Source organism: Puntigrus tetrazona, chromosome 3, assembly GCF_018831695.1.
Source record: "Puntigrus tetrazona isolate hp1 chromosome 3, ASM1883169v1, whole genome shotgun sequence".
NCBI classification, from domain to species: domain Eukaryota; kingdom Metazoa; phylum Chordata; class Actinopteri; order Cypriniformes; family Cyprinidae; genus Puntigrus; species Puntigrus tetrazona.
Window position 1 is genome coordinate 23155773 of NC_056701.1, and position 106142 is coordinate 23261914.

Consider the following 106142-nt stretch of genomic DNA (forward strand, 5'->3'; position numbering starts at 1 on the left):
TTTTATATAATTATGATGACATTTCAAAAACATGCAATTTAAATAGCAATGATCAGATATCAGGTATCAGAATCACTGTTAATCTAAAAACTAATCACATTTTGAACTGAGGTAGTAAAATATGCTGTATTTGAAGTCTAATTTAATTCTAATAGATATTAAAGTAATAGTTCGATAGATATTTGCAATAAATTTAGGTATGGCATTTCCAAAATATAAATTATGTATATATATATATATATATATATATATTTTTTTTTTTCACATAACACATTTCCCAAAATGTTCACATTTATTTTATTTATTTATTTATTATTTATTATTTAAAATAAATAATACATTTATTTATTATTTATTTATTATTTAAAAGTCATGGAGCAGAAATCTCAAACAGAACGCCCGAGAAGCTCTTGTCTATCTACCCTGATAATGATCAGTAAATTCAGTAAATTAATCTTCCTGTCAGTCCATCCCGACATCTAGCCATTCAAATTAAAATTCTCAACTTATGAATTTTGTATGAACTTCTGAATGTTCAAAGCAAAAGTCAGATATCAGAAATAGGCCAAATGCTTTACATGCCCAAACTGTTCCTTTTTTTAAAAGAAGAAAATGACTGTCGGGCCAAATGAAGTTTCCCATCAGAAGCTATAAGATAATGATTAATGGACTGTGTGTTCTGCAGACTGTGAAGCGACAGATCTTGGCTGATATAAGCAAACTACCAACGCCAGAGCCCAGCTGGTGCTGAACAGCCCCCCAGCCGCACGCTTTTCAAGTGGGCCATGAAATGTGGCTTGTTCTTATTCAGTCCCTGTGTGTACGAAGGCCGCATACACGGTCCTCCCGCCAGCGCACCACGTGAACCAGGCAGTCCCCAGACAGAGGACAAGTGCTCCTTAACACACCCAGCTAGGGCAGCGGTCAGCCATTAGTATCCCTCAACCAGTCTAATCGCTCCAGTGGGCATCCTGGCATCCGCTGCTTCTCTGGCCATACTTCCTGTTCAACCGCTGCCAGAGCCCGCACTACTGAGTCTTACTCAACAGACCGGAGACACTGCCCTCTACTGGCGGGATGTGGAGCTCTCTTTTTATTTGAACAAAAGCAAATATGCCTCTGTTCTTATATATATATATATATATATATATATATATATATATATATATATATATATATATATATATATATATATATAATTTTAGAACTGTCTATAGATTAGGATAACATAGGAAATGATCTAATGGAAATAAGATTGTATTTATTTTGCTTAAATGTGTACTTTTATTGCTTTATTACTAAATGATATCTAATAAAAATATGTACTAATTTATTAATTATTTAATTCAGTTTTATTTTAAAAGATTTTGTGCGTCTTTTTTTATATATACAAGAAAACATTCTAAAAGGACAATGAAGACTATGTGGAAGAACAAAACAGCTTCAGTACAACAAACTCAATTATTAACAATATAAAAGGACAGCACATACACACATGCGGACCTGTTATGCAAGGACTAATCTTGTCTCCAAGATTGTGGAATTGTTTGCCATCGATTATGTATTTTTAAATGTATGCATTTTATCCATATATATTTTCTGAATATATATATATATATATATATATATATATATATATATATATATATATATATATATATATATATATATATATATATATATATATATATATGTATAATTTTTTTTTAAAAGCATGTATAATTTCACTAATATATTAATATCACTTTAATGACAAAGAATAGGCTCTTTTCGTTGCCATTAAAGTGAAATAACTGATCATAAACATAATAAAAAAAGGTAATTTTGGAATAATTTTTCAGACAGCACTCTATATATAGTTTTCGTACAGCCATTTTGATAGCTGAGTGATACTTGCGTGATTTAACATACTGCGCCAGCCAAACGTTTGGACACAGCTGTTTCACACAGTTTTAAAATAACATATTTTAGATGTGCATATGAATTTTTTTCACAAAACAAAACCAACAAACAAAAAATTGTTGCAATGAACATGGAAGAATAAACAGTCAACAATCAGCCTGAGTCTATTACCTGAGAGAAGAAAATAAAATATAAGAACATTGGACTGGTAAGTTATAGTACAGACAACAGATCTTTTTCAAGGTGTATGTCAATGTAACATGCATGACAGTAAAAAGAAAGAAGAATATCACCTGACACAATCCGTTACTAAAACAATCCCTGCTGATTACATCCCTTTTATAGCATTTTAAACATAAACTAATGTAATATCAAAAGTTAACATTAGTCTTCTACACACAGGTATATATATAGCTATTGTTCTGTGATGCTGATGTCACATGACATGTTTGTTCAGGCAGAGGGAGGAGGGGCCTGATGTGTGTGTGTGTGTGTGTGTGTGTGTGTGTGTGTGTGTGTGTGGCTCTGGAGGGAGGAGTAACTCACCTGTGAATCTACACCTGGCTGCCAGAGAGTACGAGAAGGACAGCAAAGCCGGAGGAGAGACAGAACAGAACAGATGAGATAAACTCGCTGAAATCCGAGGGCAATGATCTCACCTGGACTCATCTGGACAGAGAACTGAACCTAAGGATAGTGACCTCTCTAACGCAGATAACAACCGCCTCAACGGACGCACATTCACCTGCACAGGTGAGAGAGGCTTATTACTGCAGTTCAGTGGCTTGGGAAACTCCTCCGAACATCATCCAGTTACGATTAGTTTCATATTAATTAGATGACAAATAAAATGACTGCGTAAAATGCAAATCAAACAGGAATTAATGCTGAGTTCTAGAGAATGAAGTGAATTAATCGAACTGAAACGTATAGCAAGTTCTAGAGAAAAAAAGCATACCGATAGCTGTGAATTTTAAAGACCTTTGGACAGAGACACATTTGATTACACATTCATAGCAAACAGTGAACCTTTATCACTTACTTATCACGCACAATGAGGAGCCTGAGATGTTTTTGTGTGTGTGTGTGTGTGTGTGTGTGTGTGTGTGTGTGCGCTTAGATTATTGCAACACTTTGAAATGCAAAACTTTTCTTTCAGTTGTGTCAACAGTACAATTTCGGCAGGCACTATAGACATCTTTTGAATTTATTTATCCTGACAAAAATGATTGCACTGGGAAGGAATCCATCCGAAATCTTTCCGTTGAAATGAAGAGATCCCAATCTTATAAATAAATAACAGACAACTGCTATGAACGGCTCTCTTAGTCATAGTAGAATATGAACAAGTGAACAAAGTGAACAAATACGAGAAGCAACAAGTGTCGTTTGTGAAATTTAACGTGAACGTTATGCCTCTGCTGCTTTATATGTTTACCATGTGCTTGGGTATTTGTTTTGACACACAAAGTTTCCTTCTCCCATTAATAAAAACTTTCAGTTTTGTAATCTCAGGTCCTACGGTTTTGGAAGAGATCTCAGAAATGTCTGAAACGTCAAAACTTTCCAGTCCTCCCAAAAGCAGATTATCTGTGCTGTACTATCCACATTCAGTTCATACATTAGCTTTATACTCCTACTGTCTCAACTGATGTTGAAAAGATCTTTGGTTTGATCGGTTTGATGTTAAAAAACAGGTCAAATATGCAAATCAAACTGGTGTCAAAGACTTGACGTGATACTGATTTGATGTAAACTGAACGTCAAACACTTTGGCCTGATGTCTTGGAGATATTTGACGTCAAACCGATATCAAGGTGCCTCCAAGGACAGATCAGCAACTTCTGAGGAGTAACATGTTCCCCTGAGGAAACTTGGGACCAATTTCTTTTTCATCCTTTTTCCTGCCTTCGTTTTAATGTTATTACAATTTAACACAAAGTGCCCAAATAGTGTAAAACAACATGAAAATGAAGCTGAACTAGGCACCAGTACACGGCCTGTAAGATGGGTCAAACACAAAACAACATTTTTGCTGCAGTTCTTCTCATGACCACAGCTCCCATCGTCTGTGCTACTTTTACTCCTCCACAGTGAGACTGTTCTCAGAGCGGAGCTCTCCCAGGACCCCACTTAACACCTGATGTTTTTTCCAACCACCGGCAAAATAATTAATTAATCGAGATGTCTACGGAGGTTTCTACCTCTCTTGGGAGCTTCCGTTGAAACTAAATGTACTTTGTGGCATTATTATTGTGATACCTGAAATAAATTGAAGCGCTTTTTAACGCTGCTCGTAATTCGCCTGACAAGACAAATCAGAGGTTAGATTCTCCGAACCATTGTTTTCTCTACGTTATCATGATACGTCAATCTTATCAAATCCTCAGCACATAGTTCCTGATGGCCACCGACATGTTCCCGGAAAGCACTGGCCTTTCCTTCTGAATAATGATTTCCTTCACATTTATCTTTATTTTTTTATCTTTGTGTGAAAACCGCACCCGTGCATAACAGCACCAAGTGCAGTAAGGCCATGTGCTTTGCGTTCCCCTTGCACGCAAAGAGAAATCTTCCTCATCTGAATCAAGGTGAAACCATCAATTTGCCCATTGTAAAGATGGCCTGATTTTAGCGCATCTGGGTGCATTAATATTACAGACCGTTTCAAAATCGACCCTTGGCATAAATCATGATTTAAACTACAGCGCAGGCAATAAATTGTCCAAACAATTAAAGACTGTATGTAGTTCAGTAAGCGTTGACATCGCTTCTTTAACAATGAAGCCAAATACTTTTACAGTATGTAAACTTTTACTGTAAACAAATATTTCAGAGTTTTCAGTCATTCTACTTCAAAACCAATTATTTGTATGCATTAGCAATTTCCGACAAAAAATAGTTTCACGCCATTTTTCATGAGTGTAATGAAATATGGGTTCTTGTTAAAACCGTCTGGATTAAAGGCCCTCCTTTATAAGGTTAAAAGCGGTGAAAAAACAAGGCTGTGAGGTTGAAAGGGAGCTTTCACCTGGCACCATCTGATCTCTGTTTGCTCTCGTGAACATAAAAGCAGGAGCAAGAGTCAAAGCCCTGAGAGAGCGAACAGAAATTAGCATACTGTATGAAAATGACCACTCTGTTTCTAAGCAACGGAGCCAAGCCTTTCCCGTGAATGGATAGTACCTACAGCAGTTTTGTGTGAATCTGAGTGTGGGAGTTTATTTTCACAGCAAGCCGATTCAGTTCGAGATATGATAATGGACAGTCAAGCAATAAAAGTTTTCCAGGATGTCAAAAAATAGCGCAGAGTATTTGTTCTATTGCTGCCATTGTGTGTGTGTGAGTGAGCAGCAAACCTCAAAACACGATACGAGGCCGCATTTGGACATTTCCACCATTGTAATAGTTTTGTCATTCTAGCTAGTGTATGAACGCTCTCTGGACTGTGAACTCTTCACACGTGAATAGACTTTGTACAATCACATGAATGAATCATATAAAATCCATTCGAGGTGCAGAGGTCAGATGTTATAATGAATGTGATCGTTTGAGGCCTGCATGGAGATCAAAGCAAGATTTAAAAAAATTTGAATAATTTTGGTGAAGTTCAATGAAATGTTTGCCACTTTACTCAGTAAAATATAAATTAAATAATAACATTTTTATGCTAGTGCTGTCAATCGCATCCAAAATATATATTTTTTTGTTTGTAATATGCGTATTATATATACATAGGCATACATACATGCATGTATATATTTAAGAAAAATATGTTACATTTTATGTTAAACAAATGTATATATACGTTATATGAAAACCTATATCCGTGAAAATATTTACAAATATATACTGTATGTGTGTGTATTTAAATATAAATAATAAATATACGCAGTGCACACAGATGTAAATAAAGACTTTTAGTTTGCATTACATTACATTAATATTCAAAAGTTTGGAGTCTTGATTTGAAGAAATTTATATTTTTATTCATCAAGGACACATTGAAATGATTAGGAAAGGCTTTGGTAACGCTGAATATCTATGAACCATCAGTTAAGCATTGGTAAACATCAATAGGCATTAATGAGCAATTTATAATTATAGCTATAATTGTTTTGATCTTGAGCGTATCAGTAATGTTTAAAGATCGATTTATCATTTCTAAACGATTATCAGTTATGTATAACTGATATAGTTATGATATAGTTATATATAGGTCAGTGGTTCATAAAAGCACGTACATAAATAAATGTACATTTATAAATCGTATTATTTAGTTATATGATAATAGTTGCCCAAGAAAAGCATCTTTAAAAGGCATTTATAGCTGTATTCATAAACTGCTTACAAATGACTATTAACCGGTAGTGCATAAAGGATGAACTGACAATTTGCTAATGATACTTAATTATTTATCATGTGACACTAACTACTGCATGATGCTGAAAATTCAACTTTCTATAGTTTAACATTCGTATGGTGTGCATTTAGCATTTCCATCCTCCCAGCATATAGCTGCAGTACAGCGTGTGTGAAATTCGAGGCCTGTAACCGAAGCTCTACAGCTTAAAACTTTGCATACCTCCACCATATGGCGCTTATTGAATTGCACTAAAAAATTCATTAGCAGCTGCCCCTTATAATGTAAGACACAGATCTCACATTAGCATTAGCTCACGCCCTCAGGGCTCAGCTTACACATTACGACCATTCGTATTACTTATGTTCGATTTTAACAAAAAAGCAATATGTTTACAGTTCATTCTCCTCTTCGGGCCTATGGTGTTTAGTCACGTTGCGCTCTCATGTAAATATATTTCATTCTTTCTCCCTCGCAGAGCTGTCAGAGTCTGTCTAAATGGCGACCGCGGAACCTGCACCAGCCTGGTGGAAACTGACCTTCCTGCGTAAGAAGAAATCAGAGCCCAAAGTGTTGTACGAAATCCCTGGAGACCACAGCAGCAACGCCGGGGAGACACCCGGGACACCCGACCCGGCCGCGGACAGCCAGTTTAACGCCCGCTTGGAACGCATTGTGGACAAAACGGCGACGAAGGGGCGCCACGTGAAAGTCTCGCATTCGGGCCGGTTTAAAGAGAAGAAGAGAATCCGCTCTACGCTAGCAGAAAACCCTGACCTGTTCCCCGAGGCCGAAACGACAGCTAACGAGAATAATGCAAGTGGAAAATAGAGTCACTGTGTAAACATAGAGTCACTGTGTGTGAAGCAGCTCAAGAGGGCCTTGGTCTATGCAGCGCTCTTCCATTGATGTCCTCTGCAGTTTACAATCGTCTGAGGTTGAGCCTGAAGCAAGAAAAGGACCACTGAATTAGTGACTGATCTATACTAATGTTTAGGAACAAAGACAGGCACAAACCCAAAGATCAGGTTTCTTCACAGATACGCACGGCAGGACGGCATTGTGGTCGTCTGATGAAAGGCTGACAGTTAGCAAATGTTTAGCTAAGAGAAATCCACTGAAAGAGAATCAAATAAATCAATCATACATCAGCACAAGATATCAGTAATTTTAGGATTATTGTAGTTTCCTCGGAGGGGGGTTTATACGACGAAAACTACAACCGCAGCTACAGCACTTTTGATTCAATAGGAATATTACCAGCAATAATATGCTATCATATTAAAAGATCATAGAAATGTTTATTAAAGATTTTTAATATATTGTACGTTAAAATATTGTTGTCATTATCATTAATTTAAAAAAATGGCTAAATAAAATTAGAGGTGTCATAGCTTTCATCCACCTACTAGACCAAAATATCTGTTTTAAATAAATGTGCCTTTGTTGCTTTGATCTTGGTTGCTATTTATTGTAGGCCTACATAGTTTATAAAATGTAATCTGAACATGGTGGGGCTTTTCCATTTTAATTATTGTGGTTTTTATGTCGAAAGAAACTCAAATATTTGCACACTGCCTGTTTGCTTAGCTGGGATTTTCAACTGAATTTTGTACAAAATGACATGTTGTTTTTAAATATACATCTCTAGAAAAATAAAAGAATGAGTTCAGGATGGGAGCTGTCTTTTTGTGTATCTTTTCTTCTTCAATTCAAACAGGATCACTAGACTTGAATGCAAACAACACCTTTTATAGACCGTCTGATGAGAGCTTAATACAGCCTGTTTCGTTCCTTTATTCACTTCCACAGCGAGAGCAATGCTCTATTCCTTTTCTTTTTTTCCATAACAATAATTCCCGTAAACACAACTGAGAAAAAAGTAGTTTAATTTTTGTCCAGCAGAGGACGATATAACACTGCATACGGGGAATGTGGGCACCCTGACTCATGCTCTGCTTTCATGTTTGCTTTAATAGACTTTGTGCTTACAAAAAATTTGCTTGTCAATCTATAGACAGATACAATGCTGATATCATAGACACATCTACGGTTGATACGCTAGTCTTTACAACAATAAAGTGTTGTGTCGAATAACAACATAATTCGCTTTCAACATTTGGCACAATCAGAAATACTCATAATCACAAAATATACCTGAATAGATTAAAAAAGTTGTACTGATATTCATAACGAAAGATACAAGTTGACTCAAAAAGACGGGTCTATACGCTGTCTGCGCGGAGTAACACAAATCCAGCTCTGGCGGAAGGATATGTCTGGGCAGCGCTGCGGCCCTATATTAACAGGAGCTCGACGTCATCGGCGCTAGAGCTCTTCTCGTCTCAGCTGATTTTTTTTTGTTGACAACCGAGTGCTTGTGCTCTTCGCCGAAATGGCCGTGTGATCTGCAGCCTGTAGACAGCGCGCAAACTCCTCAGTGCATCAACATAGTGCACTGGCTCAGTACATTTATTCCAAAATGGCGTAAGTATCCTTTTCATTGTTTTTGTGTTACAATGTCAAGTTGCTTACAGCCGGCGAGACGGAAATCTACAATGAAAGTTGTAAACATTATGACCATAAGTGTTTTAGGGTACTTCGTACTTGACTAAAGTGTATGTTTTGGAATGTGTTATTTTAAATTTAAAGAAAATTGTTTAGCGTTCGAGCAGTGTCGTAACAGCCGTCTCGAGCTTAGCGCGCCATATGTCTACCCGACAACGACAACTTCAATCGACGGATTTGTAGTCGTTTTTTGGTTTATAATGTATCATGGCATGCCTATTGTCAATATAGGTTTAATTTCTAATAAGTCTGTTAATGTTGAACACAAGTTGACATGAGTTGAGGGAGTTTATTTGACTTTTCTTTGTCGTCGCGAGCTCTTTATAAAATGGCGCACGTTCCTGAAAAGGGAGCGGCGAGCCCTGAAATGGCGGTGTCTTAAGACCGTCATACACCAATAGCACATTTCAGTGTCTTTCACAAAAGACATTTTGGTGTCACTTTAATATCCTATTAAGACCAATGAGCGTTTTTAGCCTCTGATAAATTGAAGTTGAGCGTTTAAAAATAGAAACTTCTCTGCTGACTGTGAGTGATTAAAAAGCATCACGTGGTAGATGCCCATATATGGGTAGGAGTGTAGGGTGTGGGCAGATGATGTCATTGTGCGTCAGAAATAACTGGGGCTTTATTTTTCCTTGCCTAAAAGCTTTTCATCAGATTGCATTTGATTCCATTTTGCTTTCATTATGTAAGAGATTAACTACTTTTCACCTGTTGCAGGTCCCTTGTGGCAACTCTGACCTTTGCTGTACCTGACAGCACGAAATTATTCAAATTCTCAGTAGAAGACTCTCTGATTCCACTTGAAATAGACAGCCATGTCTTTGATGAGCTCACGGTTTGGCCCGGACGATATGGAGGTCCTTCTCTGGGACCCATCATCACCGATGGCTGACCCTCTGGGGTCCTTCCTAGATAAAGATGAGGAGGTTCTTCCTCTCAGAGGCGCTGAATCGCCCCTCTCATCTTTCTCTTCCTCTCCACTTCCCTCTCTCTCCCCACCCTGCACTCCTCCCTCCCTTCAGAGGGGGGAGAAGGCTGGGCTCAATCAGCTGTCCCTGTCCTGGTTCTCCTCAGATGAGCTTTGCCTAGATAACGGTGGTGCAGGCAGTGGTAATGGTAAGATGTAGCAATTTACTCAGAATATACCTGCAGTGCTGTCGTTTAAGCAGTCAATCATTTAACATCTTTATTTCTGTTGTTCCAGATCATTCATTCAGTGAAATGGATTGGATGACAGAGCGAATTGATCTGAGTGAGTTTGATCTGGAGTCATTGATTGACTCCTATGATTCTGAGGATCCACCCAGTTCTCCTGAGGAACTCATTGCTTCTCTGGAGTCACAGATAGACCTGGAGTCCCAGCCTGTAGCTTCTGACAATACCCCTTCACCCCCTCCCCCAGTGTCTGTCCCTGAAATCGATCAACTTTCCAACCTTTCATTCACATTGAATACTCCAGTTTCTACTCCATTCATTCCCTCAACACCCTGTGAAGTGTCAGATCCCTCCTCTGTAGTTCCTGAGCCCCAGGCTGAGCTCGAGATAAAGTCTGAACCGGCCTCCCCAGTCCCATCCCCTTCCATCCTTCCACCCGAGTCCCCTACTGACACCCTTGAGCTTGGTTGCGAGGTGGACATAGCTGAAGTTCAAAGTCCAACCCCCGTTGAGATGCGGGTGCCCAAAATTGTTCTGTCCCTCTCCCCAACCCGCATCGTTCTTGTGCTTGCTCCCAAAGAGGAGGCTAATGTGATAGCAACCCATCCAGGTGAGGTGGTTGTGGATAATTCACCAAGTCCAGCCTCCCCTGAGCCACAATCCCCAGCCTCTCCCCAATCTCGGTCTTGTAGGGTGAAGCCATACCCTACACCTGATTCTATGCCCACCCAAAATCAGCAATCGGAGTCACCTTCCCTCACAGGAAGAGTGAAGTCATCCAGTGGCCCAAAGGTTGTGGTTGAGAAGAAGAAGCTGAAGAAAATGGAGCAGAACAAGACTGCGGCGACCCGTTATCGTCAAAAGAAGCGTGCAGAGCAGGAAGCCCTCCTGTCAGAGTGTGCTGTTTTAGAGGAGAAAAATCAAGAGCTGGAAGAAAAAGCAGAATCGCTCACTAAAGAGATTCAGTATCTGAAAGAGCTAATGGATGAAGTCAAGAAGGCAAGAGAGAGCAGGAAGTCGTAGAAACAAATGGACACAGAGGCTTGAAGCTGGGTGAAATGGACAGTTTCAGCATAGCCTGAAGTGCAGAAAATAGGGATGTTGGTCCTAAAAGAAAGTATTTATTGAAGGGTTGAATAAATAACTGTTTTGGTTCTTCCCCTAATGACTTGGTAGAATAAGCTTCCTTTTTAGCATGTTGGCTATCAGTAAAGCCTGATATACTTTTGTAAGTGTGTTTTTATTTTATCATCTTGTGTATTAATGTGCACAGTATTTTATATAGCAGTGCATTGTGTAGTTGGTTGTCTTTCAGTTTCTTAATTGAAATTGTGCTGTATAAACGCTCAATACTTTAGTTCTGTCTTTGTTCATAGAAATGTTATAGTGTGCTTTTATTACCTGTTGACTTTCTATGGGCCTTTCACCATTTTTCAACTAACTTAAATGTTATTTGTGTAATAAACATTTAAAACGAATACTTTTTGTCCATTTAATGTGTCCTTTTAATAATGAAGCTGGTGCAGAAAGTAATAGTTTGTAAAATTGTTTGACAACTTTTCACTGCTATAGATAGGTGTGGAGTAAAGCTTAAATGTGTTTGAGTATATTTAGCATAAGGAAGTTTCCTCTGTTACGTCAGTTTGTCTTGCTGGCAGAAACTAGATTTTGTCTTGAATATCTTTATTTCAATGTCTTTTGAGATCTACTTGACAAAAGCAACACTCCGTATTGGAATTTCACTGTAAAATTGTTCTTTATTAATATGAAAATATGAAGTGAAAAGCATACAAAAGCCTAAACTCTAAAATCATCTGAGTGTTTTAAGTCAAACTAGCTGAATGTCACTTTTGAGGCTGAAATGTTTGCCCAAGCACTTGGGAATTTATAGCATATCAGTGGCAAAAATGTGCAGACAGCTATGGCCCAAATGCTCAACACACATTGTTAACTGTGTTTAGGTAGAATACAATGCTGACATCACAGTCATAAGTATGATATGTCCTCATTAGTTACCAATCGTATCAAATTCACAACAAAAAGAAACCCTGAATGTTCTTAAGGTGCTCAGTTGCACATTCAGTTCAGTCTGAACCTTTGTATACTCAAGAATCCAGCTCTATTTTAAGTGCACATACTAGATTTTATGATAATACAGTACATTCAAACTACATGTGAGTAGTAACTACAATTATAATTAGTAAAATGTAGTTTTACTAAATATTATTTGACACTGTTTCAATGTGCATGAGAAGCTACCAGGTAGTATAAATACTGTACAACAATATCATGCCATACCATGTGGAAATGGATGGAATCATTTTGGCCATTTGTTCTGTTTGGTGCCACCATGCATTTTACATAATACTTGACAATAATCATTGAAACCAGTGCATGCATTTGGCAAGAGTTTGAATATTTGACTACTGAGAATTACTGTTATTTGTGCACTCAGTTCGTACTGTTATTTGTAACTCACAGGATTAGTAGGAAACAAGTTCAACAAAAATATTATGTCAAGTGCTACGTGCTTCCAGCAAAGGTGAATGTCCAGTGACGGATTTATAAGGAGACAGAAATCTAGTCTGTACTTCTGTAAGTATGCTACTGAATGTCAGCATGAATAGAACATAATGATCATAGTCAAAAAGCAGTAGAATGTACAGTTCAAATTCTGTTTGCATTCTGTCATCTTAATATATGACATATATAAACAGTGTGAATGGCCTTATGGGTAATAAACAATTTGATTAATGCTGCTTGTTTAGTGATCCAAAGGGTCAACAACTTGTATATTCCTCTAATTCCTTTATATCGCATTCACTGCAGAATACATCTTCCACTCGTTTCCTCCTCGTCTAATTCTTGATTCACTGTAGAGCAAGGATGAATTGATTAGGTTTAAATATACATGAAAATTATTCATACGAAGAAATGTATGAACAAATTAAAGTGCAAGCCATTACTATAAAGGTGTGTAATCTAAAGAACTTACATTTGACTGGTAAGAAAGGTTTCTGTCCATTCTCTGCTACCATCTCCTCTATTTTCTGCAAGAGTTCAGTAACCTGTGACCTGTCCTTATTGGCTTTGGTGCAGTCTAGCACATGGTAACAGTTCCAGCAATGCTGCATCAATTTCAGCAGCTCGCCTCCATCCCGCTGGATGTGATCCTCAATTGATGTGCCATACAGCCAGTCACCACATGAAAACAGCACCAGCGTGTGCTGACAAGCCTCCTCGCCAAACATTTCCAAGTGGCTCTTAAGGGCCTGTCTCTTTTTGGGAGTGAGGGTGGAGACTACGGGGATGACCAATAAAAGCGCATGTGGGCCAGGATGGAGAAGCCCTGCCCCCAGTTTGATTTCTCTTTGTATGTTGCTTGGTGTGCGCTGGACGGAGAACCAATCCCAACCTGGTGTATCGACAACCGTGAGGCGCCGACCAGCTACCAATGCTTGGTGGCGCACAGAGACGTCAGTGGGACGTCCTGATTCAAATACACGACAGCCCAGTAGAAGATTACCTGCAGAGCTCTTACCTGCTCCACGCCAGCCCACTAAAAGCACTCGTAACTCTGTTAAAAGAGAGGAAGTGGAAATTGTGAAATTCACATGATCTTAATGCACTTTGCATAGTCTAAAGCCAATTACTGACAAGCAAATAAAAAAGTGACCTGAAATTAATGTGACATGGCAAAAAAACATAAAAACTGGTTACTAAGCCCTTGTCCTTTCCCCTCATTTTAGCACTCCAATTGCCAAAGTGTGATTTATAATACTCTTTTTGTTTACCACAAGCTGATGACGTTTCATTCTTCTATGGGAACGTGCGTCGTAGCGTATGAGTCAGTAGGTGTCATCAGTGTACAGTCTATATGAATGTCGTACTCAAGTTGATTAGATCCATGTCAGTGTGGTTTGCAGGATCTTAAATCCTTGCTAAAAACATGCAGCATGTAAAAGGATTTAGGGACATTCTGCAATGCTACCACCAAACCAAAGGAAAAAAGAATAAAATAGGCAGGAACTAACCTCTTGGTGGAGATCTAAACATTGCTGCTGTTCTCTCAACTTCTGTACCTCTATCCTCTTCTCTTTCATTGTCAGCCTCTTCATCACCAAATCCAAGGCTTGGCCGCACCATTTCAAAGAACCAGCCTTGATTCTCCTGCACCATTTCCTCCACTTTCTGCAAAAGCTCTGCAACCTGAGAACTTTTGTCAGAGCGTGTGTTATCCAAGGCATGGTACCTACAGCCACACCTCTCCACCAACCTCTGCAGCGCTGCCCCGCCATCCACAATAAATTCCTCCACACCCATATCCTGTGGCAACTGGTCCGCACAGGTGAACAAAACCATTGTATGCCTCCATATCCCTGCTCCCAGTGCCCTAACTCGGGCCCAGAGACCTTGCCAGTGGTGCTCTGTGAATGGGACTCCAATGGGAACCACCAGCAGCAGAGCATGAGGACCAGGAGAACATTGATCAATGATGGACTGCTGATTCTCTACCGAGTCTGTCTCATCAGTTGAATCTTCGATTTCCAGCTTCCATCCAGTGGTGTCAACGATCAGTAGTCGCCAGGTGAGTATGTCTACCCAGTGTTGATGGTCTGTTTGGGGGTCATCTGGAGGGTTTTTCTCTTGGCTCAAGATGGTATTCAGTGTCGAGGTCTTACCGGAGCCCTGGAAACCCAGCAACAGAATACGCCGGGTGGGTAGAGAAGAGCCCTCTGTTTTTGAGACATAGAGATACTAATGATGCAAATAATGCCAACTACATTGACAACTCCCTGAGCAATCTTGGAGTATTACATACTGGTAACCTGCTGATCAGATTAATATACTCCTGTGATGATTCTGTAGTAAATAAATTGAAAACTGGTGCTTAGACCACATAATCACTCCTATGATCAGAAAATAACACATTTCATGGGAAAGACAGGTTCCTGTCCATTCTCTGCTACAGTATTCTCCATTTTCTGCAAGAGTTCAGTCATGTATGCACTGTCACTTTCAGCTTTGGCACAGTCCAGCAGATTTGTAACAGTTCCAGCAATACTACATCAACCCTGACTGTTATCTCATTTTAAAACTGATCCAGTATTAGAATTAATCACATTTGTGTGAGCATCTTCCTTTGTACGATGGAAAACTGCCCTAGATAAAGCCAAGACTCTCCAGTCTGCACACGAAAGCCCCTGAGACACAGGAAGCGCATGTAATGCAGAAGGGAAGTGAGTCAGCTTGTAGGTGGAATCTGAAAGTGAACGACTGTCGGACATACTGGCAAAATGAACTGAAGTTAAAGTTTGTCACTTACCAGCATTTAAATCAGAAGAGACTGTAGCCATCTTGTGTCTAGCTGGTGCGCTGTCTCCTTGTCTCGTTCTCTCTCCCTCTTTTGCTCTCTCTCTTGTGGTTTAGTCTCAGCCAGCTGCCTGTGCTCAAAACATGCCCTTCTCCCCTCTCATCTCCCTCTTACTCTCTCTCCCTCCCTTTTCAACAGATTTTTTTATTATTATACAACACCCTTGCAATCTTTCCCTCTGTTTTCTTACCAGTCTCTTTCTTTCAAGAAATGATACATTCAGGGACAAACGGCAGGAGGGATCTGGGAGAAAGAAGCAAGTAAAGAGAAGAGGGATGTAGGGAGGAGCAAGTAAAAAAAAATATGTGGCTTGCGATTGCAATCTTTTGAGTGCTAGTGGGCTGAGTTTGACAAATATTATACCGTAGCTACACTCTCACAATTCTAGGGTAGTAACCAATAAAAAACATGACCATAGACCAATGAAAACATAGAAGTATCAAGTTTAGCCCCGCCCACTACCAGAAGAACTGAAAGCAAGAGCAAGAGACATCAATATAAAGATTAATTCCTTCTGAATCTATAAGTGTCATTAATTAAATCTAAAAAAAAACTTTGATTTATTATACAGCAGTCTGGTAAGTACAAAATAAGACGAATAAAGCTATATTTTATATAACTAAATTGTTTATAAAAATAAATTAAACAATAATATTACACAAATTCGAAAAGCTTTACAAGTTGCAAAATACATTATAAATTGCTCTGTGTTTTTATATTTAAAAGGGTTTCAACATGTTATAACCTGTGCTACAAGAAGTTTTGCTTCGTGAATATAACTTTTGCTGTTATGGACTGTTGTAGAATATTGAATCTGTTAGAGGTTAAGGTAAAACACTTAAAGGTAAACAATTTTAAACTAGTAAGAAACAGGTGTACTGTTTATTTAAATAAGTAACCTATAGCCTTGTTGGGCATGGTATATCCAATTTCATTTAAACTTTGTTTTAGATACTTCTGTAAAATATCTGAAACATAGCCTATTTAAGTGCATATATTATACAAAAACAGTGTATGCATATATTCATATATATAAAATAATTTATTTCTGTAATTTATCTGTGTTTTATCTTGCTTATTGATACCCTCCACCCTTTTAAAGAGATAAAAAATTTAATATCAGAAACATTAGATAATACTAAAGGTATCAACTAATATTGAGGTTGTTTTTGAAGCTCTGGTTGCTTAGCTATGTGTCTCATGAGAGTTGGCAACAATGTGTAGTGACTTTGCATAGCAAATAACATAGGAGATAGGAGAATAGGAGATGCTGCATGCAAATCTGGGCGTAGAATAGGGCAGGGACATGTCTCTGTAATATCCTATTTATTTTAGACCCTGCAGCCTCGTAAGAGGTCATTATATTTTAGTGAATTTCTCTAAAACTATACATGCCACAGTTTTGATATCCTATACAGAGCACATGCCCCTGCATCTTTTTAGAGATACCAAATGATCGGATGTTTCACCATGACGACTCCCTCTCTTTGGTCTTCAAAAATGGCTGACATTAATTTAGTAACACTCTTATGGAAAATTATATCATTTTATAATTATAATTTAAATATGTCTGTATTTTACATTGTGTTTCATAAATCAACATCTCAGGAAAATGTTATGGGGGCGTATAATCAAAATATGACTTTCTGTTATGAAACAGGATGTTTGGTTTCATCCATGTCCTTATATGAGGACAACAGGACTTAAATATGTTTATTAGGCATTTGGGAGACATAGCAAATGAATAGAGAAAGAAACTATATTTCAGTATTTTATTAAATATTATATATAATTATGAAAATCTTGTAAATTATTATTCCCTTATTACATATTGCATCCCAAAACACATTAATATGCAAATTAGATGTAGTCTATAGTTACTACATAAAACATGTTTATGACGATTTTACAACAGAGTACTCTTTCTGAATCATTCAGGGTTCAGTTAGATAGGCTATAGAAATGAAATGATGCATGATTAAGACACTCAGTGCTCTAATGCTGCTGTAATGTTGTTGGTTCAAAAATGGGTCATTATTGTCTGTTACTGATCCTGCTCTTTGACACGCATCTGGCAAATATACCTGTATAGCTACTTTGCGCTTTTGGAGTATTTACTTTTTTAGCGATGCCCCTGCCCTCCAATGTCAAAAGCAAACATACACCTTGATGCAAATTGATGGCATATGCAAATGTTTTGTAGATCTGTTTCTTTCTGTAATGGAGGAGTTCATGAAATACCGCTCACCGCTGGTGTCCCGGTACGCCAGCAAAGAGATGGCCTACAACTTCAGCGACCGGAAAAAATTCACCACCTGGAGAAGACTGTGGCTTTATCTCGCTAAGGCTGAAAAGGTCAGTTTATTTGCATTTTTATAAAACAAAACAAAAAAAAAGAAACAATAGAACCATCACAAATATCATTACAAACAATCAGGTTTTAACCATGATTCCATTATGATTTATTGGTTTACAAGTCACCAATAGAAGGTGACCAATTACAGTTTACATTAAAACCAATACTTCCATTATAACCAGTAAAATTATACATTTTGTGATGTGACTATTGTGTTTTTCAGTAGAGGCTATGGTTCTCTTTACAAAATCAAACTGTGTCTTTCTCCACACACAATCTGGCACACACTGGGACCACGGTTTAACTTAAATTTGACCATGCATCTAGTATGGTTTGTTATAAAGAACAACACAGCCTAAAACAAACAGGGTTTGGCTAACGTATGTTTCTGTTGAATGATCGGCCTACACAGTGGTGTTGTGGTGCCTGGAGATTTGGTATACTCATAATTTATGCCCCCACTTTTTAAGTGACCAAGCAAAGTATAAACGGCTAGTCTAGTCTAATCTCACATACTTAATTGACCCCAAAATGGGTCAGTAGTATTTGCACATTTTCACTTACTGTGACATCTGCTACTTGACTTCATGGAGTAAAGATCATTTAAAGAAAAATAATATTAGCCAGAAGTGTGGATTTTCAATAAATAATTAAAATGTAAATACATACATATAAGTACGCTAAGTACAGATATAAACAGGGTGTAAATGTTTTTGAGCTTGTACACTTTTGACCGCATCCAGAGGTGTTCTGTGTAGATCGCGTCACTGATTATAATAGGTTCGATACTATTTTGTTGCCGCTCGGGAGAGAAGGGAAATGCAGAGCAGAGCTTGTGAAGAGCTGCTTTAAGACATTGATTAAATTTGCGGATCCATGAGAATCGTTTAAAGACAGAATCAGAATTCAAATGAGTAGTTTTTTGTGCACCCTTAGATTTGATGGCATGGCAATATCTCCTTTTCTCTAAAGCAGAGCAGCATGGCCCCTTTGTTGCATGTTCCCGGGGATGGGGACTATCTGGGTTTGCGATGTCACACACCCAGGAAGTAACTTGCAGTTTCCACAAGCTGTTTTTGTAAGCTTTAAACTGCCATAAGTTTAATTTAGCTCTGTAACGTAGCAGGTATTGTTTAAGTTCAAACATTTTTGGTCTGGATCCCTGATGTAACAGTAATGGTAAAATAAGAGTTTTAGATGGTGTTAAATATAATGTAAATGAGAGTGCACATTTAAGTATTGACAATACTGAAAAGATTGTTCGCTAGTTGTGTTTGATCATGACTTTAGTATCTCATCATCACTGTATAATATCTTGTCTCCAGGAATTGGGTCTTCCCATAACTGATGCCCAGGTGAGCGAGATGGAGACTCACTTGCAAGACATTGATTTCGTCATGGCTGCAGAGAAGGAGAAAATGTTGAGGCATGATGTTATGGCTCACTTGCAAACGTTCGCTCACTGCTGTCCCACCGCTGCTCCCATCATCCACTTGGGCGCCACTGCCTGTTATGTGGGAGACAATACGGTGAGGTAACATTAATTAAAACCATTTTTATTTTTAAATGGGATAGTTCATCCAGAAAATAAAACTTCTGTCATTAATCACTCACCCTCAAGTTCTCCTCAAAATTTGATTTTTAAAAATGAAATCTGTGAGCTTTGTACAATAATTTCTACTAAGCAACATATGTATGCGTGCATTCCTCTACATGTAAACAAGGCACGGCATATCTGGGTTCGATGCCAGAACGCTGACTCCTGTGTTGTGATACTGAATATGTTGAAGACTGACATCGAGGAGAAGAAATTGTTAAATAAAGTCATTATTTCTGTTTAATTTGCATGCAAAAAGTATTCTTGTTGTTTCAGGAGATTATGGTTAAACCACTGATGTGATATGGAATATTTTAATGGTAACCTTATTACCTTTATGGACCTTGAACATGTCAGTTCTGTTGGTGTCTATGCAGGGTCAAAAAAATCTCAGATTTCATAAAAAATATGGTCATTTGTGCTCAAAGATGAACAATCATCTTAGGGGTATGGTAAGACATAAGTGTAAGCAATTAATGACAGAATATTTTTGAATATTATTTTATATATATTGTCATTATATATGTGTTTTATCTGTAGGATCTGATAATGCTGCGCGATGGATTTGATATCCTGCTACTCAAGGTATCCTACTTTCTGAAATTCCAATAAATACACCTCGTGTTTATGAAGGTGCTTAGAAGTGCCAAAAAACAAAAAAAAAAAAACATTTGTATTGTATTGCAGTGTATTGTATTAATTTAGAAAAAAATTAAAAAATGTAGCTAAATGTAACATGTAATATTAAATCACTTTTCAAATGGATAAAATTAATGCCCGTAATAAATAAGTACATTAATAATTTTCCTTTCTTAATCCATATAAAAAAGCATTTGGTAATTATAACCCTCCAATCAGCATTAGTTTGATATTATTTGTATAAAATGATAGTTTATATTACTATTTAGAATATTTAAATAATTTTTAAATAATTTTGTTTAGGATTCTGGTTCTTTTTAATTCTGTTTCAGCTCAGTTTTATTTTATTACAAGTTAATGATTCTCATCCATTGCAGTAAACATTCTCTCTCTCTTATAGTTGGCTCGTGTCATAGACAGGCTGGCGAACTTTGCAGAAAAATATGCTGATCTTCCAACTTTAGGCTTCACCCATTATCAGTGAGTGTTTAAAATTAAATCTTTTTTTTTTTAGTTTTTTTCTTCTGTTCTTTTACATTACTGTAACTGTACAGGATTGGATTTGAGTTTTATTGTTACTCTCGTCTTTTTCCTCAGACCAGCTCAGCTGACTACAGTCGGGAAGCGTGCTTGTCTGTGGCTGCAGGATCTGGTGATGGACCTGCGTAATCTTCAGCGTGCAAGAGAGGACCTGCGCTTCCGGGGCGTCAAAGGAACCACGGGCACTCAAGCTAGCTTCCTGCAGCTCTTCCAGGGGGATCATGAGAAGGTGAATGCAGCTGCATAAAAGTTTTATGCCTCAACACTGGATCATTGCATACTTAGCGTGTACATTGTCTTTGACATACACTGCCATTCAAAAGTTTAAAGTCAGTAAGCTCTCTTTTATCATCTCGTGTTTGAAATCCAACTATGAGAAGGGTACCCGCCCCTGACCTCTGCAGAAGCAGCCAATGGCACCTAGTTTGGCCTGACAGACAAGAGCGCATGCCCAGTGGCAGGTAAAGGCCCTGATATACTTGAAACAAAATTGAATAATGAACTGAAATGACATCATTTTGAACACAATCAGGCCAAAACAAAGGTTGTTTTGGCATTTTGAATTGGCTCACTTTTGGGGGAGTTGTTCTGACTCCTAAACACCTTTGAGCTAGCATTGGTCCGAGGTGGTTACATAATCCTCTGAGTTAGAAATTCCGTCTTCTTTTATGCAGAATTTTTTTCATAACATTAATTCTTGTAATTGCGCTGCACAGTGTCTTTACATACAGACAACAATTACTAGAAAAGTGCGAAATGTGACATATTGAAAAATGCTGGGCTAGACTACGGTAATACAATACACCAGGTAGGACATCCGGGCGCTCGCAACGATCATTCATTGACCTCAAATATGGACCTTATCCAACATGACTGTGCACCAGTACACAAAGGAAGTTCCATAAAGACATGGAAGACAGAATCTGGTGTGGATGAACTTGACTGGCCTGACCTTAACCCGACAGAACACCTTTGGGATGAATTAGAGTGAAGACTGAGAACCTTCTTATCCAACATCAGTGACCTCACGAATGTGCTTCTGGAAGAACGGTCAAAAATCCCATAAACACACTCCTTAACCTTGTGGACAGCCTTCCTAAAAGAGTTGAAGCTGTTATAGCTGCAAAAGGTGGACCGACCTCATATTGAATCCTATGGATTGGGAATGGGATTTCACTCATATGTGAGTCAAGGCAGTTGAGCGAATACTTTTGGCAATATAGTGTATATATTTCTTTTTGACAGAAGGGAAGGAACAGATGACAAGGAGGGCTCAAAAAAATAAACACCTGGAGCAAGGATTTGTTAACACATTAGGCCCTCATTGGGCAAAAAGGTGCTGCTTGAGGTAGGTGATTTCAAATATGCACTTTAATTGTAAGCTTAGTGAACAGTTTGGGAGAATATGATGTTTCCAAGTGCAAAGAGATAGTAGCTGCACTTGGATGCCAGAAAAGCTTTTCAAAGATGGCTGCCAAGTGACATGACTTGTCTTATAGAGACTTCAAATGGAAAACTGTGAAGTGAAGACAAATCAGTGTTGCTTGTCAGGCATTCGTTTATAAAAAGTATTAGGGATTTAACTAGTCAATGGAGCATCAGCGTTGGTCCACTTCATCAACAAATGAGAACGGACACAGTGGTGACTGTGGTGTGGTGCTTTTATACTGTAACTTGATGGGCTGTTGATAAGGTGCAGGTGCAGCTGATCAGAATTCAGGTGATAGTGAGCGTTGTGGTTGGCTGGTGGTTGAGAACTTGGACAGCGTTTTCCAGCAGGTAGATGACTGGGGCTCTTGGCCATAGCTCATTCCTTACATCCCTGCATGTACTTTCTCACATCCCTAGCCATAGCAGTGAGAGGCTTGAGTTGACCCTTGGGTGGCCAGTGTCCAAGGAGGTGTGAGTGGCATGAATGTGAGCATTGTGTCTGGGGTACATACTTATGGTCACACCTGGAATAGATGTGATGCTCCCTCCAACCAGTGTCTTTATTAATCTAGGGTAAGCTTGAAGGCCAGCAGCTCTCTGTTGCCCATGTCATAGTCCTTTTCCCCTGGGCTGAGCTTTCAGGAGAAGTAGGCACTTGAATGGAGGCTAGGGGTCAGTTCTGGGTCAGGATGCACCAGGAGAGGAGCACTGGTGAAGGCTTTCTTTAGCGTGGCAAAGACTTTAGTGGCTTCCGGGGTCCAGGAGGCACCCTAAGATGACATGGAACAATGGTACTGTGTGTTTCCTAATGCTTTTCACTCCATGTTTTGGGCTCCATTGGGGCAATCAGACCATAATTTAATTTCAGCAATCTGCTGCAGAAGCAGAACAGCAGAAAGGCAGCAGTTTGCTCTATGGTTGAACTATCAGTTTTGTTTGTTTTCTCTGTTAGGTGGAGGAGTTGGATAGGAAGGTCACAGAGATGGCTGAATTTAAAAAGTATGCTCTTGTTATTTACTTTCTGCATTCATTGTTTACTAAATGCTTCAAATATCATATTAATGCTTCATCTTATTCAACAGTATGTTGTTGGCTAGATTCTTACATGATTTAATTTGCACATAATGAGTTCCTCTTTCATTTTTTAGATCGTACCTAGTGACGGGTCAGACATACAGTCGTAAGGTGGATATCGACTCACTCAGTGTGCTGGCCAGCCTCGGAGCCACTGTACACAAGGTCAGACACAAACTCAGATCAGCTTTATGTATTTAGAAATGAGCTATTGTAATAGTCTGCAATGATCACAGAACAGAAACAAACATGCTTTTTATTACAATATAGACCTCCTTTTCTCTTATTTTGTTTGGCTGTAGATTTGCACTGATATCCGTCTGTTGGCTAATCTGAAAGAAATTGACGAGCCGTTTGTCAATGGGCAGATTGGTGAGTTTACATGTGAGACAGGATTTAATATAATAAATCCTCTGATCTATCATGATATGTCTCTGATATGTCATTAGGTTCCAGTGCCATGCCATACAAAAGAAACCCCATGCTTGCGGAGCGCTGCTGTAGTCTCGCTCGTCACCTGATGGCGCTGGTGTCAGACCCTCTGCAGACAGCAGCAGTGCAGTGGCTGGAGAGAACCCTGGACGACAGCGCTAACAGGCACTGTCCCCATATCTGTGCTCTGACCATGTGATGTGAGACGCACTGTTTTGACTGTGAAGATGTAACTTTAGAGTTGCTTTATTTTCTTTATTGTCTGTTCAGGAGGATCTCATTGCCCGAGTCCTTCCTCACAGCGGACACCATCCTCAGCACTCTGCAGAACATCACTGAAGGACTGGTGGTGTATCCGAAGGTGTGTGTGTGTTTCGGAAAAGGTCTCTTTAGACAGCTTATTTTAAAGGTCCAGTTTGATAGACAGAGATTAGCTCCTTAAACCAGGATTAGGCCATATTTTAATTAGGACATTAAAGTAATTTTTATGACTTTTGATCATATGTTTTAAGCTCAGTCAGTACAAGTTTCTTTTAGTTAAAACGGTTCAGATTTACATTCTTGTCTAGTGTTTTAACAGTCACATTACTTTTTGAAATCAATTTATTGTATTTGCTGAATAAAAGCATTATTTTTTTTCTTGCAAACTTTTAAACTGTAGATCTGCTCATAAGTTTATATATCATATACTGTAAATGATTTTTTATTTAGTGGTACTTTGATGCTTCTGCTTTTAGTGATGTTGTAATGGTGAAAATAATTGTATTTATTTACGTATTAACGTATTTAAACTGTAAAAGGTATTTGCGGAGAAAACAATATATAAAAAATAGTTTTTATATTATTTTTATAATTAATCAATATAAAAAGACAGTGCTTGTTGTTATTTGTACTTTTTAATCATTCTTTCTCTCCTTTTATAGATGATTGAGAGAAATATCCATCGTGAGCTACCCTTCATGGCTACTGAGTACATCATCATGGCCATGGTGAAGGCTGGAGGAAACAAAAATGTGATTAATGAATAAGAAAAATCTGGTCTTGTAATAGAATTTTGCTTTGGGAAATCAAACCATGTTGTTTGAATAAATTACTTACACAGTAAATATTTTTATGTAAGCATAGCAGATGTTGAGGAAAGAAACTGATATCTAACACTGATTGACATTTTCTCTGTACTGAAAACACACTCAGGACTGCCATGAGAAGATTCAGATGCTGTCCCATCAAGCTGCGGCTGTAGTCAAACAGGAAGGAGGTGATAATGACCTGCTTCACCGGATTAAGGCTGATCCGTATTTCTCCCCCATTCACGGAGAGCTGGACTCCATACTGGACCTCAGAACCATAACTGGCCGAGCCCCACAACAGGTACATGCATGACACCTAGAAATACCTGTACAACATCACATAATTTATGATTTTATGAAGGATGGGAGCTGTAATATCGTTCCACTTTTTCTATGTGTCAGGTTACAAGGTTTTTGTCCGAGGAGGTCAGGCCTGTTCTACGTCCATACGAAAGTTATATCAACATCAACACCAAAACATCAGCATCAGCTGTCTAAAAAACAATATTGTTTGACCAGTAGGCTCAATATGCCAAACAGTTGTAGAGATATAGCCTCACAAGTTAAAAAAAGTAAAAATTTCTATTAAAAATAACAAAAAGCTAAATCTAAACTAAATCTTATGTATGTCATGTCATATGATACTGCTTCACTTTCTGTTGCACTGCTCTCTCTTCTCTCTCTCTCTTCTTCTTCCACTTATCCGGGGCCGGGTCGCGGGGGCAACAGTCTAAGCAGGGACGCCCAGACTTCCCTCTCCCCAGACACTTCCTCCAGTTCTTCCGGGGGAACCCCGAGGCGCTCCCAGGCCAGCCGAGAGACATAGTCCCTCCAGCGTGTCCTAGGTCTTCCCCGGGGCCTCCTCCCAGTGGGACCTGCCCGGAACACCTCCCTTGGGAGGCATCCGGCACAGATGCCTGAGCCACCTCAGCTGGCCTCTCTCGATGTGGAGAAGCAGTGGGTCTACTCCGAGCTCCTCCCGAGTGACCGAACTCCTTACCCTATCTCTAAGGGAGCGCCCAGCCACCCTACGGAAGAAACTTATTTCAGCCGCTTGTATCCGGGATCTCATCCTTTTGGTCATGACCATAGGTGAGAGTAGGAACGAAGATCGACCGGTAATTCGAGAGCTTTGCGAGTCTGTTGATCTCTCATTCCATCCTTCCCTCACTCGTGAACAAGACCCCAATATACTTAAACTCCTCCACCTGAGGCAGGAGCTCCCCACCAACCTGAAGGGGGCAAACTACCCTTGTCCGACTGAGGACCATGGAGACTTGGAGGTGCTGATTCTTATCATACAGCAATATATCATATAGCAAAGGGCTCCTTACCCCATATTCCCAGAGCACCCCCCACAGGACACCATGAGGAACCCGGTCGAATGCCTTCTCCAAATCCACAAAACACATGTGGACTGTCTGGGCAAACTCCAAGGAACCCTCCAGTATCCTGAAGAGGGTATAGAGCTGGTCCAGTGTTCCACGTCCAGAACGAAACCCGCATTGTTCCTCTTGAAGCTGAGGTTCAACTATCGGACGGCTTCTCCTCTCCAGTACCCTGGCATAGACTTTACCAGGGAGGCTGAGGAGTGTGATCCCCCTATAGTTGGAGAAAAAGAGGAACCACCACCCCGGTCTGCCATTCCAGAGGCACTTTCCTCCGAGTTCACGCGATGCTGCAGAGGCGTGTCAGCCAAGACAGCCCTACAACATCCAGAGACCTGAGGTACTCCGGGTGGATCTCGTCCACCCCTGGTGCCTTGCCATCGAGGAGCTTCTCAACAACCTCAGTGACCTCAGCCAGGGTGATGGTTGAGTCCCCCCGGGTCCCAGGCCTCTGCTCCCTCAGTGGAAGACGTGTTGGCTGGATTGAGGAGGTCCTCAAAGTATTCCTTCCACCGCCCGACAATATCCCCAGTCGAAGTTAGCAGGTTCTCGCCAGCAGTGTTGGCAGGGCACTACTTCCCTTTTCTGAGGCGTCGGGCGGTTTGCCAGAACCTCTTTGAGGCCGTTTGAGTCCTCCCCAAACTCTTCCCAAACCTGAGTTTTTGCCTGCACAACCACCTGGGCAGCAGTCTGCTTAGCCCGCCGGTACCTGTCAGCTGCCTCAGGAGTCCCACGAGCTAACCAGGCCCGATAGGACTCATTCTTCAGCTTGACGGCATCCCTTACTTCCGGTGTCCACCATCGGGTTCTGGGGTTACCGCCACAACATGCACAAGACTTTACGGCCACAGCTCCGGATGGCTGCATCGACCAAAGAGGTAGAGAACATAGTCCGCTTGGACTCAATGTCTCCAGCCTCCCTCGGGATCCGGTCAAAGTTCTGCCGGAGGCGGAAGTTGAAGATCTCCCTGACAGGGGTCTCTGCCAAACGTTCCCAACATCTAAAAGAGTCAAAGATGCCACGTGTCTAAACAAGATGTCCAGGACCTCCAGCAGAAATATAGGCCCACAATATCAAAAATACTTCCATAGAAGCTAGTCCCGATTAAAATACCAGTCCTGTCTGATAACAGAATACACTGGGGATTATTTTTGCATGAGAGCATTTTCATTTCTTGTTTTTTTTTCTGACCTTGAGACTCAACTAAGTTCTGCAATTCTCCAGCTGTGGTCCTTGGAGAGTCTATAGACCCTCAAACTCTCCTGCATTAGGACAATATATACACATCTTCTTCCAGGCAGTCTTGTAACATGCTCTATTGATTGGAAAGAATTCCACCATTGCCCCATGGTGGAAGTAGAAATTTTACTGCTCTAGTTCTTTTCTTAAAAGCACTTTCTTATTTGCAAAGCTCAATTATCTATTGGAGCACATCTTGGGAAATTCGGCCTTTGTTTTCCATCCTCTTTATTCTCACAGTAATGACAGTGAGAGTCCTCCCCCCAGGGAGGCAACCCTCTCGTCCACCGGGTTAAACTCCAACACATGGCGACTAAGCTGGGGAGCTATGAGCAAGCCCACACCAGCCCACTGCCTCTCACTGCGGGCAACACCAGAGTAGTGAAGAGTCAAGCCCCTTTCGAGGAGATGTGTTCCAGAGCCCAAGCCGTGCGTGGAGGTGAGCCAGACTATCTTTAGCCGGTATCTCTCGACCTCCCGCAACAACTCAGGCTCCTTCCCCCCCAGAGAGGTGACGTTCCTTGTCCCTAAAACTAGATTCTGAGTCCAGGGGTTGGGTTGTCGAGGTCCCGCCTTCGACTGCCACCCAAACCACAAGGCACCGGCCCCTTACGGTCCCTCCTGCAGGTGGTGAGTCCACGGGAGGATGGCCCCACAGCGCTTTTTTGGGCTGAGCACGGCCGGGTCTCGTGGGGCAAGACCCGGCCACCAGGCGCTCGCATGCCGGCTCCGGCCCCAGGCCTGGCTCCATGGAGGGGCCCCGGCTGCGCCATACCGGGCGTAAGGGGTGATGTGGACCGCTCTTTGTCTGGCTTGTCACCTAGGACCTGTTTGCCTTGGGAGCTCCTAGGGTCATTTAGGCACTCAAACCTCAAACCTCCACCACGTTAAGGTGGCGATCCTCGGAGGGGCTGTTGCACTGCATTTAATAAAATAAAAAAATAATAAAATAAAATAATAAAACTCAAGCTCTGCTACTGTTTACTCATGTGTATGCTAATAAATTTTAAACCATAAGGTCTAGAAGCAAAATTATTTTTTTCTCCATTCCTTTTGAGTCAAATGGACCTGAAAATTAAAAAAACAACAACAACAACAAAAAAAACTTTTACTTTTAATAGTTTGAAAAACATTTTCTAACTTGTCCTAGACAGTTTGGCTGATTTTCACTAAAATTGGCACAAAACATCTTCCTGTTACATACATCAACAATTTTTTTCATTGAATTTAGGTTAAAACTGTTCATGAATAATGCGTCAACGAACCATTTCTCATCTACCATTTTAAGGGGATGGCCATTTTGAAAAGTAGGCAAATGTAGGCGACTGCCTTGGGCCCCCAAAAGCCAAGATGCACATTAAGCACGGACTCGCCAATGGTTACTATTTACAGTATTTATTACAATGACAGCTGTCTGTGTATTTGAGTTGAATGTGCTTCTACTGTTTCTTGAAGCAAACGAAAATATTATGCATCTGAAGCTGACTGCCGCATGAACGCGGTCTCTTGATCTTTCACGCATGCGTACCCCTCTCTCGGCGTCTGCTCTATTCAGCAAACACAGATCTGTTGCTTCTCTAACTTTACATGCAAGTATAGCACAGCTGTTGTCGTTATCTTATATATCTCTCTCTATATATATAAGATAGAAACATTTGCGAAGTGAAACGCACGTCAAAATGGCGCCGGGGATTCCCCAGAGGAAAGTATTTAGGGAGGTTCGCGAGTGCGTGTCTAAAAGTGGAGTGAAACGCAGCCCAAGTTGAGGTCTTGGGGACACTTCTTATACGCATCCTACAGAGGATTCGACCACGGGAGGGCGCAACCGGCAACCTCCCGGTCTTTCTCGGGAATCCAACACGGAAGTGACCAAAAGTAGATGAAGTTCATCTACTGACATAAAGGAATGCCCAAAAGATTTATATTATTTAATAATTATATTAAGCTTTAAATTTCTGTATATTTAAGGCAAATTGAGTGACAGATGCGAAGCCCCGCTATAACGAATTAGCGCCTAATTTCGATTATTTCTGAATGACGCGGTGGTGACGTGATCCATGATGGCGACACCACCTCAGCCCACTCGTTCAAAACGAGCTTTAGAAACCTACAAAGACACCGAAAGAGAAGACTGCGGCGCTGCGTCCATCTGCCGATTTAATGGAGGGATCCGGAGAAGAGTTCATGAAATACCGCTCGCCGCTGGTGTCCCGGTACGCCAGCAAAGAGATGGCATACAACTTTAGCGACAGCAAAAAATTCGTAACATGGAGAAGATTGTGGCTCTACCTCGCTAAGTCCGAAAAGGTAGGGTTTATTTGTTGTGCGTTTATTCTTTTAGATTATGTAACTAAGCTAGTATATTTGTTAGCATTGCGATTCTCTCGAAGTCATGTGCGACTCCGTCTTCGTATTTTTGACCTTGGGTGAGCGCACGACTCGGGTTACTAATTTAGTCTAAAAATAAAAAGGTTGCACGAGCAGAGATTTACGTTACGTTAATTTACGCTAAGTTTACGTTAATGTAGCGTTAACTTTACTGTGGTGTTACTAAATACACACCTTAGGACAACAACTTTAAAAATTGTAGAGATATATATAATATATATATATATATATATATATATATATATATATATATATATATATATATATATATATATATAATTTTATAATGAAATGTAAAATGTGTGTAAAGTGACTGTGTTATTGCATCTAGCCTTAGCAGAGGTGGCGAGTTGAGCATGTGGCTCAACAGTCTGCCAAGTTCAAAGACTTTTTGCCCATTTTATCTAAACTAAGGTCTTGACAATAGAATGCATTGATACTGTAATTGTTCTCTGACATCTACATAGAAGGTATGCAGCTTAGGTAAAGGCTAAAAATCTTTAAAAATGTCCGTTTACAACCCTAGGATTTGTCTCTACAATGAAATGGTATGTTTTTACTTTTGGACAGGTATAACAGAAATACTGAGTTCTGCTCTGATTGAACCGCACTATGAAGCAGCCAATGTTGAGTTCTGTTTTTCGCCTGTTTTTCAGAAGTTATTTTCATGCAGGATATTTACCTAAGAATGAGCAATACCCAATACTGTTAAAGATTTCTTTAAGCAACAAACAAGGAACACATTTGGTACAATTTATCAAGCCTTTGGCTATTGAAAACAGTAACTGTTGCCATCTGAAATTCTGAAATTAATGGCAGCAACTGCTCAGTACATACATTTTTTTTAATTTGGTTGAATGACATACCGATTACCTTTGTTTGGACTGTTGAACTTGTGGTGATTGTGTTTGGATTGTAATTATGCAGTTGTCCAAACAACGCAATCAACGCACATTCAACAGTCCAAACAAAGATCAGTATTCAATATACTTAATCAGTGTTCAGCATTTGTTTTTGAATTTGGTGTAAAGAAAAAAGCTTTTACCTATAGGTTCCTAGTCATTTATAAGACTATTAGTATTATCTTAATAATTAGTATTCATCTAATACTAATTAGTATGAGTGTTAGAAGAAAGCTCTCAAATTCAGGTGAACGATGTTCAGTTTGCTGAGACCAACAAAAATCGACTTGGTTAGAGAGATTTTGATTGAAGAACCATGAAATTAGCTGATTTAGCTGAGATGGGTTAACTGTCATATTGATTGTTTGTTTAAAGAAATCAAGAACTGATGTTGTGGGATCACCCAGTAATCCATAAAGCTTCAAATAAAGTCCACAGTCCATTTGACTAGCACTTAATTGAACACAGTCATGTGGTCACATGGTGGTCGTTCTGAGACAGTGTGGAGACAGACAGGATTCTGTTCTTTGGTCAAATGGTCATGCTCTGGAAATAAAGTCACACTACAGAAGTTTGCTGATGGGGTCCTTGGGACACACTTAGCACAGACAGTACTAGACGAAGCCTTGGGAAAGAGTGTGTGTGCATTTTCAAAATAACCAATGTAAATGTCAGGGTAACAGGAGACTGGCTCTTCTGAGTTAACCTTTCCCCTTTCTGTCTGTGTATTGCTAAAGCTAAAGTGAATGTACTTATTTCAGTTTGCTGTAATACATTTATTAATGTTGCACTGATATTCCATATACAATGAAGATGTGCTATAAATTCTGGTTAGCAGTCTTATTTAATTGCATGTAAATGTGAGCTGTACTGCTCCTTTTTTTTTCTTTTTTCCTTTTTTTTTAAACGCACTTGAGATTTTGCTCTTGTGGACTGTCCCATTAACTGTCATTCAGTTGTCTGAATGCTCCATCTGCCATCAGTGGTTCAACCGTAACGTTATGAAGTGTCAAGGATATTTCACCTTAAGATCAGTGCCATTTTGGAGAGCATCTGGTGGACGTACATGGCATATGCAGTTCCATTGGATGCTGTCCAAAATAACTCTACCATGATGTTACAATGTCTTCTCAGAGCTTCATAACGTTGTGGTTGAACCAGATGGAGCATTCAGACGTCGTCTTTCATTCTAATATGCATTTTTTTGCATGTTGCAAATAGTTTAGCAGTCAATGGGACAAAATATCTTAGTAAATGCATAATTAAATATTACTGATTTCTTTGCAGCTTCATCACTGTAATATCTTGTCTCCAGGAATTGGGTCTTCCCATAACTGATGCCCAGGTGAGCGAGATGGAGACTCACTTGCAGGACATTGATTTTGCCATGGCTGCTGTGGAGGAGAGGAAGTTGAGACATGATGTCATGGCTCACGTGCACACGTTCGCTCACTGCTGTCCCACCGCTGCTCCCATCATCCACCTGGGTGCCACTTCCTGTTATGTGGGAGACAATACGGTGAGGCCAAAATATGAATCTTATTAATATAGTGTGGTTATGTTACTAATTTTCTACTAAAATACGATTATAAACTAGGGTTAGTGGATAATTCACCAGCAAAAGAAAAACTAGTGAAACATTTTTATGCAAAAAAAATTTAAATAAAATAGTCAAATTAAATCTTGGTAAAATGTTGAGGCTGGGACACATCAAGCCGACGGCAACCAACAAGCGTTGACAAAAACTGGAGGTGTTGCTTCGCATCAGCAGCGTTGGACAAAAAAGCTGCGCTCAAACACACTGCACAGACTACAGCCGACGACAAACTAAACACTTCTGCATGAGAAGAGTTGGCTATTTTAGCAGCTGTCTATAGTAAATATTCATCAATCAAACTAAGAAACGGGAACAAAGATACGAGGTAAACAAAACAGCACTTGCCCTTTGTGTTGTTGTAAAATACATTAATGAAAAATAAATGCATTTACAGATACATTTATTATAAAATTAAAATCGAGAGCATTTTTGAAACCATAAGGAGCCGATGTCATACACTTTGAATCAAAGCAATGTAGAAATTATGCTTTATTTGTCCTACTAAAATTTTATAGTCACCTTACACACAAGATCAGCTGGCGATTGACTCATTGTGACTGAAACTACGATCCGCAAAATATGACCATATTGGAACCCATACCAATCCAAGGTATTGGATCAATGCACCTAAATTTCTAGGCTGGACATCACCGATGAAATGATTATAATGAGGACATTTTAATTAAATCAATTTGTACATTTTAATGTTGGAAAGATCTATTAGTCACTATGAAAAATCCTCAAAGAAAAATAATAACATATATTATATATATATATATATATATATATATGAATATATATATATATATATATATATATATATTTGAATCAATGTATGTATATATATATGTTTTATTTTAGTATGTTGAAATTTGTCTTACTAAATGCTTGTTTTTTTCTGTAGGATCTGATAATGCTGCGTGATGGATTTGATATCCTTCTACCCAAGGTAACCTGATACTTTCTGGTATTTACCATTTCAATCAAAAATTTCAGGTCAATTTAGGTTGTTCAAATTTTTATTCCATTTATATTTATTTTACATAAATGCATAATTTGCATCCACTTGACTGATCTCTCTGTCTGTCTCTCTCTCTCTCTCTCTCTCTAGTTGGCTCGTGTCATAGACAGACTGGCGAACTTCGCAGAGAAATACGCTGACTTGCCGACTTTAGGCTTCACCCATTATCAGTGAGTCCAATGCATGTATTAGACCTGGCAAATAAACAAATATTACAGCATGTTTGCATGCAAATAATTTTTCTGTTTTCCTTTCTTCCTTGTCTTCTGTTCTTGTCTGTCATACTCACCATTTCTATATATTCCCACTTACCTATTTAACACTTTATTTTGTAACCTGCATAATATTGTTTTCTGTGGTAGTTCTTCATATTTTAACGTTTCTTCATTTAAAACAACACTTGGCTGGTTTGGGTTTTATCGTCCCTCTCCTCGTTCCCATCTTTTTTCTCAGACCAGCTCAGCTGACTACAGTCGGGAAGCGTGCTTGTCTGTGGCTGCAGGATCTGGTGATGGACCTGCGTAATCTTCAGCGTGCAAGAGAGGACCTGCGCTTCCGGGGCGTCAAAGGAACCACGGGCACTCAAGCTAGCTTCCTGCAGCTCTTCCAGGGGGATCACGAGAAGGTGATGCAGCTGCATAAAAGTTTTATGCCTCAACACTAGTTAACATTACACCTAGTGTGTACCAACCGCTCTTTGTAAAGGGAGCGCATCTTGTGATATAACACATGTCAATGAGCTCCAAATCTGTTGAGTAGCAAATGCTCCACGGTGGACTTGTAGATCGTCACTCCTCTTAACCTGTGATCAGTCAGATCTGACACCTGGACACACATTTATAATATTGATACTGATCAAATTTGATGTAATTTTATACATTGCTCAGTTAAAATTAAACTCTTACCATTATCATTACCAATATCTGCATTGGTTGTGTTTGGGATTTTGTGTAGTTTTAAACATTTTTTTGGAAGGTGCTGTTTTGTTAGGAAAACATCAATGAAATAATATCTTATGGTTGAACTGGCATTATTTATAATTTTTTTTTTTTTACTATTTTCTGTTAGGTGGAGGAGTTGGATGTGAAGGTCACTGAAATGGCTGGTTTTAAAAAGTACGCTCTTATTCTGTAATAAATGTTTCAGTTAGCTTTGTGCTATTCAGTAGTGTGTCGTTAGCTGAAATCTTACATTGTATATGACTAATATGTGCACTACTAGATCGTACCTAGTGACGGGTCAGACATACAGTCGTAAGGTGGATATCGACTCACTCAGTGTGCTGGCCAGCCTCGGAGCCACTGTACACAAGGTCAGACACAAATAATAAACTCCCATATTAAAGCTTTATGCATTTAGAAATGAGCTGCTGTGAATGTCCACAGTGATCACAGAACGGCAGCATTCATCAGTTGTTTGATTTAAAACACCCTCATTTTCTCCATCGATTTGGCTGTAGATTTGCACTGATATCCGTCTGTTGGCTAATCTGAAAGAGATCGAGGAGCCGTTTGAGAAAGAGCAGATTGGTGAGCTTGTATGTGAGACACAAGAATTCTAATATAATACACCAGCCTCATTGATCTGTCCTGTTGTTCTCCGTCTGCAGGTTCTAGTGCCATGCCGTACAAGAGAAACCCCATGCGTGCGGAGCGCTGCTGTAGTCTCGCTCGTCACCTGATGGCGCTGGTGTCAGACCCTCTGCAGACAGCAGCAGTGCAGTGGCTGGAGAGAACCCTGGACGACAGCGCTAACAGGCACTGTCCCCATATCTGTGATTTGACCATGTGATGTGAGACGCGCTGTTTTGACTCTGCTTTATTTTCTTTTTGTGTCTGTTCAGGAGGATCTCATTGCCCGAGTCCTTCCTCACAGCGGACATCATCCTCAGCACTCTGCAGAACATCACTGAAGGACTGGTGGTGTATCCGAAGGTGTGTGTGTTTCATTAGCAGTCTCTTCAATACAAACTTTTATTGTTCTGTTGTAGCCAGATGAGCTGAATGATACACTCATCTACACTGTTGTTAAAGCTCCCCAATTATGGGTTGTAAAAAGGTTTTCAGGAGTCCCAAAAAAAAAAAAACTTATACGGTTTTGTTTTAATTTTTTTTAATCTTATTTGGTCAACAACTCCTATTCGATTTAAGTCATTAAAATTTTCCAAACCCCTCTGATGATTGGTCTGTTTTATTTAAAGCAGTGTTTGTGAGCTTTTAACGTTCCAAAAGCAGCACCTAGTGGCAAAAAATGAATTTGCGTTTTCATTCAGACCAGTGGCAAAAGACCAACAAGTGGGTTGACAATATGCTAATGTTTCATTTCAACATGAAAGGGCTAGGGATTTGTTTAAAAATAGACTTGTTTCAATGATTCCGAGTCAACTCTTTCTTTTGGGAGAGATAACTTTATACATTTTATAAAGTTTTAAAACTGTGCAGGATATTTTTATTCCCTTAGAGCTGTTACACGCTGCATGAAAGTAATTTCACAAATCCAGCACAATTATTCATTTATTTTTTTTGGTTTTCACTTGTGATTTTAATATTTTAAAATGTCATTTATTTCTGTGATGCTGGTGTTAAATTTAGGCTGCCATCTTCAGATCCATAAAAAAATCATTTTAATGATTTAAGTGTACAAGAAATATTTTCTGTATTGTCATTAAAATTGGTTAAAATTTAGATTATGGAAACCCAGTTATTTGAAAGTATGTTTTGAATCGTTATTAACGTCTGTCACTTTTGATATAATTAGGACATTCAAACACTTTATGTAGACTTATATATATCTCATCATCAATTCATTTTTATTTATAGGCAGGCACCTTTCATGATAATCAAGCACACCTTACAAATCTCCTTTTAACATCAATGTAACAACAGGCAAACAAAAATTTTAATTAAAACACTAAATAATTTTAAATTTACAGCATAAATCAGGTTAAATTCAGCACTTTTTTTTAACCATTCTTTCTTTCTTTTTATAGGTGATTGAGAGACACATCCGTCATGAGCTACCTTTCATGGCTACTGAGAACATCATCATGGCCATGGTGAAGGCTGGAGGAAACAGACAGGTGATTCATTACTAAGATTTTTGTATTGTAAATAAAATTTGCTTTGGTAAATCATCATATGATGTTTCAATAAAATACTTGCACGGTCCATATTTCTCTGTAAGCGCAGCAGATGTTGCACGCTTTTTAATGCAGGAAAGAAACTGATGTTTTTGTCTGTTCTGAAAACACACTCAGGACTGCCATGAGAAGATTCGGGTGCTGTCCCAGCAAGCTGCGGCTGTAGTCAAACAGGAAGGAGGTGATAATGACCTGCTTGCTCGGGTTCAGGCTGATCCGTATTTCTCCCCTATACTAGGACAGCTGGACTCCATACTGGACCCCAAAACCTTCATCGGCCGAGCCCCACAACAGGTATCCATACATGTGCATCATTCCACTGCTGTGCTACTGTGTTTCTCACCAGGGCTTGACATTAACTTTTTGTGCTCACCGGCCACTGTGGCTAGTGGTGGTGTTAAATTTACTCAAATAGACTTTTATTCAGCCTTAGTGAGGCTGTGCGAGCCTCAATAACATTACCTTTTTACTCATCATCCTATCAGTCGCCATTTACATGCACTGAATGTAATAAAATTACACCTTTTCTCACTGAAATTTCGGTGCAGTTAGATGGTTTTTATCAGATTACTTGTCCAGTCAGGCAAGTAGAATCCCTTTTTTTTTTTCTTTTTTTTTTTCTCTCCACAAAAAAGGGTAGGCTACTTGTCTATATATAAAAATCGACCCTCTAGAGTGGCTAGTGTAAGTGACTGTTACCCGCTGGTTTGGTGGGTGTTAATATCAAACCCTGTTTATCACATATTTAATGTTTTAATGAATGTCAGCTGTGATACTGTTTCTCTGTGTCTCAGGTTACACGGTTTTTGTCTGAGGAGGTCAGGCCCGTTCTAGAGCCATACAAGAGTAAAATGGACGTCAAGATTGATCTTGAGCTCTGAAACGCACACATACGTGACACATCAGAACAGTATTACAATAAATGGTTTTCAGTATTTTGTGTGGTCTTTTATGTGCCATTTTAACACATACTTCTCTTAATTCAGGCGTATCTTAATTGCTTAATGTAAACCTTAACGTGTAAAGAAATAACTTTTGACAAAATCTCTCTGAGTATTACATTTGTCTGAATGAAGTGTATTTAACTTTTATACTTTAAATGTTTCTGTATTGTTAAATAATACATATATTTGAATGGCTGGGAGGGAGGGAAGGGGTAAATAATATAGCTATTAAATAAGTTTTTAATGTGTATTAATTAAATGAATAGTTCACCCAAAATGAAGACAGAATTGATCATATACTCGCCCTCGAGTAGTTCCGCTTCTGTATTTTTATTCTCCCGAAGATATTTTGGAAAAAGTTTGTAACCAGGTTGTTTTGCGTCGACTAACAGTTTTTTTTTTTTTTTTTGGTTGTGTTTTTCCCCCACTAGTCAGTAGTTACCCAAAATAACCTGGTTACACACTCATACAGAGTAAATGATGGAAGAATTTTCATTTTTGGGCGAACTATTCATTAAAGATTAATATAACTGTAATTTTTTTTTTTTTTAAGGGTTTAAGTTATTTTACTCGCATACGCTTACCATTATGTATTATTATCATTACTAAGTAATAAAATACTTTAATAATGACAGTACTTAGATGACAAAGGTCTCTGCATTGGCAAAACCTCCTGTAATAAAACTGAGTGAGGCTCCAGCAGATTATTCACTGGTGTGATATGATATGATATGATGTTGCTCATGGCGCAAATCTTGAAACGTGTGTGAACGGATGTGAAACGTGAAACATTAAAGTACACACCACTCGAGGTCGTCTTAAAGATCGGGTCGAAGTCTATTCACACATGCTTTGAAACGTGCCGTAGCTTCACTTACTGTCTGGCGATGCGTCTAAATTTTCGCCGTTCAGTCAAGGATTTCTTTACCTGCTCGTTGATTGTTTTTTAATGCACCAGCAATACTCCTCATAAACATTAAAACTGTTGTGCATGAAAACCAGGGCGCATTTTATGGTGAGAGAGTCAAAATCACTTTTTGCCTCTGTTTTGACGCCTTTTTTTTTTTTGCATGACGTGCTTTTATGCATCGAGTTTAGAATAGTTTGACGAGCAGGTAATTTATTAGTTAACTTAGTGTTTCTGAGTGATTCATCAGAGGAGGAAAAGCAGGTGTGTGTGTGAGAGAGATATAGTTTGCTTTGGGAACACACTACAAGCGTTGCAGGTGAGAGGTAAGTCAGAGTTCTTGTTTGCCATATAACGCGATATGCTGGCGTTCAAAAGTTATATTGTCATTGTTGTAATTCTAATCAAAATACACTTTTTTAATTTAGAAACGTCTAAACATTTATTTTAAATTGTGAATTTGATGTACTGCTTAAATGTAAATATATAGGCTATATAAAAACAAATAAATACATCTAACCCTAAACTTTTGAACGGTTTCCATTTCTTTTGATTTTTTTTTATCGTCTCTTTCCTCAAAGTTAAGATTTCTTACTACTTTTAGCATAATGACCATAAACTGCACTTAGTTGAAATGGTTTGCTGTAATCGCTGTATCTCCAGCTAGCATGCTAAAAATCATTTCAGTGGTGGTTGTAGTCTTTTCTCACTGTCATATTTTGCATATTGTTCACTTTGTCGATTTCTGTGAGTTTAACAGACTATGAACGATCTTATTGATGGTTAAATTACAGTCCTTTGCATTTGAGCCCTGAATTAATATTGCATTATAATAAATGTTAACAAGCTAGCGCGCAATTTCCAATGAAAAGGGTAATGAAAAGGAATCAAAGTAAAAAAGGGAGTTTCATTCTATTTGTCAGAAATGTAAGGTGGCTTTTTCATATATTAATCTTTAATAAAGACTTTCAACACCACTATAACCCGGACAGGTGCGTGTCGAAAAACGTGACACCCCCTTAAACACTGATATATTTATGGGGCTGTAAAAATCTAAGCAGGTTGTTCCTGTGTTTATCTATTGTTGACGTCTAAATTTGTTCCCTGTGTGCAATCCATTATACATAATATTATATGTATATAACACATCATTTGTAATAGTATAAAATGCAATATTAATGTAATAATAATGAATCAAATATTTTTTTTTTTATGTCTGGACACTTTTGTATGCACTGGTTGAATGTCCTGTGAAGACTTTCTAGGCAAATGTTCATTGATTAAAATGTTTGCTAGGTGAAAGTGTAATCTGTATATGCTAATGAATGTGTTTTTATGTAAAGACACCTGATCTTTCTACAGGTGATCTGATTGGGCCATCATGTGGGTATGGGCATTACTTCCTGTCTCTCTGGCAGTATTTGGGACTATAGGGATGTGGGCTGTGTGAGTATTTCTTCACGTTTCTCTCACTCTTTCAAAACATTTCTCTCATTTCTCTTTAATACCCTCAGTATCAATATCAATGCAAAAAATTGATTCATTTGACTCTTTCTGCACTTATGTGTGTTCAGGTATGCCATAGCTGTGTCCAATAACACTGTTAATATAACAGAAGAATTCCCTTTCATCAGGTATGTATCTTACAAATAGACTTAGTCAGGGTAGCGCCGTGTATAACTTTTGACAGGAATGTGAGAGTGTTAATTTTTGAGTTAAAAATATGCTTTTTTTTTTTTTTTTTTTTACCATTAATGCATCTAAGCTTTGTCAAAAAGTGTTTACTTAACTATGGGTTTAACTATGGTAATAAGTATGATTTTAAAGCGTTGTAAGACTGTAAGACGTTCCGGAGCCAGAAATGCATGTATGTATGTGAATTTGAAAATCGCTGAATATTGTTTCCTCCAGCACATGTGGCTCCTACAACCCCCAGAGCTGCCTGTTTTCTCAGATCTGCAATGTATGCTGTGTGCTGGGTTGAGTGTTGAGTCTTCTCATCTTATTTGGAAAATAGGCCCACATACCGTACCTTCTGTGTGAACTCGTTCTCTTTCCGTAGCTTTGTGGATTGTCACGATCAGATTTCAGCAGGTCTGTGATTTGGGCTCTGGGTCTCATTTAAACACGGCCGGTTTGGTGCTTGGCTTCATCTCTAGCATTGGGATTTCCATCCTTGGGAACTTCCAGGTACGGTATGTAGACTACAAACGAAGGGAAGTTAGTTGATCGCGCCAATTGTGCTTATTTGTGGTTGTTTCTTCGTTATTAGCAATCCGTACTGAAGGGAGTTCATCTTTTCGGGGCGCTCTTGGCCTTCTTACTGGGTTTGGTTTATTTCTGGATCCAGGCGTGGCTTTCGTACCACAGCCCGCCGTCACATGACCGCAAGTGGGTGGTGCCGGTGCGCATCATCCTCTGCAGCCTGTGCACTGGTTTTGTCATCTGCAGTATCCTTCAGCTCTAGAACTTTTAAGCCATTTTAGTTATGAAATGAATGCATGTTCGCATTATTGTCCTGTCGTCCTTAACCTTATGTCTTCTCAGTGTTCGTACTCTATAAAACAGGGTTTCGCTCGGAAGCTGCCATGTGTGAATGGGCTCTGGTCATGTGTTTTTTTGCGCTCTTTGCTGTTTTTGCAGCCGAGTTCAGACACGTTGACTGCCACAAGCTCACCGTACAGAACGAGGGAAGGAAAAGCATCGGTGAATCTAATGGCGTGTGGACTATACAGGAGATCCACTAGAAACACCTGGCAAGTTGGGTTCGTGACAGATACGTACAAGTTAATGCAGACGCTATGAACTATAACCTGCGCAGCTCTGCTGGAGTACACAGAAAATCCACATTTTAAAATATAAATGATATGTTGAAAAAATGCTATGCAAGAATATTGTTTACTTGACATTTACGTGATGTTAAATTATAGTTTATAATGGAAAACGTGTTTTATCAGTAGTTTTTTCAGGGAACAGTTAGACCTCAGGCAGGTAGTGTTTACATAATGTTAAATATATTGTGTTATAAATATTTAATTCTATCTGACTGTTATAAAAAGCTATTATTGAATATGAAGAAATGAGTAACATTGCACGATGTGAAATAAATGAAAAGGTTTAGCTCAGTTTAGCTAGATGTTCACTTTCCTATCTAGAGCTTATGAACCAGAGACACCTGTAGAAGTTTGTCTTTGAACTTTTTTTTTTTTTTGTGATAGCATCACGGTTGAAAAATAATTATCTGGTGATGTGGATTTTCTTATTGTAGAGTTAATAAAAATGATAATGAGCGTCGTAATATTTCTTGTGGTTGTCATGACAGATCAGTGGACCGGGAAAACTTTTAAATGAGTGAGTGGTTCATTCATAAATTCGTACAGCCTTATCTCTTCTAGCTGTGAGAACAAATCAGAAGATAGAAAATAATGTTTTAAAAGGGCCAGGACTACATATTGGTCTGTGTATGGCTCTACTTCTGGTGTAATAGGATTATCCACCTAGTTTTACACAGAAGACCACAACGATAGAACAACCTACAATTTTTTTTTTAAGGATATTCTAACAGGAGCAGAATGGCAGTTTTTTAAGCATGTTTCATAAATGAATTGTATCCTGAAGCTTAGTATAAAAACCTGAAATTAAATATTTGAAAAAGAAGATCAAATTTAGAGAACACAGAATTACCTCAGAATTATTTGTGCTAATCTGGTATCTTGTGGTTAATTATATGTCAAGCCCTATTTAACTGGCAGCATTCCTCCATTTTTCACTGATATTCCATAGTAGAAAAAAAATACTATGGGAGTCATTGGTGACCCAAAACAGCCTGGTTAAAAACTTCTTTGAGGTCGGCATAACAAATAAATAAGTAAATTATGACAAAATTTACATTTTTTGGGTGAACTATTCCTTAAACAGGGTAAGCTCACCCGTGCTGAGGAGCATGTCTTGTGGAAGCGGTCCAAAGTTCTCTCCAAAGGCCTCTTATAGCTACCTACAAGGCAGGATGAATGTAAGTGTTTGTCACAAAATCCTTCAGCAACACACAGTTCCTTCATGCTAGACAATGTCACAACACCGCAAAACAGGTAAAGCTAAGAAGAACTATAAAATAATAAAATGACTGGGCTACAGTTCTGATCTAAACCTGACTAAAAATCTGGCAAATCCTTGGACAAAGTTATGTCTAAGAAACCCACTACGTTCACAACAGTTTGAATGAAGACATTAAAAAAGAACACTGATATATAGCTAATATTCCTACAAATTTTGAGTGTTTATAGATTGCTCTCTAATTCTGATGTCCAGTCAGTGTATAGTCCACCACATGAAAGCCCGAGTGTGCAGTATATACTTTATTGTTTTTTTTAAAACCATAATTCATGTTGCAGTAGTGATAAATATTGCCAAAATAAATGAATACGTATCGTATGACAGAAAGTGCCTTTGCATAAAGCAAACACCAGAGGGAGCTCTGGATCTGAGTTGATCTTCCTGTTTGCCTTCATCTCGCAGGTAAATGCTAATTGAATTTTAGAACGTCTTTAGCTCCAAACGGTGTTAAAGTAATTTAGGTTAAATGTTAAAACGAGGCGTGACATTAGGATATAACTTTCAGTAAGTCAGTCAGATAAGCCTGTGAGTCTGGACACAGCACAGTTGGACGTGATTTTCAGATGGGAAACGGCAGCAGAGAGCAGTCTGTGCGTCTCACGATGACATTCTTTCACATACACATTGCTCTCAATGGGTGGGGAAAAAAACAGAACAAAAAAGAGAGAAAGGGACACGAGGGGGCAAATGAAGGGAACTTAAAGGCTCGTCGAAGAGTCCTGGGAATCTATTTCTTTCTCGTTTCTATTTTAATATCCTTTCATGATCAGTGTTTTTCTAAAATCTGAGCGGTCTTCTTTGGATATCTGCTTGTTTTGGTTTTTTTTTTTTTTTAAGGGAATAGGGTCAACTAATGCTGTTGTCTAAACACTGACAAAATCTTTAACATAAGATAAAATTTATGCAATTCAAAACCGGTAATAGACGTGGGCAATCAATCAATCAATCAATCAATCAATCAATCAATCAATCAATCTATCTATCTATCTATCTATCTATCTATCTATCTATCTATCTATCTATCTATCTATCTATCTATCTATCTATCTATCTATCTATCTGTATTAAATAAGTAATAGATTACAAGATTCAATTTGTCACTCGAAGCCTACCACAACCTCTGCTTTACTCTCTTAGCCAAGCAGAACGTGTCCCAGTCTGCCATCTTTATCCAGCATGAAATTCAATCATGGCATCACTGTGACCTTTTAACAGACTTGAACACACATTTAATACAGAGGCAAAGTCAAAGGGTTCTGGTGTTAGATATGGGGTAAACGCTGTATTTGGCCAAAGGGCATCAAGTCTAGCTAGCTCTTATGTAATGCCTCTGTGTGTCTGTATCAAGCGTGCGTTTGTTTTATCTTTGTTTTAAAAGCGCAGCAGGCCTGAGGTCCACCGTGCCTTTCACCTCGACCGTAATCTCCGTTCACGCCTGCGTTATTCCAGATTATTCTTATCCCTTGCACAACTCCCGCTGGGCAACAATAGCACTACCGTACTATCTGCAAAGCAAACGGCCTGCCCGCCACCTCACACACACATGGCTTATCAGCAAACAGCCAAATCCTGCCCCGAGAGAGAAAGCGAGAGTGCGGAAAAAAGAAAGCGAGTCGGTTCGTCGGGTTTAAAATGTTCCAGCTACGAGGGCGGGAGCACAACAGAGGCATAAAATCTGATTTAGGCCTAAAAACCTTAATCTCCTCGATCCATAATCTAACAGGTCTGGAATTCCCCCAGCTGTTAGGAAAGAGGGAGCGAGGGAGCAAAAGTCGTGCCGCTGTTTCCAGCGAGTGGGCATCTCCAGTCATGATCTCATCCCGCAGCGCTGGCACTCTCAAGCAGAGAGCTGCCCTTTTGCTCAAAAATGCCAAGCACACCACATTCCTACACTCTGAAAAGTCCCTAATTGCTGAGATACACATTCAGACGGCCCCTTTGCCCTCTTATAGAGAACAATCAGACGAGACTTAATTATATAATTATATGCGACCGGACCCCCGCACACAGACCAACACACTTCGGGACGTTTGTGACTGTAGGTTTATTTGATGAGAGGAGATTGCTGCTCTCTTAGGCATTTGGGTGAACAGAAATCTTAATCGGAGATCATTAAGTGTTTCTGTTTGATTCTGTTTTACGTCTTACACTTTATTGTACTGCATGAATGGCATAATTTTATATTCTATATTCAGAAACATTTTGAGGATCGCACTTGTTCCATTAAACCCAATAGGAATTAGCATCAACTTTTGGATTGCAGAAAATAAGCTCTGTGACCAACAAGAGTTTATGATTCTTACACGTTTTTCTCATCATAACCTAAATGCAATCACCAGAGGTACAAAGTTACAGAAAATTACTAAAAAATGAACTACACCACTCTCTTGTGACTCCAGCTTTGACGACTCTTTTAATTAGTTTATTTTGTGTAATTGTGAGTATAAAAATGAGGCTGTAAAAAGAACTAAGGAGTTTTCTTGATTGGTGTGAGGTTTAATGTCCCAGACAACCTCTGTAGTCCCATTTAGCAACAGTTTAACAACTGCATTAAGTCATGAGAAGTGCATTACTGATGTGTTTATTTTTATAGAATAAAATGCAAGTGTCTTGATCTGATTTCAGGCATTTAACAAAATACCATCAACCCTGACATAGGATTATGGAAGCGTAAGTGCAAAGATGCTAACATTTCCCAATTTTAGGTTTCCTTTCTACAACTCATTCATGTTCATTCTTCTCCATCTTTACCCTATCCATAAATTTCGGGCATGTTTTCTATTTTTCGGCCCTTTCTCTAGGTCCCCCTGGAAAGTGTTGTCTGCCTGCTCTAGGCACTTGACCCGGCCCCGGATAAGCGGAAGAAAAGAAGAAGAAGAATAAAAATCCCCACCTCCCAGTCCAACACAATACCTCTCCTCCTGAGGACTTTAGTTGAGTTTCTCAGCTCAGCATTTTTGAACTCCTGTTTAGTCTGGCCCAACTCACTTTCATCCCGACTCAAATCAGCAAAACTCAAATAATCTCACCTGAAGTCATCCCATTTTGTCACATCAACTCAAGTCGACTTTACTCAAGACCTGTTATGTTATTTTAAGACATATTCTCAACTCAAAGTCTTCACAAATACAGTCATTTGGTCTCAAGTCGACTTGTCCTCTGAACTAATGAACACAAGAGAAGCTATTTTGAAAACTCACAGTAGGGTCCAGTGTTGTTTGGACCCCAACATTCTTCTTCTTTTTAGAGTTTTAAAAGGAAACAACACGAGTCAGTAAAAATATTTTTCATTTTGGGTGAACTATTAACCTATTTCCCAGTAAACCCAACACAAGCCTTCTAATGTTAACTCGGCTCAACTCATCTTTGCTCATTACAACTCAAGTCAACATAGAGGAGCGGTATTGTGTTGGACTGGGAGGTGGGGATTTTTTGGGGTCAAATACCCAGGCAGCAATGGGGGTGCATAGAAAGAGAGAGAGAGAGAGAGAGAGAGAGAGAGAGAGAGAGGAAGAAAAGTGAAATTTGTGGATTTGTGGAGTGGGTGAAAAGAGAGATAGGATGAAATGGACACAGTGACAACATAATTATGATCGTTGGCGTATGGATAAAGATAATCACACATAGACATTTATGACCTCTGTCACTGATAAAGATCTTTTCTGTTCACCCACACACAGATGAGACTGGAACATGCCACTGTGGACTTTTGGCTGGCTGTCAGATCTCCCAGTGTGACGCTGGATGTGCTGTTTTCCTCTGTAGGACACAACAAACTTCTATTCTCACTTTTAAACTTCAGAGTATAAAGTGTTTAAGATTCAGTTCAAACTCGGCTCAGTCAAGCTAAACAGAGCCTCTATCTTTCTCCTTTTTCTGGTGTTGTTGGCGCAATAAACAATAATTACCCAGTGAGAGCAGAATATGGGTGTATCTGAGTTAGATATTCCTTTTTAAACATCTAAAGCTCCTGGCCTCTCTGGCTTGGGTGAAGCAGTCATGTGGTTCATCAAAGTCCTCCGGGTAGATGGGGCTCTTGTTTAGTGGTAGACACAGGGTGCATGTGTGCTTTGAAACGGCTGTGCCTCGGGCTCTGCGCGTTCATGTTTGATGTGTGGCATGGTGGTGGTTTCACATGGATCTTGGTGGCTTTGAGATGAGCACATTTTGCTCTCTGGGAAAATGGAGCAGTTCAAAGAAGTTATAAATTTGGGGATGTTGCACTGTCCTGTTCCTGAAAATGTGGATGGTATCACGATCAACAGGTGTGCTTGTAAACTGGTTTGCCATTTGATGCCTTTTTTGTTTTAAATGTAAAAATATTTTAAGCTCCATGCATTGCACACAATACTGGTTTGGCTCGATGTGGAACCGCTAGGTTTTGTAAAATAGATTTGCTCTATGCACAATGATTAAAGGGTTACTTAACATAACATTTTTATTGGTTAAAATCCAAAACAATTAATTTTAGTGATTGATTTAAGCTGTATCAGGTTACAAACCCCCAAAAAGTCCAAATGAATGTTCATCCGTTCCCCTGATAACCTTTGCAAGATGCCACGGTGTGGTTGAGACCTTTTTCTTTGAATACTGTGACCTTTTTCCCAGACCAGATGCCTTAAAGAACAGTTACTGGAAATCTCAAGCAAGGTAAATATAATAATGAAGAACTATTCCATTATGTAACCGAGATGACATTTCAAAACCTGCTGGTGGGACATCGGCTCCAAAATTAGACCTAGGTGTCCTGTCTGCATGCTTGTTGTAATTTGATTTATGATATCATGACAACTCTCAGACGATTTTAGCATGGTACTGTACATGTATTTTGTCCAGATTGAATAGATCTGGAACGCTGCTGCTGCTGCTGCTGGTTAATGCTGTATAGTTGTAGATTTTTGTTGCTTTTGCAAAGCAAGTACAAGAACTTGCTATTACCAATGTATGCGCCGATACTGTTCTGTGAATTATTACAACACAAATCGCATATATATTAACCTGTAGCAGATCTATATAAGTGGAGCTGGGGATGTGGAGGGTTTCAGAGGAACTCTAAAAGTTCTAAAAGCCTGTTAAATGTAGAGAAGCTAGCTTATCATGTGTATGCAACATGAACCGATCAGTATGTGTCATGCCGTTTAATGCTGTGAATATCATCAGTTTGCAATGACGACCCATCAGCCATCTAGGGTTTCATGGTTTACAGAGTACAGCTCGAGACTGTTAAAGGGCACTTCATAGTCATGTACTTAATAGTGTTGACTCTTTAGTATTTCTTTAGATTAACGTACGATCATCTAAGTGTACTCAACTCTGCTTTTTGGAGACACTAAGAATATGAACTAAAATACATTTTTAAAATAATATCTCTGTTTATATTAATGGTGTCTCAAAATAGCACAGTGTATCTTTCTCTCTTTATCATTTAAAAAAAAAATTATATAACAAGTATAAAATTAGTCTGCAAAAACAGAGCGCTTAAAGCACACTATGGAAGTGCACTCGTATGCTCTAAATATTGCTAATAGTATTGTCATAACATAAGGAAAATGTTTGCGTATCATATACAAGGCACAAAGTACAGATATTTGACTGAACATCTCTCAATGTCTCTGTGCTTATCAACTCTTTTGTAGATTGCTGTCATGGGAGTCACAGTCCAGGACCACAGAACTGTGTCAGAGAATCGGCAATTAATCATTCGCTGATGAGCATTACATCCTAAATGATTGCAGATTTTGCCTTATGACTAAATAAATGTTTCATGATTCACCAAATTTGTCTTAAAACTTAATAGTATTAATGCTTAATACTTTTTCCCTCTCGTTGGCATTTCGGAAGCATAACGGATCGGTGCATGTAATATTTTATATTTTGAAATTATGCCCCACCAACATGCAGCATTAAATTTGCATGCATTTTAAGTTAATCCTGTGATGATTCATCCTCAAGACATTCGGTCTGATAACAAACCCTTGGGACTGTTGGAATACATCGCAGTTCTCCCAGGCTACAAACCGCTCGCGTCATACAGGCTTTCCTCCTTGTCCTAAAAAAGCTCCACTCTTCTTAGCCGACTGCAGCCCTCTCTAAAGGATGATGTGGAGAATAATGGAATAGAGGTCTGTGTGTGCTGACCTTTCTGAGCTAAACTTGGCCTGCCGGTGTGAATGTGCTCCTAGGGTCTATTGTGTTCACAGCCGTTATCATTGTATTGCAGTTTCCTCTGTTCGAGAGAGAAAGAAAGGGAGAGAAAAGCTGCTGCTGGATCTTAGACATGCTGAGGTTGTTAGAAATCTGGAAACATAATTCATATTAATGAGACCAGTTTAGATTCCTGAAGAAGATGGCAGGTCAGGTATACCCAGCTCCTGATTTAGTCCAGTATCTGAAAGTGTCTAAAACCAATCCTCCGTGTCAGTAAACGCAAAGATAAACTCATTTTACTGATGGAAGAAACTCTTTTACCAGAGTGATCTACGGTCATTTCTATGCAGGACACTTTTGTACAGTCTTCCAGGAAATTCCAGAGAAATAGAAATTAAAATAAACTTGATTTGAATTGTTCATTTCTGCTTTCTTGGTACTGACAATTTATCATCAGGTGTTTCTTCTAAAATTCCTTAGGAGCAATGAAAACATAAACAAAAAGACCCTTTTTTTCAAGTTACAAATCTGTATTGGATTCAAATGGATTCATTCTCCATTGATAAAGTAATAAAGGTAACACAATAAAGTTTAGTATGTTCAAAATGATGAATATTTATGCAATTTAACAAATTGCTAAATTAATAAATGTATTGTGCGCCATAAACTAACAATAAAAAATAATGTAATGTAATTTCCAGCTGCGTTAATTCGACTGTTCACAATTAATAATACATCAATGTGCAACAATGTTTAAATACCGTAAAGTTTTGTTCCCGATTAGCCCAGTGCATGAGCTAATATTAATGGATTGAATTTCCCCCCGATTTCTGTTTGTTGTTTCTGCCTCTCTCGTGGGATAGAAAGAACAAGAAACAGAGGCAGTGAGTGATAAAGAGATGCGATTGGCTGAGGAATTTTGGCACTGTGTGAGTCTGTGTCCACCTGCAGATTCCCCTCACAATCCGTTTCACTCACAATACGCCCACAGGCCTGCTCTCTCTGCTCCGCCAACAGGGGGCGCACTTGTGCTCGGTGGTATTTGCGTGACTAATTTCACACTCTCTCCTCTGCCCACTCGCTGCTTCCCTGTCTCTCAGTCAGATGTTTGGACAAAAGACATGGTGTCAGAGAGTGGGTGAGACGATGGGACTGTTGCCATTGGCAACCTGGATACCAACACAATGATGACCCAGGGAATACCCTGTGTCTAATGGAATAAATGGAGGCATTGAGAGTGAGGGAGACGGAGAGTGAGAGGAAGAGAGAGAGAGTTTATGTCTGACACATCAGAAGGGCTGTGTGAATTGAAGTCCACCATTGTCTGCTGTATGAGAGTCTGGTTTAGAGATGACAGAGATGGACTGCTCTTAGACCAGTGTGTGTGTGTGTGGCCTTATATCTGTCCACAGTTGCCCAAACTGACCTAAAGTCAAAGTATTGTGCAGTCATTGTAAAGACAATCTTTAATCCGTGAAATATTTCAAGATGAACCATGCACTCAGTGTGATATTGTAAACACAGAAGTGTCCGGGAGTTTTCTGAAGTCAAGAGGTGAGATTTTAGCCCCATTAACAGGCAGCCAGCTGCCAAAATTATAGATTGTGCTTTTAACTGGAGGTCTTAAGGTGTTTAATGGGATTCAGGTCTTTTTGACACAGAACAGGAAAATGTAAGGACAGTAAATGGGATTCAAAAGTTAAATAAGGATACAAAAAATCCTAATCTAGGACTAGTTTTAGGTATGATATAAATAATTTCTGAAAGATTTCACTGCCATTATTCACTAGGCTTCAGTTTTGCAATCACAGTGAAAATGTAGTAAAATTAATTGTTTTAAAGTTTTTTATATTTGACAAATTTTACTGTTTATTTTGTTAACATAAAAGACTTAGTTTTAGATTTAGTTTTAATTTAATTTGTTTAAGCTCCCTTCTTTATTTCCAGTTAAGTGCTTCAACTTAGATGGTTGCTAATACAATGTTAATAATTTCAGTTCAAATTTTTTTTATGTCTTTTTTTTTCATCTAATATTTATATTTTGATTAAGATTATTTGTAGTTTGTGTACTCAAATTTATTATTTATTAATATTTCATGTTTTTCTAATATTTAATTACACACTTTGCCAATTTCCTAATTTCATGCCTAAGAACACTTGTTAATTATACTTGTATAGGTCCATACATCTCCATATAGATTATATTTGTAGTTTTTCTTACAAAAAAATGGGTTTGTGAAACTGCATGGCAGGGTGTGCTGCATTTTTTAAAAATAATTTTTACCTCATTTACATTCTTTTTAGCTCATTTACATAAATGGATGTACATCCTAATACATTTTTTTTCTGTCTAACATGCTGTGCAACCTCTGTTTTAAAAGCGGTAGTATATTGTTTTAAGTGTTTCCTGTTGACAAGAGGTGCTACCAGGTTGTGGATCATTTTGAGAGAAAAGCCTATTTTTTCAGTTAAGACTGACAGCTTAAGCTACTGGTAGATTAAGCTTAATGGATATGTCAGATTTTCAAAACACTTGGAGCTAAACGATAGGCTCAGGGCAGCTAACATTAGCTGAGGTGGCAGTGGGGAACACTGGGGAATTTCACACGGATACTGCTGCTATACCTTTCTTTCTGTTTTAAAACAGCATTAGAAACCCTTTTTTGAAGAGAACTCCTCAACGATTTGCTTCATTCAGAAATTCATTTGAAAAAGAATGTGTTTTTTGTTTCAGGAACACAGACCCTTCTCAATATGCTGCAGGAGATTACAGGCCGAGATAAAAGCACTCCTACGGCAAATTCGCACACGCCATCAAAGTTATCCTCCTATTGTTCCCCCAACACACAGGAAGCCAGCATGTTGTGTTATTGTTGGATGACAAGACGTCAAGCGAGGGAGAGGAACCAAGTAGAGAAAGAAAGGGGGATTTGGAAAGCAAGAGATCGGTTCAAGCATCTGATTCTGCTACCTGCAGCCAAACCCTGATCCTGATCAGCTCTTTGCGATTGAACCAGAGTCGTGAGGACATTGGGATTCTTCTCCAAACAGGAAGGTGCAGAAAATGATGGGAAAAACAGCGGCAGGGCTAATGGTGGGGATAGTGCCAGAAACTGACTGATGTCAAACACTCTGCATCGATAGTTGTGAAGGTTTCGGCTTTTTCATTTCAGCGTTTGATTTGAGGGCACAATGGACAGGAACCCAGGGGATAGAAACACAAAAAAAATCTGCACCTAAAATTTAACCAGCAAATAGCAAGTGATTACATATATGATCCAGTTTATATATCTGTTCTAACTTTTAACCTGTTAGAGCTTTGTTCCTTGTTGGGACATTTTTTTGGTCACCATGAGGAAAAAATCTTATAAAACATACAGATTTAAATGTTTTGAAAATCTAAAAATGGCAGTAGTTTCCTGTAAGGGGTAGGTTTGGGTGTAGGACAAATACACATAAAGTCTGTACAGTATAAAAACCATTACGCCCATAAAACATGGAAACACAACATGTGTGTGTGTATACCAATGTTTGAATCAAAGTCTCTTCACACTCAAACCAAGTAGATCCTTAGTTAAGACAGAGGTCTTTAACCTTGCTCCTGGGAATCCACATTACATCTGAAATCAGAAACTTCAAAGTAAAAATTAAAAATTAACCTCTGTTCTACACTCTAAAAAATGCTGGGATAAATACATCCCAGTGGATAAAGTATGGACAGGACCATCGATTGGGTTGTTTTGCTCCAGCAGTTGGATTCCTATCTACAAAGTTTGGTTAAACATTTAATCCTTTGATTCTGTTGATATTTTACACAGCAATTTTCTTTATTTTTTATGCATTATTCTTTTCAATCACAAATGCTTATCTTCTACTAGGTCTGTGGCCCCATCCACGACTTTATGCATTACTTAATCATGTTGGGAAGGTCATGCGTAACAAAGGCAAAAGTAGTACCGAAATCCATCAGATGTTCTCCTCTATCCTCAAAAACTGCAGACATTGCATAACCTTCCCTAAATGATTAAATACTGTATGATATTGTGGATGCGCATCGCAAAGCGAGATAAGCCTTTGTGGTTAAAACATTAGACGTTAGAATGACTTATTTTTGATAAGTTTGTTTTGTAATGTCCTTTGAAGCTACGTTGAAACTTCAGTTTGGACCTTCTGCCCATTGATAGTGTTGAATAAGTTATCAGGAAATGTTAATTAATCCTTTAATGTGTAATGTGGATAGGAGCAGCATTCTTGGGAAATGTAACTTTTGAATACTCTTTAAGGCCTTACTTGCACCTGATTTAGCATAATTTTCTAGGCAAAAAAAATAGTATGCCTATGTCAAAATACTGTGTCAGATTTCACGGCAGTTGAATAGACCTACTACTCTCATGAAATTTTGAAGTGTGCATCCAATGGAAATATTTCTATCCCATGAGGCCACGGTAGAGGATTTGTGAATGTCAGCGACGCGACACAACAAACACCGGTGGCTCACTCGACAAAGACAATTTGACAAGTAGTATAAAAGAACATACTTTTTTCAGTAAAAGCACCTACTCATGTTGGCGCTGATAGACTTGTGGGACATTGCACTATGAGTACCCAACATGAGAACCTCCCCGCTTTGGTTCCTACCACTTCCACACTGTCCTGTACTAGTAAAGTATAAAAAAAAACAACCTAAAGCTACATTATATGTAAAAAAGGAAGGACCTGCTCAGAGAGAGAGTGTGATTTCATATGCAGCCGTTGATTACCTGCTTCAGACACAACTCTGAACTAAACTCTGCAGGAAGGTAAATCTCTAGGAGCAGGATTTGATGTCCTTGGGGGCTATTTCCAACGAGCGAAGGAGAACTTTTAATCTTTTGTTCAAGACTAGATCTTGATAAATGTCTCGCCAAGAGAAGCCTGACCAACCCAGTGCCAAGGTTTCTTCTATAACGCAAGCCTGGAAGAGGAAACGTATAATATGAGCACTTCCATACTGCACCATTTTGGAATTGTGAGTTTTTAGACCCGTATCTAAGATGTCTGGAGATTATTTTGTATATTATATTGTGCTGTGTTTTGCTCTATTGAAGACCATTGTCTGGCCATCTCAGGGTCGTCTCAGTGCTAAACTAGGCCAGTCAAGGCTTCTCTGCCCACCCTCCCTGAGACGGTCAGACAGCTAGCATTGTTTCCACATACAATTTGCTTTGTGTTTGAGTGTGAGAGAGCTCTGTAACCCCACCGTGGAAAGCCTCAGAGAGAGCCCTGCCTTCAAGCATGAAGGCTTCAAGAGAGCCCTTCCCTGCTGCTGCAAACCTCAGTGCGAGCCCTGCCCTGACGCCAGCTCTCTACTTCCTATTGCTCTCCTATTCCTTCTCCTGTAATCCTGCCATCTCAAACCAGCATCAGTTTAAATGCTAGTCCAGCTTTATGTGGTATAGAGCTGATTTGATGCTGGTCAAAAACTGGTCGGTTAGTGATGATTGACCAAAGAACGTCAAGCTGTTGTGGCTAGGTAAGAACACAGTGGGGAAATTATCATCCAAAACACAATGCAACAGGTCACTGAATATACTTAAATTTACAAAGTGCTAAAAGAACAGCAGAATTATAATTGCTGGAAAAAAAGGGTGAAGTAGAGTTAGAGCGAAAATGTAGGAAACCTTAACTTCTATTGAAATAGAAAAGAATTACTGCACATTCTTGTCCATGCTTTATTGTCACCATTTTCTTACTATCATCAAAATAAATAAATTTAATTAGATATTTAGACTTTATACAACCCAAGTTACGGAAATATACATTTAAAATAAATATATTAAATATATTAAAAAAATGTTTACATTTAAATAAAATGGTTCGAAAATAACAATAAGACTTTAAAATCACATTAGCTAATATTTAATTCACAATACAACTTAGAGAACGTAACAAATGTTTAAACAGCTGTTTTACACTTTTTACCCACTGAATGAGCTCAAATTTGTTGCCTGCTACAGGTCTACAAAAGTTGGTACAGGGGCAACAAAGTGCTGAAAAAGTAAGAAAATTCTTTAAAAGATTCAGCTGGGAGAACGTCTAGTAACTAATTAAGTTAATTGGCATCAGGTCTGTAACACAATTAGCTATAAAAGGGATGTCTTAGAGAGGCAAAGTAATGATAGGCAGAAGCTCTCCAATCTGTGAAAGAGTGTGTAAAAAGATTGTAGAATACTTTAAAAACACAGTTCCTCGATGTCACTTTGCAAAAGCTTTGCAAATCTCATCATCTATAGTGCATAACATCATTAAAAGATTCAGAGAAAAGACCCGAAGACCTTTGTTGGATGCCCGGGCCCTCAGACAGCACGTGATTCTGTCATTGACATAAATGTGCGCAAGAATACTTCCAGAAACCCTCCCAAATGATGTTCCATCATTTCCAGGATTTGGCTTCTTACACATTTTTGTCATAATAATAATAACAATAATAATAATATTATTATATTAGAACCATATGATGAGCATTGTTTTAACTGTAATTTCAAATACTTTCACAACAACATATTATATATATTATCGTTATTATTAAGGTAGCACTTTACAATCAGTTAATGTAATAATTAACATGAACGACCAGTGAACACTCTTTATTACACTCTTTCTTAATCTTTGTGAATGTTTGTAAATAAAAATACAGTTCTTCATTATTAATTAACACAACTTGTGATTTTAATAATGCATTACTCAATGCTGAAATTAACATTAATTAAGATTAAGAAACGCACAAAGCACAAAGTATCGGTCATTCTTAGTTATTGTTATTAATTAATTTTTTTAAATAAATAATAACCTTTTAACATTCAGGGTAGGGTTCTAAAATCACAATTTATTCAGTAAACAGGACAAGCCATGAGGCAAGCATACAGTACAAGAACAGGCTATCCATCAACAGAACCGGACAAGCCACAGGAAGTTGTTGTGCAAACAGGAAGGACAGAATGAAGAGTGGACGATGACGTGCACATAAGAGTTAATACAATAGTATGCACCTGTAAGTCATCTGGAAGTGAACTCTCTCTCTCTCTCTTTCTGTATGTCTCTCTCTTCTCTCTCACACGCACACACACTTACTTGAGGGGTATTTTTTGCAGAGCTGTATTTGACATTCGATACCTTTTTTTTGACATTTTGCAGTGGGCAACATGCATCATTCAGTCATCATCTAAGTCAAACTGCGCGTCACACATCCAGGCACGTAAGGCAGTGTTTGTGTCCTGTATATGTGTGGCTGAGTGTACAGTATAGATCAGTGTGGAAGGTGGAGGGCCTCAGGAGGTGTGCTGAGGTCATGTGTTTCCTGGCAGAGGAGTAACCCTGCAGGCATCGAGGCATGAGGATATTAATACCACACAGTGTGGAAGTCCCCCTCCCACATACACACACCCACACACACAGGAGAAAAGATGATGCTCACACATCCTCATTCTGTTTCGCACTGTAGTCGGTAGTAAACAAGGTCAAAGGTCAGGATATGATATAGCACATAAATCTTCACAGGAAAACAGACCATTGATAAGGCCTTCAAAGAGATCACTAACACTGTCCTGAAGTGAAGGCAATGCTCACTTCATGCTTAGTTGCATTTAGTTTACTGAAGCTTTCTAGAAGCGGGAATGAAGCCCTGTCTGAGGCAGCGAAGAAACACACAATGGTTTTCAGAATATAGTTTGAAATGTTTCCTATTGTGTCAGTTGCGCATTAGATTTTATCCACGTCACAATGGTGGGAAACACACAACAATACACTGTAACTGGGTCGACGTAGACAGCTTAAAATAAAGCTAGATTGCGAGATGGCACGACTACCATTCTGGCGAATGCTGACCTACAAAACTCAAATTAAGTATTCGATAGTTGATCATTTTTTATTATTTCTAATACCTTAAATGAAATACCTAAGCATAAATATTTCTTTTCAGGATTGAAATCGCCTCTAGTGTTTGATGTGAGTAACACAGTTGAGCTGAATAAATGTCACTACTGTCTTCTGCTTTATAGCTGAATAGAATTTGTTAACACTTGATTCTTCGCAAAAACCACCCTCCTTGGTTACTGTTGTAATGTCTGAAAACCATGCCGCTCTTACACTACAAATCAAAAATACAGTAAAAAAAATTGACAGTCTGCCAATCCCTCAACCCATAATATAACATTTTGGCCATACCACCAAAGAATCTCAAAGGTCTAAATTTAATAGTCTCTGCTACTGTATTTTCTGTACATAGAATAATAGTTCATCTCATCTAAAGTGCTGTTATTATGCATAAATAGCAAAAGTAAATAAATAAATAATAATAAAATAAAAATAAGACTTTCTTCATGGTCATTTAAAATACTTAGAATTTCATTAGGACAACAAATGTGCTCTAAACAAATCCCTTTCATTTCATTACTCTTCTTTGTCTCCCACTACTAAAATTCATTTTCCAAAGCACAACGCGGATAATTGGACAATTATGGACAATTTTACAATATGGTCCATGTTTACATCATTTAAAAATATTGTGTATGCCACTGAAAAGAGACTGAACACATAATACACATTATGTAATAAATCTTGTTATTGAATGGTTTGCATTTTCAGGCCTTTTTTTAATTGTTTCCATTAGACACCATTAATCTGTTGTTTTTTATTTTTGTGGGAAGTCATACATCTGGTCACAGTTCCTCCCATCCTAAAGTTACTTTATTTTAAGACATTGACACATGCATGCACACAATACGTGCATATAAATAAATGCAAGCTTAGTAACATCCTTATGATGGAAACGCATTGAGCTGCAGCCATGTTCATTTGAACCTAAACATTCTATTACTAGTATGATGCGTTGGAATGCACTGAAGTGTTGGAGTCTTTAGTTCTTGCATACGATTATGATGAGCAGTCTTCCCATGAAGGTAATGTTTAAGAAATGATCATTAACTTATCTATAAATTCAAAACAGAAACAAAATTTTGAAAATGTTTCTTAATAAAATCTGAATGTTTCTTCAATGTTACTTCTGATACTGGTCTTGTGTTTCTTCCTACGCTTGACTCTCTTCATAACACTGTTGGAGTCTTTAAATGCGGTTCATGTGACAACATGAAATTAGCAAGGTATGATGAATAACCCAATTGTGCATTGCGATATAAAATTACATTGTTTTTTTTATTTGAGTACACCATAAAAATCAATGTACTTCTGATACTGGTCTTCTGTTTCTTCATGTAACTGGCTCCCTTCATCTACATAATACTGTACGAGTCTTCAACACGGTAAACGTGGGTTATCTGACAACGTGAAATGAACAAGGTATGTTTAATAATTCACATATTTATTATAAAATGAAACTAGAATGTGTTTTAATGGAAAACACTATAAAATCAATGTAGTTCTGATACTGGTCTTCTATGTTCATTCCTATACTTGACTCATCTACATGACGCCGTTTGAGTCTAAATGTGGGTCACGAGACAACACAACATGAACAAGGTAGGATGAATAACCCAAATGTGCGTAATATAAAATCAGAGCATGTTTTTTATTTGAAAGTCTTTACCATGGTAAACATAGGTCTTGTGACAACTATAAATTAACAAGGTACGTGTATAATAACCCAATAATGTTTATTAGAATAAAAAATCAGAGTGCATTTCATTTGAATATAATATAAAATCAATGCACTTTTGATACTGGTCTTCTGTGTTTCTTCGTATGCTTGACTCGCTTCATCTACATAATACTGTATGAGTCTTCACCACGGTAAACGTAGATCATCTGACGACATGAAACGAACAAGGTATGTTCAGTAATTCACATATTTATTTCAATGTAAAATCAGAACGTGTTTCTTATTTGAATACACCATCAATGTTCTTCTGATACTGGTCTTCTGTGTTTCTTCCTATTCTTGACTCTCTTCATCTTCATAACGTCGTTGGATTCTTGAACATGAACCTGGGTCATGAGACAACATGAAATGAACAACGTTTGATGAATTGTATTGTATAATTTTTTTAAAGAAATTTGAATATGATATTTGAATGTGACAGATGGCTGTAGTGCCTAAGTTCAAACGACACATGAACCGAACACTTCTTCGCTTTTTTATTAGTTATGTTGTGAAATAAACATGAATGAACATGAGACGGTATCTTGTTTTAACTGATGTTAATATGCTGCTCAATCTGATTCATTTGTTGGACAAAATAGTAGAAATGGTAGAAGAAAGGTGAGCAATTAATGACGTAATGAAGTTTCATTTTTGGTTGAATTAACCCTTTAAGACGCGCTTAAACAACAAAGAAAACTAGCTAAAACAGAATAGATGCTACACTTAAAGATATGACTGAAAGATATTCTGTATAGTATAGTTTGCGCATGATTGGCTACTGTAGAGTGCTTCAGTGATATTGTATTTTTGTAGGCCAAACCACAGAAATTAATAAGCACTTTGCATTTCTGGTTCCTTCTTCTTAAAGGAAGTGGTTTTCTTGAATGGGTTTTTGTTTAAATGTTTGGTATAAGGTCTGTTGTTAACAGATTTTTAACATAAAATACATTATCAATGTCCCCTTGAGATTTTTTTAAGCTTTTACTTAAAGTGGCTAAATGGGACAACAAAAGTTGCCATAGATGTTAGGGTTAGGGTTAGTTGAGTACATATATACACAAAGGTCAAGTTGTGAGAAGGTCAAGTTGAGTACATATATACACAAAGCAACTTATACTGCTTGTTTTTCTAAACTATTCTGGCTCGATTTCGATGAACGTTTTTAAATAAAGAAACTTTAAATTTAGTGTTTATTACCAACGTTAACTTTTATACTACTGTTGACTTTATTTATGCTTTAAAATTCATAAACATTGTGTTCAATTGTGAAGATGAACGAAATACGTAAGTATCATACACACTGGTTGCACAGCATATTTTCTGCAATAATTTTGAAGCCAATGAAAAATCCTGTTGGGTTTTGTTGAGTGAGACGGGGTGATGAAAACTTCTGGCCTGGCCTACAAAAATACTTGCAGCATCTAATTACTGAACTCTATGACTTGGAGCTGGGGCATTTTAAAATGAAGTAGTAAGATATAAAACGCTGTAAAGTTACTCGCGCACAATTGTAGCGAAGTCCATGTAAGCGGCTCGAAAGCTTTGCTGTCCAATCAGCATCCAGAACAGCTTTTTTTTGACAACATGAAAGAAAGTACACGATTGTCTTTTTAGGAGCTCTGTGAATCCAGCTTCGGTTACTGTTGGTATGTTTGTGTGTGAGAATGTTGTGCATTTTTGTCTCTGTTTGGTTGGCATGGTGGGAGGAACGCTGGGGGAGGGGTTTTGTTGCCGGGGATTTTCCCAGCGTAACACACACAGGCCTGAAATCAAACAGAAGGTCTCAATCTTACAGTCGTTCCATCTAGACACCTGCAACCTCATCAAAAACCTGCTGCCATCAATCATAACTTTGCAAACGACAGATTTATAACCAGAAGCAACTTTGTCAAAATCCGACTTTGCGCAAATTTGTGTAGTTCACGGTTAGACACTCACACGTGAAGAATGTGTGTGTGTTAGTGATGCGGCTATTAAAAATAATTTTGTCTGTCCATAAAAATCTTCAAACGCTTACATAAAAAGGCATTCCTGTGTGTTCACACAGCACAGATTTATATACACCTGTAAAAAAAATACAGACATTGCAGATGTACAGAGCCCTTCATGTAACATGGTGGGGGAAATAAAATAATGGAAACAAATTAAGAATTAAATTCCATGATTTACTAGTTTGTTTGCTTGCGGTCATGAGCTAACTAAATTATTATGAGGGGACAAATTTATAAAACATGGCCACGAATGAATAAATCATAGGAATTCATTCTTCATTTGTGGCCGCAGTATTATTATTTATTTATGTTGCATGTTATGTTAAAACTATGCTAGTTAGCACACATGTGAATACACGCTTGCAGTACAGTGTGTCTTGATGATCCTGCTCTTTGAGACAGAGCAAGCTTTATCCGTGGCTGAATGTGAACTGCGCTCGCTAAAATATTTGAGATCTTTTAAGAGACTCAGAAGAGGTCAAAGGTTTTTTGGCTCTAACTTGCTATGGCACGAGTGAGTCACTTCTCAAATGCTGTTCCCAACCCGAATCTAAAAACATCCTTGAAAAACATCCAGCCGCAAACATAATATCTGTGTATAATTCAGCTGTAAAAAAATGATTTGATGTAATATTAAGTCTTTGGGTTGCTTCGATTTCTTTCCCATCCGTGTATTTAGAGGCAGATTAGCAGAAGAGAAAGAAGGGGAAAGAAAGATGACTGAGTCTCACGAAGCTTGAACTAGGAAGTGATTCAGAGGTGATTTTACTGATCAATTTTATATTCCACATTAAACTGATAATGTCCCTATTTACCAGTTTAAGTTGTAAACTTGAGACTAGCTCTTACTCAGAAATACATTTTTTTAATTTTGATGTCAAAATTATACAAAATAGCACACCCCTGTCTTGTCTGAATCAGGAGAGTAATATGCACAGATGAAGCCACATTTCCAAGCAATAACCGTCCGAATCAACTTTAAACAAATACATCGATGTGAGAACGGTGTGAGAACAGAGGATGGACATTTTCTCTGAAATAACTGGAGCTCAATACTGGAATTGTTTCTTACACACACATCTTTCACACCTTCACAAGTCATTAATTATTGGACTGGAGTTGTGTGGATTACTGGAGATGTTTTTTTATCAGCTTGGCTCTCATTCTGACGGCACCCATTCTCTCTAAATAGATCCATTCATGACTAATTTAACAATTATGAAAATAAAATGGGTTCTGAACTCCAAGTCACTGTAATATGTGTGTTTTTGGTGTCTTGTATTATTACCTTAGCAACATGTTATCTGCTGGAATCAGTCACTATTTCTGGATTTGGGGACACACATTCTCTGTGTTACGTAGTAGAGCAACTAATGTGTTATTATTTTGGACAGGTTGTGAGGAGGGTGACCACTGTATGAGCATTGTATGTGTTGAGGAAGCGCAGTTCAGATCAGGCTACAGAAAACACCCTTTTCGTCAGATCCCATTTGGTTTGAGAGGAGATGCACACACTCACTCGGAACAAAGTCACCAATTCGGCCGGAAGTGGACAACAATAACGTTGTTTGATGAGAGCTAATCAATGAATGATCTAAAATCTCTACATCATAGCAGAGATGATGACAATTGGCCCATTCAAAGTGCTCCGCAGCGAAAGGTCCAATGCAGAGGAGTGACCGTGTATCATAACTCATTACTTCATCGTGCATCATATTCATCGGTGAATAATATGAATGTTCTGAAATATCTCATTCTCTGCCTCTTTTTCCATCTTTGTTCTTTCACTTTATAGAGCCCTTTCTTTTGCAGTGTGCGGCCGTTGTAAAATCTATAAAGCATTTGAGAAATTATGACTATAAAAATAATAGATCTCTTCAGAGACTAAAATGAATAATAAATAAATACACTTTTTACATCAGAAAAGAACATTTGAATGTAAAAAAAGATGGTTTTCACAAACATATAAAGCAGCACAATTCTTTTTAACATTGATAATAATATAAAATATTTCTGAGAGGCAAATCAGCATATTAGAATGATTTCTTAATGATAATGTGACATTTAAGATTGAATTAATGGTCGCTGAAAATTCAGCATATAAGTTTATTTCGAGCACATAAAACACTTTTATAAAATATTTTTATAATATTACAGACTCCAAAATTTCAAGCCAATTGCTCTTCTGCTTTTACAAAAAAAAATTATTTTAAATATGCAACACTAAATAAATGCACACTAATGTAGGTTGATAAACTAAATTTATCAACTACATTACTACATCACTACATCAACTACGTCATATGGGGGGGGGCTGATAAACTACATTTTTTTGTTTATATATTTTGTTTAATTCCTTGGTAACCTTGTAAATTTATACATGTAGTTATTGTACAAATAAAGTCTTAACATAATCTACTTTGCAAGGAGTTTAAACAACTTATTTCAGTAATATTCACTGTAAAATTAAGCAATATGGTTTATAACACGTAGGTTAAAAGTGGCGTATTTCTGGTTTGGTGCTGAAGGGTCACTGGAGCTTTAGTGATGGGGCTGAAGGGAAACACACCATGTGGACTAGATGGAGTCCTGAACTGCATTTCTAATTGATCTGCCAGACCCTCGCTGTGAGTGAACACACCCATGAGTCTCAACAGCTGGCTTTGTGCTGTAATGGCTCTGCGGTTCTGAACAATAGTGTTCCTCTCCGGTCTTTATCCGGTTCATTGAGCCCTGCTGTTACTCGTGTACAGCATCCTGTCCAGTAGCAAAGATGGTTATGACATCACAGCAAGACAGAGCTCTGATCACAGTTATCACAATCCTAAGTAATTTCAGCGTAATGGGGAAAGTTTTAGCTTTTTATCCAAATTGATCTTGAGGTGCCTGCTGAGTCAAAAATCACTATCATGTGTGGTACAGTATGAATTCATTTGCATAATTTGTGCCACAGACTTTTTTTTTTCAAATCGACCCATCTGTTGATGTGAAAAAGGAGAAGAGAATTGGAGGCGGTCTTCCATTTTGTTTGTCTAAAAAGCTGTATAAAACACAGTTAAAGGTGTACTTAAAATCTCCTGACAGTTTCCTTTACTCAGGCCTGAATCCATCCATAATGTAGGTTGAATCTGTTTCTTCACTGAAACAAATTTAGAGAAATTTAGCACTACATCACTTAGATCCTCTGTAGTGAATGGGTGCCATCAGAATGAGAGTCTAAACTGTTGATAAAAACACCACAAGTAATCCACGCCACTCCAGTCCCTCAAGTGAAAAAGTCCTTCACCTGTCCGATATATTTATTTTGACTTCTAAACTTTGTTGTGTGCATATTTTTATCTTGATTCAGACAGGATGAATTTTTCACTGGAGAAGGCAATATTATGGATAGAGGACTTGATTTTCTTTTTAACCATTTTAAAGTTGAAAAGACATTCACAATGGATTTGTTTAACAGAAACAGACATTTTTGCTATATAAGGCGTCGATTGATGGAATGGAGTCATGTGGATTATTGTGATGCTTTTATCAGCGGTTTGGACTCTCACTGATGAGCAAGCAATGCAGTTCCTAATAGCTCCAAATCCATTCTGTTGAGGAAATGGCCTGACATTTTAAGCCCTTTTTATTTTTGGGGAAACTATTATTTTAAAGACACACAGCGCAACTTAGGAAGCATAAAAAAGGCCTGTTTATGTGTGCGATTTCTGCTGCAATAGCTTCACCAATTGGAAATCCAAAAAATGATCCAAATGAGAAGACAGAGTTCAGTTTGACTGAGTTCCAAAACCTCTGCCTCTCTGACAGAAATCCTGGTTTAAAGCTCGCCGTGCACGGAGAGACAGAGAGAGGAGTTCATAATCATGAACAGACTTGAACAAATGGGTATATATTACAGATGAAAGAAACCGAGGAATAGTGCAATATCAAAAGGATGAAAGGATGAGAGAGGCAGGGAGGAGAAGGAGAAGGAGAGAGGAAGTGGGAGACAAAGAGGTGGAAGAAGAAAGAGGAAGTGTGGGAGTCACAGAGTGAAATGAATGGAGAATAAAAAGATGAGCATTGCACAACTCTTGTGAACAAAGAGAAGAACAGAACTGAAGCAGAGATGTAAATGAGAAATTGGATTAGTTGTGAGAGGTTGTCCGGCCAGCCTTGTTCACACTGACCTCCTGACCTGTCCTTTTCCTAATAAGAGAGATCATATCTGCTCACGCACGCGTGTCAGTGATAATTCTCTGTGCAAGTGCTCATCGTGATGTGATCTGACCACAGAGCTCTTTTGTTTGAGGCCACTGGCAGCTGCCCACACATTTTTCTAGTAGACTTTGCTCATAAATGTGGCTTATTAACATCTTTTAAGTGCAAGTGTCTTCATATACACAGTGCAATAAAACAAATCTGAGTGCAGCTGATATTTGGGGTTTTAAAGGTATTAAATCTCTACTGTTGATGGGCATTTTTCTCCTGTATTTCTTCGGCATTATTTCTCAACGTACACGACCAGTCAAAAATTACGAGAATGCGCGATCGCATTCATTTAATGATTTTAAAGACCTTTCAAAAGATTCACGTTCAAAGACCTGATGTTAGTTTAGCAGACAAACCACTGTGTACGCGTTTTTAGTCTTCTCTTTTTAAACTGGACTTTAATAGAAAGATAAATCTGTTTACTTTAATGCATTTTCATAAACTGATTAAAAACTGTGCTCTATGCTGAAGCACTTCTAGATCATCATTTCAAGATTTTTTTTTACCATAATTTTAAAAATAAAGGTGTTTTGCTGGCATTGATGGTTCCATGATGAACTTTTAACATTCATGAGACCTTTCAGTTGCACTAATTCTTTAAAGCATAAAAAGGTTCTTTAGAACATTCAAGAAAGAACTGGTTCCTTTGCTCAAAAAAGGTTTAAAATCATTGGTTTTGTACTACAGCGTGTGATAAAGATTATTCTAATTAAATCTAATGAATAAAGTTTTGCATTCATTTGTTATGTAACAGAGCTATTCCTGTCACCTTCATTTTAGTCTACTGAACTCTTAGTTTCATAACTTGGACATTCATTGTGCAAAACTGAAAGGTCGTAAGATTTAAAATAGCTTTGAAGAATTTTGGTATTTAGACACACCTTTTGATTCCATTACCTTGGGCAATGCTGTGAAAACATTACAAAGAGCCCCGGCCGAAGAGAATATGTCAGCCACCATCCCATTCATTCTATGCTAATGAAACATTAACTTATTCGTGTTATGTAATTTTTTTCTTTCTTTATGCACGTCTGGCCTTTTTTCCCCCCAAAGATGAGAAAACACCTCATTTGCAATTTATGATTTGTAAAAGAACGACTAAAATGAAAAAGGAACGTTTCAAGACATTGCACAAAGGTGTTTAACCTTCTACACAATTGTAGCTTCAAAAATGTTAAAGAAAAAGTTTAAAAAATGATAAAAGAAACGTACCATTGTGTCACCTGCCCAAAAACAAAACTCAATAATTCACTTTAGTTAATCGGTTAATCTCTTGCAACGCTAAATTTCTCCAAACGTGTTTCCATGAGGAAACATTTGAATCATTTTGATTCCGACATGCAAGAAGTAATTGCCATCGATGACAAAAGGCAGAGCATATTCTTATATACTCTAAATATGCAAATGAAAAAAATGAAATCTACCCTGGAATATAGATGCTATTGCGTAGTGGAGTGTTTATATAAAAAAGCATGCACATTTTGCAATAAGCACATGGACATTCTATGTTGCACAGAAAAAAAGCCAAACAAAACAACGTAGTCTATATTGCATAGTGCGTTATACGTTCAACAGAAAACATATCAAAAGTTCTATTTTGTTCCAGTGCCTTCATCTAAATGTGCTGCAGGCATCCAGACTGAAGCAATGTGACTTCAGCACCTCCTCACCCACCTCCCATGTTCTCCTTCTCTGCGTTCAGCCCTGCCTTTAAGGGGAGGGTAAGATAAGAGTCCACATACAGACCCCTGAAATCCTCCTCAGAGCCACAGTCCCATAATCAACTCCGCACAGACGGCTCGCGCGGGGCCGCGCACGCGCTGGACACTGATAAGAAAACTGCAAGACCAAGAGTTATATTTAGGCTAAACTTACATTAATGTCGCTTTTATTACAGACGACGGGAAGACGAAGGGACGCTCTCGTGCTACACATGGACCATCTTCAAATTGGAAAGATTTTTTAATATGTAGGCGGTGATGTGGAGTTAATAACAAGTGAGGAGTTAATAGCCTACCAAAAACAAAGGGACCGAAGGCGCATCACTTTATTTTTTTTTTTAATAATTTTTTAAAAATACCATATTTTTTAGTCCTGTTTCACTTTTAATACATTTTATGCAACCATTGTAATACATTTTCAATAGCATGCCTGAACAGGTATTTTAGATCGCCGCGCTCTCACATAAAGACGTCTTTATTGGACTAAACCATGCAAATGAACGATTAAATAAACGCCAGCTGAGGAATCCGGGATCTCTGCGCTTCGCCTGGAAACAAACCTCTTCGCTTTAATCCGCAAACCACCTTTCAAAGGACTTCAAATGGGCCACTTGCTCCTCAGAAGAGAGAGTCATTCTGCCGTGGAGGGCAATTTGAATGTTTGCGCACTGAGAGGAATGTCGAGCCTGCAGAGCCGCTGAGGGACTCAGACTGCTGCTTAATTAACCCGATATTTGCTCGCGAGTCGGAGCCCGGTGCGGAGCGTCTCTCGCGCGTCTCTCTAAATGCGCGCTGTCCCGCGGAGCCCCGCAGCGGCACGGCAGCATGATGAGATCGCGGATCCCGCTCCTTCTCGCGGTACTTGCGGCGGCGTGTCTGCGGTTTGGCAGTGCGGAGGTAAGAGCGACTCTGAACGCCTGAATGAATCGCGACTTTCTGTCTTACAACGTTAATTGGTTCCTGGTGCATTCCTGTGGAGGCTTTCAGTTACAATAATATAGGCTGGCCTGCAATACAATTAATTCATTTATATATTTAACTTAGTCAATGTTTTCCACGCTTTTAAATTTGATATGACCCCATTTGTCAAGCCCCCAAAATTGGTCCATATGTGGTAACCTATATTCTTCTGAAGCCATATGATCGCAAAATATATGTTATTTCCCCAAGACTCTCATATCACGTTTTCTAGTTTTAACTTTTTTTTGCCAGTCATGTTATATATCAACACATGTCATAATAATCAAAGACATTGTGCATGATGTTCTCAAACTGGGCAAGATTTGCTTTAATGCACTTCGGTTTCTTTCTCGCATGGACCAATGAGAAAAGACGTTATCAGTGACGACGAACCTGTCACAGATTTATTTTAAATCTCAACAAAAACCAAATGAGGTTTCAGAGCTCAAAGTACTCAAAATATTTTTTTAGAAAATAAAAAAATAAAATGAAATATTCTTTATCTAAATACTGCACAAGAGTCTCGCGCAATATTTTAAGAACTTTTTTGGTTTTTGTAGTTTGACAGATATCCTGTATGGAAAAGAACTGCATGAACATTCTGTAAAACACTTCCTTTTGTGTTCCATCCAAGAAACAATAACGTGTAACAGTACACGTGTGGAATGGCAATTGGTCTTTTCTGTTTTCTTTTTGGGTGAACAGCTCCTTTGTCGGTATCATTTGTGGGCATATGCACGTGTATTTGTGTACGGGATGGATTTTTCTTCCCAGTGCTTCAAAGCTTCTTGGAATATTGGAAATGCCACATGAATTAATGCTGTAATCTTGCGGTATAACTACTGGCATCCCACAGCATCATAAATCACTCATGGGGAATCATATAAAGGGTGATTCTTTTAAATGAATTGGTGAAGTGATGCCCAAGTGATTGGTGCACTACTAGGATAGTTGACATTTAGCACACAAAATCAATGCATTTGCCCTTCATTTGACCACCGCAGTTGTGTTGAATGAGGCACTTAATCAAAAAATGACATTTCTGTGACCCCCCCATCCCCCCAAAGTCATCTAGAAGTCGTAGAGGGAAGCATATCACAACAGATTTAATTGGTATCCAACGGAAGACATTTCCAAAACACGCACCTTTACCAGTGCATGGACGGATGTGTTTAAATGGTAATGTTGAAAATGTAATGCCTTGTTCGAAGGGAAACGCGAGATAAAAAAACTTATTTAAAAGCTGTGATTATGATCCCTGTCAGCTCTAAGGTGCGTTTTTTGGAAGTTCCCCATGTAAGAACATCATTTTTCATCTCTTTATGACGTGTGATTTTGTATGGAAAAATCCCACCAGGTAAAAAGAGACAAGTAATTGACTTGATTATATGCTTTCATTTACAGATAAAAATGAAAACCATACAGGCATGCTATATTATTTCTAGCAGCTACACAAACCGATGGTTGTGCATATTTGCATGTGTTAGTAGATGATATGGGCATGTGTGTGAGAGAGCATTGTCGGCAGATGTGTAATTATGTATCATTACTCCCCAACATGGGCTGTGCATTCCAGCACTCCTCCACAATCCCAGAATGCACTGGGTCTGACTCTCTGATGATATTAGGAGCAGGGGTTCAGGGGTTGTGTGCTTCGGCAATGGTGATCAATCGAGATATACATTGCCCTCCTATTGGTTTGTTTGGCCTAGTCAACCTGCAAGTGTCAGTAGCTTAATTTACCACATTTTTGTGATATTCTGATTTTTGCATCAGAAATCCATTAATCAGTTAAATATCCTAAGCTTTGAAACATCAACCTCTATTCTATTCTATTCTATTCTATTCTATTCTATTCTATTCTATTCTATTCTATTCTATTCTATTCTATTCTATGTGTGTGGTCTTTGTTCATGCCATCTGGTGTCTGTGTGTTATTTTTTGTATGAGTGCGATGCTATATATTTACATTGGGTAGCCATAAAGCAATTTAGTGTGTGTATGTGACGTATTATAAATGTTTATGAATCATATACATGTGAATTAGACTAGAGTGTGTTTGTGTTCAAGCACACGCTGCCATTTAAAAGAACAAATGAATCAAAATTCACAATAAAGACATTTGCATAAATTAGTTTCTTATCCACATGCAATATGCCACAGAACTTTTAAGCCGTTTTTTAACATTAATACTATAATAAAGACATTTTCCTTGATAAGCAAATCAGCATATGAGAAAGATTTCTGAAGGATCATATGACACTGGAGACTCGTCTAATGATGCTGATAATTCAGTTTTGCATTACAGGAATAAATAAAAAATGTAAGTATATTATATAGAGAAGAGTTGTAATATTATTTTACAGTATTAACACTGTTCCAATATTTTTGATCAAATAAATGCAGCCTAATATAGCTCCTCTGTCAAAAAAACTGTATAAAAAAAAAACGTACCCACCCCAAAATTATATTTTATTTTTAATTCTATCGATCTGTGCTTTGTTCAGTGTCAAACAATCACCAGGATAATGTTTCAAAAACGTTCAAACAACATTTATCTGCTTATAAACGTCCTGCTGCAACTATCTGAACTGAAAGCTTGTTTTGGGATTGGCAGTTCTTCCATGCATGATAGAGAGCTCGAGAATGTGACAGAGAGAAATTACACGGAAAACTGATGATTCACAAGATTTATGCATTTGGACAAAACAAGACAGCTGTGCATATATCAGCATATACCAGTGATTCAACATGAATTATTAAGGACATACCTCAAGAGGTGTGGCAAATTTAGGATGTTTCTTAACTTTTGGCACACTTGAATTCCTGCATTTGTTCGGCCCTTGCAAAATCCGTCTGAATCACCAGCCAGTAATGTGACTGATTTCCCTTATCACGCTGATTACCGAAATGCTCCATCCTTCCGGCAGCCTCCCTCATCCATCTCCCTCTTTCTCCTCCTCAAACTCACCTTTTCTCCATCTCTCCATCCCCCACTTCCTCTCTGCCCTCTTTCCTGTGTCCTGCATAAATGCTGCCAGATGAGACGGAGGAGACGAGGGTCAGTGGCCCCTGTCTGGACATGCTGTATGAACAGGGCTATTGTGTCCCCGAGACCTGCATTGACACCCTGAGACTAACCAGCATCCATAGAGCTCGCTGTCACACGCTCAAACACACAACAACACATTCACGTCATTTTATGCATGCGCTCTTTAGGATTCTTGATTCTGATTGGTCACTCAGAATGCTGCGCACAAATGCTGTTAAACCGTGCAATTGACCGTTATTGAAATTAAATATAAATGCATATATATCTGAAAACGTCTCTTATAATGTATTTTTTTTTTTTTTTTTGCGTATTCTTAAATAAACAATGCATACAATATTGAAAAAAACTGAATTTTCAGCCCCAGTCGTAACATGATCCTTGAGAAATTGGTATCATTTGATCATTTGCTGCTTAAGTGTTACTTACTATTATCAATCAGTTATGCTTTTTTCCCCTCTGGATTCTTTGCCGAACAGAATATTCATTGTCCTGAATATTTCTAATAAGTTGTGTTTCTCTCCGAAGGCTGATCCTCTCCCGGCCGCTGTGGTTGAGTTGGTGAAGGGTGGATCTGTGTCTTCTATTCAAGATCTGCAGTTTTTGCTGTTCTCCGAATCTATAGGTAAATCAGCTCTCTTTGGTTTTAAAATGACATTCCTGGAGGCAAATCCTACTCTTTATTAAATATGTTAATTAAGACTCTTGGCTAAAGCAGTCCATTACCATATTTAATATAGGTTGCCTCTTTGCAACTTTCCGACCTTGATCTATGTGTGCTGTCCTCATTTATATTGAAGCCGAAACTCTTTATGTGGAGTAATTAAGGGCCTAGCTTTTGTAAAAGCCTGTATACCTTTGCAAATCATTGTAAGGCGATGAAAAGAAACCTTAACCAATGCATGCCTAGAAACAAATTGCTATTTTCTTCAAGAGTCTACATTACATTCATTTTGACCCCTATTTCACTACCCAATGTTCAAAGTTGCTGTTTTTTTCTTCAGAGGTTGAGCCGAACGGTCACCATGACAACGACACCAGCAACCGTCTGCCACGCAGCCTTCTGGGTTAGTCTGATTCTTTTCGCTTTTATTTTGCCATTATTTGTTAAATATACATTTGTCAGTATTCAATCACCGTTGCCAGAACTATAAATAAGCCATGTGCCGGCAAAAGCATATATACTGTGTTTATGAGTTTATCAAAAGGGATTACCTGATGGCACAGAAACGACATATTTCAGCTTTAACATTAGCTAGTTTCTCACATTCTATAACCAATTTTAAGCTGTTTATTTTTTTAACCGCTTAATTCTGTTTTGAATTGTTATGTTGTTTTACGGCCTTCAGCTTTCAAATAATGCTGATCACAGCAACCATCCAATGTCAGCAAATCTGTGTATCTCTTCTCCCGAGCCGAGTCAGATCATCATTATTCCCAGACACAATAATCATCATGGAAAAGAGAATCTGAAGAACTCAAACGAGCACAGTTTGTTATTGTTGATGCATGCTGAACAAGCACTTTCTAGAATAAGCCTTTTTCAGTGCATCTGTTTTGAAAGACTGAGAGAGAAAGATGGAGAGAGTCAGGGTCAAATAAACTATAGGAGAGAGAAAAGGAGAATTAGGAGAATCTATTTAGAGAAAGCAATTAACTCAGAATTTAGTTGGAGGCATTTATTGCATACTGTCAATCGATATTTTTCCCTTGAGACTAGATTTTGTTGTATTTATTTATCTATTGACTGACATTACATTATTTTTATAACTCAATCACATAAAAACATTCAAGCATAGTAATGTAATTATAGGTAAAGCATATTTTTGTCATCCTGCACTACAAAAGCAGTCACAGTAGCACAGGCATAGCAATAACCAGTAATGCATTGTATGGGTCAAAACATTAAAAATTAAAACATTATTAGGGTATTAAGTAATGATCATGTTCCATGAAGATATTTTCTACATTTCTTACTGTAAATATATCAAAACATAATTTCTAGTTAGTAATATGCATTGCTAGGGACTTTATTTAGACTGCTTTGAATGCAATATTCTCAATATTTAGATTTTTTTGCATCCTCAGATTACAGATTTTCAATTAATTTTATCCAAATATTGTCCTATCCTAACAAACCATACATCAATGGAGCGTTTATTTATTCTTTAAAAAATTGACTGTTTCTGTGGCCCAGAGTCACATTTGTAATGCTGTTCATTTATTTTCAAAATACTTACATGTATACATATTTTTCATAAAGTTTTGTTTTATTGTTCACATTCGTTTTAGAGAAGTCATTATTACAATAACAACACCCCTAGTTATGGCCAGCTAGACAAATTAATTTAATTATGAGCTGTATGGGAAGCCAAACCGACTAAGCCTATTCGAGCACGCACCTGTACAAATACAGTCATTCTAATGTTTTTCTTGTAATTCACGTGCCTCTGTGTGTATCTCTTTCTGCAGACGCTCAGCCGGCTCAGCAAGCCATCTGTAAGGTCAGGACCGAGGTCATCGAGGTCACACGCTCCATGTTGGACCGTAGCAATGCAAATTTCCTGCTGTGGCCTCCGTGTGTGGAGGTGCAGAGGTGCTCGGGCTGCTGTAACACCAAGAGCCTGCAGTGTGTGCCTGTACTCACACACACACGATACCTGCAGGTACACACACACACACACGCTTTTAAAGAGTGTACTTGCAGTATATTCAAACAGGCCGTAACCATTTCCTCTTGATCCTCAGGTGATGAAGATACAGTATGTGAACAAACGGCCGCTTTACGATAAGGCGGTAGTCTCTGTTCTCGACCACGTGGAGTGTCGCTGTCAGCCGGCTCCTCGGCCCGCTCAGCGCCGGAAATCAGCCGGCAACAAACAAGAGGGACGGGAGCGCTCTGGGAAACCTCGACCCAAAGATGAGCTCCATCGCAGGGACGAACTCAAACACAACCAGAGGTTAAGTCTGGAGGACCTTTTCGGCCACAGCTGGCTGCCCAAAGAGAGCTTCTCCGAGCCAGGATTCGGCCGGGACGGCTGGGCTCTGAACGAGACGCAGTACGGAGGGGGCAAAGGTCATCACCGTCACCCTGGGGACGGAAGGAGACACGGCAAAACAAATGACACAGTTCCACTGCCGAATCACACCGAGCAGGAAGAAACTGACTTGTCATCGCGCAACGTTACGCGATTCGAATCGCTGAGTAGCGCTAACCAAAGCATAACCAATCAGACTTCTGATCTTACCATGACTACACTGGATTTGACCAATCAGACTGCAATGCACCGGTCAAATCTAACGCAAGGAAATCAGACAGACCAACCCGCCTCTAACGCCACAGGGACAGCCGATCAGAATCGAGGAGATGTGTTTCTGTCTGTAGAGGAGAGCGGTCAGAAGCTGAGAGGTCAGACTACGGACGTGGAGGTGAAGGAGGAGGAGCGAGAGCAGAGACAAATGGACAAAAAGACCAAGGAGGAGGAAACGGAAGAGCTGCTGCTAATGCACAAAAACATGGATGAAGAAAAACACAAACATCACCTCAAAGTACAGCACAAGAATATACAGCCGGACGAGAAACTACAGCAGCTCCATCACAAACAACTCACTCATACAACAACACAGAGGACAGGTAAAGAAACAAAACATAAATCTGCTCATCCGCTTTTCATCAACGTGGTAGTATTTATTTATAATCAGCTGGACAATTTAGTGTCATTATATAGAAGGTTTACATGTTTTTGAGTAAAAGACAATGAAAATGCTGGTGAGGTAAGTTTATTATGATCTTCAGATGCCTTTTAAATAAACATCTCAGGTGGGCTTTGCTTAAAACTTGCAAAAATTACAATTTTCAAGTTACAAAGTACAAGTTGTTACAAACCTGTATGAGTTTCTTTACGAGGTTTAGAAGCCATTGATTTTCACAGTAAAAATGTAATTTAACGACTAACTGTTTGCTACTTTCTTCAAAATGTATTCTTTTGTGTTCAAAAGAAGAAAATTCTCACACAGCTTTGTTGAGTAAATAATGAAAGAAGATTTGTTTTTGGTGAATCATCCCTTAAAGAAATCGAACGTGACCCATGTTCACTTTATATTGTTATTTATTATATTATTTAGTAATTTTTTTATATTATTTATTTATTATAGTAATTTTTTATAACCACATAATGTTATTTTGTTGAAAATTTAGCATTATAAGGTAACAGAACTGAGCCTAGGACTGGTGGTGCTGTTTAGGATATTTTTGTCATTTAGTGTTTCTATAAAAAGGCGGAAAAATGTTAAATAATAGTAATAAAACTACTCTGAATTCTTCTACTAATAAGAATACAAAACACACTTTGATGACCTGTGCGCCTTCACACTAGTTCACGGGACGTCAAATACGTCACACTGCGCGTCCATTCAGATGAACCGAAAAATGAAACTGTAGGTCTAATAACATTACCCTATACTCATTTATAGTACCGCCACATTTTATTATCAGTAACGGTAACGCTGTTGTAACTGTGAAAACAGTACTGGAAAAAAGTGGTGTAGAGCAAGCACACCGGGGGCGTATTTGAACCATGCCCAGCCTGATTCTGACCACTGTCTACGAATATATCAGCTGACATTGAGTAAATGCTACCAGACACCTACTCACCAGTAAGAGGAAGTAACACTTCTGTACGCCCACATCAAGTTGTGCAGTGCACAGTACTGACAGCAATATGTCACATTCATTACTTGCAGAATAATATGGCTAATGCGATTCAACACAACACAATAACACACATCCATGCAAGATCAGCTTGATTAAAAGTTGATTTTCTTTTTGTTGTTGCAAACAGGAACTACATCTGCTCCCGCGCAACGCCTCCCTCCCCACAAACCCCCCAGACCACCTCCTCACCCCCCGAAACGGAGGAGAAAGCAGCGCAATCGCATCAGCAAATCAGCCATGAGAGCCCTGCTCATGTAAATCAAACATACACGGGTAAGATGCTCAGATATTAAAATGAAATAACACATTTTAAGGAACATTTCAGCCCAAAACGTGAACTTGCTGAAAATGTGCTCACCCTCAGGCCCTCCGAGATTTAGTTTTTTTGTTTAATTTAGCATTACATCCCTCGCTTACCAACGAATCCTCTGCAGTGAATGGGTGCCGTCAGAATGACAAACAGCTGATAGAAATCTCACAATAGTCCACAAATAATCCACACGGCTTCTGTCCGTCAATTAAGATGTGTAATTGAAATTAACAAATTAATTATAAGACATTTTAACTTCAAACCGTTACATCCAGCAAATGATACAGTGCTTCTTTCTCCAAATTTACTTACATCTTTAAGCCAATTTTTGTTTTAGGTTAAACTATTCTTTCAGTATACAGTAGAAATAATCATAGTGGTAATGTTATTATTGTACTGACTATGTCTCTTTCTTTCTTTCTTTCTTTCTTTCTTTCTTTCTCTCACAGATAAATAATCAGATGGATGCAATCTCTCCCATAAGAATTATTATTTATGTAACCGGCGTGTCCTGGGACGTTCAGAAATATGGCACTAATCACTTTTCACAAAACAGCTGCAGCCAGGCCATTCTCACCTCTCACAAACTTCCTAATCTCATTCTCTGCTCAAAGCCATGCGGACAAAACCGGTCCTGACACAGAAGATGTTTCATGGAGGATGGTTCGGCTTCTCTTTGAAAGGACACTCAACTTTTCAGGTTCTGGAGTGGGACTTGGCAATAAATCCAGAAGTTCAGGACATCAGAAGGGTGAAATATCTTTTGAACGCTGAACAGAAGAACCGTACGTCAGGGGGTCAGTTAAATAGCCTGTTCGCCACAGAACTGCCAAAATGTGGAAGAGAACGGCTTGAAAAGACCTTGATAAAATTTCCTTTAGTCACTCACCTTAAGAAACAAACCGGCAGTTGCTCCTGTGCTGCATCTATCACTTAGAGTCGCCCCAAAAAGCGGTTGCCATGTTCATTTTGGTTATAAAGCTGAGGCTTGTATTTGATGAAATCATTAAAAAAAGAATTATTGTTGTTTATCTCTTAATTCAGTATTATCAAAAAAAAAAAAACCTTGAAAAAGCACACTCCAGGAATGCAATCAAAACATTCTGTTGTCATTGTTTTGTCATATTTCAAACCATACGTTTTGCTTAAAACAGACAAACGCAAAGAACTCTTGAAAACCTTTGTATTTTAATATATTACCAGTCAAAATCACAAAGTACCTTTGCTTTAAGTTGTTTTCAGTCTCATTTGTTATTATTTAAGCGATTCTTAACACTGGAAGTTCACACAGGATAAAGCAAGGGAATGCATTTCTGTCTCAATTAATTCCTCATACCTCTAAGAGTGCAAAGGTGCTACCTTATAACACAAAGCAGTAAGAGTTTATTCATTAATATTATTTATTCTTTTGTAAATCTGTTCTGTTCACAGCAGGGCCGGTGTTTCACCGTTGTCTTACAAAGCGCTCACCAGAAGACCAAAATGTGGATTATTTGTAGTATGTTCATGTACAGATGGTCTGTTTTGGATTTATACTAAACGTTGCAGATTGTGCAGCATTTGCACTCTTTTTTTATAAGTAGAATAAAATTTAAACACTAACCATTAAGTTGTAATTCATGGTCTCATTTAAATTTTTTTATTTATTTGTGCAATTTTACTTAGATTTAATGTTATTATCTTTTAACAGGTTTTTCATAGTTCACCCCAAAATAAAAATTTACTGAAAATTCTGACCATCCAAGATAAAGATGGGGTTTTTTTTCATCCGAACTGATGAAATTTAGCATCGCATCACTGCAGTGAATGGGTGCCGTCAGAATGAGCGTCCAAACAACTGATGAAAACATCACAAAAATACTAATTCACATCACTTCAGCCCATCAGCTGATGACTTGTGAAGTGAAAATCTGTTTAGATTAAAAAAACATAATAACATAACATGTTTTAAACAAAAATACAAATACATAATCCAAAAAAAGTCAATTTCTCGTCCATTAAAAAAACAAACAAACACGCAAGCTACATTGTAAACTGCACTTTTCTGGATTTGTTTTTTTACAAACATGCAGCTTTTCGCTTCACTTGATGTGAATTTATTGACAGGAGTCATGTGGTTTACATGTGAATTATTGTGATGTTTTTATCAGCCGTTTGGACTCTCATTCTGACGGCACCCATTCACTGCACAACATCTGTCGATGAGCAAGCGGTGTAATGGTAAATCTCTTTAAAAACTGTTCTGATGAAAAAATCAAATCATCTACATCTTGGATGACCTGAGGGAGAAGTTGAATTTTTAGGTGAACTCCTTCTTATATGCAAAGCTATTCAGATGCTCACACAGACTTCATCTCTTGTGTTTCCTCAATCTTTCCCCAACTCTTTTGGCAGACGCTTTTTTTCAAAGTAACATACCGTGTGTTTCCTGGGAATCAAACCCTTGAACTCGGGGCTGCTAGTGCCATGCATACCAGATGAGCTACATAAACGTTTGTTTTTTCAACCTAGCGCATTAATAATGGTTTGTTTTTCTTCTTTTACACGGCCGTCCTGATTAAAACTAGCTTATTCCCAAATCTGTTTGCCCAGAAAACATCGCTTCCACACTTCCAGTATCTGCCAACAGTTTTTCATTTTGGTCTGTTCATGATTGGATTTGGCAGAGGGTTCTGATCCCAGTTCAGCACATTTTACACAATTACACTACTGTTCAAAAGTTCACAAAAGTTATTATTATTTTATTTATTTATTTCAAATTTGGAACGGATATAGCAAATTGATCAAAAGTGACAGTAAAATGCGTCTATTTGAAATCATTTTAAAAAATTAAAAAAATCTTGGAAAATTATAGATGATACTTTTTTAAAAATGGATAATTAAAAATGTTTCTTGAGCAGCAAATAATGTTTGATTTATTTCTGAAGGAACGTGTGACACTGAACACTGGAGTAATGATGGTGAAAAATTTAGCTTTGCACCACAGAAATAAATTATGTTTGGTAACACTTTCTTTTGATAGTCCACTTTAGACATTCTACTAAAATAAGTAACTTTGCAGCTACATGTCAACTAGCACTTATTAGAGTATTAGTATTAGAGTATTAGTATCTTCTAATACGTTATTTTGATGGGTCCACAACATACAACATACTAACTATTTTCACTGTTTTCAAGAATATGTCAACTTAGCCCTAAACCAACCCTAACAGTCTACTCTGAGGATTAGTAAGCATGTAGTTGCAAATTAAAGATAATTATGTAGTTATAACATTAGTTATAGTTTGTAGAATGTCTAAAGTAGACTATCAACATAAAGTGTAACCTTATACTACTATTATATATAGTATAGAGAGAGAGAGAGAGAAAACTGTCACTTTAAATTGCAATAAAATGTAACAATATCATTGGTTTTACTATATTTTCTGCACGTCTTAAAACCTTTACATGACTAAGACTGGTTCAGTCCCACGGCCCTGCGAATGCTAAAGAGGGACGTCCCAGAAGTCCATTTATTCCCTATCACCACATGAAGCTCCACTGGCAGTCGCAGGCCTTTGGTGTGCCTGAAATGGGAGGAAAGTTTATTGCGTTGTTACTCTGGGGAGTCGTGTTGTTTGTATTTGTTTTTGGGAAGGTGACAAATGTGTTCCTGGACTAAAGGATCCTGATTAAAATTCCCCTGTTCTCTGAGCATAAAGCGGCCAAGTGGCTCTTCCTCAAGGGCACTGACAGATCTACGCTCTTCAGCTGAATTTTCTGGAACCGCACTGTGAATCTCAACGAGACTGAATTTTTCTGACCTTTGACCTCTAGCTACGATAAATAATCTAATGATGTTTGTAGGAGTATTTTGTGCTTGACCAACATTTATGCAGTGAAAAAAATGGCCTATCGTGCAGTTTGTTTTTGTTTGGTCTGTGTTCGAATGGTTAAGAGGGTGCCCCGCTCTGCTGCGGCCCACCCGGACGGATAGACGCACTCCCTCACTTCATATCTGACTCGCTCCCTTGATAACTGGAATTTATGTGCTGAATTAATGCAATTAATTATGCGGCCCTGCATTCCTGTGGGAGGAAAAGGACAGTGAGAGTGGAGAAAGTGGATCTGCTCAGTGCTGGCATTGTACAGCATGACCTTAGATGAGCTTGACATTTTGATGCATGAAGATTCGACTCAATCCTGGAATAAACCTTATTTAATAAACCTATAAGTTACAGTTATTCAGTTATTTAAAGCACCTCATTTAATATTTTAAATGTTTATGTACTTTACTAAAAATGGATTGCAAACGCTGATGCATGCACTGTATCTTTCAAAATGATAAAAGAAATGTCTTTTTTATACCCTGAAATTAAGTTATTGTAGTTCTATCCCTCTGCTTTTTAAACATTTAATTTGATTTGAATTTAGTTTAGGTTTGAATCATTTTAGTATAATTGTGCAACATTTTTATATAAGTTTCAGTACTTTTGTTTTATTTATTTCTTCATTCAATCACTCATTTTGAATTTAATATTTAATTTAATATTTTATCTCAGCTTACATCAGCTTTATTTTTTAATTGACCAAAAACAATTTGTAAATAAAGTCTTTAGTTAGTTAACACTTTTATAATTATTATTATTTATTCATTTATTTTGCTGTTTTGTTGCCAGTGTGACATTCTAAATGCAAGTAAGAAAAGTATGTAAAACTGTTTTATTTTGACTTCATTTTAAATTGCATGTTATTATATGTTATTTAGTTTTTTGGGGCGTTTTATGAAACGTCATCTTGTGTTTCTATTCCACATTTGTTTTTCTTACAGTGTACGGCATTGACTTTAACCTTCTTAAAGTCAGCTGTGTTCTACTTCTACTGCAAACAATGTTGCTGTGAATGATAAATTATTTAATCCATTTCTTTTTATTCCTACAGTTTCATTCATACATTTTTATTACTCCAAAAGGAAGATGTTTTTTCTCTGGAATAGCAAAACAATCGCTGAAATATTACGTGCTTCAGTATTACTCCAGCAATTATTACTAAAGCCAAACCAAAGATATTTGCTAATAAAAATCACTCTAATATTTGGCAACCATAAAAGGTCACATACTGAAAGATACCCCTAAGACAGAGAGGATGAGAAGGCGTATTCTTTTTCTGCTAGTGCGCTCGTTTTCCTCCAAGCGCACTTAAGTGAAGGTGCTATAAAGTTTGTTATTATTATTGCTGCAAAAGCATGATGTACAGGCACTCAGCGTCCATGTTTGGAAGAGTTAAAGCACTAAGAGCAGATAAATCTCACGTATGCTAACAGAGAGAAGAGTTTGCACCCTCCCTCTTCGTGATTTAGCCTCCACTAGCCTGCTAGCATAACACACGTAAACAGGTTGTCCACAAACCCACAGCACTTCTCAATGGCAGTAAGGCCACGTTCTGGATAGTGTCATGCTCTCCCCAGACCTGTTGATGTTATGTGTGTGAAAGTCAAAGAATTGACAAACTGAAGAAAATCATGCTAACGGCTAATAAAAGGTGTGTGTGAAGCAAAGTGTATATCAAAACGCATACAGTACAAAATGCAACCATTCTCGAAAACATTTTTCAATGAAGACAAACTCTCTTTAGTGTTAAGAAAAACTGGTTTCGAAGAGTTTGGATGAAAGACTTAAGACGCCCCTTTCCTTCACAAATACCATCATCAACCATAAAACCATTACAAAACTATTTTCTGTAGTATGTTTTGGGACAAATTCCATTTGGATTTAGTAACAAGTCACCAATAGAAAGCGATCAATCACCAGCAGAGACCTACAGGGTCTATTACAGCTCCCACTAAAACCAATACAAGTCCCATTACAACCAGAAAAACCATTAAACCTTTTGTGATGGAGTCTATTGTTTTTCTCAGCAGGGATGTACAGTCAGACACAGCTCATACCGTTTAATCATGCACGTACAAATATTTTCATACACATAAATGCATGAGCACATGCCCCAAAACCTTAAATAAGATAACAGGAAGACGGTGTGTGCTGCTGGTACAGATAAAGATCTGATCTATTGTGTGTGAGCTTGTGTATGGTTTGGGAGTGTGCATTCTTCCGCAGATATTCGTGTGTGTGTGTGTGTGTGTGAGAAAGAGAGAGAGAGAGACTGTGCTGTATGTTTATCTCTCTGCATATTTGTGTGACACTGAGCCTCAAATAACCTCCTGCCACAGACCATCTGAGACTGACGGCATTTGTCTCGTACGCTCTCACAGACTGTACAGCTGTTACCCTGATGTGCGTCTCAACTGACATTCTGCCGTCCATCACTTGATTCAGTTTCTGTGTGATCAGCAAGCACAAACATTGTCACAGCGCTACATTTCGGTTGCAAGTGTAACGTATATTGCAGTATTAAAACGGATGTTATTTGCGACACATTTTTGCATTATTATTAGTTAGTTTGCTAGTATGCTGCTTTGAAAATTGTGTATTGGGAAAAGGGTTATTCAAATATGTGAGCTACGTAAATCAATATGTCTTCATTTTTATAACGGTTCTCACTATTAACTAGCTTGTTAGCATGCCTATTATTAACACTTTATTAGTGCTTTTAAAGCACATATTCTGCATATATTCTACATATTCTACATCCTACACAATGCTTAGACTGACAACTACAATACATTGCCAAAAGTATAGGGTCACCCCCTTCCAATGAACAGGTTTGACTACATTAGTAATGTCCATGAATGTCCACAAATCTTAATGTTAAAGCATTTAATGATATTCTAGGGAATTGTGTGCTTCTAATTTTATAACAACAGTTTGGACAAGACCCTTTTCTGTTTTAACATGACAATGCCTCTGTGTATGAGGCAAGGTTAAAAAAGAAATGAAAGAGTCAGTGTGGTAGAACTTGACTGGTCTGCATAAAGCCAACTCCTTATCGCAGCTGAACACCTCTGGTGTGACTTTAAATGCCAAAAACTCATCACCAAACACCAGTGACATATATGGGTGCAGTCATTTTAAAAACTTCCAAACCTGTTGCAACAGAGATGCAAATCAATTTTTAAATACATCAATTATGTTGCCACAGTTTTGAAGTGCCCTTTTCTGTTCTACAGAAGGGGGTCCCAATACTTTTGTTGATATTGTAAATGTACAAGTCATTGGTGTTTGGTGATGAGTTTTTGGCTCAAAGACTGCATTTAAAGTCACACCAGAGATGTTCGGCTGGGATTAGGAGTTAGGATGGGAGGTTGTTGCTATAAAATTAGAAGCACACAATTCCCTAGAATATCATTATACGCTTTAACATTAAGATTTGTACTCATTGATATACTAAAGTAGTCAAACCTAGAAGGGGATGACGCTATACTTAGCAATATAGTGTATATTGCTAACTATTCATAATCAGCAAATTATCAGGTTATCAAGGCAAATATCATAGTTATTTGTTTGTTAATTATATGAATTGGACCTTTAAAAAAGTGTGACACACACACACACACACACACAAACACAAACACACATATACAACTTCAACATTTGACAAGTATTATTTTTAGAGTTTAAAGGATTAAAAAAATCTGTCATTAGTGACTTATCTTCATGCCAGCCCAAGACCTTTGTATATCTTCAGAACACAAATTAAGATTATTTGTTTTTTGTAAATAAGCTGTTTTAATAATTTCCCATTTTCATTTGTTAGTTTTTCTTTTTATCAAAATGTTGAATGTGTGTTCACTTAGGCCTTGGGAAACATGGAAATAACTCTGGGGAAGCATTTAGTTATAAATTATAAACTACTAAAGATAAACTGAAACGTTTTTAAACAGCCCACCAAGTTTCTCTCACCACTCACTAGAAGTACAGTCAGTTTTTTCTCTTTTTTACAAATAGCAATCATTTAAATGAGAATGCAGGGACTTTCGGGTGAGAGTTTGGTTCTGACTCACTGGTTGACTTCAGTGAATGGGTCTTCCATGTGTGGACCTCTAAAGGTCAGAGGTCAGCACAGAGGGCAGGATTACTGAGCTGAAGAGATTATCTGAAATTGTAGTTTTTATAGAAAGCTGTATGAGTGTGTGTTAGGATCACAAATAGAGAGGCGATATTCCTCTCCCTTAGTTTCTGAGGCTTGATCTCAAGTTGTTGCTTTCCATAAAATCATATTCGATGTTTTTAAAAGCTAAAGCTTTTGTCCCTTAACTAAATACTTACCAGAACAGTTTAACTTCATCTTGACCTTTGACCTTGGCACTTCTTAGAGAGCAACACTGCAGCTTTGTATTGATGACGTGAGATGTGGCACAGACGCTCACAATGCAGCAGCCGTTATACGTGCAGGAAACATGTTTGGCACAAATGAATCCTTAGGTCTGAAATTTTTAGCAAACAGGAAATGAAAGTTCTGCTTTTGTGTGAGTCTAGTGGGCTGTTTTTATGCAAAGCTTTTATCCAAGGTTCTCAATGTAAGTTATGTAAATTACTTAAAAAAAACTATAACTTTGTAACAAAGCATTTATTGTTTTTCCCAAAGAGGAAAACAATACCAATAAATTGCAAGTTTTAGCTATTCAACTATAAATAAAGCAGAACAAATATTTGTTTTTTTATTAATTTGTTGGATTGTAAAGGAAAAACAGCATTTTTTTTCACCAAAAAAATTCAATTATATGACTTAATACTGTGTGGTTGTTGATCATTGCTGTTATTTTACGTGTTGAGGTCTATGTACAACTTAAAACATAGTATCCCTGCTTTATGGTAAGTTCATTTAATATTTGCGTGAATATGTATGATCTGACCAGTATGTATAGTCTTAATAAGACATGTTGTGTTAAATGAATGAACAAATCAATTAAGACCATTTTTATAATGAATTTGTGTCATTTCATATAGTTTTAAGGACTTTATTTTTTTATTTTCAAATAATATTGACTAGGTTTTGTCTTGTTTCACTCCAGGCCTGAATCCGATTGTTTTGTATTCAAGCTAGCTTTTATAAACCACCGAAGGTATTTGAAGTACGCCTATGGAAGCTGCGCAGTTGCATAATTGCCTCGTATCGCCATAATTTCCAAACACCTTAAAAGCTTTCCTGTTTATTTACAACAAAGCAAAGGGGACATGTTGTCCACCAAGAACTCCACCTCTCTCTTCATGCCCCTGTATCTCTCTCTCTCGGTTTCGCTCTTCTCGTTCGTTCTCGAACAATGGATCTTAAAGCCTTTGTGTGGAATGTGTCTGCTTTCAGGAGCACAATCAGAATTTAACAGGAATGTTGTGGAAAAGCTATAACTGCGCGTCCTATTATCACGGTCAAGGGCGTATTACTGAAACGAACTGTTAGAAACTCTTTAGCGAATCATGCTGGTACAGTTAAGACATACACGCACAATCTCACGCACACAAGGGCAACATGAGGTGCAGAGTGAAGTAGATAGAGTGTGATAAATCACATCTGCTCTGTGTGAAACCGATGATACAGACATACTCCATAAACTCCAGCATGCCAAAAAACACACGTGCGAAACACAGAGAGACGGAGATAAACACACATAAACAGACACTAAAATAACGTGCGTATGAAAGAAGAGTACAAGGCACTCTTAAGCTTTAGCTAAATCTTTATTGCCATGTGCTTGAGTAGTTTGCAATCACACCAGCATAAAAAAACCTCTTTTAATACGTTCTCCCAAACCAGAGAAAGCTGTAAGTTTTTTGGTTGTGCATGCTTTTGACTAACTGTTTTTGCCTCAGCAAACACACAACGGCATTTGCGGTGTCAAAGATTTTCAAACTTTAATTTTAAACGTCTTAATTTTTTAAAGTTTGCAATAATCCAAATCAATAATCTCATTCAACCAAACTGCACCGAGCTCTCGTGGACTCTTACTAGAGAGCATGCGCAGTGTGATATCAGTGTGAATCAATACTGTTCTGAACACAGAGAACTAGTTTGATATTAGCCCTTATTTCACACAATGTCCGAGTAAAGCACGTTTAATTTAATTCGTCCATTGGCCAAATATTTCAACATTTGTAGACTAGCTTAATCAGTCTATTTTTTCTATTAGTTTAAAACTGCCTTAGCAAATGAACGTGTGATTTATATGTTTTGCGTGTTGGTGGAATCAGTCGTTTTTTTAAAACTGACTTCTGCTTGAAAACGTCCCTAAGCAGCACAAACACCTGCCTGCCCGGTTAGTGAATGAAGTTGCCAACGTCCTTCAAGCTGAATTAAAAGCGAAAAACTGCGAAAAAGAAAGGACATTCTGTGCTGTAAGTATGTGAGGCGCTGTGGGAAAAGCATTCATCACTAATGCGTTGTTTGCTTTCCACGGTTTGCACTGAGGAAAGAAAATAAATTCTTACATTCATTTAAAACAATACTGCCATCTTTTGGTGAGACTTTCACAGCTCAACAGCTTCAACTCGGTGAGTCCTAATGTGTCTTTCACCCCCTTCAAATACAACATGACCATGCGAAACATTCATCCGTCGCTAGACGTTGCTTATAAAGTGACAGTTTATGTAAAGCAAAAGATCTGAACAGCACTGACTGTGCTCCATTCATTGTGCTTCACCCACACTTCTGTAGGCCCCTCTGTTTTCAGTCTAAACTGTCAGTCTTTGATCGTTATGTTCCAGAATGCGTGATCGTCACGTATCCTCTCAGCTCTGACTAGCCCGTGCCGACACATGGCATCGTGAAGTAGCCGGATGGATGAGGGACGACCACACAACCCTGCTCCGGGCCGGGGCTGTATGCAGGGGGTTCATCTGGAGAGCTTTCGGTCAAGCTGTCGCCGGGGTCTGTGCTTTGAGTTGCTGGCAGGACGGCGAGAGGAGTTGCAATGCAGCTGTCATTTTCTGGTGCAGAGCTCTCCGACTTTCCCAACGCGCACTTGCGATCTCTGTCCGTAGAGCCGTCAGGTAGTTTGTCGTGGGTGCAGGATTCCCCGCAGCACAGAATGTAAGGCCCGCTGAAGTCCATGCCTGATTTGTCTTTGCACGTGCCGTCCCTCACGTAGACATGCAAGTTGTTTGATCCACCTGACCTTGCCGTTTTAACAGCATCTTCATTGTTTAACAAAAGCGGCTCCCAAGAGACACTGTCACGAGAGAAAAATATTGTCAGACACACAGATTTAAGATTCCTACGCATACACTTGAACCCACTTCCATGATGTGACTTACAGTAAGTTTGAGGGTTTGAAAAGAAAAGAGGCATTATGCGGCAGGTTTCATTTCCCTTTTAGAGAAGTGTTGCCATTATTAACTACAACCAAAACTCTTGAACATTGTTTTTCAGCAATAGCTGCTGAAATATAAATAGGAATAAAGCATAATTTTTTTTTCATTTCAACATTCAGTCCAGGTGCTGAAATGACTAAAACTGAAGCTGAAATTAAAGAGTTAAACGTAAAATAACACAAAGAAATACTGATATTCATGAAGACGGTTCATGTTTTTATAGCAAAATGCTGTTTGGTTCAGAGCTTACCTGCTTTTGCAGAGACTGACATTGTCTGCAGCCAGAAGTACACAGATGGAGGTCGTCTCTTTCTCATTCTGAAGGTTTGGCCATCCACTGGGAGCCTTCTGGAAGAGAGAAGGAGAGAAAAAACAATACTTTAATACATATGACTAGGTGTTTGGAAGAGTGGATTACTAGTTATAAAACGTATTTACGTTTCTGAGATGAGTTAGTAGAGACTCACCTTCATCATCCCCTCCAGCACTTTGCTCTTTATGGGCGATGGAATCGATCTTTTCCAAATTTTGATCCTCCTGTTATAGAATTACACGCATGAATAAACTGTATCGGTGCCAGTGCAACGAGATGAGATTGATTGTAGGTATAAAACGATTAAATGTATATTTTGGTTTTAGTGTATGCTATTTTGGATGAACGAATCAATGGACGAATGCAAATGTTTAGTGGGTTTCACCTGTGTAAGACTGGTAGGCCGCTGTACAAGGTGATGAGAAAAATCACTCCCACAAAAACGGCAGGCAAAATGTAGATCACAAGGCTGATGCGTGATGAAACTACAAACACACACACAAAGAGTTTTTCTTATGCATCACGTATTGAGTTCTGTCCTGTGGGTATCAACTATTTTTGTCCTAAGCATAAATAATTTCACAAAGATATTTCCAGATCTTTTCTCTTTGCTATTTTAAAAGAAGCTTGTGATGAATTATGTACACGTGAACTTGATTACTTCAATGCAAAAAAAGACAGAGGGTTATGCGAACACTTTTATTTGTATATTTCTGTTATATGAAGGAATGAATACAACATCAGTGAACTACATTAGCTTCCATGAAATAACAATAAAAACGTTATGAAGACACTGCTAATGTTTAATAGATTTCAATTACAGCACTTATATTTAAAGGCTGTTTTCTCAAAATTAGTTTTTTCTCCGACACTGAGCTATAAATGTCCACTTCAGTAGCACTTAAACACACCAAACTGTACATTTTTATACCTTGTCTATATCCTCTAAGTTTTTACAGGGGAATTTGTTCAAATATAATTTGGCGGATTGTATACAACAAAAAAAACACTTTTGACTGCAATTATCAATGTAATCAATCAGCGTAAATAAGGCGATAACTATTAGTGGTCTTGCCTTATTCAAATTTATTTCAATAATTGCTATGTTAGTTAACTGAACCAAATATATCAACATTATTGTTACCTGGCTCAGTTTTGAACACTGCTGGCTGTGACCATTGTGATGACTCAATGATATAATCATCATCAGGTGAAGCCACTAATCTGATCTGGGCCTGGTATTCAGCTGAAGAATTTAGCCGCGTAAAGGAAACGTTAAAACTGTCCTCCATCTCAAGAAAGGTAAAGATTTTTGATGTCTGCAAAAAGAAAAAGAAACCATGCATGCGATCAGTCACAGCTACAATGAATCAGTCAGTAACTGCAGCACTGATGCTGAAAGATAACCAACGCACCTCGCTGGTCGACATGTTTAGCTCGATGCAGAACTGAACATCGGAAATTAATTCGGAAAACACTGGTTTAGGCCAGCTCAGTATGAAAAAGCCATCGCCTTTCTTCACATGGATCCGGTCAGGTTGTGAAAGTTTAACTTGAAGAGAAGAAGAATGAACGTTAGTGAACTTCCCAAACTCCAGGTGGCAGCACTGGCATGCAACTCTGCTAAAAACAAAACGTACTGTGTTTGGAAATATAGAACTTCCTAGAGTAGTACACTGGTTTCAGCTCCACTGATAACAGGTAAGGGTCAGGGGTTTGTACTGAACACACAAACTCAGAAAGCTCAGTGTCTCTCGACTTCAGCTGAGGGTCTTCACAGCAAATGGAGGGCCTGAGGGAGAGACAGAGTTGTCAGTGTACAGGATGTGTCATCAGGCTTTAGATCAGTTGTTATTCATGTGAGTTTGTGATTGAAGGAGAACTCACTTATCACCATTATTGCACCAGAGATGATAAGACATAAACTGATACTGTTCTGTCTTAATTTGCCAGGTACACGTCACAGCCGTTTCTCCCTCTATCACGCACTGCAGGTTAAAGGCTCCATCTGCGAGAGGTCATGAGCTTCAAGTATTTGCAGTGTGAAAAGGAAATTCTTGACGAAATATAAGCAAAATTTATACCACTGTAAGTCTTCCAGGACACCAGGGGGCTCCAGTCACTCCAGAGTCCCACAGGACCCCGCGCCCTCACTTTGGCTTCATAACGGTAACCGGACAACAATGACTTCTTGTCAATCAAATACTCAGAAGCATTGATGTTATCCACAATCTGTTTTCAGTGAAAGAGAAAGAGAAAATAGGTTCATTCACAAACAAAAGAAATGTGGTCGCAATCGTGTACTCTCTGAGTACTTTTTTTGACTCAGTACTTAGCGACTGTCAAAAATATATATGCTCTAGGAATTTACGTAGTATAAATGCAATCCAGGCTGCGTTCTACTTTGCTTTTAGACACCCACTCACAAAGTTCCCTACGCACTTCCCCTTGGGGGAATTCCCACTGCCATTTTAAAGTGTGTTCCTCTTGGTTAAGAGGACAGTGAAGTTTATATGGACAGATCTCAGGATCAATTAAATGTCTGGCCTGTCCCAACACCTAAAGTTTCAATCTTTGCACTTGACCATTTGTCTACTTACATGACGTATTCCCTATAGTTGGCCCAAGGTAGGTGTGATGACTGAAAGTCTATGTAGAACTATTGACTGATTTATGGGAAACCTTTACAACAATGCAATGTACATAGCTTTATTTACACATTCTGTGTTTATTTACGCATATACTTGGTTACTTTGCGCTTTAAAATAAACCTTTTCTGTCTCTGTTCAATAGACCCTGTGATGCTACTTATTAAGTGATAAAAACCTGTATCTTTTCTGTATCTGGGGACTAATTCTTTTATGAATGTGAATTACACATACGTTTTTATCACATACTTTTAATAAAACGTCCATTCGTAAGCAGCCCTTGTTTACAGAACCATTGACTCAATCGCTGATTCATTCACAAACAAAATCTGTTGAGCGAGTCATTGAATCATTCACTCAACCGATTCGTTCAAAACACAAATTCACACAGGAAGTAAACGCGGCTGTGTGTTGCATGTGTTGAATTTATTAATACCGTCATAATTTTCTCAAAAGTGTAAGCGACTACTCAATAATATTTCACATTTAGTCAATTAATCACCCCGGAAGATGAACAAGAAGGTAATCAATCACTTGATTATGTGCGCGGTTTCCGGTGTCAGCGCTTTAAAATATTAGTCTACAGCTTACAAAAACAATCTGCTATTCTCCTTCCCACTACAAACAAGTGGCCTAATTGTTCTCCCATTCGCGTTTTTGTTATTAAAGTAATTAAGTATCATAACGAATTCCAACCATTAGAAAATAACTTCCGCGTTACAAAATAATAAGATGGATATCAGTTACTCACGGAGCACGCACGCATTATTAATCAAACAAAAGGATGCTCTGCCAACTTGTTGCCTATATGAACACATAACGCCCAGCATTTATCTATGTAAATATATCCAAATCTTTACAGTGGATCTTCTCCAGTTTCAGAATGCTAGCATCAGTCTTTCATGTGGAGGCTTTATCTTCGGTGGGAATCGTGTGAAGTCTCAGGTTGTGATGATGTGTCATTACAATGGCAGATTGTGGTGTTTGATATTACAGTGAAACAGAGCTGCTTCTGCACAGATATTGTTCTAGACAGGATATCCACAATACATCCTATCAGAGTGTTTCAGAGCTTCAGTGCCAGCTAGACTTGGAGCATGCAAAGTTTAAATAATCGTTTCATTACGAGTACAGTTATATACAGCAGTACACACTGTCTTGTAAAAGTTTTTTTAGTGTCAGCGAGATCTTTTCTTTCTTCTATTTTTGATTGAACGGATGACTGAAATCATGCTGATTCGGTGGAATATTTGAATGGAAATCATGATAAGATTGAGGGGTTTTTCATAGGTTTGCTAAGTGGGCATGTCAGTATTTTAAAAATATGTGAAATTGCTAATATGCAATTACTAATTATTATTTCTGTTTGTGTTTACTCACAGTCCAGTCGTGCATGTGCCCGCGATACTGAAGCTGGTACACAAGAGTTTCTGTGATATTTGAGGATACGGGATACGGGCTTCTCCAGGACAGCAGACGACCTCCGCCATCAGCCACCCTCTCTGTCAAATTAATTGGCGCTCTAACTTTTCCTGAAATCACACACACACACACACAGAACGGTGAAAGGCTTGTCCATGCCAGAGATGCTTAGAAGGTAAATGCACATGCAAAAAACACACACTCACCATGCTGAGCAACTCTGAGAGTTGTGACTCTTGGTTCACAGGGCACTTTAAAGTACAGAATGTGACTTGTTTCTAAGTTAAACCTAGTAGTTTCATAACGACACATGTGAGAGATCTTCCCATTGGATAAAAGCACACCGGATGCATTCGAGATGCAAGGTGTTTCCACACTGCAGAGCGAGAGAGAGAGAGAGAAAAGTTGTGTTCCCTGTTGCACAATTTCTTTCATTGTGTGTTTTTTTTCACCTACATTGGACCTACATGTCATCACTTTCGTCCCTGTAGTACAGTTTATGCTTGTTTTCTTGTGGATGAATTTGTGGATCGACCTCCCATGTGCACTGGGCATAGCTCATGTAGTCATTGTGGCACTTCAAGGAATCCAGCACTGCAGATTCTGAAACAAGAGTTCGAAGGTCAGTATTAGGTGTAATCGCCTCAGTTCATGTCTAAGGTAAACAGATTTGGTAGACATCTCTGCATCTCAAATACTTGTTTAATCTCTTTTTTGTTTGCTCTCAGGTGAATAATATTTGATACAAGCTTTTTTAGATTAATAATACAGGCTTAAATAGTAGTACAGATCAGGGTTATTATAGTTATATGTTTATGTGTATATATATATATATATATATATATATATATATATATATATATATATATATATATATATATATATATACACATATAACACACACACACACACACACATTAGTACACAGTTTACTGTGATGTACTAAAATAACCACAATAATAAATGAAAAAGAAATAAAAATTAATAAAAGCTATGTAGACATAAAAAACAAATGATTAAAATGACAAAAAAGTACACAACAAAGTGACTAAAAAAGAACACTTATGCATGAATATGTGAAATGGCGTATCATATATATGCAATATATGCCTGCACACACAAAAAAGCCTGATAATTAATAACTTGTTCTTGTTGATGATCAGTTTATTTATTTATTTTCTCAAATCTGCCTATTTTTCCCCCATGTGTGGACATATGCAGAAAATTCCAGTGACTTACTAGACTGACAAATCTCTGAATGACGTAAGCTTTGGATTGCTAAACTTAAAGGGATTTTTTCGTTCTTATTATTAGATTCTGCAAGTCTCTCAAGATTGGTTCACTTCTAAAATCAGATCTTTAGAGCAGACCAATCAAAGCCACGTCTAGAATTACAAGTGTCTGCAAAGGAAAATCTCTATTGACGTCCAAGTTCGGTCCAAGATAAGGATTTATTTAGGCCGGAATAATAAAATTTATATGTATGAGTCCAGAACGGAGGCCCCAAGAAGATTAGAGGGAGCACTGATAAGGGTCTATCTGGTGGACACAGGCCTGAACTAAACAGGTTGTATAAAAAAAGAATCGAATGCCATAATATCTCAGAGCGTTATCTTTCTCTCTCACCTTTCCCAGGCTTGACTACATGATGAGGACACTCTTTTTCACCGATGCCTCTCCTGACCAGCAGAGCGAATCCAGCCATATGCACAATCCATGTGGAGAACATTGTTGCTGAGATCCAAGATCAGAAGCCTGGCCCTTTTTACAGCAGGTGATTCTTCTGGTTGCTTTCAAGATATCTGAATGTTCAGAAAGCGGTTCTGGTGGTTAGAACTCAGTTTAAAGTACCAGTTCACCCTGAAGTAACACTCTACCCAACCTCGTGTCGTTTAGGCAGTGTTTGTACAAAAGTTCATCTTTTACTGAGTTCATCAAAATAGCTTATTTTGTGTTCCACGGAATGGAAAAAAGTGCTACAGTATTGATGTGTTGTCAGTTTTATTTTTAGATGAACCATTACTTTCATAACAGCATGATGTTTTTTGTCACATTTGTTCTGAAAGCAAACACAAACACATAGGTCTGAGAAAAAAAACGGCACAGACGTGCTTCTGAGAATTCTCATTGGTTTTAAGCATAAAACATACTTCCTTTTTCCTTCCACATGTTTGTACTTACAAAAACACAAAAGCTTATATATTCCCCCTCATCAAAAAAACATCTGTCACAAAGCTTTGCAAGATGCAAACTTTAAAGGTGAAGTGTGTCTCGAGTAGTTTGATGTGCCGCCAAACAACTGTTTTCAAGCAAGTTTCCTGCCGTCTACCATTGGTCCGACAAACAGATTGTTTCGCCTCAACCTCATATCATTGGTTGCATCTGGAGTAAGAAGTGATTTAACATTACACTCTTCACTCATGAAAGTATAAAAGTATTAGTTATTTTAACAGTGTCACAAAGCGTCTAAAAATGAAAGAAACGTTGCATATTGCTTACGTTATGTGACAAAAGCACGGTGACCTCCAAATCCATCTTTCAATGACGAATACAAAATCCATCTTTTAATGAATGGAGTACTTCCAGGAACAGGTGAACGTCTTAAAAACCGCTGTAGATCTTCATGCAGCACGTCTTGTACATAAAACCACTCATTTGGGGTGAACACGACCATCTGTCTGTAACCCACTAAAGACGCTATGTAGTGTAAAAACAGACGTGGTACTGTATGCCGCACTACGTTTCTCGCAACTGCCAGGAAACTATAAAGACAGGGATTTCCCTTAAGCTTAAAAGCGGGTGAGGGGCGTTGGGGGAAAGAGATGTGGTCACACAGAACACGTACTGTCGGAAATTGACTTCAGTTTAGTTTGTAAAAGTTAATTCAGTTTCTTATGCATTTTTTAAATGTTATGTTCACGCTTTCTTTTAGAGGTTGAACGACATACGGTAGGTGTGCTATATTTAGTTGCGGTGAGGTACACACGTGCATGTACGTGAATGAACTCAAAGGGCAGAAAAACAAAAACAGGTTTTACCTCAAACCAGTTGCTCATACAGTGACATAAAGTGTATGTCACAAAGTCATAAAGTTTCTTTATGACTGATCTTGGAGGTGTTAAGCTATGCTTGCAATGCAGTGCATTTCAAAAAACGCTAAAAACTTCAACACGGTAAATTTACTTGGATGTAATATGTTTTCTGTCTTAAATATGTCATAAATCTTAAAGCATTAATCTTGAGTGTTTTATTGTTTAAATTGTGTCATTTCTCAGAGATTCGTTGTGATTAAAGAGGACAATGGTCTTTATCATTTTTGGTTTCTGATTATTTTACCTAGCAGAGCTAAGGAACAAAAGTTTTTCTTTTCTTGAGAATCTCAGACCAGACGGTTAAATGATATATTTAATATAATAATTAGCGTTTTCAAAACAACATCTGATTTCACTAGACTATATTTGATCCGTATAAAGATCAGGATAAAGGTTACAGATACAGGCAAATGTTATTTTTTTTCCTCCATGAATTGTTTGATATTTTTTACACGTTAGTGCTTTATTTCATTAACTAACTTAAATTATAATATTTATTAATATACTGCTTTATACGATTATAGTATTTCGTAATCTTAATCATTTAATTTCATACCACATATTTGTTTTTTAACTTCAGTAAATAGCTGGATATAATTTCAGTAGCTTAAATCCTACTCTAAAAAAAGTTGAAAATCAGTGAATTAAAGATTTTCATACTTCTTTAAATGTATATATTGGATTTTACAAGTCCTTACCTGTATCTCTGTCATCAACGTTCTATTCCTCCGTGCTCAGATGAATGTGTTTACTTTGGTCTGATCAAGTCGACTTCAAAACAGTATGCTTTCCTAGGCTGTGCTCTCATTACTGCATTTGCACTCATGAGATCATTTACTTGAACTACCTCAAAGCTAAAAGTTCCTTTTTTCTCGCAGTTGGGTAAAAACATTAGTTGCTTGGTCATCAGTAACATTCCTACCACAGGAACAAGATTAACATGCTGCTGAATATGAACCGAAATTGACTAATGTCTAGATCAATACATTTTAAGGATAGTATTCACCTTTGTCACAAAAACACCACCATATTATGGACAAGGAAAGTCACCGTTCTCAGAAGTGAGAAAGAACACCTCTACACATGTATTCACACCAACAAAATAAATTCACACTTAAGCACACGCATTCACTTGCTAACATGCTTGCTAAGATACACCCATAAACTCACATATGCAGACTCAAAAGAGCTTTTCAGTAAAAGGCAGGAGATCTTGGAAGTGTCAGAAATTTCTCTTTCTCTTCCGCTTTCCGTCAGTACAACATGCATGTTTGTGCGTTCATGAATTATACTCGGCTCTTCTTTTGGAATTTATAGCCATCAAAGCCATTCAAATCAAATTTGCCTTTTTGATTAGTTGGAGATGGAAGAAAGAAAGAACATTTCGTACTATTTTTCTGTCGATTTCCTTTAACCACACACTTCCTTTGGTAACTTGAGCAGCTTTGAGTCATAAATGACCCGAAAATACTCAAAACGATTAGCAATGCTGCTAATTCTGTGACCTGTGACCTGTGACCTGATTGAGGTTTTTTTAATTCACAGCATGCCATGTTTAATGCTACCGTTGGACAAAATAATGTGAACACCCTTTATTTAAGGGGTTAGTAACATTATAATATAGGATTAGGTCATTTTGGACAGCATCTGGTGGATGCAGATGCGAATCAAAGCTTAGATACACATACAAGACACATTTTTCCATTGCGTCTAACAAAGAACTGCGTACACCGGATGCTGTCCAAAATGGAGGTATGGTGATGTTGCGGTGATGAATCTTTGAAATAAATTTGTTATTTTTCTTTTCTTTTCGTACAAAACATATTCTCGTAGCTTCATAACATTGCTGTAGAACCACCGATGGCAGATGGAGCATTCAGATGAAGCGTTTCGTATTTCTCTGCCCCTTGACAGTGGTAGTTGTTTGTCAGTCAATGGGAAAGTCACAAGCCTCCTGGTTTTCATCAAAAATATCTTAAATTGCGTTTTGAAGACAAACAAAGCTTTTACGGATTTGGAACGACATGGGGTTAAGTGATCAATGACAAAATTTTCATTTTGTCATCAAGCTACCCAACTGTGACTTTCCCTCAATAAGCTCTTAATTAGCTTCTTATTAATAGTTAGTAAGGCAGTTAAGTTTAGGTACTGGGGAGCATTAGATATGTAGAATAAGGTCATGTCGAATAAGGCAGTAATATGTGCTTAATTAGCATTAATAAATGGGTAATATTCTAGTAATATGCATGCTAATAAGAAATAAGTGTAACCATAGGATTTAGTAACATTACTGTATACAATAGGGGTTAGTAGCATTGTATTATAGGGGTTAGTAATATTACCGTATACTATACCATTGTATTGTAGGGGATAACATTGTGTTCTAAAACTGCATATACAAAAAAAGTGCAAAACGTCATCACAAGTGAATGATGGGACCAGACAGAACTAGTGCAGCAAAATTGACAGGAAACCTCAATATTCGTCATGAAATGAATACACAAAATGGTGCACAGTGGAAAAACCAACAACATGAAAGAGCTGATGCACCTTTTACAACAGATACCATTGTTAAACTGCGAAAAAGATGGTGCCATGATTATAAAACTTACTCAGACAAACGAATTGAATATTATCAAACCACTGTGGACAATTTCAGAGAGAAGAGCGAGAAGCAGATTCAGTGTCTCTAAAGTAAGTGGCTGATGTTTTGATAGACAGCAGGTGAATATTTAAAGGAGACTTTTTTTGGGTTGGAAGCTGAATTAAAGTCAAAGGGTGATCAACCCAGGGGCTGACTTAGTGCCTAACTATATGCTCTTTTATGACAAACTATAACTATAGTTAATTTACCACTAATGGTAGTTAATTAGTGAACCACAAGGGCTTAGTGTCTGGGTATGCAGGTGTATATGGGCCCGGGCAGATAATTGGGGGCACGCTGAGCCGAGGGGGAACTTTTAATTGAAACAAGGGAACAAATATAGAGCCCTGCATGGGCGCAGACCTTGTCTGACAGCTTGTCAGAATTCTCCACTCAAGCCCATGTTTTGTTTCTCCCTCTCTCTTCCTCATTACACAGCCTCTGTTGCAGCCATTATTGGAACATGATTGGAACATTTTATGTTTGTTAAAGTCAATCTTTTTTTTTTATAGACCTACCAAGTGGTCTACACAAGAGAGCAAGTTAAGCAGTCTTCTTAAATAAATAAAATTTGAGACATAAAAAAAACATTATGCATTTGACAATATAAATTGAAAACTTCAGATAAAAGTGTGATAAATATCTAATCTTTTGTGTGATGAGTGGAAGCTGAAGCGCGCTCTGAAGGGCACGGAGGTGCTAGCGTGATCACTTGCATTTTTTTCTTAATAAGAATGGACAATGAAACGTCCTCAGTTTTCCTCATAAAGGTGTATGCACTATCTTTAACTAGTTTTATTTGTGTGCACTTTCATTATGTGAATTTCTCTCTCAATGCGCGTCCAATGAGAAGATATGTGGAGTCAGGATCATCAGTTTCATGTTTTTGTTGTGTTTTGTTTAGTATTTTGGACCGCTGTGCAAGATTGAGTTTGCATGTACACATAGCCTACAGCTGCCTTTTAGTGTCACGCTGAAATAAATAAATACCATTGCAAAACTCAGTTTTGAGTGCCGTCTGAACATTGGCCAAACATGTTTTGCTAATAGGGCCTATCAGGTGGGGTGCTTACGACACTTAATGTTAAGTCTGCTCCTGGATCAACCACCTTAATAATGAAATATTGTTTATATTATTTTGTTTAACCCCTGCAGAGGTGAAGAAATAGTAATTACAGAGGAGGACTGGGAAATGTTGCATGCCAGCTTTGATGTCTCAATGCCCACATAAGGTCAGTTTCTTAATGCATGTACTAACCGCAAGACTACTGCCACAGAGTACATGATTCAAATCTCTCTACATTACAAAACATAACTCCGTCAATGAAGTATGAATGATATTTCAGTTATAAAAATTCAGGTTGAATGTTTCTACGTTCTTTGTTCTGTGTGCTCTGAATGCTGAATGCTTGAATTTGGCCACGATGTGTGCATCAATAGTTCACTCGCATTAAAGTGATGTGAAACTGCAATACTTCCTGACCACAAGGCACTGGCCATAAATGATATACTGACATCTCTGCCACAAAAATTGTTTGTACGAATTACTGAGCTCAGGTTGGCTTCCTTAAATATGCATTCACAAACCAGCATTCAATGTTTCAGTAGAGTCTTTCCAAAAGCATTATTGTAAGAATTTTCCTGATAGAAGCAGTTATTTTTAGTGTTCCCCGGTTGCATTAATCAGATTTTTCATTGTTAAAGTATGCTTTCAGTCTTCCAAGTTTCTGTGTAAATTGCAAGGTGGGAAGCAAGATAGATAGATAGATAGATGGATAGATGGATAGCTCACCAAATAAAGTTTATCGTCCAATGATTTTTATCCTTTTCGTCATGCCATCACCATTTCAGCAACAATGAATTCTGATTACTTGACAAACAACAGCCAGCCTTTACTTGTACTTGTCAAAGCATGACTGTCTGTCAGACCACATGTTAGAAAGAAAAAAAATGAAAGAAGAAGACGAAGAGAGATAAAGAGAGATCGCGTGAAGATAAGATGTACATTGTGGGAGAAGAGGCAAACTGTTTCTTTACAGATGAGCAGAATGATTATGCGTAGATCACAGGATTGTCATGAGTAAAAAATGTTTTCATATCAAAATTTTTCTTTTTTTGTTTTGCCAGCTTCTATTTCATAAGCAGAGAAATTCTTGATCTGCATGTTTCTATGTACAGCAGTGTATGCTGTGAATATAGTATGCACAATGCAGTAAAACACTGTACTTGGTGTTCAGGAAGAGGTTTGTCTCACTTTAAAAAAGCACACAACACTTGTCTTGGCTCTGTTCAGAGCTTTGTTATAGATTGCACAGAAAAGACAGTGGGATATGTGTGCATACTTGATTAGAATGAATGTCTCTGGAAAGTAGTGAGTGCAGACATGAAAAGAACAAATCCAAATATACAGTTGTGCATTGGGACATATGCATATTGAGTTTGCACGAACTGCTTTTATTATAAACTCAATACCTTTTGTAAATCATTTTGTATCCATGCAGTGCCCTGGCCAACTGACCCTGCAGAATTTACATAAAAACATCTGATTGTGGCCAACCCTTGATATTGTTTTGCATGCTGTATGCATCAGATGAACTGTGGAAGCACTGTGGCAATTATTTTCCATGCTTTGTGGTTAAATTGATTACTGAACCTCATAAGCCTTAGTCTGAAAAAAAACAAAAAACAGATCATGCTGGTTAGCTATGTTTTGAAGCGTGGCAGCTGGTTTGAGCTGGTTTAAGCTGTTATTTAATTGGTCCTGGTCCTGAGCTGGTTATAAGCTGGGTACGAGCTGGCCCTGAGAAGAAGCTAGTTGCTTTGGACCAGCATGGGGTCAACTTAAACCAGCTCAAACCAGCTGCCATGCTTCGACACATACCAATTTTTATTTTTTTTTTGGGATGCACCAATAATCATTGGCCAATATGTAATGGTATTTTGTGCGTATTTTGACAGTAAAGCCGTTTTTTTAAATGCCATCAGGTGCGTGATTTCACATTGAGCCATATTTACTACACACAGCCGTTGTTTATTGCAAGCTGCTACTTTTTTAAATCAACTATATGTAGTATAGCAACATCTAGTATTATCTATTCTCTGATCTCTTTAAAGTTTTGTATATGCAGTTTTCCTTTAATCTTTTCGTGAATTTGTGATTACTGTGGTATGTCTTTAAAATCAAGTTTTTTAAAGTTTTACTGTACATTGTTCGCTGCACATTAGCTTAATGTTAGCATCAGCAAAGGAGGCTGTTCATGTGCGATCGATCTGGGTTTTTTATTCAGTTTTTCCCATTCTGTGATGGACTGTATTCATTTGCAGAGCAGTCGTACCTTCTCAGAATCGTTGTCTGTGAAAGTTTGCATGTTCACACATGACTGATATCTGGATTCCCCTCTTTCTATTTTGATGTTCGTTGAATTTCACACCTTTACGCTTCGGTTGCTTTTGTGAATGTTTTGTTTTTAGACAGATAAAATGATCAGAACCCCTTTTATCCTTCTTTGCAAATGTGTAGCAAGCAAGCGTTTGAATGTAGTTCTTGTACACCGACTTCACATTGCACTTTAACAAAAAAAAACATTGTCTTTCATTCACAAGGTCTTGCCATCTAGACATTAATAACACTTTTTAGTGATTAACTACATGTCAAAGGACAATTTTGGAATCTGTGGCTCAATTCAGGAGAAAATGTGTCAAAGTCATGTGCTCTAGAGTAGAAAGGTCTCTTATTGGCCTCTCATTCCTCTTTTTCTAACATCACCTTGTCTGTTCCCTGTGATTACCTTTCTCCCTCAGAGCCTTGTGCAATTCTCTCAAATAGTTCTCTAGAAAGTCTTCATTCTCTAAACTTCCTGGTGAGTAGGCTGCGTGCGTCTATTTCAGTGTAAACTCGAAAGCCACAATAAACTTAGAGCTTCCTTATTTTAATGTTTTCAGGACCTCTTTTTCCACTGTTAAACCTTCGGTTTGTTTTATATAGTTTATTTCAAGTTGTGCTACTCTGAAACACGACAGTGACTCATTATGAACAGGTAGGATGGTTGTGTGGCCCAAAATTACTTTCACTTCGTGTTAGGTGCTTTACAGGAACTGGTTTTGGAGTAATTTGTGGACCGAACCCTAAAACGACATACTAAAGTGTTGTACGCCATATAAAAGTGTTGTTTTAGCATACCTTCAGGTGTATAATATAAGAAAGCTCCTCATTAACAATGCCGACAGTATCAAACAAGAAGAGCCCCTAAAGCAGCTGGGAACTGTGGATATTAAAGATACTTTTCATTCGAACGCTAACAGCTTTTTCCAGGTATTATAGACGTCCTTGTGCTAACAAGACAAACCAAGTGAATTGAAGCTGATCGATTGTGATTAGTAAATAATAAATAGTGCCACATAGACCTTAACATATCTGTCAATTCTTTAACCTTAGATTACCACTGAAGGTGTTCTCTGTGAAAGCGTGTGTTTCTTATCCTTGAACAGAACTTCTCCTTATAATGCAAGCGAGCACACGCACTTGTTTCCCGGCAGTCTCTTGATAGTAAGAAGTTCCTCAGAAGTTGCACTTTCTGTATGATGTAATGCTTTGAGAAGTGAGTCTACTTCCTGTCAGCCCAGCTGAGGCAGATTATCTGGCTGTAAGTTCTTTAGTGTAGTTTTAGCACATTCTCATTAGGAAAAAAGTTTTCTCATTTAGGACATTTGGGACTTTTTTCGGTAACACTTTAGAATACTGTTTCCTACTTACTGCGTAACTAATAAGGAATTATTTAAGAACTAGTGTTAAGTAATTAACACTACTCATTAACACTTAACTCATTTCTGTCAACTACTAAGACAGTTATTAATTTTATGACTCTGTTGAAGGAATAGTGAAAATTACGGCATATTTTTACCATCCCCAAGCCATCCTAGGTTTATATGACTTTCAGTCGAACACAGTCAGAGTTTTTAAAAAATTTATTCTGGCTCTTCCAAGCTCGGTAATGCTTATGGATAGTGGGAATTGTTTTAAAGCTCCATAAATCAAATATATCTGCAAGTACTGAGTCATAAAAACAGTCACGTTTCAACGGGTTATCACATGTCCTCTGAAGCAGATCGATACGTTTTTGTGACAAAAATATTTTTAGTTTTCAAATTATCTAGATACCAGACTTCAAATTCAAATTCAAATTCAAATTTTATTTGTCACATACACATACATACATGGTACGACATGCAGTGAAATGTTTTTTATAACCGTCCAGCATCAAAATAGAAACAGAAAACAGAATTTAAATATATATAAATATAAAATATATGTATAAAAATGTATAAAAAGTGTGCAAAGTTTAAAAATAAAAAAGTGTAAATAAGTGTAGAATATAAAAATATAAAGTGTAGATGTAAAGTGTCTGTGCGAATGTCCAGTGCAAAGTGGCTAGTGCAATTGTCCAAAGTAAGTGGTGAGTATCTGGGGAAAGAGGGGTAAACATGGGAATCCCGGTGATTAGGTGCTGGGTGTTCTCTGGTTCAGACTCCGAATGGCCTGCGGGAAGAAGCTCCTCCTCATTCTCTCTGTGTTTGCCTTCAGGGAACAAAGCTTTCCTGAACGCAGCAGAGAAAAGAGTCCATTGTTGGGATGGCTGAGGTCTTCCACGATCTTCCTGGCTCTGGTACAGCACCGCTTGTTGTAGATGTGCTGCAGCACAGGGAGCTCAGTGCGGATGGTGCGCTCAGCTGACCGCACCACCTTCTGAAGACTTCTGAAGACTTCTGAAGACTTCTGGTTAACGGGTATGTGCGCGTCCCAAGGGAGACGCATAAGAGCTCATCTTAGCTGACTTTTGACTCAACGTACGACAGAGGTCAGAGGTCAGCCAAGACAAGCTCTCGGGACGCGCACTTTAAATGCAAATGAGCTACTTATTCCGCCTTGTCTCCAGAAGAGGGCATAGCATGTACATCTCTGGGTTGCATACCCACTGCAATAAACAATTAATAGAAGCAGTGTGCCTGAGAGCAAGAGAGCCGGTGTTTAGCAGTACATATGAGAAGCCAAACACATCGAAAGTGGGTTAAAACAGCACAGTTTTACAGAGCGTGTGTTGCACTGACCTGTGGTTCAATGGACTCTTGTGACTTACTTGTACAAATTATATTATTGTACCATAGAACATATAGTGATTAAGTTTACATCACCTCTATAAATCAAATAAAAACAGACGAAAGCAACAACACAATGCACATTCCATATACTTTATTTTGAGGTAAAGTTAAATCTTCTCCCTGACCAAAGTAACTTGACGTCGTTTTCACAACTTGACAACTCGTAAGTATGAACACCCCAGGACGACTTGAACACTGCTTGACGACTTGAATCTACATTGGGCGCAAACGAAATTCAATTAAACTGACGAGACAATGACGAAATGCTAAATTCCTGTTTTAGGAACGGCTTCTGTTTCCACTTGGCTGGAACAACAATGCATAAACTATACGTGGATAATATCAGGTTATGTGCTTGATTCCAAGTTAAACAATATGATTTTGCGAGACCTTTATGGCCATACCTAAAGCAACAACTGATAGTTTACCTCAGATCCTGAAAATAAATTACAGCTAAGATGTACATTAAAACTGAGAAGTGAGTGTACTCCATAACAAAGATGGTATATCACTCAGTATGCACATTTAATGATGTTAAAAAGGTTTATATTTTTGAATTATATTACAAATTTATCATTGCGAGTGCAGTGTGCTTTCAGAAAGTGCCCGTCAACGCATGCTTTTGATTGGCTTGGATATTTGACATTCCAGAGCTATTTTTTGGAGCAATTAATGCTGATAGAGGTCCAACATGGTCTAATGTTGTGTTGCAGTGTGTCCTTTCCTGTTCTTCAGAAGCTTAAGCCATGGTCGGTGATGTTGCACTGAGAGCGTTAGTGTGTGTGATCCAGAGGGAATTATGCAGCCTTTGTCCTTCATGCTAGAGCTGCACAATTGACTCTCCAGCAGGCTGGAATGGACTACATTTCCCATGGGATGTCCAAAGGATACAGCATCATGTCTGTGCTTTGATATTCATCCCAGTGAGCTGCTTGAAGACCTTGAAATTCTAATGCAGTGATTTTATAGTTCACAGAAACATGATCACTAGTCAGACTGTTTCTGTTTTGCAGGTGCAAAACTCATGCCATCTGTGGTTGCTTAGGTGTTATGAGTTTGTTTTGCTGGCTGTCTGTGCATTGCTAGTCTACTTCCTTTTCAGACCTGAACCTGCAGTTGTACCCAGGACTCCAGCTCACGCTACAGTGTGTAAAACTCCCAGGGGTGAGCTGTTTGATTGGCTGGAGACAAAAAAAGCAAATACCACAGACTCGTCCTGGTTGTTGCTAGGGCCTTTCTTATACTGGTCATAAAAGATGACCCCAAGAGGTATGAGTTAAGCGGTGAAGTTTAGGGCTTTGTTCATAAAATATTGACTTAATTTTCTCGCACATTAGCAGAGCAATGCATTTGTGACCTGGTTTGTAGGTACAAGGTCTTTCCAGGACTGCTAGACTCTATCCGTTTAATTTTTAATCTTTACATCACAAGGAATATTTCAAGTGTGCTTAAACCTTAACTGAAATAAGGCAAGATTTTGTTGCAGGATTTCTTGATAATTGTTCCCTGAAAGTGAGCTTGTACAGTGTGTTGGTAGTTAAGGCCGCCTAATATAAAGCGGGACCCTGAGCTTCCGTGCAGTTTATTTCCAGATTCAGTAAATGTGTTTTGAACTGCCCCTAGTGGTGGTTCGCTGGAGATGCCGGTGAAGTGTTTTGTGGAGAACTGGATAAGATGAGCTCATTATGATTTGCTCTTTTATTCCATGTCTAAATGGATTTAGGGATCAGCTTAATGCGCATTAAATGGATGAATTCCCTTCTGGATCCCAAAGCAAACCGAGGAAAGGCGAAAGTGAGCTTTGCTAGGTTATTCTGCTAAATCTGTCAGCTTTCTCCTGGATCATTCATGAAGATAGGGCTTCGCACGTCCCTCACACGGATTCTATCTGAAACTCTTTACGCCAGATCAACTTTTCAAATGAGTTGGTAATTTATTCTTGAGTACTATTGGCTAAACCTGTGTGTGTAAGCCCTTGTAAACAGCTGAGGTAAACTGTTTAACTGTGGTTTGGATAAATTTGTGATGTGGCTTGAAGCTTGATTGCAGAACAGCTTTATGCGATATTGAACGTCATTAGTGTTTGGCTGATCTGGGAGCTGTGTTGGCTGTCAGCCTAAAAGCTTTCTTTCATAAACACCAAAGAAACTCAGTAACCCAGCACAAATCATTCCTCTCAAGAATAAATGGCCAAAAACACTGAAGAAAAAAAGCGAATGTTGCCTGGGATCGTTTGAGGCGCTCGCTGATTTTGTCACTTACTTCACATACATTTTAAGTGTTTAGGGAGTCCCTAAGGCCTGTGCTGCTCTCAAGTTCACCTCTGCTCTGTTTGTTGTCCCCTCTGCCTTTTACACGTATTCAGAACGGTTTTGGATAAAAACAGCTTTTTATGTTCAGAAAATAAATGTAAAGGCCGTCGGGGTGCAGTGTACCAGAATTTATATCAGCGATGGAAAAGAGGTTTTGGGTTTTTATAACTTATTACGATGGACAAGTGCAAATAATATTAAAATCTGCATGTAACCAAAACTTAGCAAATGTATTTCTTTAAAGGATGTCATTGATCTTATATTGAATAGTTCATTTATGCATGTTTCATTATTTACATTTTTGACTTCTGATTGTTTTTTAATAAAAATGTCCTGATTCTCTAAAATGTAGTATTGCTTCGTTGGCTCACCACTGAATGCTGTGCAGTAAATGGGTGCCGTCAAATTGTGAAAACATAACATTAATCCAACTACTCCAGTCCATCAGTTAACATCTTGTGAAGTAAAAATCTGTGTCTATGCAAGAATCAAATCCATCACCAAGTCCCCTATCGATAATATTTCCTTATCCAATGAAAACATTGTCTCGTTTGAATCAGGAGAGAAATATGCACAGATCAAAGACTTTTCAAGTGAAACCAGTGCAAACTGAACTTAACAAATATATTGGTGGAAAACAGCAGGGGATGGAAATCTGGACAGTTCCTCACGTAAATATATCACATGGCTTCAGGAGACAGGGAATATAGTGCACGAATCATAAGGACTCATTTAACATTTTAAGATGCTTTTATTGTTGTTGTTTTGTAGCCTGACAGTCACTGTATCTTTCAGTGTTCGGAAAAAAGCTACGCAAATGATAATAAAAGTTTTCATTTTGGGTGAATTATTTGTTGAATGCAGACACCACTGTCTCTTTGATAAGAACAGATAGTGATGTATGGCTCATTAGAGCACATTTGCTGAGCTGTGACGAGCAGCAACAGGCACAATATACATGCTTGAAGACAAATTACATTTATTTCTGCCTGAAACTCACTCACACATTCAGCCTTTTGTTTATGCTTTTTTACAATTTAGGAATAATTGTGTTTGTGGCTTTGGGTCATCCTGTTATGATTTGGAGTCATTTGCTTCTCTCTGTGTTTCTCCTGGGGATTCGTCCCCCGTGTTTGCTAGTCACTCTTCTGCACTCAGCGACTTTATGTCTTTTTTTGTGCAGGTTTTGGTTTATTAATCCTTGTGTTTCATCACCTCATCAAAAAATAATTTTCCTCGGGGTTTGCTCAGAGCATTCTGCATTGTTCTTTCATATCTCAGGAGATTTCATTTTCAGTTGCTTCTCATTTAAGTATTACATTTTCCTCCTAAAATTCCTTAGGTGAAGTTGTTAGCATGGTGCTTTTATCATTTAATCGTGAAATAATT

The 106142-nt window shown here is 38.2% G+C and overlaps 8 protein-coding genes across 12 annotated transcripts; 6 read left to right on the forward strand and 2 right to left on the reverse strand.

Moving 5' to 3' along the window:
- The first annotated feature begins 2446 nt into the window (after positions 1-2446).
- Positions 2447-7938, forward strand: prr15la (proline rich 15 like a). Its single transcript, XM_043235616.1, has 2 exons — positions 2447-2655; positions 6744-7938. The coding sequence occupies exon 2, from the start codon at positions 6764-6766 to the stop codon at positions 7094-7096; it is 333 nt and encodes a 110-aa protein (XP_043091551.1). The 5' UTR covers positions 2447-2655; positions 6744-6763; the 3' UTR covers positions 7097-7938.
- Positions 7939-8589: 651 nt separating this feature from the next.
- atf4b (activating transcription factor 4b) lies at positions 8590-11472 on the forward strand. Its single transcript, XM_043235607.1, has 3 exons — positions 8590-8752; positions 9557-9955; positions 10044-11472. The coding sequence occupies exons 2-3, from the start codon at positions 9655-9657 to the stop codon at positions 11015-11017; spliced, it is 1275 nt and encodes a 424-aa protein (XP_043091542.1). The 5' UTR covers positions 8590-8752; positions 9557-9654; the 3' UTR covers positions 11018-11472.
- si:dkey-110g7.8 (GTPase IMAP family member 8) lies at positions 11329-15716 on the reverse strand. 2 transcript variants are annotated; one of them, XM_043235604.1, is made up of 4 exons: positions 15321-15716; positions 14029-14683; positions 12990-13571; positions 11329-12867 (listed from the first exon to the last, which is right to left on the reverse strand). In XM_043235604.1, exons 1-4 carry the CDS (start codon positions 15324-15326, stop codon positions 12815-12817), a joined length of 1296 nt encoding a protein of 431 aa, XP_043091539.1. In that variant the 5' UTR covers positions 15327-15716; the 3' UTR covers positions 11329-12814. The 2 variants fall into 2 exon arrangements, with proteins under 2 accessions (XP_043091539.1, XP_043091538.1); XM_043235603.1 differs by having other exon boundaries at positions 14029-14730; positions 15321-15715.
- Positions 15717-15831: 115 nt separating this feature from the next.
- Positions 15832-25294, forward strand: LOC122341905 (adenylosuccinate lyase-like). The gene is made up of 14 exons (XM_043235598.1): positions 15832-15946; positions 17572-17723; positions 19050-19253; positions 19862-19906; positions 20361-20440; positions 20558-20729; positions 22884-22930; positions 23080-23170; positions 23308-23377; positions 23455-23602; positions 23708-23798; positions 24361-24450; positions 24632-24808; positions 24910-25294. Exons 2-14 carry the CDS (start codon positions 17589-17591, stop codon positions 25003-25005), a joined length of 1446 nt encoding a protein of 481 aa, XP_043091533.1. The 5' UTR covers positions 15832-15946; positions 17572-17588; the 3' UTR covers positions 25006-25294.
- A 3781-nt stretch (positions 25295-29075) lies between these two features.
- Positions 29076-37117, forward strand: LOC122341904 (adenylosuccinate lyase-like). The gene is made up of 13 exons (XM_043235597.1): positions 29076-29442; positions 31741-31944; positions 32927-32971; positions 33134-33213; positions 33497-33668; positions 34112-34158; positions 34265-34355; positions 34503-34572; positions 34653-34800; positions 34887-34977; positions 36033-36122; positions 36300-36476; positions 36977-37117. The coding sequence occupies exons 1-13, from the start codon at positions 29296-29298 to the stop codon at positions 37061-37063; spliced, it is 1449 nt and encodes a 482-aa protein (XP_043091532.1). The 5' UTR covers positions 29076-29295; the 3' UTR covers positions 37064-37117.
- Positions 37118-37257: 140 nt separating this feature from the next.
- On the forward strand, positions 37258-41322 carry tmem150b (transmembrane protein 150B). 2 transcript variants are annotated; one of them, XM_043235615.1, is made up of 7 exons: positions 37258-38359; positions 39396-39479; positions 39608-39667; positions 39945-40012; positions 40096-40223; positions 40306-40483; positions 40581-41322. In XM_043235615.1, the coding sequence occupies exons 2-7, from the start codon at positions 39415-39417 to the stop codon at positions 40778-40780; spliced, it is 699 nt and encodes a 232-aa protein (XP_043091550.1). In that variant the 5' UTR covers positions 37258-38359; positions 39396-39414; the 3' UTR covers positions 40781-41322. The 2 variants fall into 2 exon arrangements, with proteins under 2 accessions (XP_043091550.1, XP_043091549.1); XM_043235614.1 differs by having other exon boundaries at positions 37258-39479.
- Positions 41323-65930: 24608 nt separating this feature from the next.
- Positions 65931-76528, forward strand: pdgfbb (platelet-derived growth factor beta polypeptide b). The gene is made up of 7 exons (XM_043235599.1): positions 65931-66787; positions 70428-70524; positions 70904-70966; positions 72372-72565; positions 72648-73533; positions 74741-74886; positions 75373-76528. The coding sequence occupies exons 1-6, from the start codon at positions 66716-66718 to the stop codon at positions 74869-74871; spliced, it is 1443 nt and encodes a 480-aa protein (XP_043091534.1). The 5' UTR covers positions 65931-66715; the 3' UTR covers positions 74872-74886; positions 75373-76528.
- Positions 76529-84518: 7990 nt separating this feature from the next.
- Positions 84519-98175, reverse strand: csf2rb (colony stimulating factor 2 receptor subunit beta). 3 transcript variants are annotated; one of them, XM_043235586.1, is made up of 14 exons: positions 98078-98175; positions 92176-92351; positions 91017-91152; positions 90756-90925; positions 90508-90659; positions 88564-88711; positions 88367-88487; positions 88120-88271; positions 87895-88031; positions 87624-87798; positions 86865-86964; positions 86634-86703; positions 86417-86514; positions 84519-86024 (listed from the first exon to the last, which is right to left on the reverse strand). In XM_043235586.1, the coding sequence occupies exons 2-14, from the start codon at positions 92276-92278 to the stop codon at positions 85595-85597; spliced, it is 1992 nt and encodes a 663-aa protein (XP_043091521.1). In that variant the 5' UTR covers positions 92279-92351; positions 98078-98175; the 3' UTR covers positions 84519-85594. The 3 variants fall into 3 exon arrangements, with proteins under 3 accessions (XP_043091521.1, XP_043091519.1, XP_043091520.1); XM_043235584.1 differs by lacking the exon at positions 98078-98175 and adding an exon at positions 94340-94487; XM_043235585.1 differs by lacking the exon at positions 98078-98175 and adding an exon at positions 93049-93311.
- Positions 98176-106142: the final 7967 nt, after the last annotated feature.

Excerpts from the sequence above, each read along its gene's own strand:
- prr15la (XM_043235616.1), top strand. The coding sequence starts at position 6,764 with ATGGCGACCGCGGAACCTGCACCAGCCTGGTGGAAACTGACCTTCCTG.
- atf4b (XM_043235607.1), top strand. The coding sequence starts at position 9,655 with ATGTCTTTGATGAGCTCACGGTTTGGCCCGGACGATATGGAGGTCCTT. Across the intron at positions 9,956-10,043 it reads TGGTGCAGGCAGTGGTAATG|ATCATTCATTCAGTGAAATG; the intron begins GTAAGATGTAGC and ends CTGTTGTTCCAG.
- si:dkey-110g7.8 (XM_043235603.1), bottom strand. The coding sequence starts at position 15,351 with ATGGCTACAGTCTCTTCTGATTTAAATGCTG. Across the intron at positions 13,572-14,028 it reads GTTTAGATCTCCACCAAGAG|AGTTACGAGTGCTTTTAGTG; the intron begins GTTAGTTCCTGC and ends CTCTTTTAACAG. Across the intron at positions 12,868-12,989 it reads ACCTTTCTTACCAGTCAAAT|TGAATCAAGAATTAGACGAG; the intron begins GTAAGTTCTTTA and ends CTTGCTCTACAG.
- LOC122341905 (XM_043235598.1), top strand. The coding sequence starts at position 17,589 with ATGGAGGAGTTCATGAAATACCGCTCACCGCTGGTGTCCCGGTACGCC. Across the intron at positions 20,730-22,883 it reads TCCAGGGGGATCATGAGAAG|GTGGAGGAGTTGGATAGGAA; the intron begins GTGAATGCAGCT and ends TTTCTCTGTTAG. Across the intron at positions 24,451-24,631 it reads AGGCTGGAGGAAACAAAAAT|GACTGCCATGAGAAGATTCA; the intron begins GTGATTAATGAA and ends AAACACACTCAG.
- LOC122341904 (XM_043235597.1), top strand. The coding sequence starts at position 29,296 with ATGGAGGGATCCGGAGAAGAGTTCATGAAATACCGCTCGCCGCTGGTG. Across the intron at positions 29,443-31,740 it reads ACCTCGCTAAGTCCGAAAAG|GAATTGGGTCTTCCCATAAC; the intron begins GTAGGGTTTATT and ends TCTTGTCTCCAG. Across the intron at positions 33,669-34,111 it reads TCCAGGGGGATCACGAGAAG|GTGGAGGAGTTGGATGTGAA; the intron begins GTGATGCAGCTG and ends ATTTTCTGTTAG.
- tmem150b (XM_043235614.1), top strand. The coding sequence starts at position 39,415 with ATGTGGGTATGGGCATTACTTCCTGTCTCTCTGGCAGTATTTGGGACT. Across the intron at positions 40,224-40,305 it reads CCATCCTTGGGAACTTCCAG|CAATCCGTACTGAAGGGAGT; the intron begins GTACGGTATGTA and ends CTTCGTTATTAG. Across the intron at positions 40,484-40,580 it reads CACTGGTTTTGTCATCTGCA|TGTTCGTACTCTATAAAACA; the intron begins GTATCCTTCAGC and ends ATGTCTTCTCAG.
- pdgfbb (XM_043235599.1), top strand. The coding sequence starts at position 66,716 with ATGATGAGATCGCGGATCCCGCTCCTTCTCGCGGTACTTGCGGCGGCG. Across the intron at positions 70,967-72,371 it reads TCTGCCACGCAGCCTTCTGG|ACGCTCAGCCGGCTCAGCAA; the intron begins GTTAGTCTGATT and ends CTCTTTCTGCAG. Across the intron at positions 73,534-74,740 it reads TACAACAACACAGAGGACAG|GAACTACATCTGCTCCCGCG; the intron begins GTAAAGAAACAA and ends TGTTGCAAACAG.
- csf2rb (XM_043235586.1), bottom strand. The coding sequence starts at position 92,278 with ATGTTCTCCACATGGATTGTGCATATGGCTGGATTCGCTCTGCTGGTC. Across the intron at positions 88,032-88,119 it reads GTTCTATATTTCCAAACACA|TTAAACTTTCACAACCTGAC; the intron begins GTACGTTTTGTT and ends CTTCTCTTCAAG. Across the intron at positions 86,515-86,633 it reads TGCTGGAGGGGATGATGAAG|AAGGCTCCCAGTGGATGGCC; the intron begins GTGAGTCTCTAC and ends TCTCTCTTCCAG.